Source organism: Cimex lectularius, unplaced genomic scaffold (genome assembly GCF_000648675.2).
Source record: "Cimex lectularius strain Harlan isolate CLEC.00 unplaced genomic scaffold, Clec_2.1 scaffold68, whole genome shotgun sequence".
Lineage (NCBI taxonomy): Eukaryota > Metazoa > Arthropoda > Insecta > Hemiptera > Cimicidae > Cimex > Cimex lectularius.
This window is the reverse complement of record NW_019392732.1, coordinates 1,681,021-1,820,823: the sequence shown is the minus strand read 5'-3', so window position 1 is coordinate 1,820,823 and position 139,803 is coordinate 1,681,021. Positions and strand designations below refer to the sequence as shown.

The 139,803-nt window shown below is 33.4% G+C and overlaps 16 protein-coding genes and 1 long non-coding RNA gene across 35 annotated transcripts in view; 8 read left to right on the top strand and 9 right to left on the bottom strand.

Annotated features, from left to right (window-relative positions):
* The window catches only part of LOC106661551, a 2,529-nt gene extending 1,383 nt beyond the window's left edge, over positions 1-1,146 (top strand). Inside the window, exons 5-9 of the mRNA XM_014385043.1 lie at positions 1-59; positions 116-352; positions 418-528; positions 663-794; positions 860-1,146. The exon at positions 1-59 is cut by the window's left edge and continues 37 nt beyond it. Coding sequence (XP_014240529.1) covers positions 1-59; positions 116-352; positions 418-528; positions 663-794; positions 860-1,069 — 749 coding nt within the window. The 3' untranslated portion in view covers positions 1,070-1,146. The remainder of the gene's footprint in view (positions 60-115; positions 353-417; positions 529-662; positions 795-859) is intronic.
* LOC106661552 (paxillin-like) lies at positions 1,140-2,497 on the bottom strand. The gene is made up of 4 exons (XM_014385045.1): positions 2,146-2,497; positions 1,705-1,878; positions 1,414-1,644; positions 1,140-1,340 (listed from the first exon to the last, which is right to left on the bottom strand). The coding sequence occupies exons 1-4, from the start codon at positions 2,344-2,346 to the stop codon at positions 1,236-1,238; spliced, it is 711 nt and encodes a 236-aa protein (XP_014240531.1). The 5' UTR covers positions 2,347-2,497; the 3' UTR covers positions 1,140-1,235.
* A 1,083-nt stretch (positions 2,498-3,580) lies between these two features.
* LOC106661618 lies at positions 3,581-6,575 on the top strand. Of its 3 annotated transcripts, XM_014385138.1 has the most exons (13): positions 3,581-3,913; positions 3,975-4,259; positions 4,453-4,542; positions 4,607-4,834; positions 4,914-5,024; positions 5,080-5,223; positions 5,292-5,525; positions 5,579-5,677; positions 5,733-5,792; positions 5,938-6,014; positions 6,078-6,166; positions 6,227-6,344; positions 6,405-6,575. In XM_014385138.1, the coding sequence occupies exons 1-13, from the start codon at positions 3,821-3,823 to the stop codon at positions 6,508-6,510; spliced, it is 1,734 nt and encodes a 577-aa protein (XP_014240624.1). In that variant the 5' UTR covers positions 3,581-3,820; the 3' UTR covers positions 6,511-6,575. The 3 variants fall into 3 exon arrangements, 2 of the variants coding, with proteins under 2 accessions (XP_014240624.1, XP_014240625.1); XM_014385139.2 differs by lacking the exon at positions 6,405-6,575 and having other exon boundaries at positions 6,078-6,165; positions 6,225-6,340; XR_001339761.1 differs by lacking the exons at positions 6,227-6,344; positions 6,405-6,575 and having other exon boundaries at positions 5,733-5,832; positions 5,909-6,014.
* A 1,427-nt stretch (positions 6,576-8,002) lies between these two features.
* On the top strand, positions 8,003-14,880 carry LOC106661420 (protein regulator of cytokinesis 1-like). Of its 3 annotated transcripts, XR_001339728.2 has the most exons (13): positions 8,003-8,285; positions 8,366-8,504; positions 12,137-12,235; positions 12,293-12,433; positions 12,493-12,609; positions 12,681-12,827; positions 12,902-13,066; positions 13,143-13,366; positions 13,438-13,582; positions 13,682-13,828; positions 13,886-14,056; positions 14,166-14,238; positions 14,550-14,635. XR_001339728.2 is itself a non-coding variant. In XM_014384787.2 (12 exons), exons 1-12 carry the CDS (start codon positions 8,065-8,067, stop codon positions 14,853-14,855), a joined length of 1,932 nt encoding a protein of 643 aa, XP_014240273.1. In that variant the 5' UTR covers positions 8,003-8,064; the 3' UTR covers positions 14,856-14,880. The 3 variants fall into 3 exon arrangements, 2 of the variants coding, with proteins under 2 accessions (XP_014240273.1, XP_014240272.1); XM_014384787.2 differs by lacking the exon at positions 14,166-14,238 and having other exon boundaries at positions 13,886-13,966; positions 14,550-14,880; XM_014384786.2 differs by lacking the exon at positions 14,166-14,238 and having other exon boundaries at positions 14,550-14,880.
* A 106-nt stretch (positions 14,881-14,986) lies between these two features.
* On the top strand, positions 14,987-20,433 carry LOC106661419 (cilia- and flagella-associated protein 69-like). Its single transcript, XM_014384785.2, has 16 exons — positions 14,987-15,362; positions 15,426-15,616; positions 16,574-16,760; positions 16,819-17,064; positions 17,130-17,313; positions 17,362-17,495; positions 17,550-17,701; positions 17,758-17,939; positions 17,999-18,144; positions 18,198-18,396; positions 18,516-18,627; positions 18,691-18,886; positions 19,164-19,369; positions 19,430-19,633; positions 19,699-19,932; positions 19,989-20,433. The coding sequence occupies exons 1-16, from the start codon at positions 15,317-15,319 to the stop codon at positions 20,145-20,147; spliced, it is 2,778 nt and encodes a 925-aa protein (XP_014240271.1). The 5' UTR covers positions 14,987-15,316; the 3' UTR covers positions 20,148-20,433.
* LOC106661421 (E3 ubiquitin-protein ligase RNF185-like) lies at positions 20,196-29,720 on the bottom strand. The gene is made up of 5 exons (XM_014384789.2): positions 29,254-29,720; positions 22,814-22,945; positions 22,686-22,737; positions 21,023-21,140; positions 20,196-20,933 (listed from the first exon to the last, which is right to left on the bottom strand). The coding sequence occupies exons 1-5, from the start codon at positions 29,391-29,393 to the stop codon at positions 20,842-20,844; spliced, it is 534 nt and encodes a 177-aa protein (XP_014240275.1). The 5' UTR covers positions 29,394-29,720; the 3' UTR covers positions 20,196-20,841.
* A 2,505-nt stretch (positions 29,721-32,225) lies between these two features.
* Positions 32,226-38,875, top strand: LOC106661603 (pre-mRNA-processing factor 19). Its single transcript, XM_014385118.2, has 9 exons — positions 32,226-32,505; positions 35,530-35,679; positions 35,908-36,188; positions 36,248-36,442; positions 36,497-36,682; positions 36,758-36,958; positions 37,018-37,156; positions 37,344-37,548; positions 38,435-38,875. The coding sequence occupies exons 1-9, from the start codon at positions 32,487-32,489 to the stop codon at positions 38,574-38,576; spliced, it is 1,518 nt and encodes a 505-aa protein (XP_014240604.1). The 5' UTR covers positions 32,226-32,486; the 3' UTR covers positions 38,577-38,875.
* A 248-nt stretch (positions 38,876-39,123) lies between these two features.
* LOC106661569 (DNA ligase 1) lies at positions 39,124-47,764 on the bottom strand. 5 transcript variants are annotated; one of them, XM_014385076.2, is made up of 17 exons: positions 47,518-47,764; positions 44,513-44,596; positions 44,232-44,351; positions 44,103-44,162; positions 43,995-44,042; positions 43,594-43,856; positions 43,404-43,530; positions 43,136-43,346; positions 42,652-42,837; positions 42,466-42,594; positions 42,064-42,405; positions 41,757-41,963; positions 41,474-41,690; positions 41,177-41,412; positions 40,919-41,116; positions 39,520-39,612; positions 39,124-39,329 (listed from the first exon to the last, which is right to left on the bottom strand). In XM_014385076.2, the coding sequence occupies exons 1-17, from the start codon at positions 47,535-47,537 to the stop codon at positions 39,246-39,248; spliced, it is 2,625 nt and encodes an 874-aa protein (XP_014240562.1). In that variant the 5' UTR covers positions 47,538-47,764; the 3' UTR covers positions 39,124-39,245. The 5 variants fall into 5 exon arrangements, with proteins under 5 accessions (XP_014240562.1, XP_014240559.1, XP_014240558.1 ...); XM_014385073.2 differs by lacking the exon at positions 47,518-47,764 and adding an exon at positions 44,675-45,240 and having other exon boundaries at positions 43,594-43,853; XM_014385072.2 differs by lacking the exon at positions 47,518-47,764 and adding an exon at positions 44,675-45,235.
* A 1,593-nt stretch (positions 47,765-49,357) lies between these two features.
* LOC106661503 (ubiquitin-like modifier-activating enzyme 1) lies at positions 49,358-52,856 on the top strand. Its single transcript, XM_014384959.2, has one exon. The coding sequence runs from the start codon at positions 49,683-49,685 to the stop codon at positions 52,818-52,820; it is 3,138 nt and encodes a 1,045-aa protein (XP_014240445.1). The 5' UTR covers positions 49,358-49,682; the 3' UTR covers positions 52,821-52,856.
* A 3,425-nt stretch (positions 52,857-56,281) lies between these two features.
* LOC106661473 (putative protein tag-278) lies at positions 56,282-74,469 on the bottom strand. Of its 10 annotated transcripts, none has more exons than XM_014384898.2 (19): positions 74,236-74,469; positions 70,776-70,863; positions 70,405-70,715; positions 70,151-70,333; positions 67,217-67,428; positions 67,023-67,154; positions 62,295-65,359; positions 62,121-62,244; positions 61,983-62,060; positions 61,378-61,524; positions 61,182-61,228; positions 60,969-61,090; positions 60,645-60,693; positions 60,422-60,587; positions 60,315-60,362; positions 60,171-60,230; positions 56,840-56,887; positions 56,611-56,751; positions 56,283-56,552 (listed from the first exon to the last, which is right to left on the bottom strand). In XM_014384898.2, the coding sequence occupies exons 1-19, from the start codon at positions 74,258-74,260 to the stop codon at positions 56,538-56,540; spliced, it is 5,061 nt and encodes a 1,686-aa protein (XP_014240384.1). In that variant the 5' UTR covers positions 74,261-74,469; the 3' UTR covers positions 56,283-56,537. The 10 variants fall into 10 exon arrangements, with proteins under 10 accessions (XP_024082644.1, XP_024082645.1, XP_024082647.1 ...); XM_024226873.1 differs by lacking the exon at positions 74,236-74,469 and adding an exon at positions 71,882-72,277 and having other exon boundaries at positions 70,776-70,867; XM_024226874.1 differs by lacking the exon at positions 74,236-74,469 and adding an exon at positions 71,882-72,271 and having other exon boundaries at positions 60,990-61,090; positions 70,776-70,867.
* A 1,204-nt stretch (positions 74,470-75,673) lies between these two features.
* LOC106661620 (peptidyl-prolyl cis-trans isomerase-like 2) lies at positions 75,674-78,691 on the bottom strand. Its single transcript, XM_014385143.1, has 10 exons — positions 78,392-78,691; positions 78,119-78,332; positions 77,895-78,038; positions 77,304-77,466; positions 77,085-77,224; positions 76,719-76,991; positions 76,509-76,660; positions 76,143-76,332; positions 75,950-76,086; positions 75,674-75,874 (listed from the first exon to the last, which is right to left on the bottom strand). The coding sequence occupies exons 1-10, from the start codon at positions 78,421-78,423 to the stop codon at positions 75,784-75,786; spliced, it is 1,536 nt and encodes a 511-aa protein (XP_014240629.1). The 5' UTR covers positions 78,424-78,691; the 3' UTR covers positions 75,674-75,783.
* Positions 78,692-80,060: 1,369 nt separating this feature from the next.
* LOC106661540 (protein suppressor of forked) lies at positions 80,061-99,649 on the bottom strand. 2 transcript variants are annotated; one of them, XM_014385017.2, is made up of 16 exons: positions 99,123-99,649; positions 98,866-99,057; positions 91,045-91,077; positions 87,394-87,491; positions 85,114-85,267; positions 84,623-85,048; positions 84,362-84,553; positions 84,199-84,300; positions 83,998-84,142; positions 83,872-83,941; positions 83,686-83,782; positions 83,458-83,604; positions 81,100-81,188; positions 80,833-81,026; positions 80,629-80,763; positions 80,061-80,559 (listed from the first exon to the last, which is right to left on the bottom strand). In XM_014385017.2, exons 1-16 carry the CDS (start codon positions 99,159-99,161, stop codon positions 80,363-80,365), a joined length of 2,310 nt encoding a protein of 769 aa, XP_014240503.1. In that variant the 5' UTR covers positions 99,162-99,649; the 3' UTR covers positions 80,061-80,362. The 2 variants fall into 2 exon arrangements, with proteins under 2 accessions (XP_014240503.1, XP_014240504.1); XM_014385018.2 differs by lacking the exon at positions 83,458-83,604 and having other exon boundaries at positions 99,123-99,634.
* LOC106661541 lies at positions 88,127-89,138 on the bottom strand. The gene is made up of 2 exons (XR_001339752.1): positions 88,349-89,138; positions 88,127-88,286 (listed from the first exon to the last, which is right to left on the bottom strand). It is a non-coding gene; the product is annotated as an uncharacterized LOC106661541 (long non-coding RNA).
* A 239-nt stretch (positions 99,650-99,888) lies between the features above and the next one.
* Positions 99,889-101,376, top strand: LOC106661628 (RCC1-like G exchanging factor-like protein). Its single transcript, XM_014385159.2, has one exon. It carries the CDS (start codon positions 99,955-99,957, stop codon positions 101,308-101,310), a length of 1,356 nt encoding a protein of 451 aa, XP_014240645.1. The 5' UTR covers positions 99,889-99,954; the 3' UTR covers positions 101,311-101,376.
* A 3,098-nt stretch (positions 101,377-104,474) lies between these two features.
* LOC106661338 (3 beta-hydroxysteroid dehydrogenase/Delta 5-->4-isomerase type 1) lies at positions 104,475-108,123 on the bottom strand. Its single transcript, XM_014384641.2, has 6 exons — positions 107,852-108,123; positions 107,675-107,782; positions 106,109-106,276; positions 105,807-106,052; positions 105,032-105,193; positions 104,475-104,974 (listed from the first exon to the last, which is right to left on the bottom strand). Exons 1-6 carry the CDS (start codon positions 107,877-107,879, stop codon positions 104,514-104,516), a joined length of 1,173 nt encoding a protein of 390 aa, XP_014240127.1. The 5' UTR covers positions 107,880-108,123; the 3' UTR covers positions 104,475-104,513.
* A 298-nt stretch (positions 108,124-108,421) lies between these two features.
* Positions 108,422-122,524, top strand: LOC106661598 (deoxynucleotidyltransferase terminal-interacting protein 1). The gene is made up of 10 exons (XM_014385110.2): positions 108,422-108,626; positions 116,333-116,461; positions 116,517-116,717; positions 116,780-116,968; positions 117,033-117,176; positions 117,234-117,424; positions 119,025-119,157; positions 119,243-119,284; positions 120,625-120,694; positions 120,976-122,524. The coding sequence occupies exons 2-10, from the start codon at positions 116,333-116,335 to the stop codon at positions 121,035-121,037; spliced, it is 1,161 nt and encodes a 386-aa protein (XP_014240596.1). The 5' UTR covers positions 108,422-108,626; the 3' UTR covers positions 121,038-122,524.
* Positions 113,365-114,531, bottom strand: LOC106661599. The gene is made up of 4 exons (XM_014385111.2): positions 114,401-114,531; positions 114,054-114,255; positions 113,689-113,814; positions 113,365-113,623 (listed from the first exon to the last, which is right to left on the bottom strand). The coding sequence occupies exons 1-4, from the start codon at positions 114,418-114,420 to the stop codon at positions 113,534-113,536; spliced, it is 438 nt and encodes a 145-aa protein (XP_014240597.1). The 5' UTR covers positions 114,421-114,531; the 3' UTR covers positions 113,365-113,533.
* Positions 122,525-139,803: the final 17,279 nt, after the last annotated feature.

The window sequence follows — 139,803 nt, the reverse complement described above, 5'->3', positions numbered from 1 at the left end:
AGTTTGTTCATGCGTCTTCGGACGGACTTGAAGATGACACTCTGTTCAACTTTGAAAAGGTATTCACAAGCATGTACATATAAAACAAATAAAAAAATGTAATTGAATATTCAAGGAAATTAAAAAAACTAATAAACTGGGAAGGAAATTGGACAGAAAGCACGCAATGAAAAAAATTGATGGACTACAGACAAAAATAATAACATCCCTCAATGGTATAGAAGAACTGTTGTCCAAAGATCCTTTTGAAGATGTTTCAAAATGTGGTATCGATATAATAAAGAATCAAAAAAGGAACATTGCATTTGCTGCAAGGTTCAAAAGAAACTACCATTACCATCTTGTCTGCCAGGTAAAAAAAAAAAAAAATAGATACATATTTCTAATTTTATAAACTCAACAGTTTTTTTCTTACAGATAAATGAGATTCAGAAGCTGATGAAAAATAAAACTATAAGCAAAACAAAGCCGAATGTCATTATCGAGAAATTGTTGTCTTCCCATCAAGTTATTTTCCAAGCTTTACAAGTAAAGATATTTTATGTTAATTACTTTTACATGGTTTAAAAATAGTGCTTTTTAATTTTCTGAAGTTTTATTGATACATTTTAATCAAAATGATATAACTTTTAGAGTAACCTTTTTTTGTTTTTAAATTTCAGGTAATAGAGAAACATTTTATTGGGACATTTCTCATAGATGAGGCATTTTCCTGGCTGAGAGAATTTATGGACTCAATCTGTGAACTGTCGTCTCTCCTTTCAACTCATGAAAGAGTCTTAGATAAATACAATGTACTCCCTTTCACTCAGTTTTCTCAAATTTAATGTTTGACACACTATTATTATTGTTATTGTAGGATGTTAGGATCGCTTGTGACGAACTGGCAGCCACAGTCGATGATTTCTGTATTAGAATGACAGAAGTAAAGATGTATGAAAAATTCATAAACCAACCTTCTAAAAAAGACAAATCAGCTGCGAAACAACAGGACAACCTTTGGATGTACAGAAATAGGTTTTCTTGTAACAAGAAAATTAGGTTGAACAAGAATTCGATTAAGGCCTGACGGATATCTGAGCTGAACACTTCAATAGCCTTAATTTAAATTTATTGTGCTAAATTAAAAACTATTCAAATACTTGATGTCATGTCTTTTATTTCAGGTGTCACAAATTTTTACATATTTAGTTCCTTGGCATACTTGTTTGCTTGATTCCGATTTGTTGGTTAATTCAAGGGATATGATCAGCTTTACTAAGATACTGACTGCAGTTATCGCACAATGGTTTATCATTAACAACTTCAAACTTGCCTGATGTTATTGGTCTTGAGCAATTCTTAAAAAAACAACGATACAGTTAATTTATTACATTATTGTTTTTAATTTTTATATATGCACTTTGCACTTACTTTGCACAAAAAGCAAGTCTGGTGCCATTTCTCGCCTAATGCCATTACAGCTGTATCGGTTATAGATTCATCACAGCCTTTGCACTTTGGACAATATTTATCTTCGAAACATTTTTTACAGTACGGGTTCATGTCCTTCTCGAAGAACCCTTTGTTGCAGAGTTGTGTACCACAATTGGCACAAACAAAGTGCTCTCTGTGCCAGTTTGCATTCAGAGCTACAACCACGACCTGGATAAAAAAAATTCTTTCTTTAGGCTGTTAATTTTTTCATTTTTTAAAAATTCTTACATCTTTTATGGGCAAGTGACAACCGTTACACCTTTTCAAGAAAAGGTGAGCATAGTCGTTCTCGCAATATGGCTTCCCCTCATACACATTGAATTTGTGTTCTTTTATTGGCTTGTTACAGTGCTGGCATAAGAAATGATTTGGATGCCAATTTTTATTCAATGCTTGAACAATCTGGAAAAAAATGATCGTTTCAAATCCTTAATTTTTTATATATAAAACAAATAATTAAAGGATTTATCAAACTTTGTGCAATGTTAATGTTCGCTTAACTGAATAAAAAACAGAAAAAGTATTGCTGCTTGAACAGAAAGCTGCAAAATTTTTTAAAAAGTTTCATATTTGTCTACTCTAACAAACAAATATATCATTAATGTACACTATTTTTTTTTTAATATAATTACTAAAAATGTTAAATATAAACACTCTTCAAAAACTTACCAGACCTTTGATAGGTTGTTTACATACACAGCAGAGTACACTGCCTTTTGAATGCGCCACTAAATTTGTGACATCAGTGTTCTTTTTTCCAAAGTGAGCCTCGTCGACGTGATCGCCCTGAGGGAAACCGGCCTTGTCTCTTGTTCTGTGAAGGAATTTCGGACAAGGAGCCAAGTTCTCCTGATCCCCATCGTAGTACATCACTGCCAGATCAGATTTCTGCTTAAGCCGATTCAATGAAGGCCGTTTGGATCATGCCAAACGTGCGAATATTTTAAAAAATTTAGCTGACTATTCTACTGACTTTTACTACTTTAGGGACCATCAGCTGACTGGGAATATTTGTTTTTTTAATGCTATACAGTTGTTTTTTTTTAAATACTATGGCAAAATGAAGGATTTGTGCAAAAGCATTTCATGAAAGAAAATGTTGAACTACAAAAGAAAGAAGGGCTATAAACTATCGAAAAACATTCTTTTTAACTAAGCAACTTATTATATTCAAAATGCAACAAATTGAATATTTTAGTCCAAATAAAACAAAAAAACTGCATCATTGCTTCTTCTGTGAATCATCATCATCAAGTTACATCATTATTAACAATTAAATCTTACAATCAAATAAGACTTTTAAAAATATCTTTAACAGATTTTACCTTTCTTTGAATCTCTGAAAACTCGACTTCTGTGATTATGTCATTCATTAGAGTGCAAACATCTTGATCAACACCATTAGAGGCTGCATGCTGTCCATTTGGTTCAATAGGTGGATTTGGATCTGAATCTCTATTGGTCATTTTTACTTTTTTAAATCAAAGTGTAATTAATTAATTTCCCGGATTTGGCCTAAAAACTGTCTTTTAAGACCTAAGAGATTGTCTACATTGTATAATTAAAACCGAGAAATTTTTGCATGGATCACATAATGTGCAGTCACACATTACAATATTAATTAACATTATAAATGCAATTCATGTCTGACAAATTCATTCAGATGTAATGGAATGGTTTCTTTATAAACAACAATATAATGCTTAAATAATAAATTATTTTATTTACTAACCTTTAATATAACAAATAAATATGTGAATTGTATTTTATCTATATTGATTTTTTTATATTTAAAAATATGAAAATGAGTTAAATTTCTATAAATTTGAAAGGAAATTTGAGTTAATCATTAAGTAATGCTTTTTAAGTTATTTAATTATTGTTTATTTATAATATTTTCATTTTATTAGATTTTTTAATTAATAAGAATTATGGTATATAATATGAGCAAATTTCTTTTACGTCAAAGTACTAGGACCTATACTATAATTAATTATTTAATTAATTTGTAGCGGTGCAAAATAGAAATACAGTATGCACATGATATATTATTAAAAATAAATAAATAGAAAAGTAAAAGCAAGTGGTTGCATAAAATATAACAGGGTTGACTTTTCAATTTAGCAATAAAACATATTTTTCAAAAACACATGCAACAATTATCGCATCATTACAAATTTCAATTCAAGTTTAAACGTGCTTTTTTGTTTTTGTTTTTTGTAGTCTTACCCTACTGCACGCTAGAAGCAGAAGGTGTAAAAACCTTCGATGACACTATAAGACAGACATTAAGTTAAAACATTGTGACGCTTGAAATGGAAAGGTGCTAACTTTAAACGACATTATGTTTGCCCCAGGCACTGGTTGTGGAGATCACGCTGACCCTCGCGATAGAGTTAACTATCTGGATGAAAAGAACAGAGATTTCAGATTTTCCGTAAGCCGTTTACAAAAGAATTTGTAAAAGTGTGTATAATTTTTTTTTTTCAAAATTACAGTGGATTTCTAATCATGAGTTCAATGCAATATACAAACAAGTCAAGCGTGAGAGACAACGCAAGAAGGAGGCCAAAGCATGGGAAAAGTTCATCGCTAAAAAACAAGCAAAACAACAAAATAATGTTAGGCATATCAGAATGTATGATCCTTATCGACCACACCCAAAGACAGCAATAGGTACTCAAACGGAAACGCACTGCCGTCCAAAAAATTACAATAAGTGTAAATTCACTCCACCAAAAATGAAAGCACGAGCAATCATCCCAAACAACAAACCTCAATTGGTGGGTAATCAGTTTTGTGGTGAGGTATGCAACTTGGTGATACTGTACTGTCAGACCGACTGCTGAAGATGGCAAAATGCTAAATGCTTCCATGAAACAAAACCAGCAGGACTAGGCAGGCCAGGATGATCAAGCCATATTTCTTAGTTATTCTTGATTTATAACAAAAAAAATGAGTCAGTTACTGTTTTAGGAAGATAAAAACACAGTTGAAACAGTTGATAAGCAAAGCCCTCCTAAGAAAAACGAAAGCTGTGTGAAGGAAGAGTGTCTGACACAGAAAGTATGAAAATAATCAATACAATTTTAACCATTTACTCAATTTGCTTTAAATATTTTAAATACAGGAAAAAGATGAAAAAATGTCTGCAAGCATCGACATGAAAATGCTGTCAAAAAAGCTTGAGGATCTAAGAAGGAAAATTGTTCTCACTATAAGGGGAGTAGATCAGGCATTGAGTGAAGATCCCATGGATTTAAGCCGAGAAGAAGTTGATATTTTAAGAAGCAAAAAAAGAAATTCAGCTTTTACTTCCAGGTTCAAAGGGAACTATCTCTATCAGATGGCTTGCCAAGTTATCACTTTCAATTGCTTATTCTCTTATTATATAAAAAAAACTTCTTTTATTAATCTTTAATTTTTATTTAAATTAGATAAATGACATCAAAAAAATTATTAGCAATGAAACCGTATTGAAATCAAAGCCTATTGTGCTAGTTCAAAAATTTGTATCAGCTCACCAAATCATTCTTCAAGCTATGCAAGTAAGTTATAATTTTCGAATAATTAAGAGTTTTTATTGAAGTGTAAATTCTGAAGGCTTTAGAGAAACATTTGATAGCGTATTGCTCTAGTGAAGAGTCCTTCAGCTGGCTGACGGGATTTTTACAATCTGTCTGTGAAGTGTCAGACCTGCTGCCCAACTTTGATGAAACCATTCCTAAAAGGACAGATGACCATAATGTAACTTAACCTTACATTTATATTGGTTGAAAATAAAATTAATTTCTTATAAAAACATCAAATTTAAGGATGTCAAGATGGTTTGTAAACATTTAATAGAGAAGATAGAAAAGTTGAATGTTAAAAGGGTGGCTGTGACGAAGAAAAAACAAACTTTGAAAAAAATCAAATCCGGCAACACACCACAGGACTCTTTATGGATGTACAGGGCCAACCATATGTCCTGGAAAGAAAAAGTGTCAGACATGACAAAGCGCAAAAACAGAAAAAGCCTTAACTGCTCTGCCAGCAGTGAAAAAAATGTAAAATAGAAAAGCATCCAGCATACAAAAAATTACATCTTAACATGTTTTAGGCAGAACATATACCAAAAATGCCAAATGAAATTCCTGAGCTGAGGAAGAAAGAAATGCTTGATAAAGAAGAAATGGGCATATTTCCTGAAGAATCTGAGGTACGCTCAATCTACAAGAACGAGCCAAAAGGAACAGTAATACATTCATTTGTAGGTTGAGGATGAAGAAGCTAAAGAAAGCACTGTCATAATCCAAATGGAGGCTGTTAAGCCCGTAAGCCATGAATATCAACTTTTTAACTCAAAATTAAAGAGTTAGGTCACAGCCTAATCTAACCATCAGTTGAACATCAAACCCCAATATCTTTTAACAATAATTATTATTTTAAGAATATTAACAATAACTTTTGATGATTTAGAAGATTGAGCCTAAGATGATTACAGAAAAGCCTTTAGATTCTAATAAAATTGTTAAAATACAACCTCAACAGCCAAAGTAATGTGGATTTTTTAAAAGAAATGGTGCATATTTGTCCTAAAAATAAAAAATATTTTTTAGGAAAGAGGTGTTGATAGTGGAAAGTGAGTGTCCTGCTAATGTGAAGGTGTTGTACATTAACTGTGAAGATGACCAGCATTTAAAAAAAGGTATTTGATTATTATTAATTTAGTACTCTAAATTAGCTTGAGCATTTATCTTCTGCACAGTAAAAAGCAACAACAAAATCGAGAGTGACGACGAAGTGAATGAATACCGCAAGGCGTTTAAAGTGTACAAAACTCAGAGCATGTGGTACGATATAAACTTGAACAGCTTAGTGAACAGGTGAAATTTGCTATTGCTCCCCACAAACTTTACCGTTCACAATTGACATACTGATTGCAGTATCACATCAAGATTGACGAATGAGATAATCAAGGATGTCGTGAAAGAGATCAACGTCGATCATATAATCAGGAAGATTATAGATTTAGAGTTAAAAGAGAGTTAACTCTTTGTGTGAAAGTTTGTCTTATGTCAAAATGCTCATGTCAAAATATACCTGTACATTTATAATTTTTTTTTTTACGTTTAAAACTGAAATGTGTCATTAAAAATGAATGGAAAGATAAAGAAACAAAATCATACAAATGTCAATAAAACTGTTTTGAAATAAAATATTGTATATGTAACATGTAATGTTAATGTTTGGTTCTTAAATACTTTGAATCACAACACTCCCAATTTTTGTACAGCTTTAGTTTAAGATATTTATATAAATTTCCACAGGGTAAATTTAGGGTTTCCACAGTATTTTTTAACCAAATACCTGTCGGTAAATTTTTGCATCTTAGTTCGGTTGGTGCACCAACTGTTTATTAATTAGGCACAGAAATTCAGAATATATTGCTCATGTTATTCTTTAGAGCCATGAATATGGGATATGCTCTAGTCCCAAAGGTTCTGTGTGATGAGGCCCTCATTTGTTAATAACTTAGCTATGTTAAATCGTGAGATTTCCTCCTAACCAGAAATCACCCAAACTCAATGATGATAAAGGTGAAATGCCGAAACGCGACTGACTATGAAATCAGTGATAGTAGACCAAGATGATAGGTAACTATCAAACTATTAGTTCATCACCCTGCACACCACAGGAGGAAATCGCACTTTTTAACCATAGTTAGTCCATGTAGTCTCTTCTTTCTGACAAATATCTGCATAGGCTTGTTTCTTTCACCCCGAGTCTATACATACGCCTCTAGAATCCGTAGGCAACGAGGGCTTACTTTAATTTGTTGTGTGATGGATTCAGGTTTTTGGCAGTTTGATATGCCACAAAAGGGTTTGTAGCCAATTGGTGTTTTCATCAAACATTTCTTGGCCAATTTGTTGGCCTCATCGTTGTCCGTCTGTCTGGATACCCAAACAAGACAGAGCTCCAATGCAATTCCAAACAGATCTGGACTTTTTACTACCAATATGGTAATTGCCCTGTTGTTAAACGCATAGCCTGGCCAATTGTCAGATTACCACCCAAAAAGAAATCATCCAAACTCATTGATGAAAGCGAATTGCAGAAACATCAGAATGACAAAATTAGTGCTAGGCAGACCAAGTTGATAGGCAACTATAAAATGTAGGTTTATCACCCTGCACACCACAGGAGGAAGCCTCACTGTTTAACATAGCTAGTCATACTAAACTATTAACAAGAAATCACACAAACTCAACACTGATGATGGCGAAATGCCAAAACGAGTTTGACTGACAAAATTAGCGATTGGTAGACTAAGATGGTAGGTAACCATGAAATGTAAGAGTTATAAAAGTTTAATCTATAATTTAAATAAAAGCAGACGTTTTCGGATCTTAACTCTTAAAAATCGAGTGATTTCGTTGAATACAGAATAGCTAAGGAACAAATCGATTTTTTAATTGTATTATGGTATATTAGACGAGAGAATAAAAGAATCGGATAATGATTTATTGTCAGGTTTTAACGGACATGGAGTTATGCAGGGTTCTAAATTTTTAAACATGTTACAACAATGATTAACTAAATATGCATAAAACTTTAACAAAAAATAATAAAGACTATGGAATCGAGTGTAAGAAAATGATCGATATAACGAAATGGAAGGGGGTTTTAAAGATCAAACCGTCAAGTTCAAATCCCATGACTTCAGGAGTTCAGGTTCATTCCAGTCGGCAGTCCGTTAATTGTTCGAGGACGTTTCGAGACGAAGCACTGCTAAGCTCCGAAATGGTCGGATCAAACAGCAAGTACGAAGTGTTCTTTTTCTTTTAAGTGTCGTTTGATATAAAATTAATTCGACGGTTTACATTTTTCTTTTCTCCTCCAGTATTGAAGATATCGTCGGAGAGGTGAGTGACATGGTGAAAGATACCCTGGAACAGTTGGGAAAAACATGGCAACAGATTTACGATATGACGGACGAGTGCAGGCAAAAGAAATTCCAACAGTTTGTTGAATACACGAAGGTATCCATTTTGAAACACGGAAAATTCAATTCGAAAACATGCAGTAGTTTGACCCACCCTGAATTGTGCATGATCAAACTTGAACAAGGTTTTTTTTAAGCCACGAATAAAAATGGCTTTAAATCACACTAAAAAATTTCCATGGACTTAATTCATGAAATTATACTGATAAGCTACCATTTTATGCATAATTCAGATTTGTTTGGAATAGTGAGATGCTTGAATGTCAGGTTTGGCATAAAACACAATGGGTTTTTATTGATGCCCTTGCAAAATAACTCTAAACTATGGTGGTCTGTGAAATGTTGAACCTATAGTTTCATAGTTACCTATTATCTCGGTTCACTTATCCTCGTCGATATTGTCAGTCAAGTGGTTTTGGCATTAAACCATCGCATTGAGTTTGGATGATTGGCTAGGAGGAAATGTGACTATTTAACATAGCTAGCCAGGCTAGGTATTTAACAACTGAGGGCACTTACCATATCGGTAGTAAAGTCCAGAACCATTTGGGATCACATTACAGCCCTGTCTTGTCTGATTATCAGGGTGGAGGGACAACGATGAGGCCAATAAATTTCAATGACTCCCCTGAACTGTTGGCTCCGAACCCTTTTGTGGCATATTAACCTCCCATAAACCTGAATCTATCAGACAATGGATTAAAAATAAGTTCCTGTTTGATGCAAATGTATCCCAGGACAAAGCATGCAAAAAAAATTATCTACCAGCCATCACAGAAACAACATAACTAAATCAAGGATTTGTTCAGCATTTCGCCTTATTATTGAGTTTGGGTGATTTCTGGTTAGGAGGAAATCTCACAATTTAACATAGCTAAGTTATTAACAAATGGGGGGGGAACATATCCCATATTTTTGGCTCCAACGGTCAACATGAACAATATATTCTGAATTTCTGTACCTAATTAATAAAAAGTTGGTGCACTGACAGAACTAAGATGCAAACATTTACCGAAGTAGGTGTTTGGTTCAAAAATACTCAGACTCTATGGGGATTTACCTAAATATCTTAAAATAAAGCTGTACATAGATTGAGATTGCTGCGATTCAAAGTGTTTAACACCCCACAATTGATAAAAATCTAGCATTAAGGATAAAGGCGGGGAACTGTGAATTTTCCCTTGCCTCAGATGATTATAAGACAATCTTTTCTCCTTATTCAATATGGTTGTTACAAAGGCAAAATTTGGTTAATTTTCATGATCTAGGTGAAAATGGTAATTTAGACCTCTTTCAGGCGAGGTGGTTAGTTGATTCAACTGGTTAACAGTCAAAAAGTGTAGGTATGAAGCAAATATTTGGAAACTGCCCAAACTTCTTAACATGCAGTCCATTCGCTCCCATCTCAACTTGCTGGCTCAGCCCAAAAGACAACTTGGCATTTGTCCTTCACATCAGTCACCTAGTAGACACAAGCAGTCCAAAATCCTGGCAAGATTTGTAAAGAAAGTATATAATGCACCCAAGATAGCAGGAAGAGCCTCTGAATCCTGTCTCAGGATAATCTCATCAGGATCTCATAATTAAGCCTTTAACCACTTCTTGAGAAATTTCATCCCAAGTCTCAACTAACGTAACTTTCAACTCAGCTAAAGTTGTAGAAGGGTTCTTTCTTCGTTTTCCCCGAAGTCCAAGCTTGTCCCAGAAGTACTCAAATTCATTCAAAATTTAAATCAAGGATACGGGTTGGCATTCTTAGAATGTAAATATTGACATCTCAAAGGTTCTGCATAACACTGGGGGTGACAGTTGGTCTTGCATTATCTTGCATAAACAAAAATTGCTCGCCAATAACAGGACCAAATGGCACCACATATTTATCAAGAATTTCTGTCATATAGATTTCTTCCTTAAATGGCAGCCTATTAAAAATGTGTAACTCGCCCAAAAAAATTCCAATACACACCATGATTGAACCATCTGTGAATTCCGGAAATATTGCATTGGCTATAGAGCTTTAACAGCCTTTGTTTTCTTTCTTTCCCTCAGCCTTATTTTCCCTTGCTCTATCAGACTTCTTTTTCCCCCTTCACAGCCTTCTTTTTCTCCTCTCTCAATTTTTCATTTTTTTCACTCTCACAGTCTTCTTTTTTACCCTTTCTTAGCCTACTTTTTCCATCTCTCTCAGCCTCTTTTTTTCTCATTTTCTCTCACTTTTATTTTCTCTCTGTCCCTTGTCCTTCTTTTTCCTTTTTCTCAGCCTACTATTTTCTCTCTCACTGGCTCTTTTTCCTTCACTACCATAGCTTTTTTTGAACTTTTGACTAAAGCTTATTCTTAGTTGTTTCTTTTCACATAGAAAATCTTAAAAAATATCAGATTCTTAATTAATCATGCATAGTTTCTTAAATAAAATCGATCGTATTTATCTAATCGTTTTTGCTTATTAATCTATCTTTTTTATTTTGGTTTATCTATCCTCGTGTTTTCAAGATTACAACTCAACATACTGCTAACATTTTTTACTTTGATACCAAAAAATTGATCAAACTTAATGATAGGGATTGAATTTAAGCAGTTTTCAGAAACTGTATAGTCTGAGGGGTGATGAACCTGTAATTTGATCCTTAACCATCTTCATCTGCCTATACTCACTGGGTTGGTCTGCCGATGCCATCTTCAGAGCATCTGAGACCAAGCTGATCAGTCCAGATCAAATTAGTTTTCATGATGTTCAAATAATTCGGATAACTAAGTGATGGTTACAGATTTATTCTTGTCTATAATTATCGATGCCTTTATTTAAAGAACAATCTCCCTTAAAAAAGTAATTCAGAAAATGGTCGATGTTGAATATATGTCGATATTGCTCGAGTTCCTGTGTGAAAATCTGCCTGAGAACGAGCCATATAAGAATCTCTTTGGAGGGTGCTATCACTGTGCCAGAAGCCACCTTACTTGACTAAATTTTCCGATTCACACAATGCTCCAGTCAAACTGGCTGGTTACTTTTCAGCTCTAGGTATCATGTTATAAAAATATTGCATTAGCTGTAGAGCTTTACAGCTGCTCAACAGACTCGAAAACGTCTGTCAGGTAAATGGAAAGAAAACTGGGATTCATCTGAAAACATGGCATTCCTTCATTACAGTTTCTGTCCAATGTCCCTTGTAAATTCTCAGTGGTCCCAACAAGTGCTGGACCCGTTACTGGCCTTCTGAGGTGTAGACTCATTTCTGCAAGTCTCCTTCTTACTGTTTCAGTGCTATCTGATAAATATGATCTGACCTAAAATCTGATAAATCAGCCGGTTCCCTGACTCTTGAGCATCCTGATCCTAGTCGCTGAGTACACGTCATAATTTCCTTGTACTGCTGAATGGTAACAGTCGTTGTTTTAGGCAAAACCAAGACTCCCACAGCATAACACTGATTTCTTCCATCATAAACAAGTACAATGACACGGGCAACTTGTTTGCTGTTTATGGGCATTTTTGTAATCATTTCGTTTTGTACCACCAACACAATACTGAATAAAGACATTTTGTTGACAAATTGTTCAGTTTTTCTCTGTGTGTGTGTGTGTGTGTGCGCGCGTGCGGGGGTGGAGCAGTATATTTTATTATTTATATATAATGTTGTGTTAATTTTGTTTCGTTTCGCCGCTTAGGATTTCTTCAAAGAACTCATACTGTCACAAGAGAAACGAAAATTGAAGCTGATAGAGGAAATTGAAAACAAAAAAGAGGAATTTAAGCAATTGGAAAAAGTAAACTCTGTCACATCATTAAATAGGCAGGATTAATTAATTATTAATTAATTTCAGGATCTGAAAACAACAATAAATTTAAACATAGAAGGGTCAATGCCTCTAAACAATTATTACATGACATTAGATAACACATTAGATGAATATAGAAAAATCAGAGATGAAAGAATAGTGGCTTTCGAAAAACTTCAAAAAGAGGTTGCTTTTTTAAAACTGTTTCAAATGTAAATAAATATTAAATTATTTTAAATATCTAGGAAGAAATGCTTTGTAAAATTTTAGAAGAGGATCGAGCTGAACCTTTGTCTGGTTTTCCCTCTCAGACCGACCTTGAAGATATGGAGCACAGAATTTTCAACCTTTTACAAGAAAAAGTAATGAAAGTTATGATTTTTTTTAAAAATTGTCTATGTATTTTTTTTTTTTTTTTTTTTTTTTTTTGTAGTGTGAAAGAGAACAGATTGTATCGGAGGCAAAGGTTAGATTGCAGGAATGCCTAAACAGTTTAGAAAAAGAGCCAATGTTACAGTTTGAAAAGGAGATTATCGAAGGGAATTACTTGATAACTGCAACAAACATGACCAAATTGAAAGTGTGTTTCAATTTTTGTTTTATTCTTCTGATTCATCATCTAGTTTTTATTGAAAAATTTCTTTATGTTCAAAGGACTGGGAACACTGCTTGAAAGTAGAAATAGAAATGGCACAAGAAAATAAGAAGCATTTACTTGCAAAGCTCACTCGACTCTGGGATAGAATTAATGTCAATAATGATTACAGAGTACAATTTCTTGGCATCAACTCGGGCATCGGTAAATCTACAATAAATAATGTAAATAAAACGACTATGATTATTAATTGAAGTATAAAATTAAATGTTATATTCCTAATTAAATTTTTTTAAATAGATTTTTTCAGAGCTGGAACGTTGTGATGCTATAGCAATGGCTGACATAAAAACTACAATTCTATCTGCAAAAAAAGAACTTGAAGGATTGTGGGAAAAGATGAAGTTCTCTGAGAGTCAGAAGTCTGAGTTTCAAGTGTACTCAACGGACATTTACACGGATGAGATCCTCGAGCTCTACGAACTCGAGATAGAACGGCTCAAGATGTATTACAACAATAATTTGTAAGTATACAGCAATGAACATATGTTTCAAATTTAAGAGATAATTGTGGCGGAATTTAATTTATTTCGAGGCCTCTATATGAAATGGTTGAAACTTGGGAAGAGCTATGGGAAAAGTTGCTCCAGCTTGAAATCACAGGCAAAGATAAGTCTAGGCTCAAAAACAGAGGAGGACAACTTCTTAAAGAAGAAAAAGAACGAAATGCAATCAATAAGGTAGATCACACACATATTACCATGAATCTTGACCGGCTGGTCTTTGAATTTTTTTTTTTTCTCTTACTATGTATAAGTTATCCATTGCTAAACCTACAGACGCTTCCACGTGTTTATGCTGAGCTTGTCACCCTACTCAAAGAGCACAACAGCCGTGAATCAAAACCTTTCCGGTGGAATGACTATGATCTTCTCCAAAAGATCACCGACGACTGGAACCAAAAGCTGGAAAACGAAAACAAGAAGGTGAGCAGTCAGTTCAGCCAGATTAGACAGGAGGTTGACAGTATTTTATTTTTACAGCCCAATAAGAGCGCAAGAAGATTGGCCCATAAGAGGGAACTTTTGTCGGCGGACTCCAGTAGTGAATTGGTGCCATATACCGTAAGCTCTAAATCACCATCAACTCCTTCACTAGCCTTGTCAAAAAGATGCATCAGTTTAAGTACTTTAGCTAGTGGCAATAAGAAAGAGGTCAGTGTAAAAGAATCCTCAGGTGTACTTTTCCTTCCTTGACTGGCAGTACATTGTGAAAATGTTTAATTTTTTTCTCAATTTGACTCCTTGCATTCCGCTTGGTTAGTATTTGTCATAGGTAACAGTAGTCTGTAAACATTGAAGAATCCATGTCATCACAAGTACGGTATAAACAAAATGCAAGTATTGATTGTCTTTAAAGCAAAACATTCACATTTTATGGATTAAATTGTGAAATACAAAGGGATGAAGCATCCTTGATTATCCTGGAATCAATCTTGTGTTATTTTGCAAATATTTTTATTTTAAAGGGACAATAATTGCCAAATAACATACAGACACCTCTGAAGGAAGGCCAGGATGATCAGGCTGTTTATACTAAGTTGAAGAGTTGATACTAAGTTGAATGTTTTTATTCATAAATTTTAAGTAAAAATGTAAAACATTTTGCATAAATTATTGTAATCAATTTGATCATTTTTTGTAACAGGAGTCTGAAGACGCGAAGACACCCCGTTTGAGGAGAGTCCTCACCGAAAGCAACATGAGAACACCGTTGAAATCTACGCCATTGAAGCGCCAGTTCCCTACACCTTTCACCACACCAGCAAAACGAGTATGCAAGATGCCTCTCCAATCTGCCACACCCAGTGAGCCAGTCAGGCTTACCAGGAAGGGTACGCCACTCAAGCCGGGCCGCACGCCAATGAGCTCTAAGCAACCTTCGGCTGCCACACCATGCACCCCGATGTCTCTGAGATTCACACCGGCTAGAAAATTCAACTTAAATATCTGATATTTATATTTTTTTAATATATTTATTAAAACCCTTTTGTAAATAAGTATTTTAACAATGTTTATATCTATAAGAATATTTTTTATACACGCATTTTATAATTGTTGCCAATGTTTTTAGCTACACTGTATAATATTTTTAACTGCATGTAACTTATTTGATGGCAATAATGAAAATTTGGATGTAACGTTTTTTTTTTGTTTTTTTACCTTTATTTAATTAGAGTATTAGATTTTTACTCCAATATAGAAATGTTCTGAGAATATTTTTAAAAAAATAATTATTTTTACAAAAATAAAATACCAATAGATTAGGTTTTTTTATTTTTTTCCCAGGTGACTGTTTTCTTGCAATTGTGTGTTCTTAAGATTCTAAATTGAGTTTCCATATTTTTTATTTAATTTTTGAAAGATCGGGGCTTATTCTTTTTTACGTTAACTAGTTTAACAATCGTTTCCCCAATGTGCGATAAGCCGGCACCAAAACAATCGGAAGATAAGTTCACCTGTGAGTAGTGCAATCTTTCTCCGTTTGCTTATGTCAAATTGTTTCTTTTCTCTTACGAATCAGGCAAAGAGGTGCCCTGCCCTTGTTGCCCCCATCATCATGAGACCTACGAGACCTTGTGTGAGCACTCGAACACAACAACGATTCTCACAAGGCTTATCAATGTCGTCAGTGATTCAGAAGGACGCTTCCTTGTCGGGAGACAGCAGCAGCTCCTTAACCATTACCTCGGCCTATCGACCAACAATCAGCTTGTATCCTCTTTGATCTACATAGGTTTATCTTTAATACTAAACACATATGCTACATAACGATACAATTTTATTTAAATATCGGATGTTTTAATTTCATACAAAGAGCATATGTTAAATACATAATAAATTAATTTTAATTTTTTAAAATGTTAGTGATGCTGTTAATTTAAAAAAAATTGGGTTGCAGTGTTGACATGGTGGCTCACACTGACATTTGCTGCTAACCCCCATTAAAAAAAAAGTATAAATACATTTTAAAAAGATAGCTTTCAAATGGGAAGCATGTAAAATATAAAAAACTACAATTATATCTCGCTCTCAGCTTTATAGTGTTCTCTCATACTTTTATTTTTCTCTGTCCCTTGTCCTTCTTTTTCCTTTTTCTCAGCCTACTATTTTCTCTCAACGGCTCTTTTTCCTTCACTACCATAGCTTTTTTTTGCACTTTTGACTAAAACTTATTCTTAGTTGTTTCTTTTCACATAGAAAATCTTAAAAAATATCAGATTCTTAATTAATCATGCATAGTTTCTTAAATAAAATCTATCGTATTTATCTAATCGTTTTTGCTTATTAATCTATCTTTTTTTATTTTGGTTTATCTATCCTCGTGTTTTCAAGATTACAACTCAACATACTGCTAACATTTTTTACTTTGATACCAAAAAATTGGTTCTTAACTTAATGATAGGGATTGAATTTAAGCAGTTTTCAGAAACTGTATAGTCTGAGGGATGATGAACCCGTAACTTGATCCTTAACCATCTTCATCACTGGGTCGATCTGCCGATGCCATCTTCAGAGCATCTGATTGACCAAGCTGATCAGTCCAGATCAAATTAGTTTTCATGATGTTCAAATAATTCGGATAACTAAGTGATGGTTACAGATTTATTCTTGTCTATAATTATCGATGCCTTTATTTAAAGAACAATCTGCCTTAAAAAAGTAATTCAGAAAATGGTCGATGTTGAATATATGTCGATATTGCTCGAGTTCCTGTGTGAAAATCTGCCTGAGAATGAGCCATATAAGAATCTCTTGTGGAGGGTGCTATCACTGTGTCAGAAGCCACCTTACTTGACTAAATTTTCCGATTCACACAATGCTCCAGTCAAACTGGCTGGTTACTTTTCAGCTCTAGGTATCATGTTATGTGTAAAATGATTACAAGCTTCTAATCCCAGCGGTAATCCTTTCAGGTAACTGCCTTATATTCCTAGATGACCCCAACCTGAAGATAATGGTCATCAACGTCATATACAACATGCTGAACAACGAGAAGGATCCTACACATACCATTATCTCTTTTTCACACAGAAAAGCAGCCCTTGATGCTAGTTTAATGGGCGAGAAACTTTTACAGCTAATTAAAATAGAGAGTGATACAATTTATCCACACCTGCTTGATCTCATCCTTAAAATCGTCATACTTTCTAAAGAATGTGGTACTTATTTAATTTGAACTTTGACGCTGTTTGTATTTTTTATTTTATTTTTTATTATCTAATAGCTCAGACTCTTTTGCTAAATGATGGGATTCACTGGCTGTTGGACAGATTGGATATTTCAGATGAGAAACCAGCTAAAGACTCAATTTTACGAGAGACTACGAGCATAGTGATCTGGAAGTTGTTGGATTGCGTGGGCGATAAGAAACTCGCGTTGAAAGCTCCATTTCACCCGGACAACCTTAAGTAAGTGTTGAATGTTGAAAGAATGGGAAAAGTAACGAGTGTTTTCAGGAAGCTCAAGTTGTGGCTACGGAATGAAACCATCTTCGGAAAACTCTCTTCCAGGAACAACATTGCAGCACTGATATGCCGTGTCCTTTATGTCTTTCCCTACCTTGAAATCATATCTTCTGGAGTTGTAGAAGGTAATATTTTTATCTTTATCTGGTTCCGATTTTATTTAATTATTTGTCCTTCAGATGTGTGTATGTTAGCAACAGCAACAGAATTCGGCACTGATGACAGTTGGGCCTCAACTGTTAAGTTCGCACCAATCCAGGAAAATCTTGAACTTAAGAAACTGCTCACAGTTTGCATATTATATCATTATCACATGACAGGAGTGCGAATGGTTGTAAATTTTAAATAATAATTTATCAAAATAATCTTAAACAGATACGTAATTAGATGGCAGATGAATATGGGTTTCTTCCAAGTCTGTCCCTTTCATTGAATCCTTACACACCTTCAATGGCACCTGCTTGGCCAACGTCCTTTAAATGGGAATTGATTAACTACACCCTTCACGCGTTGCCGATCATCGCCCGGTACAATCCGAGAAAGTACATTGAGTGCTCTGTTACAACCCGGTAAAATGTCAACTAGTGAACAACCTATTCATAATTTTCTCATATTTTGTCCTTTCTAGAATCGTTTTCCTCATAGAATACTTTTCGTCGGTGAAGGAAAGCCCTGAACTCGTTAAGTGTTGCTTGCATTGTGTCCAATTGCTCCTGATAAACGGCATTGGTGGGGAACATTTCAGGCAACACAACCTCATAGCAGTCTTGCTCGGTAAGTAAGTCAAAATGATAAAATTATATAGAAATTGATAAACGGCTTTACAGGCCTGGGCTACCACATACTGAAAAATAAACTGACACTGAGAGCTCAGATCAATCTGACCTACTGCTTCTTCATACTCACCGCACTGCACAAAGATTACGATCCAAGGTTTGCTCATTACGAGATAATGACTGCCATTGGACTCGAGATTCTCAACAGGTTCCTCAAATCTCTGGATTCTGATTCCAAATTTGATGGGAGGTGAGCAGTTTTGGATATCCTGTTGCAATATAATTTCAAAATAAGAGATCAGTTAAAAATAATACCGTTTTTGACAATGAATTAATTCCAATTTGAAATACATTGTCCCAATATTTTAGTTTGATAGTTTCCACTATTGACTACATATGGAACTGTGTTATTAAAATAGAAGAACAAAGAAAATCGTTCATATTGCAAGGAGGAATATACTTACTTCTCGATGTTGCCAATGTCAGTTATAAAATTAAATTAAAAATTATGAAATTTGAATTTTGCGAACATTGCGAATTTTAGATTTCCTGTTTGCCAGTGCAAACATTGATATTCGGCGCGCTTGCCGATGCGACTTTGGACGTCAACAGTATTCCTCAAATGGTGACGTGGAGAGGAAGTTGTGAACAGGACACAATCATCGCCCTGATGTGCAATATATGGAGGAAGCAGGAAGAAGTCAAAGGCGTCAAGAGGGACCTGCATGGCTGCATTAATAGTTAATTAATAGCATATAAAAAATGATAAACAATCGGCTTGTTGAGATAAGAGGTGAGTTTTCTGATCATCCTTGTCAGGTCATTTCTCTGATTTTATCCCTAGAGGCTCCAACATTTCTATTTCTGAAGTGTCTGTCTGACACCGAGAATAAGCAGATCAGGATGATCAGGGACCATCTAGCTTATTAATTCTTATTGTTAAAGAGTTAAGTTAAACAACTTAACTCTTGCAATCCAGCGTGAATGAAAGTTAAAATTTTTCCAAATAATTTTCAGACTATGAAGAAACACTTGCTGGTGAAATTCAGAGCAAGTTGAAACCAGACATCATAAACTGCGCCTCCATCGCCGAGATGTTTGGCTGTGTCCGGCCTAAAATTTTCGCAGTGCATAGCAACATTTTCCGACTCCACAGTAACGTCACCGACCGGGTCATGGCAGCTTATACGGTTAACTGTAACAACATATCATTCAAAGACAAGGTAGGAGTTATAAGCTTTATAAAATTTTTATACAGTAGTAATAAAATGTTTAATACCCAGATAACAGAAGAGGTGATCATTTACTATGAATTCTTCAAAAGGGGAGAAATATGGGCTGCATTGAAAAAGGCGTTAAAGGAAAAAAACATCCAGCTGTTACCGCAGGGTGAGACCGCGCTTAATATACTTGCTTATCGACACTTATACACGGCAGTACAAGTCCAGAAGAAACAATTGCAGCATTACTGGTTAGAACTCGCCAAGGTATTTATATTTTTTATTCTTTGTAAAAAAATAACAAAAATACTTAATTTTTTTATTAATTCAAGGAAGAGAATGAGGAAGAAAATTTGTATGACAAGCTTAAATCATGCATGCTGGCTAAGGCACTGGAGGCCCTCAACGAGATACGTTTTGAACTTTTCTGCAGTGATTCCGATTATGCGAGAGAAGCTAAAAGAAAAATCGAATACACCTTCGAACAAGCAAGGACTTTGCACAAACTCAATCACAAATCGTCCACATATCACAAAGCCACCGTAACTGGGCTGAATCTTGCCAGGGTAACACATACATCAATTATCCGATTTTTCTAGGATTCTAATTGAAGTATTTACAGAATAAGCCAAACGATTTTGTTAAGACGATGTACAATACGAAGCTGCCACCAACAGAGTACATGGTGCCTGTAGAACCGGTTGTAGAAGAAATAAAGAAAGCTGCTTCCATAAGTGCTTTTGATTTGGCAGCGTTGCACAGTCCATCAATTTCGTTTTGAACAATAGTCCCTTTATTTTAAATATGCACACAATTAAATAAACTAAAATCAAAAATAATACAATATATATTACATATTAGCTGTATGTTCATGGACATAATTGCGATGAGAAGATTTTCATGTGTTACAAAAACCTGGTAACTTCACATTTTGTGAAACAAAACCTTACAATCTAGGATTTAATTTAAAACTCATTTTTGCACACCTTTGACCAACCTTCCACCATATGTGGCAATAAGTTTAAGTTTTACTGTACTTATTCACACAATATACACTAAGCAACATTTACAATATTAACATATTATTCTTATTGTATAAGTAGAAAGTACAGAAATTCACTAAATCGGCCGAGCAATTCAAATTTTTGTTAAAGTAACTTTTACTTAAATTTTACTTTTTTTATCTGATCTTCATTCTGATTATACTTACATTTTTCTTTCGACAACATTTACAATACTGTTATGACTGTAGTATGAACATTTATTTCTCATTTGAAAACATTTAATATTTATTTAGTGTACGCATTTTCATCAGTTCGAACCGATTCATTTTTCCTTACAACTTCACCAAATGGCTAGATACTGAATATTCCAACTTTAAAACCACTCACGCCAACCAAGATAATCTTGTATTTTTTCGTTTTATTTTTTTGTTTTTTGTTTTTTTGGAATGATTTATCATATTTTAAAAATTATTATGCTATCATTAGCCAGAGGATAAAAGTTATCGCAATGTAGAGGAACATTTTAGATACGACTTCATCTTCTTGTGGTATCCCTCTTGCAGCTTCAAAAGACAAAACAGACGAAGAAAAAATTCATTAATATAACGAAATGAACTATGCATTTTTTAAATTTTGAATTAAATAAATTTACCTTGTGAAGGTCTTTGATCATGTGGATTAAATGTGGATGTAATAAATCCAAATGGAAAAGCTCCGATGCCAAAAGACATGTGGAAACTACCATCACCAAACCCAAAACCTGGAAATCCCTGTAAAAAATATATCTATATATAGATACATAGATATTATATACCATAAACCAGTAATCATGAGAGAGTGAAAGAACACATTTGCACATACCCAACCTATATAGTAAATAGTTAAAATTATAGGATATATTAAATAGTTTCTGAAACTTCTAACTTACTAAAAAGTTACACTAGACTTAGTGAGAAATCTTAGTTACCTACTTACTTGATCTGCCAAAATTAATATTTGACAAATAAGAAAGCAAGAGAAACTGTGTTGTACGTGTGTGTGTGTGTGTGTGTGTGTGTGTGTGTGTGTGTGTGTGTGTGTGTGTGTGTGTGTGTGTGTGTGTGTGTGTGTGGCTCAAAGAGAAAGAACAAATACTGACAATGAAAAAAAGGACAGGCTGACTGAACAAAAGAAAACCGAAACTGGTGAGAGAAAGAAAAAAGAGAGGCTGAGAGAGCAAGAGAAGAGAAAGAAAGAAAGGCTGAGGGAGAGAAAGAAAACAAGAAGTTAAGAGGGAGCGGGGAAAAATTTTGCTGAGGGAGAGAAAGAAAAAAAGAGAAGGAGAGAGGGGAAAATGAGATTAAAAAGAGAAAAGACGCCGGGAAAGAGAACAAGAAGGCTGAAAGAGAGGAGTAGGTGTGTGTGTACTAAAAATGTCCACAGATAAAAAATACTTCCATTTTGCCGTGGCCAGCCAGATCACCAGATCTTAATATTATTGAAAACTGATGGGTAGAGCTGAGTCGAGCTGTTTGCGCACAAGGGAAACAGTTTAACTCCAAAAGTCTGCATTGTAGAAAAGTGGAACAACAAAATTACATAAACAAAACTGTTCAAATCTCTTCCAAAAAGAGTGGTGAAAATCTTGGAGGACCAACACACTACTGAGTTAGGTAAATAAAAAATTTATAATAATAAATACGCTTAAAAATAAAGAACTGGCCTATATTTTTGCCGTGTTTAATTTTTTTTTCTTTTTTTTGTTACGGAATATGCTTATTACAAAAACATTGTTTATTAACTATAATAATTGGGGACCGCGGTAGCCGAGTGGTTAGCATGAGAGACTCTCACGCCACAGTCGTGGATTCGATTCCCACCATCGCCTCTGGCCCTTTTTTCCGATAACCCCCAATTTGAACAACATATATATAAGAATTCGTCATGGCTAATATGCAAAGATCATAAGGCCACTATAATTTGAAATTTTGTACAACCTAAATTAATTTTATAAAGTCTTGATCTCTAGAAATATGATTATCAAACAAAATTGGGTGTGGCCTATTATTTTGTCAGGGAGTTTATCTACCAAAATTAAGATTTTGCAAACATAAAATTTGACAATTAGGTCACGGTGTCATCAGATTAATTTGTTTGGTAAATGTGTACTTATGAACAAAAAAAAACTTTTCTCATTTCTTTCAACGAATTGTTATCTTACAAATAATTTTCTAATAGATTTTATTATTTATTTATTTTTAAGATCTTAACAATATTGGTGCATTACATAAGCACATGCATACTGAAATATATATGTAAAAATCGATTCAACTTACTGTATTTTCTGGTTCTGACCTTTGTCCTGCAGGTCTAGGAGGAATTTTTGTCCTGAAAGTACATCTGACATTAACAATTTCATACAAAATTAAAATTGGAAGTTGATCCATTCTCCAAAAAATAATACCTTGGGTCTTCTTGTTGGTTGCTTCCTCGTCCATACAGTGGTATTACTTTATCCCTGCTTATTCCTGCTTTGCAAACTGGACAAAGCTGCCGCATGGGCTGTGTGTCAAGCCATTGATGAAGACAAGGCCAGCTTAAAAAAATAATACAATTCAATGAACCATTTCCAATTATTTAATTAATTATTGTTATACATAACATTAACATTACGTATAACATGGAACAGGAAAATAAGATAGATAAAAAAATAAAATCGATTTTAAGGATAAAAGTTTTCCCCATATACTTCCTATAAATAGATTAAAATTAATAAGCTGATTCCTCTTCAGATTAGATTAGGTAAAGAATATAAGCAGGGTGTGGCCAAAATTTCATTTATGCTGATTTAGCCATATCAAATGTCCAATACTTTAATAATAGGGAGTTTAAGTTAGCCAGTTTAGATGAAAGAACTTTGATAATTTGGTCACAAAGTCTCATTTCTCTTAAACGTCTGGGTTATAAGAAAAGTGGGGCAAGATGGAAAATCTAGTTCTGCAAATTTTGCTGTTGAAGGCTCAATTTTAAGTGAAAAAAATTTGATTGCTTGTTAAATCTCCAATCTTTTGACTGTCAGTTGTTGATGCTAACTTTTTTCAAGCACTCAATATTATGACGATGTGTAATGTGGTTGTTACTTATCCTATTCTTGCTGGTATAGGTTTTTCGCAACTTTAATCATTTGTTATGATACAACACAACTCTTACTGTGACTGTTACCTTTTTAAGTTGAATTATTAGATGTTAGATATGAAATTTTATTAGTCTTTAGCTTTCAAAATGTAATCCTAAAAAACAATTATTCTCCAACAGAGCACAATACAGCAATGAATTTCCAATATATTTTATCTTCAAAAGAGTTTATATAACAGATCCGACTGTTCATTTTGGCTTTCAACTGTTGTTAATATCAAAAATATAATTTTTGCAGCTGAATATTTGGATTACATTATCAAATTATATCATCACAAGATGTGACATGTATTATCTTATCTGTAAAAATTTTTGAAACTGTTTTAGCAAAGTAAAATATTTGTCATTTGGTGTTACTACATTGAAGGCAAATCTGCAGCAAACATTTGCCCTGAGAGTCAATTAATATGCTGTATTACATCAAAGTTTCTTAATCAAAGGCCAAACAGTACAAATAAATTTACATGTCAGGGTCAATTTAATTGACATTCCATGGGCGGTTTTATACCTAATTAAAAATAATAGTGGAACTTTGAATATATTCATTGACTTTTGTTTAAAACTTACCCAGCAAAACAAAAATTCTATTATAAAAAAACCCAAAAACAACATTTTTCTTTTATTTTGTATTTTATATTCAACAAGTTCAATCCTTATCTCTGTCAATGAGAATAAACTCACTTAAAAAATTTTGTTTTCATACAATCAAAAATGACGTTTATCTCTTGTTTATTAGTTTGAGACGGACAGTCAACGTTTTCGGCCTCACAGTTAATTAAATCAACAAGCATTCAGATTTAGCTTGTAAGTGTTGTAAAAAGAATATAATGGGCTGTTGCACAATGGGAATTGGTAATAAGCTGATTTAAAAAAAAAAAAAAAAAAAAAAAAAAAAAAACTGAACCAAATTATTCAACCCTCTGTGAGCAACTTGAACAATAATAAAATAAAAAGTAATTTAAAAGTGTCATAATATTTATAGAAAGTAAAACAAATATTTGAATAGAAGCATTAAACATTTTTATTGTATATTTTTAATTTCTAGTGATGATCGTTTGTGTTATTTATTCTAGATTGTACAGGAATAAAGTCAAGGTTGTTAAAGATATTTTTAAAAACTATAATTGTTTGTAAGAAAGAAAAACTACATTAAAGTAAGTGTTTCATTGCAGACTAAAAAATCACTTTTTATCTATCTAAAAACCTTAATCTACATAAATATATATGGATAAATTAGACGAGTATCAGTAGGCATAAAGATAGAATAGCCATTTTGCACTTTTGACAACCAAACTACAGGTTCATAAACTCACAATTTTATTTCTTATGTTTCAGTATTCTTAGAATACTGACTCGTATAGGTCATCTAGACAACAATAATGATCCTAGATATGAAATTAAATTAAATTGCTTCAAGGCCAAGAGAAAATCAACAAAAAGCAATGTATGCAGTAGAAAGCTTAATATTTACATTTTGCAAAACTATGAAGGTGTGCATTTTAAATTTGTTACAGATCATAAGGCTTTGATTGCAAGTTTCTCCATGGGGTCTGTGGGGTAACGAACCTGTAATTTGTCTCGATGGTTTTTCTTCTATCAGTTAATGGCAAAACTATTAGCTGCTTGATAGATACACATACTTTCAAATTTGGATTCAAATTCAAAATTTGACCGACTGGATAAAATTGATGCCGCAAGGCATGTGGTACAGCCAAAATTATCAGGAAGGAAAGCCTGAGATTTCTCCATAGAAATTATTCTCCAAGCTTAATATTACTCATGCATTGTAAGCAAATGATGAAAGTTCTTTCTCCTTAACTGGCTAATATTCAGTGTTTGACAAATGAAATTAGCAGAAATGGAAGAAGTCTTGTCTCACACTCCTTCTAACCACTCCTGTCATTGTGTGACTCAGATTTAAGAGGAGTAATATGATCAAAATTATCTCTCTTAAATTTCCTGGTCTACTTGTCAGGACTTTCACTACAATCTGTGGAGTTTAATTGGACAACTCTTGCCACCTTTTTGTCATTATTAAGCAAACAAGTGTATTTTAATATTTTAAAAATTATAAAACTATTGCTAAAGACAGTGTCTGACAGGCCAAAACAGTGAGGATAGGCGAACAAGGATGATCAGAAAATTAATAAAACAAGTTTGTTTTCTAGTTCCCTAGGCCTCCTTATTTTTGAAATATCAGTACCATTGCATATTTATCTAGTTGTACCAGTTATGAAGACCTGCATCCAACATAAATGTTAAATTAAAAATAAATAAATAAATAAATTACAGAAGCAAAATAGTTATATATCTTTTAAAAGAAACTATATATAATGAAAAATTTAATATTTTTTTAAAAACATAAGCCTTATAATAAAACATAAAATACAATCTTTTGTCATTCTTATATCTTTGAAGATGCTAATGATGGGTTTAAATTTCCGAATATGTGTTAGTAATGAATTTATTTTTTACAAACCCACATGGAATTGGTTTTTCTAAACAAAAAAATAAATAAATAAAAATAATTTAAAAATTAAACAACAGACTAAACATTGTCGGTCAATTTCCAGCGTAATTTAGCATTAATTCTTAAGATTAAACAAGTTTATTTTTAATTTGACAAAACGTATTCAAAGGTATAAAGTATGCTTTGACTATCAAAAGTCACATGTTTGTTACCAGTGTGAAAAATATAAGAAAATTAACAGTTTACAATTTAAAAATTGAATGTCGAATTCCTTATATTTAGAAAGAAAATATTTGCCAGCTGATTTTGTGCATTAATGAAGGATCATTGATTCCTTATTAATCACTGGATCACAATAACAATGAAAAACAATAGACTCTATTCCTACAAATCCAGTAAAATGACTTTTACCTTCATTTGAAATGTAATAATATGTATGGGGTACATATGTTATGTATGTTGCATATGTTATGTTTTTTCAGGGTACCTACAATTGACATCTTACCAATTAAAAAAGCGCTTTTAAAACATCAATTTATCTGAGTAAAAGAGAAATCAAAGGGAAACTAAATGTTATTTAAAAAAATATATATATCCTTTGACTATCAGAGTCTCATATATTTTTGAAGGATGTTCAACTGTCATGCAGAATTTTTATGCATTCCTTAAATAGACTAATTTGACGTATAAAATGGACTATCAAAATACCACTTTTCTGTCAGTTAAGAGAAAAATTGAAAAAGTTAATTTTCATTGTTAAAATAGACTATTGATTCCATGAGAAAACATCAATTCTCATTTACAAATTAAAGAATTGTGTTATTGATAAACACATTATCCCAAGAAATATGCAAATGGTTTCTTGTTTTGAAAACTGATAAGAGACAATGAATGCTTCGGCTAGCAGTTTTTTTTTTTTCTTTTTTGTAATGGAATTTATCAATATGTGACTGTAGAGCAATAAGCGAAGTACAATCAAAAGTATAAGCAGTTCATTTTTTACACAAACTTGTTTATTAACAATATTTGGAAACTTAAACAATGATAAAATATTAGAAAACGCAAAGTTGAAACAAACAAACCTGTTTTCTTCAGGGTCTACATCTAAACTAGTTGGCAAATAAGGAAAAAAGAATGAACAATGAACTTTTTAACTAAAAGAGAAATCTTATCACATCCCACATTAAATCTACAAATACATCTCAGTTCAGAAAACATCTCAACTCACAAAAAAACTGATAACCAACTTACTGCACCCAATGTAATGAGAGTAGATTGTGTTCCACACGATATCTCAGGAAACATGTTCTACATAGTTTAAACAAAGGGCCAATACAGAAATTATATTTGTCAGTCAATTTCCTGCATAATAGAAGAAATTGATGTTAATCAAGGAAAATGATCATCCTTAATTTGACAATCAGGTCTTGATAATTAACAATGGCTACAATTACGAAGAATGATCAAGTTACAGCATCAAGATGATTATGATGACCCTTATATGATCTTTTATCATCGTCATAACAATGGATACCTTATCAAAAATGTTCTCACAACCCTTTCATACAAACCAATAAGACACCACAAGAATGACACCACTTGATGCCCTGAATAAAAGTCTAAATGTCCGGGGGGGGGGGTGAAAAAGGTGTTTTTCTAAACTACCTCATTATTGACTGCTCCTCATGACGTCAACAAATTATGGGACAAGCACCTAGAAACACACATTTCTACCCGAGAGGAACAACATAACTAACAACATATCACTACCAAACATGGACATCAAGCCACTGTCACACTCAAAAACATAGCAAGAAACCCGAAGAACTAGCAGCTGCTACAATCAACAGATTTTCTCACTAAACTGTAGACATTACAATACTTTCACACGAAACCACTATGACACCACGAGAATAGCACCACTTTATGCGTTGAAGATGACCTGAATAAAGGTTGAAACGGCAAAAAATGAAAATGGTGTTTTTCTAAACTACCTCATTCTTGAACACTCTCACGACTCAACATGATTAGATATCAATCCCAGAAAACTAACATTGTTAATTTGACAATCAAGTACTGACAATTTATAATGAGTAGTTTATCAAAATGCCATGGTTTTTACAAGTGAAAAATCATGTAAAAGTCAGTTGACAACATTTTCTAAGTACAACTTGTCAATTTTGATATACAGGTTGAGAAATAATGTACTTAATACTTTAAAAAGTTGACAACAGACTTGCTAAAAATCGATGTTAATTGATGTTCATTGATCAATGTATGAATGTTGTGTTAATACGATTGTGTTAATAAATCAATACATGCACTTTATACTTTAAAAAACTGATAACAGACTTGCTACATACAATATTGAAAACATATGTCAATCTTCCACATAATGTTCAAAATTGATTACGAACGATTAGATATCAATCCAGGAAAACTAACATCCTTAATTTGACTATCAGGTACTGATAATTTATAATGAGTGTAAAAAGCCGTGGTTTTTACAAGTGAAAAATCATGTAAAAGTAGTTGACACTTTCTAGGTACAGCATGTCAACTTTGATTGGATGACAATTAATGTACTTTTACTTAAAAAAGTTGACGACAGACTTCCTAAAACCGTTAACCTAAATTTTAAAAATAAAAATCAGTACGCAACACTTCCTAGGTACAATTTGAATACCTTGAACTATTTATGAGACTAGATGCACTTTATACTTTTAAAAAACTAACAGATTTGCTGAAATCATAATTGTCAGTAATTTTCTGCGTAATGTAAGGAATTAGGCATCATATGACAATCAATTAATGTCAATCCAGGAAAAGTGGCATCTTTGTCCTTAATTCAATTAAATAAAGATATGTAGGTCATGTAGAGGAATCCAGTATATCCTGATTAGTGGGTTTGACTTTCTCATCTTTCCAACACCACTATAGACATAGAAACTGTTTAACTTAAAGCACAAACGTCATGACAGCTGATTTTCCAATAGGACTTTCTTTTAGAACTATTTTCACGTTTTGACTAAAGGAATAATGAGTTTGTTGTTGTTGTTGTTGTTGTTGTTTGAACCTTGAGGGTCGTGGTTCGCCCTCCGGGGGTGGAGTCAGCAATGACACCCTTATCAGGATGACGGGGGTCGTGAAATGTTGCGTCATCCCTGTGCTGTCAATCCGTCAAAGAAAGGGCAATCGGAAAAAAGGCGATTTGTGCCCGTTTTTTCGAGTCGGCTTACCAAAATAAGTGGCCGCACATACTGATGACCGCGTCCTTGGCGGTGTCCAGGCAGATGTTGCACTCGAACATGGGGTTCTCGTCCTTTTCCTCGCCGTCCTTGCCGCTCTTTGACGGCCCTGGGGCGTTGGTGGTTTCCATCTGGCGAAAATGGTTGAAAAAGCTCGGGTTCGAAACGGCCTTATAACTCAATTTGGGATTTTTGTCGTGTGTTCTAAACCGCTGGGCGTCACTGATCGAGTGTTATTTTCCGAGATGTGGCTGCCGTCCGGCCGCTCGACTACGTGGAGCACTTTTAATTTTAATTTCGAATCACTACACCTCCGAACGGGTACTTCATGGGAATAACTCGAGTAACGAAATAATACGTCATAACAGAGATCTTCTCGGTCGTGAACTGAGGCGAGAAGTGAAAACGATCTAGTCATCATCCATCGGGACTTCTAGTTCCCGCTGTGATCTGTCACGTACGCAGCCGACCGACGGTGCACTCTCGACGACCAACCTACAATTAACCGAAGATCCAAGACAAACCAGTTACACAGGAATATATTATTTACTTTAATATATACAAAAAATTATTTTCCATCAACAACACAGTGACAACTTTCCTATCATTTCCACTATGCAATATTCTACTAATATGTGTAGTATTTAGTGTATATTAATTAATTCTACTAATAGTCCTACTCTTTTGTCATTGAAAAATCCCAACTTGATGAAAAAATAACCAAAATTATGCAAATAAAAAGTTGTTTTAAAAATATATTATATATTTAGACAATTTTAATATAATAAAAACTTGTTTTCCATCTACAACACAACATCAACATTCCCCCTCATTTCTACTATGCGGTATTCTGCTAATATTACTCTTTTATCGGTGGAGACCGACTTTTTTACATAAAAATGCTATATTCATGAGCATACATTTTACAATATATTTCATACACTTTCCTTATGCAACAATGTATTATATATTTCAACAATTTTACTATAATAAAAACTTATTTTCTATCTACAACACATTATCCACATTCCCTCTCATATGCTCTATATATGTATCTGCTATGCAATATTCTACTACTAGTCCTACTACTTTGTTGTTTTTTCTTATTCTCTTAGTAGACAGAGAAATTCATAGAAATTGCACCTTCAAAAAATAACATCATTAATTTGTAAACGCTTAAATCCAAATTGATTAACAAATAACAAACATTTTTCGAATAAAAAATTGTTTTTCTAATGTAACAATACAAAGTGCTATATTGTACTACAGTTAAGCTTATTGTTACATAAAAATGCTATATTAAAGCTTATTTTCCTTTGACAACATAGTATCTCCTTTCCCACTCACTTCTACTATGCAACATTCTACTACTAGTTCAACTCTTTTGTTGTTTTTTCTTATTCTCTTATAAGAATGGTTGGGATTTAGGACCTGATTGCGATAGGTGCTGCAATGGACTATCTGCTAGCCCCTAGAGCCCAACCTGAGTGTCTGGCCGGATAAGACTGAGACCAGACTGCCAATGCCCAATCAGCAGATTCTCAACACCAGCCAGTAATTTATTGTCAATTACAAAAGCTGGAATGGTGGACTGCGAGAAGTGACAGGCTCAAACTCTTTACAAGTGTGGGCTTGAGCTTATATAAATCAATAAAAAATTATTTTACGTCAACAACACAGTAACAACTTTCCCTCTCGTTTCTACTATGCAATATTCTATTACTAGTCTTACTATTTCGTTGGTTTCTCTTATTCTCATATTGGACAGAGATTGCACAAATTTCATTTTTAGAGTAATAATATGTTTAACAGTCCAACACTTTTTATTGTTACATTGTAAAAAAAAATCTTTTTACTCATACATTGTTCATTATTTGTTAAACAATTTGGATTTAAATATCAATTTAATTTTTTGAATGTGTGATTTTTATGACAGTTTTAGTACAGATTATTAATTAAACAAGTTCCTTGATGAACTAGTACTCTTTGGTGTGCTATAAGTACAGAACATAGGATGCAATATCTCTTAATGAGGGTAGAAAACTTCACGCCCCATCTAATACATCTACATCTACAAATTATTAAGGTATGTTTACATGTGACACATTTGTCCAGAAATAAATTTCGAGTGTCAGATAGAAAATTGCTTTGACTGTTTACATACTGATGGAAATTACTAGAAAATCAAGGATAAGTATACAACAGTTCTCAAAATGCGAAAATTGGAATAAATTTACGATCCATTTACACACAAGATAGATTTGTATGTACACTTGTATTTATTTCATTCTGCAAACATTTGATTTTATTTCTAAAGGTGAAAAGGAAGAAAAAACGTTCTTTATGGGCTCGATAGTGTGTTTTGTGACATGAAAAAGTCAACGCCTACATTAATTAATGTCTGAGCTCAGTACTGAGGATCCGAAGTACAGTAGTCAAGTTCCCGAATTTTTAAAGAATGAAACCTGCTCATCTCGAAAATCTTGCTTGTAAAATTGGCCCCTTATATCAAAGCAAGATAAATTCAGAACGGCTTCCTGCAACTTTGCAATTTTTAACATTTGGTAAGTAGGTACTACTATTAAATAAAAATTGTAATTTCAATTTTTTTTAAACGATTTAAATCACTTTTTTTGTCGCTTATGTTTATGTGACACTTATTGTAATGGCAGAAAAGTAGAAGTTTTGCGACAAGTGTCGAACAAGGTTGAACTTGCAACTAACTGATGTTGTTGGAATAGAAGACCGACACAAATAGCTAGTGGTTGAAATATATATCTCTGACATAAATTCTTCACTGTTGACATTAGCCACGATTTCTGCCTGACATAAATATCATGCAACAACTGTCAGATGTAAACGTACCCTTACTCGAAGTTTGTAGTGCGGCTGACGGTCACAGGTTCATAGAGGGGCGCGGGGAATAAAAACCAAACTGCTTTTTCCCTTTTTCTCTTTTCCGTTCAATTAAATTATTCAAAAGTTTATAAAGAAATTTTTATGTTTGGTTGTCAAAAAGATTATGGTTTAACGATGGAGGCGAAAATGTCATTGGATCAGGCAGGCCACGAGGCGGCGAGGTGCACCACCAGCACGACGAACCGGCGGAGGTTTTAGTTTTAACTCTTCTAGTGTCGTTTTACCATCGGAGGAACGATTGTGGACCTGAAGACGTCCCAGCCGCTGAACATAAATCTCATAAATTTGTTATTTCATAAGAAAAAATGGCCCTCTGCTGTGCAAGTAAGTTGAATTTTCGCCTTTTTACACCCCCTCGGCGGCGGGAGGGCAGCGCTGAGGTTAACCGGTCCGAGTCGCCGGCGTCTCTTGCTTCTCCCTTCAAAAAACGTCCATTTTCTCCATAATTAATCCATTCAAAACCGATTTGACAAGATTTTCCTTTTAAAAGCAAATTAAATCTTTTTTCAATCCTATCAGCACAGTAAGATCCACTGATGGACAAATTTAACGCACCACTATTTATTTAGTTTAAAATTTAATCCATTGTTTTTTATTTATTAGTTACAGGTAATTAGGACGTATCAAAGTCAAACTAAACAACAAATAATACTTTGTTTACTTCCTTTCTTTATTATTGTTCTGATTAATCATTTGGACAAAAAATAGCATTATGCTCTTCCTTTCTGCTACGCTTAATGATCGCTATCAGGTAGTCTTTTTCCTTCGTTGATTTCATTTGATATTATTCATATCGGTTTTCAATGGCTTCAGTCAGGCTTTTGAGTGACAATGTCAGGGTATAACATTGTTAGCGCAAATCTCAGACAATGAAAGACACCACTTCTTGGTCATGATTTGCTTAATGTGTATGGGAGGTGAGCCAATGAAGCGGTTGGCCTTGGTGAAGGTTTGAACTACTAGCGGTACAAAAGCGTTGATGTTGACTGCGATTCCACGTGGCCGAATCCCTTGGCATCAACACCTTGGTTTGACGAGGATGAGCCAAGGATGGCCAATACATAAGTGACCAAAATTCGGCCCAATGTATTGGTTGTCTTTCGTTCAAATTTGCTTTAGTGTATATGCGCCTTGAGAGGGATAATAGCCAGCACGGAGTCGCCAGGAGACTAAGTGCAAATCACTCTATGATAGGAAGGGTTCTTTGGTGCTTTAGAGGAATAGGGCTTCACACTAGAAGGCCAGGGTAGGGTCGACCTAGGTCTAAATACAAGAGAGACGCTTGATTCATCAGACTCAATGAAACCGCAGCATTATGGGAAATGAGATAAGAAATCTTTTCTAAAACAGAAGTCTAAAATGTTTCCATTACATCCAGAACTGTAAAAAGGCTCGATGAAAATAATTTCAGGACTTGGCTCAAGGACCTTTTCGTATCACAGCTCAGAAAATTCACACGGGAACATGTGAATTGGACATTAGACGAGTTCTCAGATAAGGTCTGAGTTGGCCTCAAATCTTCAGAAAACTGAGGTGCCCCATGCTGTATGGTTCAGGTGGCATTCCACGGTGGGTTGGGTATCAGTGTTCTGGAATGGCACTTCCTTGGATACCATCAAATTGGTTGTTGTGCGAGGAAGATCTCTAACTTCACGGAGCTACTTACAAGACATACTACAAAGCATCAATGTTTTTCATACATTCTTTTGTCCACATCAATTGCTCAGGCGATTGCAAAATTAAAAAACAGGCTTTTGGACATTTCAATATATCATAATTATGATTCAAAATATTTTGAATATTTTCCAAAAGGGACCGGGATGCTGTGGTAATATATGGGAAAAATTCCCAATTCATAAATTATTCATTGATAAAATGAACTCTTTTTTAGGAATTTAAGAACTTTTCTATGATTCTATTTTCTAACATCTTGACAAAATGGCAGTACCATGTCCGTATAATTCAGAACATCTCATATGCATCTTCTCAGAGAGAGTTAGGCTTCTGTTTCCACTTTACATATTTTATTAATCCAATTACTTCCATGTTCATCTGACAAATTCTTAAATTTAACTACTTAGGTATGATCAACAATTAAACTAGAATTTCTGAATGGATTCCTCTAGGGCTCGACTAATCAAACCAGCCTAATATTATGAAAAACATCCAAGGAACATGCCCAAACATTTTCACAATTCTATTTTTCATGTCAAATTATAAACCTTGTCTGCTTTGACACATTGGTAAATGCACTCTTTCTTTTTTGTCAATTTAAGTATTTTTCTAAGATGTTACATTGTTACTTTCTTTAGGTGTTTAATGAATTTCCCAAATGGCATCATTATATCAGTTTCATACAAAATATCACCTTTTTCTTCTCTTTCTTTGATTTCAACTTTACATATTTCATTAATCCAACTTGTTATATGTTCATCAGATGTACAGTCTTAATTTTAACTTCTTATTTGGAACCAAGGAATTTCTTGATGGGTCCTCTAGAATGTGATGCATAAAACCCGTCCTGTGTTACAGCAAAAACATTTGATAAACTGATCATAAAATATTCTTAATTCTGATTCATGTATGTTTAATAACCTTGTCTGTAAAGACATATATAAATTAAACATTGGATAAATGTACTTTTTTTAAAAGGAATTTTTAGTACTTTTCTAAGATTATACTTCATTAATTTCTTTAGGTTTTTAATTACATAAATATTAAACAAAACAACAAAATATAGACTCAAATCATTTTCAATTCTGATTCATGGTGAATTATAAACCTTGTAAACATTGCCACATATAATGATAAATGCAAACTTTTAAATATATTTTAAAGTACTTTTATAGAATGCCACTTTGCTACTTTCTTTAAGTTTTTTTTAAACGTCTTTCCAAAATGGAGGTACTATATCATATAAGGACAATTTTTTATTACAAGATTTATCAGAGGTGATGACAATAGTCTTCTAATATAGCAAAATTATTATGTTGAAGGATGATTACTAATTATATCTGATATAATCGCATAGAAAGTTAGCTCTTTGGCAGATAATTTTACCCATTTTATTAATAAAAATGGTAATGAGTGTGAACTGTGTACTTAATTGTGGGTCATGTGTACTTTTTTTTTTTTTTTAATTTGTCAGCTAGTTTACTCTTCTAAATCTTGTTAGGTCATAAACTCACATTAGGGCATCAATTTCAGTTCAGGTCCTCTAGATTTTTCTTGAGATTTCCTATTTCACTATTTAACTTTGAGTCAGTCTAATATATACTTCTTATACTTGAAGCATTATTATCCCTTTCAAAAATTTTTAAGTGCTTCAATTCATTTTGTCATTTACAGTATCAAATGAGGTACCGGAACACCCGGTCGTTTCTCCCGTCTCGGGCTTGATTTTTGAGAAAAGGCTTATTGAGAAGTACGTCACAGAAAATGGTTCGGATCCAATCAACGGCAAGGAACTTACTTTGGAAATGCTCATCGAAGTCAAGAGTAAGATCTTTTTATAACATTTTTATTGTTTTAGTTTGCAATTTAGTTTATATTATTAATTTATACTTACTTAAAATAATAATTGATAATTCTTTAACTCTGTACTTACATCATTATTAATTATTTGATGTGAAATAGCAAAAATATGCCTAAATTTTTAAAACATATAACCAAAAGATATACGTCTTCTAGAATAACAATGTTTTTAAAAGATGTAATATTTTATAGCAACCCCCGTGGTAAAACCAAAACCACCGTCTGCTACCTCAATCCCTGCGATATTGAAAACTCTTCAAGATGAGTGGGATGCTGTAATGCTGCAGAGCTTTACCCAAAGACAACAACTTCAGACGGCGAGACAAGAACTAAGCCACGCTTTGTACCAGCATGATGCTGCGTGCAGAGTTATCGGCAGGTTGTCCAAGGAAGTCACAGCTGCAAGAGAAGCGCTTGCCACGCTAAAACCACAAGCCGGCATGGTCCAACCATCTGCAGCCATACCACAACCTGTATGTTAAATATTTCTAATCATAACATATTTTGTAACTAACTTTTTTTTAATGCATAGGCGCTTGCTGTTGAAGCTGGTGGCATTGCAAACCATCCGACAGAACAGGCTGGTATGTCTGCTGAGGTCATTCAGAAACTGCAGGACAAAGCAACGGTCCTCACACAGGAGAGGAAGAAACGAGGCAGGACAATTCCTGAAGACCTTGTTACTCAGGAGACGATTAGAAACTTTAGGACAGTCGCTTCACATCCGGTTTGTCTTTAACCACTTTTACCCTTAACTTTATCTAACTTTTTTTTTCCATAGGGCCTTCACAGTGCTTCTGTGCCTGGCATTTTATCTCTGGACATTCACCAGGCCGACACCAGCAAAATTCTAACAGGTGGCAATGACAGGAATGCTACAGTATTCAACAAAGACACGGAACAGGTTGTTGCCATTCTGAAAGGTCACACTAAAAAAGTCACACGAGTCATATACCATCCTGAAGAAGTAATTATTTATTTTATTTTTCTAGGAAAATATTTCACTATTCAATTTAATATGTTAATAAAATTATTTCCTCAGGATATTGTGATAACTGCTTCTCCAGATACGACAATAAGAGTTTGGAATGTTCCCACATCACAGCCCTTACAACTTTTGAGGGCCCACGACTCACCTGTGACAGGGCTTTCGCTTCATCCGACAGGAGATTATGTACTCTCGACTTCCGTAGACCAACACTGGGCATTTTCGGACATCCGATCTGGGCGGCTTTTGACAAAGGTGAAAGCATAAAAAAAAATTTTTGTGAATCAATGATTTTTTTTCTTTATCTGTTTTAGGTGACTGAAGGAAGCAATGCAACAGCCTTGACTACTGCACAATTCCATCCGGATGGACTTATTTTCGGTACCGGCACATCGGACTCTCAAGTCAAAATATGGGATTTGAAAGAGCAGTCCAATGTTGCAAATTTTGCTGGTGAGTATTTCTCTTTATTAAAATATCTTATATTCTAGCAATAGTTTTAATCTGATCTAATATGATGGTATTGCCAAATTTTACATTGGTGCTAGATCATCATATCCAACCTTTGAAGTAGTTGTATATATCTTTGCTTTGCTTTTTGTTGTTATCCATGTTTAATAGTTTATCAATAATCTTTCAGGTCACACTGGTCCAATAACAGCGATTTCTTTTTCGGAAAACGGTTATTATCTCGCTACAGCTGCCGAAGATGCTTGTATCAAACTGTGGGACTTGAGGAAACTGAAGAACTTCAAGACGCTCCAGTTGGACGAGGGTTATGAGATCAAGGACTTATCGTTTGACCAGAGTGGAACTTATTTGGCTGTCGCCGGCACCGACATTAGGTATGTTGAAAAAAAAATGGGGGGTTTGAAGTCTGACTATGGCTGTTTTAGTCGTAAATTTGATTTAAAAAATTTGTCTACATTAACGGTATCTTGCCTGAATCCAGACTTTTACACGGCATGCACTACACAATTTGAACACTATCTTCACCGCCAACAAATGCATTTCTAATATTCATATTTATTCTTTGCCAAATGAAGATCTCGAAAACAAATTTATCATTGAGGAAGAGATTTACAAAATATTTATCCTGAATTGTCAGGCCCATATTGCCCCTTTATTGATGTAAGCCCATGAAATATTTATATTTACTGTCTCTTCTGAAGGGACTGCATCCGTTGGAATGACATTTGTGATTATACCTCAAGACTGTTGAATTAAAGGGCTCTGAATTATGATTATGATTATCTCTTGAATTATGATTACGGTGCCATGAAATTTTGTCGGCGATGATCAATTTGGCCAAGCTAGATCAAGATGATAGCTTAATAGTTGTGATCTCTCTGCATCCGAAAGTAGCCTTGGTTGGTTATAAATTGAATTGAATTGAATTTTTTCTATCTTTTGTTTTTTCAGTCCCGGCATTTTCACTTCTTGGTGTTGTAAAAAATGTATTATGTACACTCTTAAAAGTTAGCCAATACTCCAAGCTGCCAAATAAAGTATTTCGTCCAAATCTATCACTGTCTCACATAGAGTAAATAGTGTCTGTGAGGCACTGCGATTATGAGATTATATGCACAATAGTATATTTAGATGGTCACCGAATGGATCTACAATATTACTTTTATTTCCATAACTTTTGACATTTAGACGCAGTAAAACATTTTTCGTTCGCAAAATTTTTTAAATTCACGTTTAAAAAAAATTCATTATTATTTTCAGGGTTTACGTTTGCAAGCAGTGGCAAGAACTGAAACAATTTAATGACCATACTGCCATGGCGACGGGCGTCAGGTTTGGCAGGAATGCTCAGTTCATTGCATCGACGAGCATGGACAGGACACTCAAGTTGTACAGTGTATAAAACCCGAAGGCCCATATTATGTATAAATTATTTTATTGTATTGAAAGAACTGTTTTGCTATTGTTAACAATGATTTACTTTTTATATATAAAGTAAGAATTGTGCGAATGGAAGTTTATAAACATAAGTTCTTGCATGTACTGTTTCGTAGTTTTATTTTATTTTTCTATTTCTAAATATTGTTATTTCTTAAATTTTGTCTTTCTTCGTAAAAATATTCTGTTTTGACATTTCCTACATAACTAGTTCACTAAGAAATTGTATATTTATTAAAAAATTTAAGCAAATTGAAAGTTTAGTGATGTACTGAAATTAAAAGTAATTTTTGTAAACTGTAATTTTATTTTGATGTTTTATTTATGAATTTTCCTCATCAAACATCTTTTTATTTTCAATGTCAATTTATAAAATATAAGTGCAAAACATGTTTGGAAAGGAAGAAAAATTAATAATTAATGTGTGGTAATTAGTGACCGTTAATCGATGATTATTCAGAGATCGTGAGATGCGATCTGGTTAATAATTAATACTATGTCATAAAAATGTATTGTAAAAATTAGTTGCTATTTATTATTCTTAACTTATTTAACTCGATTACCAGTGGAAATAATCAGGTAAGCTTTAATTACATATGTTTAGTAGGACAAAACAAATTTACAAACAGATAAATTAATAAAAATCAGCCTCATTGACTTTGCTGCCCTCATTTTGTTGGTTTTTGATTTGGTCCTGGCTGTTGTACAAATCGGCAACCTGGGAAATTTTGATTAAATAATTAAAAATCTAAAAAAAAGTATTAGTAATAAAAAATACTGAGAAAGTTGTAAAGAAGAAGGGGCATACAACAAATCTGAGTATGATGGAAGTAGTAAAATAAAAGAGTAGTTTTGAATTAACCAAAAGAAAAAAATTAAAACTTTTTTATTAATTAAAAAATTGTTACCTGCTGAGCTGATGTTGCTTCTTCCACAGTTTTATCATCTCTGATCCTTAAAAATCTTGGAAATCTGAGTGAAATGCCCTTTTCCGGATCAACCTGTGTGAGACAAGTGTTAATTTATATTTAAAAAAAATCAATCAAAAATCATCTGCAATGGCCACTGACTTAAATTTGCTTGCCATGCTAGTGGTTCTGGGTTCAAATCCTGCACAGCCCATTACTTTTCAATAGATAAGTAAAGCGGTTTGGAATGGGTAGTTGGACAGACATTTTTAGATTTTTTCTATGAGAATTACTTTTAAATGACACCATCAATACCTCTAGCCATAGAAAAAGTAATAAAGGATTCTGGCAACCAGACCTCGGGAACCACTCACTAAATCCAGCTGATGGCCTATGCAGATGACATAGGCATCATAGTACGCACCCTCCCAGAACTAAAGATCACTTTCCTTGCTTGCCTTAACCATGGGTCTTACCATTTATGAGAATACTAAATACAGCTGGCTCAGTTTAATTCAAAACTTGATAATTCAAATTTATTGATAATATTTGTCCATGTAGTACTTAGTAGTCATAATTGACTATTAATTATTTAAAAAAAAAAAAATTATACTTTTATCTAAGGTCTTGGCTGAGGTGTATCTATTTTTCCACATCTTCATGGACGGGTCAAGACCACTTCATGGACACTACCTCTAAATTGTGGTACATAAACAGTTGAGTTGCCCTTCTAATCGTGGATTCCAGGGAGTATTGATCCTAACTCAAGTCTCGGAAAAACAATAGTAGGAGTGCCCAGAGAGATGTTGAGCTGGAAAGCAATCACTTACTATTGTGCATAAGCTCTTGCTCACCAAAAGCAGTTGATAGTTGGCCCACAAAGAAGCTAAATCATTGAGGAAGGATCATCGCAACCTCAAAATAGGCTGTACATAATTGACACACATACTCTTTTGGGCTAAAGCACGTACATGTCTGACAAGAAAAAGTTGTTCAATGCGTCTCACTTAACTGAAGTGTCTGTCATTCTTTGGCTTCATAAGGGAACGAGTAGGGATGACATCCAATATGAAAATTGTACTTGGGGGCAGCGAACCTTTGGGTCCACTTATATGATTTTGGAAGAATTGGGTACATATAGATTTTTTTTATGGAAATTATTATTTTGTGTTAATGTGTGAATGTACTTATAAGCAAGAATATGTAGTACAAGAGGATCAATGAATATTGATTGCTTTATCACCCTACTTGAATGAATGATATGTTAGGCAATGTGTTAGGGAGTGTGTCTAGGTTAAAAACAGCATTCGTAAGGGGTTGAAATGACTTTTCTGTCAATAGCCTTGTTATAAAAATATAAGAATAAATAAAATTAATTAATTAAAAAATAAATAATTACAATGCCAATTGCTGCTCGGTGAACTGGAGAAAGGGAAAGATCGGCACACTTTATCTCCCAAATTTGTACCGGTTCGAACCAGTGGTCAGGCTCGTGAGAAGAGTCATAGCGATAATATGACTTAGGGCTGTTGATGACATGCTCTTTGAAAAATTCCGAGTGGTTTTTAAGATCCTCGTCTGTAAATCCTGTCCCAATCTAAGATACATTTGATATTTTCATTACTAGTGTAAATTGTAACTTTTTAATACTATTTACTTTGCATATTGACTGATATTCTTCATTTTCTGGGTCATAGCACGCTAGGAGGAATCCGCCGTAAAGCCCAGTCCGTTTTCCCTTTCCAAGGTAACCACCAATCACTACTACATCAAGGCTGTCGCCGATACCGTCCACGTAGTCTTTTTTCAGTTTCAACCAGTTTCTCGACCTCTTGGCTATTTCATAAGTTGCTTCCTCCTCTAACGTTTTGACCATAAGACCCTCACAGTTTCCTGGAAATTATGTATAAATTTCAGTACATGGTTGAGATAAGATTTGATTCAATGTTTTTACCTTTGACAGATTCGTCTAAAAAGTCCTGCACCTCTTCCATCTTATTAGTGTCGAGACTGGTCGCAAATGTAAACTGGCTCTCGACTTCTTGGAAGTTTTCCTTGAGTAACTGCCTCCTTTCAATCAACGGCTTTTTAACAAGTGGCTGGCCATTTAGATAAAGCAGGTCAAACATGAAAACACACACCTGGACTTTAATTTCCGACTCATCTGCATCCTTAGAAAACAATAAATTAATAATAATTTAGTAAAAAGTGAATAAAGAAAAAATAAATTAACTGACTTTTCTCTTTCGTGTAGTGAGTACTTGAAAAGGCCTAATTTTCTTGGTTTCCAAGTCCCAAGCAACGGCTTCTGTATCGAGTATAAACGACTCTACTCCTTCTTTCACAGCAGATTTTAATCTTGAAATAATGTCTGGGTATTTAGACGTGTTGTTTTCTTGGTTACGGCTATAAATCGACACTTTTCCATCATTGTCTAGATGAATCTGATGCATTTATAAAATTGTTACTAGCTGTTTATTTTCCGGAGAGAAATATCAGAGGGATGCCAAATGGCAGATGATGAGTAAATTAAAAAATATTTACTTGTGCCCGTTCACCGTCGTATTTCCATTCACATGTGAACTTCAGCCCCTCGAACCGATGTAAAACCTCCTTGACTCCTTTTGTCGGATGAGCGAGCATGGGTTTCAAAGGAAGCCCAGGCGTCAGTTGGCATTTGTTGGGCAATTCTTTTATGCCTTCCTCCACGATAACCTTGATGATCTTATCATAGTTTGGACATTCACAATACGTTGTCTTCAAAATCAACGCCTCTTTGTCGAGCATGGATTTGAACTTTTCTGGCGACAACCCTTTTGAAGCGTTGAGGATCTTAGGTGGAAATTCTTGCCCAGGGGGTGTCATGACGCACGCAAGAGCCAGGGCCTTTAAAATAAAAAGAAATGAAATTTTTTGTATTTGTCAGTTAAATAATGTAATAATTACTTGTAAAACAGATTGTTCTGCTAATCCAATTCTTAATTTACCAGCTAGAGACCTTATCAAGTATCTAGCCTCAGGACCTTTGCAGGCTACAAACAAACCCTGGATTTTGTCTACTTTTTTCACCTGAGACTGAAAACCAAGTAATTAGTATATTTTGCGATTTAAAAGTAATTTTTAAAAAATTACTGTCGAGCCACTCATATTGGCGATTTCCTTCAGCTTTGTAAAAACGCCCTGGACGGTGAGAGGAGGTGGTGTGAACATCATCCTCTGTGAACATTTGCTCTGTTCAGCTACCAGGCCGAGGTCGCCAAGCTTGGTTGCTTGTGCCTTGATCTGTGCAACACTTCTACCTGTTGTCTGAGCAATAGCCTAATAACAAAAAATAATGACAAAAAGTATTTTATTAATGGTTTTCTGGCTATTCCATTGAAAATTTGCAGGATGAAACTCAATAAGGTGGTTGTTCACCAGTTAATAAAGTGCGAGAAAAGTAGGAGAACTTGTAGCATGCAAACGTTTTTCGATTAATCACAATTTTATCTTGACTCAATTTCAACGGATTAAGCAGCAATCACTGTATTAACAATATAATAATAATCTATCATGATTTTTATCTTGTGACCTAAACCAGGTGCTGATTTTCTAAGGTAATTATGGAATTAAGTACCTTAATAAGACTAGTTTCAGCGATTCCCAACTCCAAGCCCTCATAGGCTGGGGCGAGCTGATTCAAGCATAAGTATACAGAAGGCAGGAGGTCAAAATCGCTCAGGACGATCACAGAACGAAAGTAATTGCTCAGAATCTCAATTATTTTCAACCGCGCTGATATCTCTTCAATTTTCTCCAGCGTCTTTGAGAGGGCAATGTATGGCACTCTAGAATTTATTGTTTAAATATAGTTTTTGAAAAAAATTGTTTTCAGGTGTACAAACTTTGCGCCTTTTTCCCAGCAGGCGTCTTTGATTGGGTCGTATCTCAATTTGCTTGGATTGAAGTCGGTGAAGTTGCTGCATTTCTCACCATTGGTCAATTTACACGGTTCTGCTTTTTTTGGCGTTTCTACAATGTGTGTGTTTATAAATTAAAAATGGAAACAAAAGTATATTTTTACAACGAATATACCTTTTTCTTCAGAAATCTCATCTTTCATTTGAGAAACTTCATTGTTCTCTTGAGAAGTCTCATTCTCTGGAGAAACCTCGTCGTTTTCTTCAGATTTCTGTTTCAGGCAAATTTCAGGAGCCTTGTTTATTACTATTTTAGGTGAAACATTTTTTGTAAAGTTTACAACTGTTTCGTCAGTGCTTTCACTCCTCGAACTATCACTCTTTGTTTTTGAGGACTTCCTACGTTTACTGCTTTTGGTATGTTTTGACTCTGGGCTGCTACAAAAGAATTACAAAAAAAATAAAAATAATAATAATAATAATTAAAAAAAATAGAAATACATTGTACAACATCAGACAATTTATTTTTATATTACAGCTTTTTAATGTTCAATTAAATAAAAAATTAAATTTTACCTTTGTGATGCTTTTTTGGTTTTGCTCTCTGATGTAGGTACTTTGTTGCTGAAAATGTTATTTTTTCATATTAAACTAAATTTACACTTTTCCCTTAAATTAACAAACCTTGAAGTCGAGTCTGATTCCACATCTTTCGGCAACTCAGATGAAACAGTTTCTTTTACACTAAGAAAATATTAATTATATATTAAAAATTAAAATTATAAGAATAACATCGACGGTTTATAACAATACTTTTTATTTGTGGCCTCCTCTTCTTCACTGTCGCTCTCGATTTTTCTCGACCGTTTCCTTTTTACTGCATTAGCTCGAACAGGAGAATCAAGTTCCTTCGATAACTCCTTGTTGTCCCCTCTATGCCACAAGCACAAATTTCTTTTAATGTCTAACTCGGTGTGTGTTAACACAAGTTTACATTGATATTTATAAGATAACAGCCTGAGAGAACTCCGGCACAAAGAGGCGAACATCTTGAATGGACAGATTCATTTAATTATTAATCAAATTTGACATACCCATCGCCATTCTTTACGCTTTCAGGACTTAGAACGGTGCTTTTCAATGGTTTTTGAGTCGTATCAACTTTTTTGAAAAAGGATCTGAAATAATGGCACAAATAAAAAAATAAGCTGTATATACATATGTAATTACAATATATGATTTGTTAAAATTAATACTTGGCCAAATTTTCATTGCACATGAGAGAATTTTGCGACATGAAGCGTTGAATACAAAATTTTCACTACAGGCTTTATGGGATTATACATCATCAATGGATACATGATCCATTCATGAGGAGGTAATATGATCTATTTGTGAGGATTCATCATAAAAATGAAATCTCCAATATTGTTGTTTTGAGATATTATATCATACATGATCCATTCATGAGCATGCATCACAAAAAATGAAATCTCTTACAGACTTTTTGAATTTCTATATTAAACTCGATCCCTTCATGAGGGTGTATCACTAAACAACTGGTTTTTTGAGATTATATATCATACATGATCCATTCATGAGTATGCTCCACTCAAAATGAAATTTCCACTAGTGATTTTTTTGAGATTATATATCATGTACAATCTATTCATGAGAATACATCAGAAATGAGAAATGTCAACTAAGAGTTTTATGAATAATATGTGGCACATCTTCGGGTGATTTCGTAGTGTCAAGATACCAAGTTAATAATACCCTTATTAATAACCAGATGGTGTTGTTTAGACAAATAAAAGATAACTCATAGTTTTTAATAAATAAAACAATCACACATATCTACTGGGTCATTTTAATTTCATAATACCCAATGCCTTCAGGAGGCAGTTCGGCATCAAAGTTGCCCACCTGGGGCAAGGAACAAATTAGGAAACAATTTAGACAAAGAAATAGACAAACTACCAGTGTGTTTGCTACATCATTTTTTTTTTCAAGTGATCCTATGATACAGGCCTAGAAGGATCTGGCTCTTAACTTTGTCGTTTAGTGCCGCTTTATAATATAAATCCTGATGCTCTGTGTATAAGCACAAAATTCATTTATTTCTTTTTATTGGGCCACAAATTTATTAGTACATTAATAGATCCAAGATCGTGAAATTGCGATTGTCAAAAAATCTCTTCAGCGATGGACATCAGGACCATCATGTTCCTGGCTTGAGGTTGGAACAGCTTCACCTCAGTGTGACTATTCTATACAGAAGGAGCGTTGATAAGATTATGGACAAAAAACTATACAAATATGAAAGTCTTCTTGTTGACTGTGTTGAGCGGGAGGATGCACATGGACGGACCTAACTTGTGGAATGTGCATTTTGTCACCCTGGGAAAGATGCATGGTTTTCCTACAAGGAGCAATTCACTCTTGATCCTTAGGACATTAATTCACGTCATTGAGAATGGGGCAGAAGAATATGCTGACAAATTGATCGACTTAACAACAGAATCACACTGAAGATGGCAAAATGCTGAAACATCTCTGACATACCAAGATGATCACTAACGATCAAATGTTGTAAGATTTAGCTTCTTTTTCTTGATGAGTGGCACAATTGTTGATTTGGAGGGGTTACATTAGACCTTTTTTCTAGCACAATTTCAGCATAATATTAAAGCTTTTGGCAGCAGTATAACCAGCGCATGGTCATTTTGGCATTATTATGACAAATAATAATGATTAGTACTAAACGATCCCGGTTTTATTTATTTAGTGTTTTTTGTTACACCACTTCCACCTAACTGTTGCGTATTTTTTTGATATTATTATTATCCAGATTCTGCATATTTGTTCCTGTAACGTCTTTGCATGTCTTTGTCAACAGGACAGACAGTAGATTGTAACAAGCAAAATTATTTCAATTACTTCTGACTTCTAACTAACGTAAAGTAACTTAAGTCTTACAAGAGGGCTTAACTTCCAGGACAAGGGGTAAAACACTTTACAATTTTTGATTTATATATTTCTCAATTAAAAAGCCATGAGCTATGACGTTGACCTCTAGTTTGACAGACATGAAACAGAGGACCTAACCAGTCGACCACTGCAGTCCCCTTGATTTCTAACTATATGTTGATGTTGATTATAAATAATAATTGTCCTGGGTAGTGTGAAGGGGCCATGATGACCGAGTAGTTAGGATGTCTGACTCGTATTTGGCAAGCTAATGTTTCAGAGTTCGAACCCTGGCAGAACCCATGGCTTTTTAATTGTTTATAGAATGAAAAATGTATTGTTAAGTGGTTTGACTCCTCGTCGGTGACCACCAAAGGACTACCAAAGGGTAGTCTTTCTTGTATTACTTTACTTTTAGTTCAATTGCTAAGTCATGAAACATTTTTGTGAGGTGACAAACAGGTGTGTGATTTAATGTGACAAACTTGCTATCATGATTGTCTTGGGACATGTTTTCCCAACGTGTTGATATCCGTCTACTATGAAAATGTCACATACATTGGACAATTTGTTTGCTAGCAAGCCAGTGAGCTGAGGCAATACCACTCTACCCATACTCAGAGATCACCTTATAAAGAGTTCAGATAGCCTGGTAGCTACTGAGATACCTTGTCTGTTTCGCAGGAACCAGCCACGATCAACAGGTGTCACATCGGGTCAAGCGTACGTCGCTGCAATAACGTTTTGGATAATTTAATGGAGCTCATTGATAGACCAACAAGAATAGACCAGGAAACTATTCGAATTTTTCTCAGTGAGAAAAAGCAATATTGTGCTCAAATACAGTGCCTTGAATACTTGGTATTGAAATTTTGATCAAGAAAAGCCAGTGCCTCCACTTCGGCAAATCTATTCTATCCAATAAATACAAAACATAGTTACAACTAAAATTAACTTTAAATATATGTATTTACTTTTGTACGAATCGTTGGTCAACATTAAACTGATCGATGAATGGATGAAACGCGAAAGCAAGAGGGTGTCGACAAAACGGAATCAAAACCGGACCAAAAACATTTTGAATATTTCCACTCTCGAAAATAAATCAAATTTCAATATGTTTACTTACGTTATTGAAGTCTGAGACATTTTTCGTGTAGTTTAAATGTAAACATTAAAAAAAAAACGTAAAAAACGCGGGAAATGTGATAATAACATAACCCTCTTAGGACAAACTCTGTTAGGTTGAAATAAAGTCGTTTCGAGACATATTGGGCAGAAATCGGATCTAAATATATATATTAAATAATAAAATAAAATAATAACTAAATAAAGTTTTTGTATGTTGACATTAATTGCGCATGTCTGTCTAGATTTAGATAGGGGATGCAACTTGCAACTAGCGCTGTTATAAAAAAAAGCATACTATAAAAGTAACCCGGCTTATTTTGTATTGCTTCACTATTGACCATGACAAACTGAAAAGTAAGGTTGTTATGTATTAAGTCCAACTTAGGTTGATTTAATCGTCTCAAGTTTTCAACGGTTTCTAATATAAACACAAGTTTAAGAAAGTACACATACACATAAAAACCATTATACACACGTGTTTTTATATTTATGTCTTGATAAATTAAAATCGATTTTGGACTAGTTGTTCTTTATATTTTGCTAAGGGGATAAAACCGGCAGGGTCATCTCCGCCCCTAACTTTTCCAAGGGATTCTCTTTACCAAACGATATTGATTTGTCCTTTTTCAAACTCCTTTTCTGTCTATCCTCACTCTCTATCTCTCTTTTTATCCCCATCACAGATGAATCTATCTCTTTACCTTTCCTTTACTCTCTTTCTCACTCACTCTCTCTTTCTCTCACTCTCACTCTCTCTTCTTTACATGCATTCGATAGCCATTTCTCTCTCTCTCTCTCTCTCTCTCTCTCTCCTCGTTTTTCTACTCTGCCTGTTTTTCAGCTTTTATCTCTTTACTAGTCTTTCCTCTTCCTATCTTTTCACTCCTAATTTCTCTTCTTTGCTTTTTGTTCTCAATCTCTTTTTTTCAGTATAAATTGTCATTGTCACAGGCACATTTTGATCTGTCTATCCTCGCTCTTTCATTCTCTCTCTTACTCTGTTTATCTGCCTCTGTCTCTATATTAGCCTTTCCTTTTTCTCTTTCTCTCGCAAACGCACATTAATTCATCTATTTTCTCTATTTACCTTTGCTACACTCCCTTTCACTCTTTCTCACTCTCTCTCTCTCTCACTCTCTCTCTCTCTCTCTCTCTCTCTCTCTCTCTCTCTCTCTCTCTCTCTCTCTCTCTCTCTCTCTCTCGCGTGATTAAATAAGATAAATCAATCAATTTCCTTTGAAAAAGCAGAAAAGCGAAAAAGTCTGTGTTTGTTAATTTGTGAGCATTCGGGTCGACCTTTAGTCCTTTGTTGTGTGTTTAGTTGTTCATTATGTGTTCAATGTTGATTTTGCTTGTTTTTGCGATTTCAAAAAAGGTCCTTGCGATATTGTATTTCTTCTAGTAAGAAGGGAAAATAGAATTATTGAGGTTTATTTATCTATGCTTGTTCTTATAGAAACGTCTGTGCAATATTAAACCAATAAATTTCGGGTTTTTATAATTTATATAAGTTTCAGGAGTATTTTGAAAGTGACATTGGATAATAATGTTTTGTCCAGGGGAATTTGTTTTGACGTAAGAAAAAGAATGGTGCTTGGAGTCATTTCTGGTCCGCCTGGTTTCGCATCGCAGTACGAGATGAAAAAAAAGTTGAATTTTCGAATAGGGAGGCTTTTTGGACGGAATGAGTCCTAGGTCTCGAGCCAATTTTGGCGGTTGGGATTAGTTATTTTATAAAAATGAGAAGTTTAGGAAAATTAAAAAAGCGAGATGGAATCGATTTTCTTCGTTCCGAGTGGGAAACTATTCCCTTAAAACATGTGTCGCCCACCGGCCGGCTAAATTATCAAATTGCGCAGACTTTGACGTAATTGTAATTTTTTTAATAGTTTCCTCGTAGAAAGTTTTAAAATTTTAAGTTTAGGCAGAAAAAGTGGTTTGGGCTCGTGGAACGGGTCCGTGTGAAAAATCGTCGAGGCCGTGGACCGACCCGAGTCGGCCTTCTTTTATGATTAGTCAGCCATTAAAGCCGTGCTATCCCTTGTCGGTCGTTGGACGTCGGTTTTTTCTGCCCTTTCGGAAATAGAAAGAATCGAATCGGGACACTAGAGTGATAGGTAGTGCGAATCTAAATCGGGGCTGATCACACGGCCTTTTTGTCCGATGTCTAGTGCTGAAGTGGCGACAAATTCCATTGATCCCCCAGCCAAGAAGCGGAAAATTGCTACAGGGGAGACATCAACTCCGGCGAACTCCGTTTCGAAGGCGAATCCGGTCATGGCGAATAACGGGTCGGCCACAAACCAAGACATCGACGAGGGACTTTACTCGAGGCAGTTGTACGTCCTCGGCCACGATGCGATGCGTCGAATGGCGTCTTCGGACGTGCTCATCTCCGGGCTGGGAGGGCTCGGTGTCGAAGTGGCCAAGAACGTGATCCTCGGCGGGGTCAAATCGGTCACTTTACACGACGACAAGAAGTGCACCCTCGCGGACCTCTCATCCCAGTTTTATTTGACGGAGGCGGACGTCGGGAAGAACAGGGCCGAGGCCTCGTGCCGCCAGTTGGCGGAGCTTAACAATTACGTCCCGACCCGGGCGTACACGGGCCCGTTGACCGAGGACTTCCTCCGGGGCTTCCGGGTCCTCGTCTTGGCCGACGTGGACAAGGACGTGAAGGAGAGGACGGCCGAGCTGGCCCGGACCTCCGGAGTGGCCCTCGTCGCCGCTACCAGTCGCGGGGTCTTCGCCCAGGTTTTCTGCGACTTCGGACCCGAGTTCACCGTCCTGGACACCAACGGCGAGAACCCGGTCTCCGCGATGATCGCCAACATCTCGAGGGACGCCGAGGGGGTGGTCGCCTGCTTGGACGATTCCAGACACGGGTTGGAAGACGGCGACTACGTCACTTTTCACGAGGTCCAGGGGATGAAGGAGCTCAACGAATGCGAGCCGATGAAGATCAAAGTTCTCGGTCCTTATACGTTCAGCATCGGTTGCACAACCGACTTTTCCGAATACCTCAGAGGAGGTATTGTGCAACAGGTCAAAATGCCCAAGAAGGTAGTCTTCAAGCCTATGAAGGAATCTGTCAAAAGTCCTGAATTCGTAATGACTGATTTCGGCAAGTTCGATCACCCGCAACAGCTCCACATCGCTTTCCACGCTTTGGAGATGTTCATAAAACGCAACGGCTTGCCGCCGAAGCCTTGGGATCAGAAGGACGCTTCGGCTTTCCTCGAATTGTGCAAGACACAGACTGACGTTCTTCCAGGCACTGAACTGAACGAAGACTTGATTCGTAAATTTGCCTACACCTGCTCCGGCAGTTTGAACCCGATGAACGCTTTTATTGGAGGTGTCGTCGCCCAAGAAGTCATGAAAGCGTGCAGTGGAAAATTCTCTCCGATATTCCAATGGCTGTATTTTGATGCGATAGAGTGCCTTCCAGAGAAGCTCGCTCCCGAAGACTGTGTACTGAAGGGAAACAGGTATGATGGTCAGGTCGCTGTATTTGGCAACAGTTTCCAAAAAGTGTTAGGTTCTTTGAAATACTTTGTTGTCGGTGCTGGTGCTATTGGGTGTGAACTGCTCAAGAATTTTGCGATGATGGGCGTAGGAGCTGATGGTGGGCAGATAACTGTCACCGACATGGATTTAATAGAAAAATCAAATTTGAACCGACAGTTTCTATTCCGCCCGCATGACGTTCAAAAACCCAAGTCAGGCACTGCGAGCAGAGCCATTAAGAAAATGAACCCTCATATGTGTGTTGTGCCACATGAGAATAGAGTCGGACCCGAAACGGAAAAAGTCTACGATGATGTTTTCTTTGAAAACCTAGACGGTGTTGCCAACGCTTTGGACAATGTGGACGCTAGGATTTATATGGATCGTAGATGTGTATATTACAGAAAGCCTCTTCTCGAATCTGGCACTCTAGGGACAAAAGGAAATACGCAGGTTGTCGTCCCTTTCTTGACAGAATCTTACAGCTCTTCCCAGGATCCGCCAGAGAAGAGTATCCCCATCTGCACTCTCAAAAACTTTCCCAATGCCATAGAACACACCCTCCAATGGGCGAGAGATTCCTTTGAAGGGCTTTTCAAACAATCGGCTGAGAATGCTGCTCTCTATCTTTCCGATCCTACATTTATAGAGAGGACTTTGCGTTTGCAGGGTGTGCAACCGGTCGAAGTGATGGAATCGCTCAAGCAGGCGCTCATCGACGAAAGGCCAGAGGATTTCCGAGACTGCGTCGTCTGGGCTAGAAACCATTGGCAAGAACAGTACTCCAACCAAATTAGACAGCTGCTCTTTAACTTCCCACCGGACCAAGTCACTTCCAGTGGTCAGCCTTTTTGGTCTGGACCGAAACGTTGTCCCAAGCCTCTTGTTTTTGATGTGAACGATCCTTTGCACCTGGACTATGTCTTCGCTGCTGCCAATCTCAAGGCTGAAGTTTACGGTTTGCGCCAAGTCAGAGACAGAGACGCTGTGGCCGAAATGGTTAAGGAAGTCGTCGTGCCTGAGTTCACACCAAAATCTGGTGTGAGGATTGCAATTAACGACGCCCAGCTCACAAATGGAGCGGGCGGTCCCATCGACCAGGACAAGATCGGCCAGCTTCAGGCCGAGTTACCTAGTAGGGAATCTTTCAACGGGATGCAAATCAGGCCTTTGGAATTTGAAAAAGACGACGATAACAACCTTCATATGGATTTTATTGTAGCCGCTTCTAACTTGCGTGCTGCCAATTACGGAATACCCCCTGCTGACCGACACAAGAGCAAGCTCATCGCCGGAAAGATCATACCCGCTATCGCCACTACGACTTCGGTTGTCGCCGGCCTGGTCTGTTTTGAACTGATCAAACTGGCCCAAGGAGAGAAGAAACTGGAAAAATTCAAAAACGGTTTTGTCAATCTCTCTCTTCCGTTCTTCGGCTTCTCTGAACCAATTGCCGCCCCCAAGCAAAAATACTATGATCACGAATGGACACTGTGGGACCGTTTCGAGGTACAAGGAGAGATGACACTCCAAGAGTTTATAGACTACTTCAAGAAAGAACACGGCCTCGAGATCACCATGCTATCACAAGGTGTCTGCATGCTCTACTCATTCTTCATGCCTTCGAGCAAGCTCCAGGACCGCCACAACCTCACCATGTCTGAAGTTGTGAGGAAAGTATCTAAGAGGAAGCTCGAACCCCACGTGAAAGCTCTCGTGTTCGAACTTTGTTGCAACGACAATGATGGAAACGACGTCGAGGTCCCTTACGTTCGGTATACTCTGCCTTAAATTCATCTTCATCAATAAAACTTATATTAATGAAAATTGTGAATAATTAAACAGAAAAGTCACAGGGTCATCCTCACAGTGACAACAGTTTTCCTATTAACTAAAGTTTGCCCTCTAAAATTAGAAAAATACAACAATAAAATTTACATATTTAAAAAAATAAAAAATAAAATTGCTGGTGTCTTAACATTAAAAAAAGTGCTGGTGAGTCTGGCACTTCTGTGATACTTACACCAGGGGACTTCTAAAGTGAATTTAAAAATGGAATTCTTAAGATTATAAGTAACTTGCATTTGTTTTTTGTTTTTGTAATTAGATGAGGCAGCGAGAGTTTTTATATAAATATAAAAAATAATTACATAAAAAATATATAAAAAACTGGGAGTAAAGTCTTTATCTTGTTTAATTTCCAAAGAGTGTATCAAATTTTGGCCTTAACAATTTTTAGTTACATTGTTCTTTATTTTGCATTTACTTTAAATTTTGTTTAGAGTGTGTTAACTAAGTTTTTGATTGTTACAAAAAGCACTTTTCATTGCAATATTTGGCTTTATGATAATTATATACTTAATAATGTATTGATTGATATAAAAAAATAAAAAAAAATAAATAAATAGTATTTTAGAAAAAGCAAAATGTGTTCCTTTTTACAAATATCTATGCCTTTTATGCGCAAATTCTCCAGCAGATAGAAACTTTCTTATTTGACGATTAAGCTGCAAAAGCTTAAAACTCCAACCAATTAACAAGAGTACAACCTGTGATTAAGTCTGTAATAATTATAATATTAAAGTTGAAAACAAATTGATATAATGATGTATTTTTGACTTGTATAGTGTAAATTATTTCCATGGCTAAGAATAGATGTGAAAATAAAAAATAAAATAATCAATAAATTTTATAGTCTACATATCAGTTTTAGAAAAACTATAACAATTAACAAAACATAATAGGTTTCTGTTTAAAGTGTCAGTTGTATCGGCCTCTTTTTTCTCACCAATGATCTAGATCTGGATGAAGAAACTAATTTAATTGTTACTAACGAGCCTTTCAACCTATTTTAGAGTCATCATCAGAGAAAAACAAAAATGCCTACACATTGATATAATTAAGCTTTAACAGATGGTTTCAAATTTCTTTGAAGACCAAGTCCAACATTGCCAAGGACTGTAACGCTTGAAGTATTCAGTGAATTCATAAAATTGTTTTGCCTTAATGATGACCTTAAAAAAAATCGAAAGCTTGGCAGCATTTAATTTGTGTCTTCATCCAGACCATACCAGATTATTGTGAAAATATAGTAGGTATGATGTACTAAAAACTTTTCGATTACCATTATTCCTAGTTTGGCATGAAAAAGTCACATATCTACAAATTATAAGAGAATCGTTCGAGGCTAGATGCAGATGTGGTATTTTGGGTATATAACATACTGCCCCACTTGCGAGCTGTAGTTTAGTTTTGTACACTGATAGGGCCTAGTTCATCATGAAATTTAATTAGGATGTCTGGTTTCAAGGTTGAATTTCTTCTTAAGTTGCACTTTACATCCCAGAGCACTTCTTCCTGGCAAGTCTCCATAGTTTGTTAGTAGATATGTTGGTGTCTTTTCTGCTTACTTGCAGAATCTGCACTGTGTTGGATTATACTAATCTTCTTCAAATCCCGATTCAGTCTGCAGTGTCCTGTTAATAGTAGTAGGATTTGAAGTTTCCTTCTTTCTTTGATGCATTTTGTTGCTTCTTTACTTCCAACATTTGCTAGAAGGCTCTTGAATCATTTATGTCCAATGAGTGAATTCCTCTTTCCTCATTTTCATTTTGTCTTTTTGTCAAAGGTACATGTTGATAAGTTGAATCCTTATGCCACAGAAGCACTCAGGCATTATAGCATCTTGCAAAGACGTCTGCTTTATCATTTCTCTCTACTCCAAGTCTTGGGACCCAGCAGAATTTTAAAATTCAGCACCATTACCTAACGGTGATGGGCTTAGTGCTCTGATGGCTGCCTGTCTATTTGACATGAAAGCTGTTCTTATTTCTGTACTTTTTGTTCAGGTTGAACTGAGTATATGTCTCAATTTGCATGGACTTCAGACTGGAAGATGGTGTACTTTCTCATGGGTTCTGAGATGTTCCAGATGGAACACTCCTGCATTATGTTCTAGAACAGTGTACCAGCAGATGGTGTACTCAATGGAGGAGCCCTTTTGCTTTTTTCCATTCTTTTTTGGAACATGTCTGTCTGAGGGTTGGATGTTCTTTCCACATCCATAACCCTTTCACCAAGAGTCAAATATAAAGAAAAAATATTCTTTTATTTTTTTAAGGTAGAATTTAAATGAAAAAATAAAATTTTCTTCACCGCTTTCACAACTTGTGCTGTATTCAACAAATTTACTTCTTAAAAAGTTTTAAACAAAAAATCTAGCTATTTTTTGGCAAATCATGTTTTCAACAAAATTAATTGTAATAAAACATAGATAAACAGACATAGATCCCTTGAAAATAGCACAAGTTGCTGAAACGTTGAAGAAAAATTAATTTTTACAATTATATTCTGCCTTCAAAAAAGCCTAAACAAACAAATTTTATTATTTAAAAAATAATAAATATATCACATAAGAAAGCAGAACTGTTCCAAAATTTGGAGCAGGTAAAGGTATAATTCAATGAACAAACATAAATTTTGGGGCATGTAGTAAAGAGAATATAGAAAATTAACCAATTTACTGCACAGGAAATATATAAGGAATAAATAATTTTTTTATTTTTAGTTGTTGACTAAAAAACAAAATATACACTAAAACATGCTTTGATTGCTGCATGCAGTCATTAAAATTTCTTCTGTTTTTAAAAATATTTTATTTGATACCAAGTATAGTAAATACACTCGAAGGCCCTTATTTAGTTGTTTATTTCAAACAAAATGTATTTTATTCTTTATATTAATTACAACATACTTATTTTAATGTAAGCCAAATTAAACTAGATCAGAAATTCATTAATTTTTGTCATCAACACTGAGGGTTGATATGACCTCTGCTGTTGTGAACCCTTGTAAAAAATTTTTTGCCGATGTTTGAATGCACAGCTGAATTTGAACCCAGGACCGTCAATACCTTAACCATTGGCGCCACTTCAATAAATCGTTTAATTTGCATTAAAAAATTCTGCAAATGTTAAACTACTCAAAAATATTCTTGAAGCATTCTTATCGATGTGATCTTGAACTATTCAAAATTACATAGTTTAAAGTTTTGCACTAATCAATTATTTAAATTAGAAATTATAATTTTCTAAAAGGACTTATATAAAAACACTGACAAAAAAATACAAAGTAATAAAAAAATGTTTATTCATTGCAGATGCAACTTATTCATTTTTGGGAAACATGACATAATTAGAAAATTAACAAAACAAGATTATTTAAAAACATTAAAACATTGTTGTATATTTAGATATATATATATTTTTTATTGCTTCTGTTAAGTATAGATACTTAACAGATGAAAAATATTATATATATGTTATACATTTTTCAAAGTAAAGTTTATTATGACCTTTCAAAATGCTTAACATACTTATAATTACAATAAAATAGTATTTATTATTTACAGGAATGATAATTTAAAGAAAATAAAAACGTGTTTTACATTAATATACATTTGAACTTAAAATGGACTTTCTATATACAAATCTGACCATCTTCTGTTCCTTAAGGAGAAGAATTCTGTAAAAAAATTAAATAAATAAAACCATATTTATGGATAATTACATCTTTTGAGTACCTCATCTTTTCGCCGGCGGGTCAAGAACTCTTTTATTTTTCTCGGAGTCGACTTCTTCACACTCCTGACCGGGGTTGACGCTGGGATTTCCCAAGCTGTTGGAGGTTTGTTCTGAGGTCTCAATGCCTTCCTATCGTCGACCTGGGAAAGAAAAAAAAAAGAATACTAATTTATTAAAAATCTCTCACACTTTCGAATTTCATGGCTCAAAGTGAGTAAAAATACTGACTTTCTGAGTCTGCGATTTGCAAGGAGTTGGCGGCCCATGGCTTTTATTCTACAAAAATGCAAAATACAATCACGCAAACGTTTAACGGTTAAAAATATTTTCTAAAAAGTGACAGTATAAATGGGGACAGAAAAGAATGACAATCAACAAAGCTATTGTATAAAACACACATACGAAGGTGAACACTGTGTGAAAACAACAACTTTATTCATATATCAAGTTACATTTAAAATAATAGATAGTTTTTATTAGTTTTAAATTTGTTTAAGTCCGGACACGCATTTCTTAAAAACTTTTTACAAAAAAAAAGCCTAATAAAAATATCTGTAATAAAAAAACCTTTTCAATGGAAGACACAACAATTTCTAGTCTTTTAAAATGGGATACATCTTTTTATTTATTTATTTTTAAATTAATAATTAATTTTTTTAGGTAAAAACGTGATTGTCGGCCTCTTCGATCGTGTGACTGGTGGAAATTTGGTGGCCTTTACAAATTTTGAACGACAAATTAAAGGTCCCATAGTTGAATTATGGATTTAAAAAAAATTAATATACATACATTGAGAATTATGAAAAATTTATAAAAAATATTTTAACAAACAAGTCCGTATGTTCTGGAATTCCAGATAATCGGGGTCCGGATAAACAGGTTTCCATTGTATGGTTTCATATCCATCCGTGTAATGTAAGCCCCATAATGGTATTTGCCGGCCATTAGAGTGCAGGAATCTAAGGTGTTTCTGAACATAATCCACACCGGTGTCATAAAAATTAGACAAGAAACCCTAAGCTGTACAAATCATACATACATCTGTTTGTTTGTTTGGCCTCTAAAGCGATACACCTAGAACTGGTGTCCAATTCATTTGACTCCTATGTTTCTGGCCATCTTCAAACATTTTCTCTCTAGGCGTCTATACTTTGTTGTCACCTCTTTTCAAATAGTGTACCAATTTTCTTAGTGCTCGACCAGAATTGGAGCGAATTTATCATTTTTTTTGTCAGACGACTTCAAATAAGTAAACCCATAACCTGGTGGATTTTCAAATTGATTGGAAGTTTTCGACCCTGGGGCCTCCACATTTCGGTGGGTTATGGGAATCGAACTTTAAATCGGTGACCTCCCCCCAAATCATCAGCCAGCAGGTATGAGGAGATGAATACGGTCTTGGTCCAAATAGAAATCTTCCTAAACTCATGTCTGCTTTGTCCCCTCAGTTCAGTCCCGTCCAATCCAGGCGCGCTGACCCCAGCCCACCACTTCCTTATATTCAAAGCCTTTAAAATACCTTCCAGCGGTGGAGGTGGTCCTTGTGGCATGGAATAGTTGATAAATTTCAATTGTTAGACCAAATCGTGCAGTACTTCTGGCCATGATGGAGGAGGGAATATTTAAATGAACTACAGAGACGTATCTAATTTGCCATAGTCACACTGGCCCTTGGAAATCATAGTTTTCCTTGAGAAGAGACGGTGGTCCAAGAGGAAGTGGTGACGGTTCTTACATCAACAGGGATTTATGTTTGACCCCACAGTAGTAATTCTCATTGTATTGTAGTGTCCTTTTTAGATGGCCCGACTGAATTTCTCTTTGAAAAAAACCAAAAAAAAACCAGGGTACTCAGGCCCAGTTCAATATCAAAATTCCAAATATGACCCTACAAATCTTGATACATAATTTTAAAAGATTTGAAAACAATGGTGCAATTGGATTTTAAATTGGGCAAAAAATGACAATCATGGCAAAAAATTTGAAAAAAAAAAGTGATTTGGTTGCTATTTCATGTACAAAACTGCCTGCCTTGCTTAAAGATGCAAAGATTTGCACTTTTTAACTACTCTGAGCACCAGTGTGGACATCGCCTGTGCTCAGAGCGATATTGTCAGGGGAATGAATTGACAAGCATTTTGCCAGCATCTTTTGCCACAGTTGCACCTGTTCTTTGTCCTTGCTGCAGAGGAACATAATCTAATAGTGTTGGTAAAACCTTGCTCAAAAAATTGGAATACTGAATGTAACGATTATGTACTACTGTAAACTATTTACTTCCAGGAATTCAGATTTGCTCCCATAATGTGAGTTTGACAAACAATGACAGAATGTAAACAATAAAGGCAATTAATGTTTACTTTAGTGAAGAAGCAAATTATTGGAATTAACAACGAAACAAACGAAATGCGTTTTTTTCAAACTTTTTGCCATAACTTTTGTGATTTTTGACTAATTTAAAATCTGATTGCACCATTGTTTTCAGCATAAAAAATCATTTAAAATGATGTCAGGATATATAGGGTTGTATTTGGAATTCTGAAGTGGGCTTGAGGTACCCTGTATAATTTTTCTCCAAAAAAGGTAAAAATTTGATACTAGACTAAAAAATATTAAAATGTATTTTTTCTTTTTTTCATAGCATTGTTGGTTCAAGAGATTTTCAGCTGGGCCATCTAAAAAGGACCCTGTATAGGCATTATATATAATAATGGTGGAGGGTTTTATAAGATAAATTCATTTCGGTATCGTTTTGGTTTTACTTTTCTTTGAAGTCTACCTTTCTGTTCTACAAGTGTTAGTTTAGTTCGTGTGCACTTTTCGGTTCATTCTACTGTCTTCAGGCTGCATCATTGCTGAATAATGGGGCTTCAGGGCAGGGGGGATGTTAACGCCATTTTGCGGAATTTGAACTTGTGGTCTGGCAAAATGCTTACGCCCAGTCCAGTCCTCTCCACTCAGTTTGTTGTGTCGTTCGAACAGTTCTCATCGGCCATTTCGCAAATTGTTGGCGACAAAAGTTTTATTTTTTTCTTTCTGCCTCTTTTTTATTTCTCGCAATCGTCATGGTTACATCACCTGTTGGCAACGGCTCTTTGAGAAAAAGAGGTAAAGAGTATCCTGATCCCATTTTTCCCCCTTCACCATCCTTGCCCTTGTCTTTTCATCCTTTGAATCATCGTGGAGCTTCAAGGCTGTAAGGTGTTTTCATTCTTTTATTTTATTTTTAATTGTTGAAATCTAGAGTACAGTCTGCTTGCTCGTTAACAATACATTAATCTACATTATACAGCTTACTCCCTAATCAAAAAGTCATGTTATCTTTTATTATTGCATTATCTTTTTGAAAATCAATCTATGGATACTACGAAGTTGGGTTTGCACTTTCCAGGCACTGCAGCCTTCTGGCTTATTGTACCTTAAAATCAAGTCTACACATGTGTTGTAAAAAAAGTTTAATTTATAAATATGAATGTTTATAAATTAAAGGCCAAATTTTAACTAGGATTATGGAATTTCCTCCCTATTATTTGAGAATTATTAAAAATAAAATAAATACCTTTTGCTGTTGAGCAGCTGTCTTAGTTGGCGTTGGTGGTCCTGGTTTTTTATAAGAAGTCTACAAAACAATGTACAACATCATCTACACTAAAAGTGCCACTACTTTCAAAACCAGTGAGGTATAAAAAAAAAAGAAACAAACCTGTTTTTGTTTTTGTTTTAAACAAACCGGCAAATCTGTGTTGCCATGCTAGAAACCAAGCTCAACAGTGAAAACGAGAAGGTTGAAATTGACAAAATCACCCTTACCTTGATGTCGCTTTCTTGGAATGCGTGGGGATTGAAGAACTGAGTTTCAACGGGGTACGACGATTTTAGATGTGGTAGGCACATCGAATTTCTCTGCTGTAGGATTGACAACCTGTCAGTGTCGCTGGGAAAGGAGCAAACTCCTGCCTTCAAATCTGAGAGGCACCTGTTGGAAAGTTAGATATTATCATAAGAAAAATGAGTCGAAAGCATGAGTATTTACCGATTATCAAAGACTTCCCCATCTTCTTCAGCCGCAGGGAAAACTTTACCTAAACATGCCATAAATCAAACCAGTTATTATTTTATATTAATAATTTCAATATGAAATTAATAAGGAAAATAATATGCAATATTGCATTTTTTTTAGCATTATTGTTTTATATTAATAATTTCAATAATTAATTATTAATAATTGCATTTCATTTTTGAATATTAGACAACACCTTCCAAGAACAAACATTAGAATGCGATGGAGTAATTAATTAGCATAATTTAACATTAGCACTTTAAAATATGTTTATAAAAAAATTGTTAGTAAACGAACCAGTTGACAGAAACATTTTACCAATTCCCCTTGGAAGACCTCTGATCGAGGATCTTCGGCTGCCGAGCGACTCGGTGAAGCTGATATCTTGTCCTAGGTTGTCAATACCTTTTCTCAAATCCCTGGAACATCCGTGATTATAATTAGCTTTACAACAGTTAACAATTATCTTGAACTAATTTTATTTTTATTAACAAAAATTTAATTACTTACGCTAAATTTCCCATGGAACTGGATTTGTAGACTGGAGAGTTGATTCCCTAAACAAAATAAATATACTTTGAATTTGGAATAAGATCAATACTAATACAAATTAATATAAGTAATTCTATTACTCTATGTATAAAATAATAATACTATTAAAAATGAACACTAACCATTTAAAAAATAAATAAACAAGAATACTTACCAGGCTGTACCTAGGAGGAGGCTGTGGTACGGCGAATACTCTTGATGCCAACATAGATCTATTCTCTTCCTGCTTGATCAACAGTTCATCGCTTAATTCACGGTTCTTTTGTTCCAACAGGACAATCCTATCCCTTAATTTTTTGACCTAAAGGAGAAAAAAAGGAAAAAAAGAAAGAAAGCAAATCAGCTATAAAAGACTGGAATTTGACAAGCCTGGCTAACACTTTGATTGAGTCTAAAATTTCTAACATTGTATAAATTCATTTTTTCACATCCTACATGTATGTGTATAATTTAAACAATGTTTATAAATCCCAGGCCCTGAAGATGATCTCAATAAAGATCGGAACAGCACGATAAAGAAATTGTTTTTCTAAAGCTACGTCACAACAGAACGCAAATCACAATCTCCAAATAATCGTAAAATCCAAGCTTCACATCCTTGGGTGTCGGAGATGAAGGTCAAAACAACAGTACAACACGGTTTTAAAATTTTTCTGAATTCAACCAACAACAAAATTCCGAGGATGCCAGACATCAAAACGAAGACCAATTCTTTCACTCATATGCAAAGTTTTGTATTAAAAAATAATAATATAATACCTCATTTTTAAAAACTTCAGATTCCAGCCTTGGGTTAATTGAATGGATTTCTTCTAATTTTGTGGTGTATAAAGCTTTCTGTAAATTGTAAGAACTTATTATACTAGTTAATAACACTTTGATTATTACTAGGCTTACCATTTTTTCTTTCAATTTAGCTAATTTTTCTTCATATTCCTTTCGAAGATTTTCATGTACACCTGTTATGTATGTTTCCAGCTTTTGCAGTTTGCCATTGAGAGAAGCGTTTTCACCCTGTAGGCTGTTTTGAGAGGTTAATAAGAAATAAAGTTAATATAATTAATAACACACCTTTGTAATTTAGAAGTCAACTGTCTTTCCTTTTCGTTTTTGGCCGTTAGCATTGACTCAACCTCTTTTTGTAGAGTTTGAGACATTTCATTTGCCTTTGTAGCAGCAGCTTTAAGCATTTCATTTTCTTTCTTGTATTTTTCAATATCATTCATCTTTGCCGAAATACTTTTGTCAAATTCAGCATTTCGCTCACTGAGAACATGCAGTTGGTATTTTAGATCTGCTATGCATTCATTTCTTGCTTCGATGTCCTTTAACTGCCTATCAATTCGTTCACTGTAACTATTCAGTTCTACACCTTGTTCCTCCAGTATTGTTTGCAGTTTTGCCTTGTCTTCAGTAAGATTTTCAATCTTACTCTTTGACTCGACACTCTGCTCCTTTAAGCTTCCCTCGAGTCTTGTCAATTCCAATTTCAATTCGGACAACTCTTCGGCACAAACTTTCAACTCATCTATCTGTTTATTTTTCTCCAAAATACAGTTCAAAAGTTTTGATGTCTCTTCAGTTTTGGACTTTTTTAAAGTGTTCAGCTCAGCGAGATAAGAAGCTTTTTCCTCGGCCAGACAATGATTAAGTGTTTTGTTGTCTAGTTTCACAATTCTCAATTCTTCGATAAGCGTGCTGTTTTCTACTTTTAACTCTGAAAGACTTTCCTCTTTCTTGGCCAGAAGTTCTTTGAGGTTGTTGATTTCCTTTTCTTGTAATATTAAATCACATTTTATTTGTTGGTAATCATTTGATTTTTTGTCTGAATCGAGCAATTCATTTTTCAAACATTTAATTTCATTAATGAGCGAACCGATTTCTTTTTTAAGGCAGGTCAAGTCTTCGGATTTCACGCTCAATTGAACCTTCAACATTTCCACTTCCATCTTCTTTGCTTCAACTTCGTTCTCAAGCTTGAAATTCTTCTGTTTTATCTCTTCGCTCAATTCACACATATTTATGTAAGTTTTCTTATCCAATTCAGAATCTTTTTTGAGAATGTGCATTTCACTCGTTAAATTAGTAATGTCCTCACACTTGACTTCTAGTTCGTTCTTAAGGGAAGAAATTTCTTTCTGTAAGTTTGATGATACACTTTGTAACTTATTGTGAAGATTAACAATTTCTTCTTTATATTCTGTCATCTTGGTTTCTTTCTCTTTTATTTCTTGTTTAAGGATTTCACTTTCATTAGTTAAGTGGATGAAACGATGTAGAATATCTTTTACATTTTTTTTAAGGGAAGAAACATTATCTGTTAACATACAGTTATCACTGTCTTTCACAGACATTTCTTCAAAAACTTGTTCTATCTGTTCACTTATTTTATTTTCTTCTTTGGTGTCAATCTTGATTATATTATTGATATGTTGATTCAACTCATCAATTAGAACAAAAATATTCTCTTCTAATTTTACATGATTATTTATCTTTTCAAATGTTGTTTCCATAAATTGATTATAGTCTTCCTCATTTTTAACTAACTGTGATTCCTTTTGTTTAAGGTTCTCTTTTAGAGAGATGATTTCTGTTTTTAGATTATCAAAATCATCACATTTCACCGTCAATTCCTTCTTAAGTGAAAACGTTTCTCCTTCCAAATGGGAAATGTCTGTTTCTCTTAATTCTATCCTTTCTTTAAGCAATTCGATTTCTTTATTCTTTTCCAACAAGCTCGTTTCAAATTCATCATTCTTGTTATTTAAGCAATGTGTTTTGTAACATAGTTCTTCAATTTCTTTTTGAAGTGACGATGATGATTTCTTTAAAGCTGAAATCTCAGTGTTTTTTAAACATAACAATTTATCAAGTTCGGAAACCTTTTTAATATTTGAATCTCTATCCTGTTTTGTTTTATCCAATTCTTTTTTAACAAGTTCGTCTTCACTTTTTAATAGCTCAACCTCCTGACATTTAGTCTCAAGTTTGTTTTTCAAAGAAGACACTTCTTCCTCTAAAGTGTGACACAATTTATTATTTTGAGAAATACAGTCGGCGATTTTCTTTTCTTTAATTTCTATGTTTTCATTAAGCATAATGATTTCACTGTTTAATTTTTCCACACACTTTGTTTTTTCTTCTAGCTTTTCTGAGAGTAAAGATACTAATTCTTTCAATTCAGAAGTATATCTGACCTTTTGTGAAAGTTGCTTCTGAAGACTACAAACTTCTTTGCCTTTTACTTGAATATCAACCTCTTTCTGTGATAGCTTATGGATCATTTCAGAACATTCCACTTTGCTTCTACCTAGCTCTGCTTCAAGGTTAGATATTTTTTCTTTTATACCAGAAATGCAAATATCTTTTTCTGATATTACATCCATGAGCCTGTTTTGTTCTGTTAACTTCGACTGAATGTCCTTTGTTAGGGTTTTAACTTTGTTGTTAAGTTTTACTCCTTTTTCTTCATGTTCCAAAAGTTTATTCTTGAGTGAAGCTACTTGTTCTTCAAAATTGTTTATTAAAACTTGTTTCTTTGATAATTCTTTTTGTAGGTTATCAGCTTGTTTGTTCTTAGCATCTAAATTTCCTTCTACTATAGTCATATTGGATTTAATAGATTTTATTTCTTTACTGAGGGAAGATATAATTTCACTATTTTTATCAAGTTTGTGAGTTAATGTAACAACTTTTTCTTTCTGAATTCTAATATCTTCATCTTTCTGAGATAACTGATTGGATAAATTGACACATTCCTCTATGCTCTCGTTCAGCTCTTTTTCGAGGTAAGTTATCCTTTCATTCAAACCAAATATAAAATTATCCTTTTCATTTATACAACCCTTGAGTTTACTAGTCTCTGTATCCTTCTCATTTTGTAATATATCCATTTCTTTTTTGAGTGAAGACAACTCGACGTTCAATTTGTGCAAATTATCATCGAGTTGTCCTCTTAACGAAGCGATTTCCAATTCCTTGCACTTTAGCTCCCCCTGATATTGATCCTTGAGCTCTTGCAATTGGATTTCTATCACCTGCCCCATATTATCCCCAGGGTAATCTTCTACACTGCAGTTGACAGTAATCTGGTTATTATCCTTGTCTTTCATTTCTAAAAGTAGTTCCTCCTGGTCCTAAAACAAAAAAAAGTTTGTGCTAAGGGGAGATTTGCATATCGTTGAAATTTTGAGGCATTTATTGAACAGACATTCACCGAAGAACTTTAAAACACTTATTATTTGTTGAACAGTCAAATCTCAGGGGGAAATAAATTTTTTTTTTTGAGTTAAAACTCAAACCTGGGGACCCTGGAAAACTCAAGTCCACACAAGGTGCCTTTTTGGAAGATACTTTTAACCTTTTTTTTGTGTGTGTCAAAGCCAGTAATTCCAAAATTATAATTTTTCATCAAAATTAAAAAAAATTGTTTTAGAAAATAAATACATTTTTTTCTCTTTACTCAAAGGGGTACATTTTTTATTTTTTAATTTCATTTCTAATTTTGTTATAACTTTTTATTTTATTATACATTCTCGTTTCTTTTAGTTTGATTTTGATTAACCATTATTTTAACAAGCCTACATAGTGGACAGTATTTCTCTATAAGTTTAAAAAGAAAAACCAAAACCTAGCTGAAACCGGCCCTCACATATTTCAGAGTTTGGTGTATTTCTCAGCATAATATTTTCTTCAGCGGGACCACATATTTGCGCCTGGGACAATGGACTGTATGACAATGAAATTAAATTTAAAAACATTAGTGAACAAAACTGGATAAAAATAAATAAAATGAATTTGAGCAGAAATAAAATAAAAAATAAGAAGGGATAAAAAAATTAATCACACTTGTCTTCCGTTGGGTCCTTTCTTCACTGATGAGGGTTCCAGGGGGATAGAGGATCGGAGTGAAAAGATGGTTTGGAAAAAAGGAATGGAAAACCCTTACCTCGTGGTGGAGATAACTATCACACCACAGGAACTGTTTGACTGAGAGGTGAGATGAGAGACCACGATTTCAAGAATTTGAATGCCAAGATATCCGGAGGCAAACAAAATTTTAATTATTTAACAAAATATTCGATTCGTTCACCAATGCGATTCGATAACAACTGAAATGGTCCGAATACGAGATATGGCTGGACTGAGAGACCGACAGTCTCTGTCTACTACATGGCGCAAACACCCTTACTTAATAACTTGCATTTCTCCTCCACTTTTAACATCTTACGAACTGTTGAGAGAGCAGGAAAGAGGAGAGCCCATCAGGTAAAGAAATGGCTCTAGTCACTTGGGCATACAAAGAAAATTCGTCTAATAGAGATTTTCATTTTGAAATGTTCGACTTAAAGAGGTAAAAATGGGGGTAAAGTTAACACTATAGGAAAACGAGGAGGATTTGAGAATATGAGCTATCAAGGATTTTAAGTTATTGAGGGTCAAATTTAAAAACTACAACTTTTCATGAGTAAATTTAAGTAACGATAGTGTCCCATCATCTGGTCTGCCTATGTAGGTTTTTTTTAAAAATCAGAAACAATCAACCAACAAGTTCGACACCTTGCATACAACACATATTTCACATATCTTCAGTGGGTTGATCATCCCCAATCATCTCGATCTGTCTGCTTTTGTCTGATCTTTTGTCAAAAATGATTTTTTCTTCAGAGAACATAAGGCTTAGGCAAAATCACAAGTAGAACCATATCAGTTACACCCAGACATGCAGAGTCGTTAAATCACACATTAAACACATTCATATGTACAATTTATGAGAATAAAAATATCTAAGTCACTTACATTGTACATCCGCAATAGATTTTTATTTTCAGTGGAAAGTTTCAAGACCTGCTCTTCAAATTCGTGCATTTGAGCTTTGGTTTGAAGACACTCGGCATAGGACGCTTGGATATTTTCTTTCGCCTCTGATAACTTTAAAACAAAATATCATTTAACACCTGATATCATCCAAGAATTATTATAAAGGAGCTCACTTTCTTCTGTAAAGATAATTTGTCCTGTTCCAACTGCAAAATCTCTTCTGAAAGCTCACGCTTTTCAACTTCAATGCGTTCTAACTTGGACTCCTTGAGGACACACTTGTGGCAATGAACAGGTTGTTTGGGGCTGGCAACTTTTATTGGGCTGATGTTCTTTTTTTGTTTTAACAGTTTGATCTCGTCGTCCTTCTTATGTAGAGATTTTTCTGAAATTTGTTCATTCAAAACATTACTTTACTTTACTATAAGCATAAACAAAAATAAATCTTTATTGTAAAAGCATATTATTATTATTAAATTGTTTCAACAAATTAAGCAATCTCAATATAACTCTTTGAAAATCACAACAATATATCAGGATGAATTATCAACTTCAACAAGTTACAGTAAAACTTGCCCGTTCCCATTCCGCTTTTCCCTCTGTCCCGGTCCCAAAAACGCAAGTAAGGGATCATGCTCACTCGTTTGTGGATAGGCCTACCCATGATACAAGGGCACCTGCTTTGGGGGCAAACCCTACAGAGATGCTCCACTTTTAGGAAAGTCAGTTCCCTCAAACTTAGAATTAACTAAATTAGAAACTTACAACAGAATATGTTTATTAGGTACGCCTGTCCCAATTTTTATGGGAAACAGGGGAGATTCCTCATCTTTAGTTTCTAAATTTAATGTAAATGTACATATTGTATGAATGTAGTTGTGTTTATGTGTATGGATAAGGTGATTCTACCACCGGCCCTCACAGTGTATTGTGGGCTGATTTGACTCCCCACTGATTGACTTTTGCCCGATTAATGCCTGAAAATTTGTCTTAGGTATCAACCTATTTAAATAACACGAGTATGGAGCCTAATATGATTAATGTGATCGAAAATGATCCAGCAATAAATTAAATTGTAAGATTCCTTTTTGAGGTCTGTGGGTGCGATGAGCCTATAGCATGGTTGTTTCTGATCATTTTGTCTTGCCTATCTTCAATGTTCTGATTCTGTTAAACACAATTAAGCTTTTTGGCGGTTGATTTACTGGACAACAGGATATTATAACTTTGAATACAACTGTGAACTCAAGCCAGTTATGCACTATACCCACACTGCTCGTAAACTTGCATTTCTTTATTTTACACAAAATATCATGGACAACAGCATATTTATAAATAAGAAAACAAATCGGACAAACTACCTAAACAGAAATGTTTGTGTGCCATTTTGACTGATTGACCAAAATTACACAAACCACCATTGAAAATGGTACAAAGCTAAACAGATAGAAATGATAAATGGTGGAGTGAGTGTGTTGTTCAATCTTTTTAAAAAGATAGTTCCTACTCACAGTAAGTACTCTTTATTGAAAAAGATTGAAGAACACATTCACTCCACCGTTTATCATTTCTATTAATTTCCTAGTCAAAGCAGTAATGGATTATAACGCAATTAATAATACTACCTCCACTTACTTAAAATCAGCCAGTAAACAAGAACTGTTAAGACTTTCATGTTAAAAAAAAAACAATAACTCAATTTGGTTAAATTCCCAATGTTTGAAATTAAACCTAACCCCAAAATTCATTCTTGTTAAATTAAATATTAAGAACTGTTCAACTCTCTTACAACATAAATACATATTAAATAATTACTTATATAAATTGTACAGTCAAAGAGTTACAAATTTTTTAATCATTATCTTGTTCACATTAGGCTTGCCTCATTATTTTCTCCCGCAGAATGGGATTAATTCAATTATGATACGCGATCACAAGTTAAATTTATCATTGATAAAAATCAAAGTATATAAGATTTAAAAAAAATTAAAACATGAAGTAATTAAGCAAAAGCTTACAATTTGTCCCAAAAACAGAATTAGGTACAAAAAACTACTATCCCTTGGTTCATCGGTAGATTGTTGTAACATAAATAATATAAATGTACTGAAGTTATTAAACAAATCATGGTAAATCTAAACGTAAAAAAATTAAATATCCCACATACAATTAGGCCTATTGATAAAAAGTTAAAAAGTAACAACTTATTTTAAAAGCTGATAAAGGAAATAGTACAGTTATCATTGAACATCAAAATTACATTTCTAAAGTTGAAGAATTTCTAAACAATAACGAGTATAAAGAAAAAAATCCCACCTTAAAATTAAAAACTAGAGTTCAAAGTCATAAAAATTAGTGACTTTTTATTCTCAAATGACCAATAATATACAGTTAAAAAACTAATACCAATGAACCCGAAAAACCCCCAATATTATATGGTACGGTCAAAATTCACAAGGAAAATAAACCTATAAGACCAGTAGTGTCCTTTTATAATTCCCCATGCCAAAAACTTGCAATTATAATTGATAAAATAATTAAAACTCACACCAATTTCAAACTTACAGTCGGTATTAACAATTCTTTAGAATTGATAAAAGAATTAAACAACAACAATATACCTAACAATCGTCACTGCAGTCTTTTATTGTCATTTGATGCTACTAATTTATTCACAAATATCCCTGTTCAATAATGTACGAAACTCAAAACAAATTACAGAGAATTCTATTAAAGAATTAGTAAAAAGATATAATAGACCTCTTAAATATATGCCTACTATCCAATTATTAATTAAATAAAAAATTAGAAAAAACTGTGTACTTAAACTTAATATTTTGGTAATACTGGCAGACCAAAATGATTAGAAACAATCAAGTTACAACAAATTAAGAGGACTCAAAAAAATTAGTTATGTAATAATACATTACCTGTTGTGCATATAAGGTAAAATATTACACAAGTTTAATTTATTTACTGTTTCTTTTCTGAATTAACAAGGTTTTAGTTTCAGAAAAAAATAGGAATCGACCAAAAAGGTCTTAGATTTATTTAAACTTGTTCACTTCAAAAATTCTTTCTGCATTTTAAAAAACAGTTTTACTCACTTAAATCAGAAATTATCTCTTTCGCAGATTCTAATTCATCCTGCAATTCTGACTGAACAGAAGTCAAAAATGTTACTTGCGCTCTCAACTTCTTTAATCTTGACGATTTTCTTGAAGAAGTTGACTCTGTCTTTTTAATATGAGAAACTGGTGTCGATGTAAGTGCATGATCATCATTCTGACCTGAAAACATCCAACAGTCTCTACATATGCTTGAGAAAAAAACAGGATAAAATTGTATGAAAACTACTTACTGAGGACAACCAACTGTGACATAACGTACTCCCTGCTCAGAGATTTGGCAGATACGTGTAGAAACTTTTCCAGTAGGCTTTTAATTAAACATTGTTCCTCCTCACTCAAAGAATACATATTCGGTTCAAGCCAATCCTGATGATTGTAGAGACAGCATTCGAGCATAAAGACAGTGGCGACGAACACAACATCCTCTTCTTCACTTAAAACTACTATATGATTGGCCAATGAGGGATAGCGACATTTTAGAAATAATACTGCATCATCGTTGTTTATCAGTTTTTTTGGATTTAGTACTTTAGAATCGTCACTGCAAAACATTTTTCATTAGAGAACTTATCATTCTGTTTTTAAAATTTAAAAGTTTTACTTCAGTTTAGCTGCTAATTTAACAAAGAAATTGAATTTTACAAGATCTGCAACTTGTGAAAGCTGATGGGCTGTTATATCTAATTTGTCTGCCTGAAACATAGTTTGTTTTAAACATTTTTTGAAAAATCTTGATGAACACATTAACAAACTAAACACCACACATTTTTTTTATAATGAGATTTCTCCGTGGACTGTGGGGGGTGTACTTATAATTTGGTTGTTATTGATAATTGGTCCACCTATCCTAGCTGGGTCAGTCTGTCAGACACGTCTCGCCACCTTCTAATAAAAATCAGTCAGAATCAACACTGAAGATGGCAAAATGTCAAAAGGCAAAAGGCGTCTGCCAGTAAACAGTGAAGATAGGCAGACCACAATGATCAGTAATGACAAAATTACAGATTATTTATGTGAAACGTCTTTAAAATCGCACTGGAACATATGATTATCAGAACAGAAAGTTGTAGTGCAATGAAATGCATATCATCTTGCCTTAATATTAATCTCAGGGATACACCGCTGGGAGGGGAAAAAAAGTACTGAGTAAAGAACAAACAAACAGAAAATTCAAAAACAAATAAAAAGTATAAAAAACTTTTTGCCCCTTTAATAGCAAGTATTTCCACCTTTGATGTGAATCACGTCTGTTAAAACGCCTTTGCATTCCTTGGAAAAGATTTCCGATAAAATCCTGAGGAATTCTTTCATCAAGTACAGCAGTTGTCAACTCTTCTAGGGTGTTAGGACCTGGGTGTCACAATCATACTTGTTACTTAAGTTGGTCCCAAATGTGTGTTCGATTGGGTTCAAATCTGGACTTCTGGATTAAGCACTCAGTTCCAATCTTATTCAGGTATTCCACAATAGCAAAAAACTCACTGATGTGGGGGCAAATGGCCACTACATGTTCTTTGATTATTTCTTCTATGTATCATCTTCTGTGAAGAATGCCACGTGAGAAACCATACAGCATGGGGTGTACCTTTCTCCTCAGGGTTTCCATATTAAATTATATCCAACTGAAGATTTGTGGCCAACTCGCACCTCATCTGTAAAAAGAACTCATCCCCAATCCTTCAGCGACCAATTCACATGTTCACTTACAAAATGAAGTCTGGCAATTTTCTGAGCTGTGGTAAGAAGAGTTCCATTTTCCACAAACTGGGTTTCAGGCCTTGAGGTTATTTTCATTGAGCCTTCTTGAATAGTCCTGGAGGAAATTGAAAAATTTCAGACGTGTCTTATCATATTTCTTATCTTTTTCCTGTAATGCTGTTGTTTCATAGAGCCTGATATGACAGATGAATCTATCATCTCTTTGGTCTGTAGTCTAGGCCGACCCAGGGTTTCTAGCGTGAAGCCCTGTTTCTCTGAAGCACTGAAGAACCCTTCCTATTGTACAGTGATTTACATTCAGTCTCCTGGAAACTTTGTGCTGGCTGCATCTTTCTCTAATAATGCTATGACCATGATACTGTCAAACTCATTCAAATGCCAGATTGGAGTCATCGAAAAAGTTTAAGAATAAGAATAATATCAAATAAAATCCTCTAAAGAAAAGATTAACTGAAAGCGAACTTTAGGTGTAGTATCACAGTATTGCATACAAGTGTAAACAAAGGAAGTAAACAAAGCCATATTTTTATTTACTGTTGATTTTACTAAGATAGCTCCTAATTACCTGTAAGTAATGTAGAAGGATAATGGATTTAATTTTGAGCTAAATAAACTGAGTAATGCGTTAAATTTGTCCATCAGTGAATAAGTGTGTCATTTTTTTAGTTTATATTATCAGATAACTTATGTAGTAATTATGGTAAGAAGGAGTGTCTACCTATCACTCCTTTCTCTGATACGGTTGAAGAATAGAGTATGAAGACAATGGCAAAGCCTCTGAACTCCAGACCTCAAGCGACAACTAAACTCCTTGCAACGTACATGGCCTAGAAAATCATCAAAGGAAAAATACCAGAAGTTTGTGTAGGACATACACCTTGTCGACAACACACTCTGGAAAACAACCAAACGCATGCTGAAAATGAGGACCATTCTCCCACCCAGCTCAGGCCATGGCAATACGGCTACCTCAGATCAAGGCAAATGAGAAATGTTCGGAACATTCCTGGAGCAAACATACTCCCAACCCAAAGTCATGGAAATACTCCAGTCACAACAGCAGAACCATTGCTCAAATTCATCACTCTCAGGGAATTGGACAAGGAAGTAGAAATTTGAAATCAAAAAAATCCCCAGGTTGTGATGAAAGCCCGGCTATTGCGATCAAACAACTGCCCAGAAAAGGAATCGTCTTACTCATAAACATCTTCAATAACTGCCTGTGTTTAGGTTACTTCCCTATGAGATGGAGGATGGCTGAAGTGCTCATGATTCACAAGGGAGAGAAGGACAAAAAATTGGTAGAAAGTTATAGACGAACTAGCCTCTTCTCTATCATGGGTAAACTGTGTGAGAAATTCTTAAAGAGTCACCTCCTTTCCTTCTCAGCAGATACCACCCCGTACATCAATTTGGTTTCTGCTCACATCATTCAATGTGCCATCAAATATGCAGAATTCATGAAAATGTGGTGCAAGGATTTGAGGGCAAATGCCATCCAGTTGCTGTTTTCTTGGACTTAAAACAGGCCTTCAGTAATGTCGTGAAATGGACAGGAGACTAAATTATAATGTACACATGGTAAACTAAAAGAAGGATATGCCTGCCTTAGTATGTTGTAACCATTAATGAATAGAAAATCTAGGCTTAAGCCTGAAATATCTCTCCTGATCTATAAATCCATCATAAGATATTTGGTCCTTTATGGGTGTGAAATCTGGGGGCTGCCTCACCTTCCAAAATCAAAAGAATCCAGGTACTACAGAATAAAATTCTGAGGATTGCAGTAGACGCAGTATAGCTTGTGCGTAACTCTCAGTTGCACCAGGAACTCAATATACCTTCCATCGGCGAAACAATCCAAGTTTCACTCTGGACTATCAGCAGTAAAAGGAGCCGAACACTTCCAACTGGGGAACAAGATCGCATTGAGGATAAAGTCGCGTACCCTTCAGGATGTACTGGACATTGTTTGAATATAGCCGATAGTGGGCATTATGCACGTAGTTGTTATACATATTTATATAATGTTATTTCTTATTACATATAAACTTAAACTATTTCCATCCTTGCTGAAAAAGGCCCGTGATAGATTTATTATAATCCGATGTCTGATGCGAAGCAATTAATGCAAGACAATCACTGGATATAACTTGTACTAACTTGGTATAGTGGAATAAACTAAATTTAAAAAATTAAAAAATCAACGTTCCTTCGGAAAAAAGCTATCATGTTTTATGTTGTATACCCTTAATACGTTACATTACAATCCAATATACATTTTATTTGTGATTAATGTTAAATAGATAAAAACGTAAATAACAGGCATTAAATCATCTTACCCATGAGATAATAAGACTTTTCCATTTGGCGAGTGTCATGTTCAAAAGGAAACGATTTAACAAATAAACGACGATCTCTGAAAAAGGGCTAATTTCACGTTAACTCCGGCATTTTATCGAAAATAATAGTTGTCAGGGAGAAAATTCCGGCATTCGACATACACAAGAAAATCAGTAACGGAATTCTGAACAAGAGAAACCAGTAGATGTTGGCGCCGGTCGGTTAGACGATCGCCAGGTTGACCAATGGTGAAACGATTGTAAACAAAAAAATAAATAATAAATACATTTTATAAGTCATTTCAATGTAATATTTTATTTTAAATAAACAAAATTAAATTTAAAATTGTTTGCACAAAAGCATTAAATGTTTCGATTTTAAAATTATCGTATTGGCATTTTTGTTTATTGTCTGGAGGGTCCGACGTGAAAGGATCACATCAAGTTTTTATTTATTCCTACCTGTCGTAAATATACCCAGTTACAAGTTCTATAAGATATTAAACTATACATAAGTAATAATGAATAATTGAAACATAAATAATAATGTACATATAACAATAATTAAAAATACGGACATATTCAATATAACAAATATGAATAAAATATTAAGATGATGGGTAGGAAATTAATTGTCTTTTCCACAATAGTCATTTATTTATTCAGGCGCGTTTCGGTCTAATATAGACCATCTTCAGTGAATTTTTTTATATAAAGAGGTTCATGTAATTATATAATACAATTATAAGAGTAGTTTGTAAAGAATTCTTCATTCCAAATAGTCCATTCTTGACAGACTACTCACCAAGGACATAGTCATCCAGAAATCCACTTCTGAACTTATAAGAATTAAAAAAAAGTCAAACCACTTTATATAAAAAAAAAGGTCACTGAAGATGGTCTATATTAGAATGAAACACCTCTGACTTAATAAAAGCCTATGATTATATAAAAAGATAATTTATTTCCTACCCCATCTTATTATGGAGTTTCATAAAATGAGGGTGGACGCCATCAAAAAATTGAATAAAATACTGTGAGTATTGTATCTTAATGTGTATAAAAATATAAAACAAGTGAGAAGGAATGAGAAAAATTTAATTAAACCACAAATATATAAACAAATATAAAAGAAATGAGAAAGGATAATAAGAATTTAATTTGGGACATCTATGTCAATTATGTTTTAATCCTACTGTATACAGTTATATTCTATGTTTTGTTTGCTTGTATTTATTACTGTGAATGGTGATGTGATGGTGAAATAGTGGTTCTGACCCCGTTGTCCAAAATACCCAACAAGTAGTTTAACTTTTAGCCCTCCTGTATGGTGGGAAATTACTTTACTTTTACTTAATCTAGCAAATTAAACAACAATTCTCTATTTTCATTACTTAATGTTTTAAATGTAAGGTTGTTTAAACACAAACAGAGGCAGTCTGATGTCGTAGATTTTTATTTATTGTTTAACAGAAAATCAAAGTAGCTCGATATTTACAATGATATTTTATTTACATAAATGCATGTGGTTCGACGGTTCAAGAGTCGTTACCAATCTTTAAAACTACCAAAGCTGTAACCTTGAACAGTTTTTTTCTTCTTAACTGGAACTTGTTTCTCCTCTTCATCATTGATAATCCTGGAAGAAAATGGAAATTATTACTCTAGTTGTTTTTGTTTTTTTTAAATTTAAATAATATGTTATGTGGATTACTTTGAACTAAGAATTTTTGGGTTGATGTATTTTCCAACTCCGTCTTTGAAAACCTGGTTGGTCAGAAAATTTGGCTTATGCTTCTCCTGAAGCTCGGCCAACTGTTTCTCCTTTTCCTCCTCCCTCTCAGCATTCAGCTAAACATAGTTGAATATAAATAAAGAATAAATTTGAAAAAAATATTAATGAAAACCTTTTCGTCAGCTTCCTGATAAGGATCGACGAAAACTTGGGCGGCTAGTATTCTAATCGGTTCGATAGGTTTGTCCTTATTATCAACCTCAATCTTTTCTATTTTTGAAAGCGTGTCCAGCCCTCCTACGATCTTTCCGAACACAGTATGCTTACCATCTAAATGCCTACACGATCTGTATGTGATGAAGCTAGAAAAGAAAGAATATTCAATGTTAATAGCAGCAAGAACAAAAATTGAGAACGAATCAGTATTGTCATTTCCCACATCCATCCCTCATAGAAACGATCCACTGAAGACGGTTAAATGTGCCTGACAAATAAAAAATGACCAGAGATGAACAAAAACCAAGAAATTTAAACTTACAATTGCGATTTATTGGTATTTGGACCAGAATTTGCCATGGAAAGAACACCTCTTCCGGTATGTGTTAAATGAGGTTTAATCTCATCTTCAAAAGGCTTACCCCAGTAGGACTCCCCTCCTGTGCCAGTACCAGTCGGATCTCCACCTTGGACCTAAAATTAATAGTACAATTAAATTCATATAAATTTTAAAGATTGAGGTAAATCCTACCATAAAGTGTCGTATCGATCTGTGAAATATAGTATTGTTGTAATAGCCGTTTTGCGAAAGCTTTATAAAGTTTTCACAAGTCTTTGGGACTACATCACAGTCGAGTTCTAAATTGAGGAACCCCATGTTTGTCACAAGCCTGACATAGCCTTTCTTCTTTACCCTCTCATACCTGACTAAATCCTCGGCGACGATTGCAGGCTCGTGTGTTGTCTCTGGGGCCATTGTTGTCGATGTGAATCCTGCAGCAACTTTACCGGTCGAATAATGGGCCTATTGTTATTTGACAAAAAATTGAAATATTAGTGTAGTTTACTTTGAAAAAAAAAAAAAAAAAAAAAAAAAAAGGAAAAAAAAGATATATACTGCATTGAATTTGTCTGCTTTTGGAGTTTCAGTTTGGGTTACGACAGGGACTTTGTACTCTTCGTCAAGTGCTTTCAGGATGTCTACTGTCACTTTATTGACGGTTTTCAAATTTCCAGTATCATTATCACTTTCTTCAGCTAGAAAATTAAAGTTTAAATTATAATATCTATTATAAATATTTAAAAAAATAAAAATCTTTTGCTTAAAAAAATTAACCTTCTTGCAGTTTCAAATTGTGCTTAACATGGTAGAACTTTTCAATGTTGAATTTTTGAAGATTGGCCGGGTCTTGGAGGGTAATTACATCACTTCTTTTGAAAGGCGCATCGGTGATTAAATCTTTCAACATCTTAGTCTTGAAATTCAACCTTTCCACTGCCTATAATTAAACAAAAATAATTTGAAAATTATGATGAATTTTAGTGTTACTGTGTTGTTTATTTTTTGTTGAGAAGTATGGAGGAATATACAGATTAAAAAGTAAAGTAATTCCTGCCATACAGGTGAGCTTAACATCCAACCTTGGGTGTTACAGAGAACCACTTTACTGTAAAATTTCCTCCTGTGGTCTGGGAGGTGATTAACATAGTCTGATAGGTATCGAACTTACACTTTCCAATAATTTTCATATTATGAAGAATTAAAAAGTCATGTTTTCCCGGGATTTGAACTCAGAACTGCTAGGCGTGACAAGCGCAAGTTTGACACCCTAACCACTCGACCACCACAGTCCCCACAGTAAAATTAGCATTTCATTGGGATTATCAAATTATAAAAAATGTAAGTGTAATTTTTTGTTCAACTTACATCATATGAAAAAACATTTCCTGTTGTTGCGATTGCAACGATGTGGCTGTGGGACGTGAGCTGCTTGAATGTCACTGGACACTCCACCTTGCCTTCTTGGTTCTTATAGAAATTCAATTTTATAAGAGATTTTGAATCCAAAGGCTAGAAAGAAAAAAAAATTATAAAATAAATTGATAAAAGTACCAAAATAAAATGAATTTATAAACTTATTATAAACAAACCTTTCCAGTGACCGGGTTGTTCTTGTATTTTTTTAAATAAGTGATTATAGATTCTAAGTCAAAAATATTGCCATCGAGGTCACAGTACGGATGTTCGTACGGGTTCAATGATACGCAACAGTGGTCGAATGGCAATCGGCGAAATTCCTGCTGGCCCGGTATGGTTGGTCTTTTTCCTCCATACAGAGTAGACCACTCTGTATAGGTCAAATACCTGAAAAGTGAACATTTTCTTATTTTTAAGCTTTTGAAATAAAACCGATTCCTACGTACATTTTGTCCTTCTGATGCTGCCTTTTACCCATTTTGTATGTTGGTTTTTTTCCTTAGGGTGCAATAAATTTGTTATTTTCTAACCATGTACACAAGCAAAAACTACTTTTAACTTGTTTATGAAAGTCTTGTTGACAGATCAATTGCGAGGTTACATTCCTCACGATGATTACTTTTAGCCTCTAGAAGTCAATTGTGATGATGTCACGACAGTCCCAAAGGTCAATTTTTTTAATGAAAACCAATGAATTTACCATAATCTTTCATAGATATTTTAACAAACAGAATAAATTAAAGAAGTACATATGAATTAAAATTTCTTAATAAAAACTTTTCTATTAGGTTTGATTAAATTGAAAAAATTCAAAGGACATAGATCTTGAACAATAAAAAAATCAGCATTTAATTCTTAAGCAACTTGTGTAACGACAAAATGATTGTCTAAAAATAAATCCAAAATATGGAAAAGGCAAATGACATTTATTATTTTGTACTGGTTGCCTTTAAACGTCTTTTTTCAATAAATAAGTGAATTTATAATGATTATAATTCAGTCTGGTGAGATGTAGATTTGAAAACATTTTCTTTGTTGTGCTAACGTTTCAATTTTTATTGAGATCATCTTCAGAGCCTGGGATTTATGAACATTGTTTAAATTATACAAATACATGTAAGATGTGAAAAAGATTTTATACAATGACGTACCCAATGATATTTTGGACATCATTAGGTGAGAGATGTTTTTTGTTTTTCTAAATCTACATCACAACAGACCACATCTTATAATTTCTAAATAATCATAATTACCATCACTAAATACTATGAATGTATGTTGTTTGGTTATGTCTTTATATTTATTAAATTGATCATCTTCAATTCCCGGTTTGCCTATTTTTTGCATTTTCAATCTAGCTTTTTTTACACACTTGTGTTTGTAATGTGCTTATTTTACCACTTCAAAAAAAGGAGATGATTGAACAAATAACACCTAGACCAACTGCTGAAAATTCTAAAACCTGACAATAGAGAATACACAGGCCAGCACAATTGGAGACGATTGAGCTGCAAGTTTATCAGGTCATTTTATGTTTAACAATCCTCTTTTCATAAGAGACCTCACCAGGCTTACCATTAAAAAAAATCAATATGCATAGAATAATAACATTCATCAACACACTTTTGAAATAGATATACATTCATAAACATAAAACAAATACTTATAGTTTTTAAAAATCCTGGTCCCCCCCCAACACTAGGTATAATAAATAAAACAGAATTGGTAACAGACAGCAGTATACTATTTATGAAGACAATTGGCTACATTGCAGAATGAGCTTAGAAACAGCAAAGTTCTAAAGGAAGAATTGGGCTGCAGTTGTTTTAAGAGAAATAAGATTTTATTTTTGTTTATAGAAAAACATTTTTGATTGATTGAGATTTAGAAAGTGGTGGTCTAATCCTTGGCAGCAGTTCATAAATTAATTATTCTATATCATAATGATTGCTTTAGATTTAACATGGTTAAAAAGAGACATATTGAATGAAATCTAGGTTTTCAGAGGACTTTTTAAATAAAAGTGATGAAGGCTGTGGCTGTAGAAAACAAATTAAATTTAAATATTTATATTTTATAACAATATTACTCACTATATAATATAAAAAGATGAACAAGGTTTACAATGTTTTATTTTATACATCATTGCTTTAGATCAAAGCTTCCAGAACAATAAGTTATAAAGAAATCACACCCATTAATATATTTTAAATAGCAAAACCTTTTCTGCTAATATATTTTTCTTTTCACATTTGCTAAACAGCAACATAAAATATGCTCCCCTGTGGAAATATCTAGATTACATTGAATAGTAAAGGCATATGCACGGAAGTAGTTATGTTCCTCGATTTTGCCCCCTCTCTTTTAATATATTAATATTTACACCCTATTGTTAAATATAAAAAATGAAAAAGAACTCATTTAACTCGTTTCTGTTGTCTTAATCGATAAATATCATTAATCGGCGGCGCCATATTGTCTTCATCATCACTGTCTTCACCAAGTTTGCGTCGCTTTGTTATTGTGCCGTCTTCATTTTCAACTACCCAGTGGACAGATTTAGCAAGTTCAAACAATCTAGTGTCACAGCCATTATCACCTTGAGGTGTAGGAGCTAAAAAAAAAAATATATATATATATATAACAGTACAAAAAATTGCGTTTGTTAAAAACAATTACTTACGAGTTTCAGGTAATTGAATTTTAGCGAATATGTCCATTAGTCGCTCTACTGCAACGAATGGGCCATGAAAGCACTGCGGAGGTGGCAGTAAAGAACATAAATGCCCGACTGCAGGTGGCATCGGGAATGCTCCGCCTTTATTTAAAAATAAATTTATTATATTTAAATGTTATATTTTCATTGTTGGACAATTTTTCAAATTACCAGGCACTGGATGCTCTCCAGGGTATGCACTCAATTTCGGCTTGTATGGGATCATCTGGGACACATCAGGCCTTGGTATTAGCCTTTGGGTGCCCTCGTCGTCGAGTCCATCGGCTAAAAATCCAGGGACAGTCGAATGTATCGAATTTTTCAAATTTGTTGTTCTAGTTGTCACTTCATTGTAGCCAATTGATCTTAAAATTAAAAAAAAAAAAAAATCAATAAACAAAATCTAAATTTGTATAATTATTTAACATTTCGACTTACTTTAATTCTGCTATTGTGCAAGGATACAAATCTAAAAATCTGTATCTGTCAACTAACTGTGCTGTCTCCTTACCCTCAAATTCAGCTATCTATAGTTTAAAAAAATTCATGTAAACATAAAAGAAATGGTCAACTTGGAAGCAGAGAAATATTAATTCATATGAGCTTAATTTTTAAATAATTTCAATTTAATGAATAAGATTTAGGAAAAAGTATTATAGGATGGTTAAGGAAAAAGTGCAGGGGAGAGGAAAGTGTGATCTTATGAAACGAGAGGCGTTTTAAATAAGCTGACTGCAGTATCACTATTGAATCTATGAGGAAAAGTATCACACAAGCAATAAATCTCACTTTTACTGTATTATACCCGTGATTTGCTACTTGTACAACAAATGTTTGTACATCTCAAATGGAGAAAGAAAAAAAAGACCAATTCTGATTCTCAACCCTTTTGGAGAAAACTAGAACTTTCTGAACTAGAAACTTCTGGGGATTTTTACCTTTTTATGCTTTTTTTATTAGGATAAGGTTGAACTTCTGTATTGTCAGTAAGGATGTAGTGATCGACCAACATTTGTTAATTGGAAAAGAAGTGGATCAAAAATAATACAAAGTGGATTTTGGATGGTTAGATTGTTACCATTCCTAACCACCCCAAAAGTGGATTAGGGATGTGGTCCAATGAATAAAACTTTTGTTAGTTTTAATTATAAGGGAGTAGGCTCGTACATTCTGTAACTTGCAACTGTTTTTGATTGATAAAGAGATGGTTAAAACCAAATTGTTATAATCCTAAAGGTTTTTTGTGTGTAACTAATTATTATATTACAGCTTCATAACTAAGGACCTTTAACAGTCTTCATTTTTTTCATAAAGTGCATATAAATTTTGTATTTTATTATGGAGTTTGTGCTAATCCTGTTAATAATAAGAAATGTTGTTTACCTAAACAAAAGGGCCCTGAAGAAGGCAAAATATATACACCAAAAACAAAAAGTTTTGTTTCATTGGACCACATCCCTAATCCACTTTTGGGGTGGTTAGGAATGGTAACAATCTAACCATCCAAAATCCACTTTGTATTTTTTTTGTCTTGTTTAGTGAAGATATTTTGTCCAACTTTCTTCTTTGGTTCTTCAATATGTTTTGTCTCTTTTTTATTGTGATTGTTTTTTAATGTGATTAATTTTTCTTACTTTTTGTACATTTTTATTAAGTTAAAGTTAAGAAATAGATTTTGCCCAGGACAAGAGTTGAATTATTAAATTTACACAAAGTATTACATACCCCAGTCCGACTTTTTCACACTATCACCACTTTTTTCCCATTTAGCATACAATTTCTGCATTTTAGTTAATGTAAATATGGTGTACTTATTAAACAAAAAAATTGTTTTGAATTTTGGCCATGAACTTTAGCAATGAGGTTGCAAATTTAGTTTTTTTATTAAACAAATTTTAAATTTAGCAGTTTATGAAAGATTTAATTTTTTTAAACCAAAGATTAAATTGAAAGTTCTAGAAGGCTGCCTTCTTAAAATAAATTTTATATTCATTTTAATTTTTTGTTTGTTGCATTTCCTCATAAATGAATAGTTCAAGAACTGTGAGCAGATTTATGATGAAAACTGTAGAAAGTGGAAAAAAAAATAACAGTTGGATATCCATTAAAGGGTTGAGAATTCATATGAACTTTTTTTTTGCATTGGAGGTGTAGAAGTACAAAGCAAAATTCGTTGTACGAGTAGCTAATCACCCTGAATATGTGATGTAACCGGTTTAATTATCCACTTTGTACTGTTCTGTGGTTTATTTATCACAAGTATGGTACTACACTTTTACACAGTTAAAGTTAATTGTAATATTTTAACATATGTTGTAAAATCTTATTTTTTGGCAAGGAGGAGAGGGTGGGATTAAGTGATGCAGTCAACATTTTAAGTAATCCATTATATTTAGTGGTCTATTGACCAAATTACTTCTTTAATTAATTAATCTTTTTATGTAAGGTTTTTGGTTGAAATGAAAAAGTTAGTGTCACGAGCGGGATTCGAACCCCCCCATTGAAAAAATGGCAAAAAGGAGTGACAATTCAAAAAGTAGTAGGTTGAGATGGGGAGTTGGTGTCCGAGTGGATCAAAGTCACGACAGCTCTAGTGGTTGGAGCAGCAGCGTATTAGCCGAAGGTTGTGGGTTTGAATCCCGCTTGTGGCACTAACTTTTTCATTTCAACCAAAAACCTTACTTAAAAAGATTAATTAATTTAAAAAAATAACCATTTCAATTGTGCTGGCAATTTTTAAATATTATGCGGCCGAGAACAGCCTGTATGCTAACTAAACTACAACATCATGGTAACCTGTTCGAGCAAATCATCATTCCCATTTTCTACCAATCTCGGTACAAGGAAGGAAGTCAAAGGACAGTTCAGGGAGTTGAGGGAAAGGTTATTGGAACATGAGTTTAAGGCGTCTTTTTTATGAGCGGCACGAGCTTGGCTTCTTATCTGGAAAGGCACATGTTTGAAAGGATGATGGAATTAAGGAGATGAGGGAAATGGTACGAGGGTCAAAAGAAGGATACTCACTTTTCCTAACACGGCACTCCTTCGTTTTTCAACCTTAACTATACTTGCTAAATCTCCTATATTACACTCAAACTCAAGGAACCTGTTCCAGATTTCTCTGAAAATTTTGTAATATTAATTAATAGAATTGACTTTTTTTTATAGTCCAATTATAGAAAACGTAAAAAAAAAATCATTACAACTTACACAGACTTTTCTGGTTCTAAACTCCCTGATGTTAAAACCCTCTCAAATAGAACTCTTGTGTTGTTGTCCTCTATAAATAAAAAATTAAATTAAAAAATAATTTTTTAATATTTATTTAGGATTTACCATTTAAGTGAGAAAGATAGTCAATGTAACACAAAACATACTGTGGGTTGCTAGCAAACTTTTTCAAACCTAATTCAAATATTCTAAATGCGATATTTTTGTCTTTACTGCAATAATACTCCATTAAAGCAGCAGCGACGAACGCCTGAAAGCAATATAAAATTAGACGACAAAAAATAATTTTAAACATCAAATTCGTACCTGGTATTTAGACCTGACATCTTCCCTGGCTTTTTTGAATACGTTCCTCGCCGACTTTATCCCCTCAGCTCTTCTCGCAAACTTCATGTATTGCACATAAGTCTGAAAAATCAACCGACATTAAATGTCAAATGGTCAATAAATAATGTAGCTCGACACTAACAAGTGTGGGGTCAATTTCAGGTATTTCAAGAAATCTTTGGTATATTTGATGAACTTTTTCATATTTCAATCTGCCTTCTTCAAAATCAGCATACGCAAAGTGAAGAAGCATGTTATTCCTTAAAACAGTGCTGGTAGCTCTTTCAAACATGTTCCCTGCTTCATCGTTAAAAAGTTTAGCAGATGTGACATCCTATTTTTCAAAAAGAATTTATTAAAAACCATTTTAATTATAAAATAAGAAAATATTTTATAAACTAACCCCCTTTTCTGTTAGGACTTTAGAGCTGTAATCTAAAAACTGAGCTGCTTCATACCAAATATCGGCATGATGACCAAGACAAAGTAGGCACTGCTCAAAAGCAAACATGACTCTTCTCGTCACAAGCGCTGTATCTTCACTTCTCAAAGGGTTGCTCTTTTCCCATGCAATGTACTTTTTCCAGAGTTCAACTTGCTTTATTTCTTCTAAACTCCCCGTAGGCGGTACTGATGGAATGCTTCTGCTAAGCCCCCTCGTGATCGCTTCAAATTCTTTAGCAACCCTCCGTGCATTCATGTAGTCTCTGCTTCTTTCCATCGCCATTTTTTCCGCGATGATCGGATTAATACCCTGTTCATAGGCCATGTAGTCCTTCCATAGGTTTTCTATTTTCAGCATTGGATTCACGACACCTCTCTGATATACCTAAAATTATGGGGAGCGATTCGTACAAGCCCTGCATTTTTGTTTAGTTTCTTTGCATTTTATACCTTTCTGACAGCAGTTATTTTTTGGTTTTCGGCATAGGAACCGACCGCTTCAACTCCTTTTAAAAATATAACATAATCATTCCAAATACTATAAGATTGGATATCCATTCCTATTTTCTCTAATGCAAAATCATAAGCCTGTGCCATCTTTTCCCTGGAGAATAGAAACGATCAGAAAGGATAAATACTACTAAATACTAATGTACCATTTTATGGTATAATGGATATAGGATTAACAGAATACAAGCAACAAATACTTACTAAAATCAATAAATACATGTGGAGTAAATAAAGTCTAACTTACATCGAGAGACAAATATAAATAAAAAATATTCTTTTATTTTTGAAGGTACAATTTAAATGAAAAAATAAAATTTTCTTCAACACTTTCACAACTTGTGCTGTATTCAAGAAATTTATTTCTTAAAAAGTTTTAAACAAAAAATTACTAGCTATTTTTTGGCAAATCATGTTTTCAACAAAGTTAACTTTAATAAAACAATTATGTTTCAAGACATAGATCTTTTGAAAATAGCACAAGTGGCTCAAACATTGAAGAAAAATTAATTTTTACAATTATATTCTACTCAACTATTTATCTCAACTAAAAACCTTAATTAATTGAATTATATTCTACCTTCAAAAAAGCCTAAACAAATTAAACAATTTTCATCTGTACAAAGAGAAAGGACAACAAAATGAAGAAAGAAGAATAAAAAAAATTGACAGAATTTTATTGCAATATTCTATGTGATAATAATCATTCCACAATCTCTCTCAAAAATAATAATATAACAGAAAAAATAAACAAATATTAGGTTTTAATCTGAACTAGTAGTTGATGAATTGATTTTTAAAATGAATTACTTTTTACATAACAATTATTAACACAGTGTTTTAGTAAGATTCATTTGGTTAAAAGCATGTGCCATGAAGCTTGAGGGTGTCTTAAAACTGGTTGATATAAATGAATTACTGAGATTATTTAAATAAATAATAAATATATCATATAAGAAAGCAGAACTGTTCCAATGTGTTTTGGAGCAGGTAAAGGTGTAATTCAATGAACAAACATAAATTTTGGGGCATATAGTAAAGAGAATATAGAAAATTAACCAATTTATTGCACAGAAGGTATATAAGTAATAAATAATAAAAAAATAACAATAAAGTTTTTTTCCAGTTGTTGATTAAAAAACAAAATATACACAAACTAAAACATGCTTTGATTGCTGCATGCAACCATTAAAATTTGTTCTATTTTTTAAAAATATTTTATTTGATCCCAAGTATAGTAAATACAATCAAAGGCAAAAATAACTGTATGCTCGTGTTTTGTTGTTCATTTCAAACAAAATGTATTTTATTCTTTATATTTATTACAACATACTTATTTTAATGCAAGCCAAATTAAACTAGATCAGAAATTCGTTAGTTTTAACAAAATTATTTAATTATGAAAGTTTGAAAGAAAATTAATCAAAACACTGGAAAATCATTTAGTGATCGATTAATTTGTTAGTTAAATATTAATCTATCACTAAATGATACTCTAGTGCTTTGGTGGATTTTCTTTCAAATCAACTTAACCAAATATTTTTAATTAAAACTCATAAATTTCAGATCTGATTTAATTTGGCTTTCATTAAAATATGTTGCAAATTACATAACAATAAAAATGTATGCATATAGTTTGAAATAAATGTCTGTTTATTTTTTGTTTGGGTATATTAAGAGAAATAAGTTGTAAACAGAAGGGTAAGTGCTTGTTAACTAATTGGAATAAAAATATTTATTTTGAATAATGAATTATTTGATGCTTTTACAGATGTAGCAAGATTAATTTATTTTGCATTACATTTCAATAATTGTCTAAGCAAACTAATTGTGAAATTATTGTGGTGAGGTCTGTCATAATCGTATACAATCGTCCTAGTCTGCTTATTCTTTTTGATTTTGTATGTCAGGCATTTTTTCGCCTGTTACTGTGTCTGTTGTGTCCTTTTCCTGGGTTTGTTCAAGCAAATAACACGCAGACCAACCATTTAATATGGCAAAATGAGCCTGACACCAATGAGAATACGCGAACAGGAATGATCGTAGGCGAACAAGCTTCCTGACGTAAAGTTTAAAATGTTTTCTTGACTTAGAACCGTCGAATCCATAAATTATGGTATATTAAATCAAAAGACAATTCTATCTTAATGAACTATACAATTTAAACATAACTCGATGGTAGATCTTGCGATCTTATGATTACCAAACATAATTTTAACTTACTTAAAAGTAGAAAGGGCAGCTTTTGTTTCCTTAACGTAAGCAAGGTAAAGTTTCCACAGTTTTATATTAAGCACTTTGATGAGACACCTTTGGAAAAGCTGAAATTAAAGGAAAATAAAATTTGTTACATTCACAAAAACAAGTTTATTTGAGCAATTTACACTCCTTAAAAAGTATATGATTTTATACATATAAATAAATAAACATTGCCTTTTTATTTTTTACAATAGTTTTCAAATGATAAAACAAAAATACATTTGTCTTATTGCAGGATGTTGAACTGTCGAATATTTAATTCCTTCACAAGACACAGCTTTAAAAAAAGATACTCCAAAGGTGAAGAATTCACAAGGCTTGATCTTGGTTTTAAGTATGTCGATTATGATCCAAAAGCATACTTATAAAGTGAAACAATTATTTTGCCAATGTTCAATTCCAAAACTGAGCCAAAAATAAAATAAAAGGTTTCTACAGTAAATAAATTGTTAACACTTGTTTAATATTAAAAATTTAATTTAACAATTGACTAGTTGATCATTTTAAAATTTGGTTAAAAAAAAGACAAAGAAGACACGAATGTTTAAAATATCTTTATTTAAAGCATTTAAGACAATTTGTATACCAATCTTTAAAATGTTATGCTAAAATTGGGTGAAATAAAACAAATTGAGACACGATTTTATTGCATTTTGTGGGTCAGTCTGTGAGAAAGTAAATAAATCATAAAACAACACACTCATAAATTGGTTTTTATTTATATTCATTACATGTTCCATTCAGATTTATTGATATATTCTTTTTGTTAAAGCAGTGTCGACAGTGTTCAACAATAGGCTAGCGCTTTTTTTTTTGTTTTTTTGTTTGCTGAATAATATCTCAAGTCCAGCAAGCACCTGAGTACACAAAATACATATTACACATACAGTCAATCAAAATGAGCATGTCAAGAACGGACTTGGAAAGTAAGTCTACACCGTTCGAATGAAGGCGTTTTGAAGCTGTTAAAACTCAGGGGAAAAATCATGTTCGTCATTGAACAAGGATTTACCAGTTCACACCACTGTCATGTTATCAATCATCCACAAACACAAATAACTGAAAATTTCTCTAAATATATTATTAAAACGAACTGTTTTTCAAGCATTCACCAAGAGAAATATCAAATTGTAACACAATATTGCAAACCTCAAATGCAAGATCGGCAAAAAAATTGTAATTTTCATTTGATGGATATTGATAAAACCCTTTAAAAAATGATTTTGGAGACATCCCATTTTAAAATTCTTGAGGACACATCTGCAGCATATAAATAGTTTGGTCAATAAGTGATAAACTCCCCCTCCTACCTCACAGTAAGAAATTATCTTAACAGGATTAACAGAATGATACGTTGTATCAATAATTACAATTATTGCATTTAATAATACACTTTCAAATATTTTAATTCAAAATTAATTCTGAACTGGACATTTAATAAGTGTTTAATGAAGAATGTATACAATTTTTGAGAAAAAATTTCATTGTGCGATGTCCTCTGAACAGAAAAAGACCTATAGTTTGGTTGTTTTCAATAATTTTGGTCTGCCTATTTTCCCTGTTTTGAAAATGAGTGTAGGCAGATGAAAACAATCAGAAATAACCAAACTATTAAGATGTAAACATTCTTCCCGATTAACTTCTTTTAATAAATATGTTAATTTGTGGGAGGAAATTAAAATAATTTGTATGAACAATTGAATGATTTATTAAAATGATTCTTTCGTTTTAAGCAATATCAAAAAATATGATTAAATAAGGAACAAACTAGAAAAATTTATGTTCAAATGACTGTTTCTATCAAAAATATATTTCATATAAAATAATCCTTTATAAAAATATTTGACAATTAAAATTTTGCTTCTTCTCTGCATACTCAACTCTTACCTGTTTTTCCACAGTGTAGAATGAAAGTCTTCTGACGTTTTAGTCAGGCTGACTTTTCATGTCAGTATCAGATTTTCGAAAAAACCAGGAAACAATTCAGCGCTGGGCCTTTGCTTGAATTTTCTTAAACTTTAGAATTTTTTTATACCAAAGCAATAAGTTGACTTTATAAGTGGTCTGTGATAGTAATGTTATTTTATATTGGGTGGTGGGGACGACAACAAAAAGTTTGTTTAGTTAAATAATGTACTGCCTTTATTTCTTCTGACTTCCTGAGAGAAGGATTTTATCCGTTCCTCAAGCCCAAATCCAAAGTTTCTAATTGTTAATAATTAAATTAAAATTAAATGATACAGCACAGTATATGGAAGTTTTCTAACCCCTGTTTTCTAAAGGTTTGAATATCTCTAGATTTCAAAGAGAAAATATGTTTGTTGATCGACCTGCAGATAATCTATGTAGAGTTTCTATCTTCGTAGAGGTCATTAGACAGGTGAAAAAAGAAGAAAACTAATTGTTGGGTTCACCAAGCTTTCGGCAACTTATAGTGCCATCATCAGGGCCTATTTATTAAAAATTAAAATAAATAATAAACAATTAACAGTTAACAAAATAAAATAATATACATACTTTCCCAAGTGTGCAGAAAACAATTAACATGGAAAACTATTGTAAAAGCATTTTGGGCTTAAAATGCTTAAAATTGTTGGACCTTTAGTCATATGGATTTTTTATTAGCGAGGTACTGTTAAACTTTATTATAAATTACAATTAATTAAGGTTTTTTAGTTGAGATAAAAAAGTCAATGGCACGAGCGGGATTCGAACCCACAATATTCGGCTAGATACGCCGCTGCTGTACTACTTGTAGCTGCTTGTACCACTTTATTATAAATTATTGGTTTTGTTAATTATAAATACTGTATATTAATAGTTACAATTTTATATAGATGTCTATTTTCACCATGTAAAATGTAGTATGCTGATCATGTGCTTCATAACCTTAAACCCAAAATGCTTTTACAATAGTTTTCCATGTTAATCGTTTTCTGCACTCTTGGGAAAATATGTATATTATTTTATTTCGTTAACTGTTAATTGTATATTATTTATTTTAATTTTTAATAAATAGGCCCTGATAATGGCACTATAAGTTGCCGAAAGCTTGGTGAACCCAACAATTAGTTTTCTTATTTCTTCACCTGTCTGATGACCTCTACGAAGATTGAAACTCTACAAAGTGAAAATGTTAAATGAATTTAATTATTCCATGTAAAAAATTACACTAAAAAAGTATTTTAGATATTAAAAATTAAACACGGAATTATTTTACTGATTGAACGGTATATCATTTAACGCATACTTGCCCATAGTGTCGTGTATTCGGGTGAAAGACCGATCGGCCTTTTACAAGCATAAACTTAATTCTAAACTTAAAACTATGAGTAGGAAGAAGCATCAATGGTTTTTGAACCCAGAAAGAGGCTTTACTGGACACTAACTCATAAATCTTAATTACCACCAAATCAAATTTATTTTAATGTAAATAAATAGTTTCATTTTTATTTTATTTTATTTTTACAGTGTGGCAACGTAACATCCGATAAAACTGCCTCCCGGGTTTCTGAACACGAATGAGAAAAAAAAATTCCCTGCTTCGGCGAGAAACCGTATATTATATTTTTTTAAAAAGTATAACCAACAAGTGAAAGGCACAACATGACATACCTTCTCTACACGCTCAAAATTTCTTCCTTTCATCTGGAACAGACAGACAAGCTCATTAGTTAACACGGTAAATCAGGTGAAATGCTGACAAACATAATAAAAATCAAGCTTTGTCTATAAGAAGAACGGATAAACATCCTTGAATCATAAATAAATGTTGATATCATGGAAAAAAAGTATATATAGAAGAGAATAATATAGAATCAACAGGCTTATTTAATGGATGCAAAAATTTAAATAAGAAACAATATTTTCAATTTACGTGAAGGGTAGCACATAGATCAGAAAACTTAGAAAACATAATAGTTTATTTTCATTTTTTCTTCTTCAGGAGTTAGGATTTCTAACAGCTCCAGTGTTGCTGGGTTAAACAGGTTTTGGCTCTTCCAACCTTCAAAATAGAGCTCTGGCGACAACTAGGTCATTTAGATTTAAGCTAAACATTTATTAATACTTATTCTTAAATAATTTCCTATAATGCTATAAACTAAAATAACTAACATAATAAAAATGACATTCAAACTGAAAAATATACACACAAGACTTTTACACGCAAAAAAAGACCCCTGGTTCTTCTAAAAATGAAAACAGCAGACCTAATAAAGTAAATGAGAATCTTAAAATTAGAAACTCTACTACGAACAAGAATAATTATATTTATTCTAAATTTCTACTCCTTTTCCTTTTTGGTTGTTTTTCTTAGATGATCGATTTGGATAAATAAATAGTGAATTTCTTCAACCAATTTTTTTGTAACACTAACCTATTTCTTCTAGCTCTCTTAATGTGTTTTTATCAAGCACAAGTTCTTTCTCTACATGCCCAACACATATGCCAACTTTGGTATAAAAATAAATATTTTTTAGTCATGTGAGATTGATCCCATTTTTAGTTCTTTGAGGGTTGTTTAAGTCCTTGATGCTTAAGAACTTTTATGTTGATCTATTGAGATTACGAAAATACCTTTATCACATTGGTAATTATTTTTTAAGTTTAAGTAGGAATGAATTACCAGAAAAAAAGATAATTCAATAGTAATTAAATTTCTATTTTTTATTCTACATATCTAAGCGTTTGTATATTTGGAAAGGAATTAGGTGGGTTTTAATGAAAACAACTCTTTTATAGCATCACATCTTTTCTGCCTTTGTTTTATACCAGGTTATGGTTCACTTTCTGACGGTCAAACATTTGAGACTAATAAAGTAAAACGGTTTGTAATTTTTTTTTTAATTCTAGAGGTGCCAGATATTAAATTGCTAGTAAAAAGATACCGGACAGCGAGAAATAACTTCAAATATTGTTATTTAAAGGGGGAAAGAAAGAAACATCTTGAATTGTTCATCCAATACACTCGAGAAAGTTAGCTAATTAAAAGACTAATTCAAAAAGTAAAACATCTAATGCCTATAATTAGCTTTTTGAGTCAATTACTTACAGCTTTCTAATCATTAAAAAGGCCAAAAGTTACTTTATTTTAAATATGCCGGTTTTGGTTTTGTCCTGTTTGTTAAAACAGTTCTTAGGATTGAAATGTATTTTCAATTTAGTTGAGATTGTTATAAAGAGTAGACGTTCATAATACAATAAGATTCGTTTTAGATAATACTCTTGCTTGAAACAGCCGAATCAGCAAGAAACTTTCTAAATCGAAACAACAATGATATTTTCTATTTGTACATTCAGAAAACACAAACCTGTTATTCAATAATTTATACTCTACTTCCTCCTTAACAAGTTTAAACTTTCAATATTATACCAAAACTTAAGTTTTATCATTAATTTTTATTGTAAATGATCAAAATTGACTCTCAGCTTTAGGACATAAAGATGAACGTAAAACAGCCGAAGGAATTTCAAACATAAATAAACGCTTCACAAGAAATTGAAATTTTTACAAAGATCTACCATGACTTGATAAAAATAGTAATTGTGAGAAAAACTTAACTTGATGTGTAAATTTTATTAATTTTGTAGTCCCGCTCCATTTCATAGTACCTTTTTTTTATTACCTTATGCTAGTAATTATAATAATTATAATTTTAATAGTTTTTTAGCTTCAAAACTATAGTAAAGAATTTATTAAATAAAAAGTAGATCATGGTAAATGTTAATTTTTGTCAGGCAATAAAATAGCTGTCAATAGGTTTTTATGACCTTAATGATATGGTATTAAGAATAGGCAAACAACTTACACCAGGATGCCTGAAATTTATTAAAAGGCAATACTGCTTACTGTATAAGCATAACAACTTGTAATTTCTTTATGTTTTTACTGTAAATTTACTTTACAAAAAAAATGTGAAAAAAGATATTTCAGCATTCTAATATTCTCCAAAGAGAAAAATAAATGTTAATAATTGTAATTGTAGAGTCAAGTTTAGAAAAGTAAAGATAAAGGAAAAATTATGATTCACAATTGATAAGATAAGAGGTGTAATGTTTTGTTCTTCTAATTTTCAATAAAGTAGTTAAAATATTAGAAACTACATAAATTGTAAGATTTCCTCCTATGGTCTGCAGTGTGATGAATATAATTTTATATTCACCTATCTTGGCCTGCCTATACTAACTGATTTTGTCTGTCAGATGCATTTCATGAAAATTATCAAGAGTAGGCAGTCCAAAATGACAGGAAACTATTAAATTATATTATTCAGTTATGATATTATGCACACACACAACCATTTGATATGAAACATACGAATGTTTTCTTATCTCTTAAGACATTTACAGTTTTAACAATAAAAGCAAAACAGTTAATAGTTCATTACATTATCATTTCATTTTTAAACTCAATGTTCAAACATTTATTTATGACGTTATGGATTTATATTTTAGCAATTATTTTAATGAAGGCTATTCATGAATCCCAGAGGACGGTAAGACGGGTATAAAACCAAACTTTGAAATACAAACTTAACTTATACACCATATGTGCTTATATTGCAAATATTGAAGAGAAGTCTTACTTCGACTTTCTCCCTCGACCAACCATTACATTTCAACACTGTGTACCTTCGAATTCGCAAACTTTAAAAAGTCAAATTAAAGTTTATGCTTTTGTTGCTTGTTAAAACAAAATGACAAAGGAGTTTAACGAGGGTGTATGAAACCTCAGGGTGCTGGTATTTTCAAAAGAAAAATACCCACATGTAAGTATGTCAGGTTCGGATTCAGGGCCTCTGGGTTCGAATCTGGGAACTTTAACTTTCTGTGAGGAGTGCCTAAACCTTAACCATCGCTGCCACTGACACCCCTTACTACAGCACCTTTAATTTTACATTTACAAAAGTGCATCATCAGTTCATCAGCTCTTCATGTGTTACAGTGAAAAGTATTGGGATTACTTATATTTTCTCGATTGAAAACATCAAAGGAAATTCGAAAGATGAAAATTAAGTTATAAATTCATAATTAATAACTTAATTTTATATTTATTTATTAACATAAATTTATAATATTATAAATTCAAGACTATTGATCCTGGCCAAGGCTTGATAATAATGTGGTTGTTTATTTATCTATTAAAAATCAGCTATATTTATGATATTAAACATAAAAAAGATTATTTTGAAAAAATGGAATGTAAGCAGTGAAATAAAGGAGTACACATTTTCTTGGAAACAGTTGTTCATTATTTTGGTTGTATTATCTACATAAGCTTACATACAAAACATCACTATGAATAAAATTTAGATTTATTTTTAAATTATATATAAAATTTAATAGTAGTTACTTCTGACACAGGTTTCAAATGCAAAAGAGAAATGTTTAAAATTAGATTTCTTCTGGTTGGCTCAGGATTGTCAATGACAAAAATTATTAAAAATTATTTTAAGTTAAAAAAGAACACAACAGATAAGGTGAAACTTTGTAAAACAAACATAAATAGTCTTATGTCTAAAAAAAATGTATTAACATCAAAGAAGTGAGAAATTGAGATGGTAGAAGTTCCACTTAAGACTGCGAACGGAATCTATATTAAATTATCTGCGGGTATTTCAATCAAGGGTCTGAGCCGTTTGCGCTACATTCTTGAACTATAACACATTCAAATTATAATAAAAAGTTCTACAAGTAGCCTAAGTACAAGGCAAAGAAATGATCGCAGAACTTCTGTGACAAATACAATAATCGGACTCTGTATAACCAATCTTTATTAGTTAGAAACTTTGAATTTAAATGAGCTTCAAGGTGCAAAGAAAACTAGGTGGAATTGTAAATAACACGTGACCGACTGATTCTTGACAAATGCTGCTAAGAAATCAGCATATAAGATGGATGGATAATTGCAGATAAACAAGCTAGCGTATATTAAGAAGTTCACATTTAAAAAAAACTAACATGTAAATAAGCTCAATGGTGGGCTAAAATAGCTCGATATAGAAACCTGGAGGAAATCGGAATTCAATTTGGCACAAATTTCACAAAAGACAGAGAAAGAAAGAGAGAGAGGGGTTTGAGAGAGGCATTTGTTCAGGGTTTTTTTTTCTTTTTTAAATATGGATTTTCCCATTAACCATTTGCCCAATAGCAACGGAATCCTGCTATGTTGGTCAAAGATCAGACCAGCTCTGGCATTCTGGACTGATGCAGAGGGAGAAGAGGTTTTTTTTTAACAGTTGAAACAAAACAAAATTAGAAATGATGAGCCTAACATGATTGAATAAGTAAAGAAATTAAATTTGAATTGAGCAGGATGGAAGATCATAATGTCAAGACGAAAATTGTAATAAAATAAACAAGGCCAGCCAAAAATTGTACTTTGGTACATCTGGCACAGGCAGCCTGCAGTACAATTCCAACTTGTGAGATTTCTTCTTGAGGCCTGCAGTTTGATAATCCCGTAACTTGGTTTATTCCAATTTTATTGGTCTCCCAGGTGTGCTTTGGATTTTATGCCAAAAAGCAAGGACATACAGACCAAATCGAACAGAAATGATCAAAGTACATCTGTTGGATCTAAGTCTACCAAGATTGTATCTTCTATGCGATCGACCAGCCTTTATTCAATAAATAGTCATGTGGACTAGGATTGGGGTCAGAAAAACAAATAGAGCTATTGTACCAATGCTGAGCTTCCTACGATATATTCTGCCTTCTTCAGGGTGTACAAAGAACAATTTTAATTAATTTTACATTCATGTAGACATATCACAGATTCTTGATAACTAGTTAAAACTTAACATGTGTAAATGTTGTTAAATTTTAACTACGCACTTGTAACTGACCACAACACTAATCTGACTTATATTCTACAAAGACTGTCAGATACAACTGGATGATTGGAAAAGTGTAAGGAAAAAGTATATGAAGTTGACCGCAATTCTAATTGTTGCATCCATAAATCAGACAGGTTGGCACACATAAAAAAAAAAAAAAAAAAAAAAAAAAAAGTTCAGACACTCCTTTTCATATTAGTTTTTAATCATTTTTGTCTAAATCTTTAGAATTTGTTAGTCATATTTCAGCTTACAGATTTATAGCAGTTGGACTGTCTGTTATTCCATCAATTGTGTCCCTTCATAAATGACCAACTTCTGAAAAATTAATTCAAACGCGGCGCTGAAGATGGCGAAAAGACCTCTGACAGACCAAAATGACTAGAAACGTAACAAACTAAATATAAAAATTACTCGACTAAATGTAAATCACACTAACTGACCACTTTCGAACATGAAATGTTAAATCGCGTCGTAGAGGCTAAAACTGTGAAGATAGGAAGACAAAAATAATTGAAAACGGCCAAACTAGATCACCTCCCACCTACGGGAATCTCAATATAAAAGTGACCCGATTAAAGATAAACCGTACAAACTAACCAAAATTAAAGGCGAAAGGTTGAAACATGCCTGACAAGCTAAGTTGAACAGAAATGCTAAGGATTTATTAGTAGGAAATATGTACCGTTCTGTCTAACAACTATTAATTTTTATAGTTCATAACAAAGGAGTTTTAACAGATTTTGGTTTAGACTAAGCGGATAGGAACTTCAATGACTTTTAACACTTTGAGTGTCAAGAACGTATGTCCTAACTTGTTGATTTTTTGTTGTTGTCAATATTGAAAAGGGCACATAATGCTATTCTCATTTAACTTTTTTGTTATGTCAATTTTTCTTTATTTCAACTCTCTAGACAGACCAGGATGTTTCAACAATAAATCAAAAAATAATTTAACCAAAAAATCCTAAATGACATGACAAATACACTAGAGTAAACTAAAAACTATATGAAAAATTGTAACCAAAACAAATATATAACAAAAAAATACAAAAAATCGCAGAGAGAAAACAAGTTCTAGTTGAAAATCAAAAGTTGTCTAATGAAAGAACAATCCAGTTAATAGCCAGAGTAGAAAGATTTATGTCCACTATGGCCAAGCAAGCGAAACTCCAGAAAAGAGGGGTACAAGTCTTAAATGTACACATACAGAAGTCCTAGGAGCTCAAAGCGTCAATGGGAATAAATTGGTTATGGCATGATTACATTGAGCGAGTTTACTAGCTACTAGCCGGCGACTACTTGCCACTCATTAGCATGTATGCTTATTATATAGTAAGCTAGCTATCATAGTCATCAGTGAACTAGTTCCAAGTATACTGGTGGTTTTAATAGTGTGTACGAAAGTCGACAAAATTGGCAGTAGTCATTATTTTAACTCATGAAAAGAAAAGCAGAAATTCAGGAATAGAAAAGTGTAGGTAAAACCGTGGGGAGATATGAATTTGTATTGAGCAGTTTACTGAAAGGGTTGTCATTCCACTTCATTTTTTAATCCTAGGATACCCAGAAAAGTTAAGCAAATGAAAGGAAGGGGAAAAAACCTATTCACAACACAAAGTTTAAAACTTGCTAGTCGGGGCATCGGTGGCCGCAACGGTTTAGGCATTCATCACTGTAAGGTAAAGGTCCTGGGTTCGAATCCAGCGGCCCTGCATTCGAAACCGACATATTAAAAAAAGGTTCATATAACCTCGTAGTTAAAAGAGCCTCATTAAAATAAATAAAGTAAAATAAACTTGCTGGCTAGTTGGCTACTGAGCTAGTGGAAAGTTTTGTGTTATCAATCACCATCTTCAATGTTAGAAGTATCGACTACTTTTTCACTCCCAGACACGCTGGATCAAGGTATGGTCTTGTAAAAAAAGCAAATTCAGTTATTCTGCCTAGCTTTCAACCTATTTTTAGGACATCATCAGGGCAAAACCATCTTAAATCTACAGATTGGCATATTTAAGTTTTTTTACAGGCGAACTTAGAAGGACTGATATTACCTGATCTAAAAATACATCGAGAGCTTGGCAATAACAACTGGAAAAAAAATTAAATTAAATTAAAAAAAAATACAGTCTTTGACAATATTAGGACTGAGTCGGACTTAAAGTAAATTTATGATCGCCTGTATAACATATAAATGTGTCAATCTGTAGACATATTTAAGATTGTTTTGCCGTGATGTTGACCTTAAAATAGGTTGAAAGCTTGGCAGTAACAACTGAATTTGACTTTATCTTCAAGACAATCCTTGATCCAGGATCATCACTATCGCACTGACTCACAGGCTAGAAGCTAGTAAGCTCGGTCATGTAATCGAGCCTTTAGAATATAGAATAACTTTTGTTTACTGATGTGATTGAACCTGTACAGTTTATCCTTGTATTTTCTGGTGAAAACGCATTGAGTGTTTAAATATATGGTACCTTCATACCTTGAGAGATTTCTTTGGAGTACAGGCAGACCAAAACGATCGGTAACGACTAAATCTGTCTGGTTTGACTTATTTTTTAAAAATAAATATGAATTGTTCCTTGTTTACCTCTTGTTCGATATATATCTTCCAATATCTTCCCGTCGTCGGGAAAGTGGTGACTAGCCTCTCGAAGAAGGGCCTGACATCGTTGATCCAACGGTTCTGCGCTTCCCTTATGAGGAGCCCCCAGGCCTCGATGTCCCATTTGTTTTCGTCAACCGTCTGCTGAGCCTTCTGCAGCTTTTCGCTGCCCCAGTCCTGAAACGTGCCGTAGCCCGTGTGAAATTCAACCTGACGGGTAATACGTCGAAAAATGCACTTACGATGGCAACGTTGTCAGTCGCCGCCTCCTCCGCTGCCATGTTTCCAACAGCCACTCGCCACCAGCAACCAACAGCCAACAGCCAACAACCAACAACCGCCGCGATTATCAATTACGATCCGAGGCGGTCGAATCTCTTAATAGTCTTCTGTTCGTTTCCCATATGGTCTAATAGTTGATTAAACTAGTGAACAATCCAACGACGTGAAAACAGTCGAAAACTCAATCGTGGTTCGTGGACAGCGGACGAGAGTCGAGCCTGCTACTAGCGCCCCGGCTTTTCCACCTATTCCACCCTTCCTCCAACGAAGGCGCACCGTACACACTCCACCCTACCAAGCGAATCCAACAACTAATTATCGAGGGGGAATTGGATTATTTCAATTGTTTTGATCCCATCGACTTATGTGGGCCTAAGAACTTTAATCCGTTTAACCTGGACCGCACAGCCTCGCTCTTTATTTATAACGGTTTTCAGCATTTCTCATCCGCTTAAAAAAACGGATTCATACACAAAAATTCAGATTTTAAATTTATCAATGCGCAGTTCTTTCATTGGCTTAAATGATTAAATAAATCTTTCTTAAATTGATTTATTTTTATTGAGAAGATTTGTGCACAATTTTGTTGTTTTGTCTCAGATTTGTCATGTACATTTTTTATATTTTAAAAAATATTTTTAAAAGTTAAAACATTTGGTTTTTGCTTGAATATAAAATTAACATTTGTGGGTTATTTTATAATAAAACATTTGAAAAAAAATAAGATTTTATAATTTATTTTCTGGTCTGTAGGAGGAGCTGGAAGCACATGAAACCTCGCTGTCAGTTTGAATGATTACTGAACGAAGATTTATAAACAAAAAATCATGCTTGAAGCGATTTTTAAAAATTAATGTAATAAAAATGACAGAGTGTGTGTTAAGAAGGATTTCGTTTTTGGTGAAGGACGTCTGTAAAGTTCGTTGTTATGCTTCTTTCATACCTTTGCCCGAACCGGTCTCGAGCAAGAAGAAGAAGTGCCGCATGTACTCCTTCGGACTGGCTGAACTGGGTGCTCTAGGAATTGAGAATTCGGACAACAAATTAATGAAAAAGTATGTCGCAAAACCGGTGAGAATCTCTTTTGCCGAGAAGAACGTGGTGACGAGGGTCGCCTGCGGGCACGGATTTACTGCTATCGGGGTAGATTCCGATGACAGGATTAAGCTTTACGGGACGGGATTAGCTACCGAAGGGCAGATAGGAGAAAGATCGGACAAAATTGTCGATCGCCCGGTCCCGATAGACCTGGGTCTCAGAGACGAGACGACCAGGATAATCTCATTGTCAGCAGGCAGGGCCCACGTGGCAGTAGTCACTGATAAAGAGGGTGTGTTCCTGTTGGGCAACAACTCGTACGGGCAATGCGGCCAAGAGCCTGAATTCGACAGTAATGGTGTCTGCGTCACCTTGAACCACATTAAAAATCTTGACGGGATGAACGTCGATGCTGTTTGCTGCGGGCAAGACCACACGATCTTTCTCGCCCAGGGCAATGTTTACGCCTGCGGGTGGGGCGCCGATGGTCAGATGGGTCAATGCAGTACGAAAAACCTATCCACTCCAAAGATCATATCTGGCGATCTCTGTTTTGAGAAGGTGTTGAAAGTCACAGGCTGCGCCGACACCGTGTTGGCTCTGACAGAGAAAGGCGAAATCTTTGGTTGGGGGAGCAGCGAATGTGCACAGCTTTCCAACGAACATGACATTCAGCAGATCAATTTGCCAAAAATGCTCGAGTGTGTTCAGTCCATGTGTGGTAAAATAATCGATGTCGCTGCTGGAGGCTCTTTTTGCATCGTACTCAATGAACATCATGAAGTTTTCGTCTGGGGTTATGGTATTCTAGGAGGTGGGCCCAAATTGGAGAAAACCTCGAAGCCTTTTAAAATCCCAGTTACTCTCTTTGGAAATAATGAGTTTGACCGTCTTGCCAAGCCGATGTCGGTTCATTGCGGTTTGAGCCATTTCGCAGTAATAAACAGTAACAGACATGTCTTTACTTGGGGCAAGAATAGACACGGGTGTCTTGGCATCGGTCAAACAAGAGATCAGTATTTCCCGTACAAAGTAGCCTTGAGTGGTCTAGCAAAACAAATTTCTTGCGGCTTCGATCATACAGTTATCCTTGCTGACCCCATCATATAACTTTTCTAGTGACACAATCTTAGTGTATGTTTTGTAAATAAAAACACTTGGAAACTTTTTATTTTTTATTTGTTTACTATTAATTTTTTTAAGTATAAAAAATTCCTCTCACAATATACTACCTATCCCCAAATCCGACTCTGTTCATTACCTTGGGTTCCATCTAGACTCATGCTTAACGTCGAATCAGCATTTACGACTGAAGCGACAAAACTAAACGGTACAGTCTACTTTTAGAAAGACAATCCAATCTATCGACGAAAAACAATTTACAAAACGCTATTACAACCGATTTGGACATACAGTACAGAACTAAGGGACTGCTAAGCCATACAATATCCAATGTTTCCAATCCTTCTGGTCTAAAGCCCTCAAATCAATTATAAATGCTTTGTATTAACTCTCCAATACTATCCTCCACAACAACCTTAATGTCTGATTTATCCAAAAATATCACATTCCACAATAATCTCTCCCATCATCCGAATAGTATCTCACCCAAGCCTTTTCCAACTGATCCCATCTCTACAATCCCATAAAGTGTCTCAAGAGAAAATCGCCCCACGACTTCCTTTCTGAGGTAGTAGGCAGTGATGTTTATTTAGTGAAGAAAAGCAGGAGAATAAAGCTGATTATTTACTCCCCTCAATGTAAAAATGTAAATATATCTATGTTCATTAAATTACATGTAACCAAAAATTGCAGATTGTAATAAAATAATTTTAAAACATAAAAGAGGTAAAATAATTTAAAACCAAATAAAGTTACTGATATGACTTTTATGCCACAGAACAATTTATTATAATCTGCATGTTTCTTTCGAATTTAAATCCTTTCTAAAATGGTCTTAGTATTTTAAGATTAATTTTTTTTATGAGGGTTCACTACAGCAGAGGTCATAACAACCCTTGGGGTGTCTGTGTTTTTGGAAAAAAACTCGTTCATACGTTGATTTTGAATGCAGGGACGCTGGATTTGAACCCGGGCCTTTTACCTTACAGCAATGAACACTGTATCAACACTTAAATCGATGTGGCCACCGACACCCCATATTTTAAGATGTTTTTACTGAGAATGGTTTATCAGCTTTGCTGAAGAATATATAAACTAATATATATATAAAGAATATATAGATCTCTTATATTTTCAATTTCTTTGGGCTTCAGTGATTAAATTTCTTACTGATGATGATCATAAGGTATACTAGGAAGTGGGGTTTTTGTTCCCCGAGCACTGCAGTTTTCTGATTTTACTTTCCTAGTTCCTTAGTTGAGAGCAGCAAACAACTCAACTCTTCATGAACTACTAGGTATTGCTACAATTTTTTCCCTGGGTTTTCTTTATATCCCAAGTTATGCCTCCATTTAGTAGTTGGTTCACATTCAAAGATGATATGTGTGGCTGTTTCTTCCTCATTGCATAAGTTACAAATGGTGCCATCATTGAAGAATATACCCATATGAAGATGTTTTCTCAGATGGCAGTGACTAAGTATAGCCATATCACTCTTCTAAGTTTAGCTGTCTAATTGAAGCAACAAGCTCGATAGTCTTGATTTTACAGGGATTCTGTATTTGTTAAACCATGAATAGGTTTAGGGCCGTATATGGACTCCGCAGATCCTCCTTGGGCCAGTGTGTTTGTCTTTTTTACCCAAAATCCTTACTACTGATTGTGAGATCTATTTTGGATTTGTCATTTTCAGCATTCATACTTTTAGGAATTTGTGTACTTTCTATTATTTCTTCAATAATAATTACTGCCTTTTCAAAATGATGCACTGCATTTGGACTAGAGTTTAATATTGGATGAGCTTTGATATCTTTTTCTCAAAAGGATCATTTTATATTTTCATTAAATCTTATTTATTAAACAGGTCTTACAAAACAAAAATAAGCCAAACTTTTAGCAATCCCACTTATTTTAATTGTGGTGTTCCACAGGGAAATGTTTTAGTGCCTGTACTATTTTTAATTTACATTAAAAACAACTAAAACTTTTTGGTAAATTATTGGGATTCGATGATGCTACTTTTATGAATTATTATGACATAATAAAAAAATAATAATGAAATAATAGTAATTAAAAAATAGTTAGATAATAATAGTAATTTCTTACTTTTAAATACACTTAACACTAAAATAATTAAATTTAGTACATTCACTAAGATTCATATATCAAAATAAAACTGATATAAATTCCTTTCCATCTTATGATAAATTTAATTTTTTTTAAACATATATAATTAAAGAAGAGAAATTTTTAAAAGTAATATACTAATAGTCAAATAAATTGAATTTATACTCCTACCACTAATTTGTATATATTTTTTTAATGTTTAAAACTATTTGTGAGCTCACAACTCCTGCTCTCAAGCACAAGTTAAATTTACTGAGAGCAGGATGTTCATTTTACATTATTTTTTTCTACATTATCATTTAATTTTTTCTCAGAATAATGTATTCAATTCATAAATAATTTTTATCTTGTCTTGTCTCAGCAGAGTTAGTACTTACCTCCCTCAGCTGTACCCATTAAACAATTTTGTTTTAGTTCTGACGCATTTTCTTCATTTTCTTTTTCTACATTGATTTGTTGTTTATTTGGTATCATCTGTAGTACGCTCAATTTTAAGGTTGTGAGTGCACTCATTCTGCATGCTCGGATAATCCATTCTTCCAATCTTTCAAGACATTCTAAATGCGTAAAATGATTTTAGACGACCGGTTAAATAATTTCAGTTCAACAAATTCAATCGCATGAACCTAAGCTTGGAAGATTGAAACGATTGTGAGATTCTCCATGTGGTCTGTGAAGTGATGAACCTGTAATTTGGCCATTACCGATCATTTTGGTCTGCCCAATCCCCAGAAGCCCAGACAGATAAACTAAAAATAACAAAAGTCCGAAACGCATCTGAAATACCAATCCAGCGAGGATAGACAGACCAAAATGATCAGTATTGACCAATTTACCGACTGAAGGTATGTTCTAGAAGACATATTAGGAAATAATCACTGCTTTTATTATCTGACAAGGTATTAAACATGATATGAACTTCAAATTTTAATATAAAAAATAAATAAAAATATAAAATAAACAACAATACAAATGAAATAAAACAAACATTTTTAATTTAAGAATTTTTTGTAAGTTTGCATTGGTAAAGGGCCAGTATTACTAAAAAACCAACAGATTTTGGTTTAAAAGCTCTTATAATTTACACTTTTATAGTTATTGGACAAACCATTTGTACACAATAATAAATAATACTCTTGAGATTTCAGCTTTGCCTTAACGGGGGTGTAAAGAGGGCTGTAGGCTAAGTGTAGAATTGCCCTGAGCCTGCTGAAGAATACAGCCGACCCTAGGTAAATTATAAACCCTTTCGGTGAGAAAGGTATACGATTCAAACTGAAAATTTTAAACAAAACACCATATGCCAATTCGAAAACGAATGCGAGCAAGAAAGACAGCAGAGAAGGAACAGACCAAGCTGACCTCTTGAAGACCGACTCTCCATCGGATTCAGTCAGTAGTTCGCAGAACCTGAACTGATCAGAAAGGCTTGTGTCGTCAGTTATAAAAACTGGCAGGCCGCCGACTGATTCTGCATCATCTTCGAGTGCAATTTTCGCTTTTATATGGGCCCAAGCGACATTCCCTAGAATATTGTTGATTTACTTTTTTTTCTTTATATGGCTGAGTGGAATTGAAATACCTGCGTATACAAACTGATGCCTTCCTCCAGCTCCACCGATCCTCCATAGAATGTTGTTACAATACTCGTTGCCGATTTGCATGATTTTTTTAAAAATACCATTATCCTCTTCTCCATACATGAAAGTAGGTCTTAATGCGGTTGTTCTCAGCCGGCTATCACCTAATAAACATTTTAAAAATAAATCTTGAAACATTATGATGAGATCCAGTTTTTTTATCTTCATTGATATTCTAATGTTATTTTTTCAGTTATGTCCTGTTTGTAAAATACGAAGAAAGGGGGCTACATTACATTTTAAAAATGGATGTAAAGGACACAATTGACTAAGAACACATGGACCAACCACTGAAGAGTGTGAAATGACATTAAATCAGCAAAACTAGGCAGGTCGGGGATGATAAGGCTACAGAATTATTTTAGATCATTAGAAAAGTCGAGTAAAAAGTAAAATTTTCATTTAATAAAAACACAATTGTATTGAAGACAAACAATTTGCATCCATACATTTTTTTTAAACAATCCATATTAATATTTTATGCTATGAAGCAATGCAAATTTGTAATTTATTATCGCATGCATTTTTTCATGACAGTTTAATCTAGTTTTGGAAAAGTGAAAATTGATTTAATAATTTCTCAAAGCATCTAGCTGAGCCAAATATGACAACTTTCTAACTTTTTGGAATTACCCCAAAACAGAATTATAAGAGATGTTCATGTTCTAAAAATAATATTTTTTTCGTTCATAAATTATAACAGGAAAAGTATCCAACCTGAAAAGTGTCTCATATTGTCAGCTGACAAAATCAATTCTTCCCCTTTGAGCTTGGAAGCCGCATAGCTGCCGAAGACGAGTTGGTCCTCTTCCATCGGCGGCAGTTCTTTTGACTCGGTTTGATTTATGATTATGGAAAAAAAACCATTGTTGAAGTACGGCTTCATGCACACTTCAGCCGAGCTGGTGTAGATGAGCGAGCTCACTTTATTTTCAAGGCAGGCTTCTATGACATTCCTTGTACCTGATGAATAATTTTTAAAATAATTAACCAGGAATTAAATTAGTTTAATGTTCAACCTTCAACATTGTTGTGATTTAATTTGGCTTTGTCTGGTGGAAAATCGTAAGATATGTATGCAGCACAATGAAATACAGTTCTGACATCTCTGAAAGCCTCTTTACACTTCTCATTCATTGAAGAGATATCACAAATATAACTTATCACAGGTATATTTTCTTTGTAATCTAAAAAAAAAAAATTCAATAAAAACAAACACAAAAATTTATTTTATAAGTTTCAGTAAAACAATTCAAGATAAATATATATTCAATTATATATACTAATTATTGTTTGTTAAAATACTAATAATACATTAGCCTTTATTGAAATAGTAATAAATAAAAATATTTTAACAAAATTACAGACAAACATCACCTTTCAGTACTCAACAGAGAAATGAGTATGTATATGTATACATAAGGTGTTCAGATGTGAGGGTAGTAGAGAATTTGATTAGAAAAAATAATGAATTTAATTTGTACAAGGAAACATTTAATTCGAAAAATTTACAGATGTAAATAGTTAATAATAATAACAATTGTTAATAATTAAATATACCAGTAGCACTGAATTTTTTTGCCAGTGGATATTTTACTATCATGCTACAAATTGCCTTTCACGTTGAAATTAATACATAAAAGAGTGAAATAAATTTGTAAAACAATAATGAATTTGATTTGCAAAAGGATGAATTTTATTTGCAAAAAGGTGAATTTAATTTGTAAAATGGTGAATTTGATTAGAAAAAGAGTGAATTTAATTTGAAAAACTTATGTATGTAAATAGTTAATATTAATAATAATACTTAAAATAATTAAATATGCAAGTGGTACTGTATTTACACTTTTTGTCAGTGGATATTTTATTGCCTACTATTTTAAAGATTGAATTTGATTAATAAAAGAGTTAATTTAATTACACAGGTAAATTTAATTTGTAAAAAAATTGATTTGCAAAAGGGTGAATTTGGTTGTTAAAAGAGTGAATTTGATTTGCAAATGATTCAGTTGGATTAATATAATAGTGAATTTTTTTGCAAAGGTGAATTTGATTAATGAAAGAATGAATTTAATTTGTACAAAAGCGAAATGGATTTGAAAAAGAGTGAATTTGATTTGAAAATGGTTGACTAGGATTTATAAAATAGCGACTTTTATTGTAAAGGTGAATTCGATTTAAAAAAAAGGAATTTAATTAGTAAAAAATTGAATTTGATTTGTAAAAGAAGAGTGAATTTGATTAATATGTAAAAAAGTGAATTTGATTTCCAATTTGGATTCCAATAAATTGGATTTATAAAATAGTGAATTTTATTGCAAAGGTGAATTTGATTTGTAAAAGAGGGTGAATTTGTTTAGCAAGAGAGTTAATTTACTTAGTAAAAGAGTGAATATGATTTGCAAAAGGTTGAATTTGATTTGTAAAAGAGTGAATTTGATTAGCAAAGATAATTATGTTACATATTGTCAATTATAAAATTATTATAAAGTGACTGAACAAGGGAGACCCCCAAATATGGGCAGTCTTGGTAAATCCAAAATCATAAAATAACAAGTATATAAAAAGCAACATATAATACTTACTGATTTTATTCTCATGTTTGATCAAATCTACAACCCTAATTTCTTTGATGTCATCTTGTCTTTCTTGAATTTCTCTTATTAGATGCTGGCCCAAAAATCCAGCTCCGCCTAAAAAATTGCAACATTTTTTTTTAAATTGTAAAGAGATTAACAGCTCGACAAAAATTCCAGAATTACCCGTAATAAGGACAATTTGCTTATCCATTGTTCTAACATGCTTCGCCAATGTCCAATCCGTAAATGTTCGTCTCAGATTTTCCGTTGATTTATTTTAGAAATGGAAAACGGAGGGGTTGAAACACGGCTCCCCACCAGTCAAAGGGAAAATCCGTCAATTCGTATTTCCGCCCACGCAAGGGGTTGGTCGGGGGTTGAAAGCACCCCCAATACGTCTCGGCGATGACGAAAATGGGCCCAACTGGACTTTTTACATTTAATCAATCGGATAAAAATAATTGTTTTATTATGTTTTCTTTGCAACATTTAAATATTGTTTTGTGTTAAAAAATATATATTTCTTTAAAAATAATTTTTAATTTTAAGTACTTTTTAAAAATTGATTATATGCATATTATATACTTGTATTTATTTATTTTTTTATTAAATATAGGTTTTTATATATTTTAAATGGAAGATTGTCAGCTGAGGGTAGTGTTTTTATGTTTGTGTTATGCTTATTGCTTGATATTCGGCAAGTATCCGTCGGTAGAGGGATGAGCGAAGGTTGATCCACGCCTCATCCCCGTCTCGCCCTAGACTCGCCATTTGTTTTCATTCAGTATCGTGTACGATTATTTATACTTGGGCTTTCAATTATTGGATTATTACTCGATTTTGCCTCACGCCCACGGCCAAAGCCCATCCCGATGGTGCATGCCCATTCGAAAGGCCCATATTGTCAAAACGTTCCCCCTTTATGAGAAATGTCGTTTAGTTAATTGTTTAACAAAAGGTACTTCTTTCTATCTTAAAAAAAGAGAAAAAAATGCGTCTTGTTTTTATTTATTTTATTTACTCTCTTTAAGCATGATCTCTTTGAGTGTCTTTAATAAGCTTTCAGTGTGCCTTCATTACTCGTTTAGAAGGATTTTTTAATAAAAATATTTGGCTTAGCGCTTCTTTCGCCTCTTGGCTTGATTTCTATTTAAATAAGTACGAATTAATTCATTAGTACAGTTTTTTATTTTATTTTATTTTTGGAAATGATTGTACTATTAATAATAAAAAGCATGGACAAAATGTGTTTTAACTTTTATTAATACATATTCATTATATTTTATTTTATTTTTTAATTTCATTCAAACCATCTTGACGTTCTTTTCATCTTATAATGTTTCTATTATAAAAATACCAGCTGATATTTTTATGATGTGGATACTACAGACTGGTTAAACCTCAGTCGCTCTGTTTTGTCCACGACTGCAGTGAAAAACATAGGTGATTTGCGACAAAACAGCCACGACGAAGGAAAAATAAAACGAACAAAAATACCCCATATTTTCATTTTTATCATTAGAATGTATCAGTCTATACCAAATACATATACCATCGGTTATGCTCCCTTCTTGGCGATTTGATTTGCGACAGTATTATTATTTTGAATTTGATAAGTAGTGTGATTTCCTCTTGAGATTTGTGATGAACTTTTATTATGGCTGTTTCATATCATGTTTGTTTACTTATCATCACTTTTTAGCATTTTGCCTTATTCATTCGTTTCATTACCTCACAAGCTTCAACATGATATGAAAAAAACAAAACAAAAGACAAACAAAACGCATTTGACATGAATAGTAAAAATCGCATTGTACATTCAGTGATCAGTGTTTAATTTTTTGTCTTCTTCAGTGTCTGATCAAACTTCTGTCAATAATCTCACAATTATCTGGATATTTTTGACAAAATTGTGCAATGCTTGATAAGTTAGATTTATTAATTTTGTTTTGGTGAATAGCATTTGTTGTTTGTCATAATGGATCCAATTTTCAATGTTTGTGGACAAAACATTATTCTTAGAAATGGTAAATGATGGAGTGAGTGTGGTGTTCAATCCTTTTTAAAAAGATAGTTCCTACTCACAGTAAGTAGTTTTGCAACGATCCGGATTTCGAGCCTTTTAGCTCATCATCAGATTGAAGGACTTCTGCAACCTGATGATGAGCTAAAAGGCTCGAAATCCCGGATCGTTGCAAAACAACTTACTGTGAGTAGGAACTATCTTTTTAAAAAGGATTAAACATTATTCTGTTTGTAGGTATGGGCACAATTGACCAGTTGTTTTGGTGAATAATGTGAGTTGTTTGTCAAGGGTACAATTTGTCCGAAGTTGTACAGTTCGCAGTTTGCCAAAATAGATACACATTATAATGTTTATGGACAAAACTAACATAGGTAATGTTTTCCAAACTGGTTCAATTTTCAAAGTATTTTGGACAAACTGCTATAGATTCAAGTAATTTTGGGAAAAAGGATGTGTTAATCTGTTTTGAAAGAAATTATGCAATGCCAGTTAATACATTTTATCTTTTTTTATGCTAGTTCAACCAAATGTATTTGGTTCCTTGAATATTTGTCAAGGAGGGTTCAGGGTTTGTGGACCGAATGATGTGATATTTGCCAAGATACATCCAATATTCATGTTGTTTTGGTGGATAGTGTTTGTTATTTGTTGAGGGTACAATTTGTCCAACGTTGTACACTTTGCTGTGTGTCACAATAGATTCAAATTTTAATATACAAGGTAATAACGCCAAACTGGTTCAATTTTCACAGTATTTTGGATAAACTTAGTTTTTTGGTCCGTAGAGATTCAAGTAATTTTGGAAAAAAACATTTTTTGTTGTAAGGATGAGTTAAACTTTCAAGCTGTTTTGAAAGGAATTATACAACGTCAGATAATACATTTTACCTTTTTTATGCTAGATTAACCAAATGTTTGCAAAAATGCATGTCAGCATATGTCAAGAAGAATTGGATGTTTGTGGACAAAATGAGATGTTTGCCAAGATAGATCCAATATTCATGTTGTTTTGGTGAATAATGTGTGTCGTTTGTCAAGAGTTCAATTTGTTGAAAGTTGTTTGTTGGGGACAAAACCATATTTTTATTTGTCGTGATAGACCATATATTTTTATAGTAGTTAAGACAAATGCGCATTAAATGTTAATGCCATTTAGATCAAATATTTGCAATGTTTGTCAAGACAGATTCAATTTTTTTTTTGTTCTAGATTTAGCTTGTTTGCCAAGATAGATCCAATTTGTAAGCCTTATTGGGCATGGATCTTGCATATAAACACATACGATTGAGACATATTGCACTTTTTTTGGGTGGGTAGGAGCATTCAAAAAATTCCAGGGGCAGTGGCAGGAATTGAACCTGCAACAGCAGGTTCTACGGTCCAAGTGCCACACTTATCTCTTGGCTATCGCAGTCATAGGTAAAATTTAGAATTTAGAAGTCCTTTTGGGCAAAGCCTGACCGTTAGTCAAGAATGGTTCAATGTTTGTAAACAAACCTACCCAAATGTTCAAGTTTTGGACAAATCTGTAATATTTGTTCATACATCAAAATTTCAAGACATTTTAAGCAAAACTGTGATGCTTGACAATACATATTCAATTTTCATGTTATTTTGTTCAAATGTATGTAATATTAGTCAAGGCAAGACAAATGTTGGTTTTTTTAAACGTTGTTGGTCTAATTTTAAAGTTGTATTAATCCAATATTTAAGTTATAGAGAAAAAAACTGTTGTCATATATGTATGTAAATGAATATATAATTAAACGAACATACATGTTCATCACCCTACATCCCTTAAGACAAGATATCTCACGAATAAATTATAAATTTTGGAACAAATTCTACCAGAATATCAGACTAAATACATACCAAAACATTGACGGTTTTCAACATGAGAATCATTTGAAAATGAAACAGCTTGATGGAAAAATAATGCCATAAAATATATTAATCTAATCCAAATACAGTTAGTCTACATGACAAGACTGAAGTCTAGATGAAGTGAGACGATGCTTACCAAATTTTAGTCTGTTTGTTATGGCATATGCTGCGATGTGTAAAGGTGTATGCAAATCAATTTTCATTTCTCTACATGCCAGTGGGAAGGAGATAATTAAATATTATATTATTATTATTTGAAAGGAATGGACATTCATGATCACAAGGAAATTTAGGCTTAATACATTGGAATCTAGTGAATCAATATGAAATAATTCAATTTGTAATGTTAATTTATTAATTATGAAGCAAAAAAGTGGTGTATTTATTTAATTGCCTTTAAACAAGAAATAAATGTTTTTAAACAAATTTCATTTTATTTTTCACAAGTCAGACTTTTTTACAATTGGATATTATTAATAATTATAAAAGAAAGGTTTCTGTTTTTAAAATGCTAATGTGATAATCTTAAAAATTAAAAATTGTAATAATCTTAAAAATGTTTCCAATTTGTTAAAATATTTAAAAATGAAAAAGGCTTAAAAGTGACATGACAATCATTATTATTATTAGTTTACCAAGAATCTCTGATTCATGCAAAATGAATTTTATTATTTATATATCACAATAATAAGAATAATAAGAGCCAAATGTGACCAGAAAGCAGTAGAGTTTACAAAAGCAATTACACAATAATTGTTATTGTCTCAACTTGGTCAATTGTTCTTTTTCCTGCATGAACATCCAGTCAATAATTTAAGCATTTTTTCTTTTTTATTAGTTGAAATACAGTATAAAACATGAATGTTTTTTATTTGTTCGACAAGTGTGTATTGAGATAGTACATAAAATCTGGTCATAAAAAGCAGACAAGTTGTAATAAAAATAATTGCTGGTGTATTTCTATTATCACTTGTCATAGGTCAATTTTACTTCTTCATACTTTTTCGCTGTATAATAATTTGTTCATTTATAAGACATTTGTATCAACAACAGTTCATTAATGCAAAATTCTAAGTAGAATGATATATACATATGTTGACACTATAGCATGACAGAAATTCTTTTTATTATTATTATTATTATTATTTTTATTGTTTTTGCCTGATATAAACAAATATTATTATACTTTTCTTTTGCTATTATTGATTAAAAGATAAAAGCTAATAAGACAAATTTCTTGTCAGAGCATTATAAATAATTTCATAATGTCAAAGACACTAAAACAGGATAGAAAGTAATTAGACGATACAATTATGAAAAACTGTTATCTTTGAGCAAATAATTTTATTATTGAGATATAATTTAAAAATATGCAAGGAAGTGATTAGGCAACAAATGTTCATTAAAATTTAATAGTTGACAATGAGGTCATTCTAATCAAATTAGCTTTTTAGTACAACATTGGGTTTTAATTTTAAATTTATATTTCATATGAAAAAATGTCGTTTTATGAACATTGAAGAATATTTTAGTATTAAATAGTGGAAAAATCAAAGAAATGATTTAACACAGACCAGTGAATTTCCTCCTTGCAAAAAATTTCTTTAAAAAACTTAAATGGCCTTAACTATAATAATTTATAGACTATTATAAATATAAATTGTACCCACGGTAAATGAATATTAAAAGTACTGTTAAAAGTAAGTTATTTGGCAGTTGATTTTATAATGCAAGATGACAGATTTTGCCTGGAATTCTTGTTTATAACATTAAGAAAAAAAATCAGTTCAAATCAAATTTTTAGCTATTTTCTAAATTGCCCCCATTTTTTTATTAATCTTTGTCCAACAGTTTTAGACCAGGAAACCTTGTAGCGATGGGCATGCCAAGAATTGTAGCCAGGGTAAGAAATGGCTTCGTTTGGAAATGAAAATGAAGTCAAAACGATTGTCGCCTCAATCTTGAGTCGAACAATCCTCGCTGTCTTCAATCGTGTACTCGATCTTTTTCAAACCTTCATCTTCACCGAACGATTTGGTCAGTTTCTAAAAACAGAAAAACATAGATTAGGATATTTTGAGACAGGTGATACAATCCGATGACTTGCTACCTCTTGAATTTCCATCATTTCGTCAAAGCTGCTACCTATTTCGGACATTTTCTCCTCAATTTCATGTCTGAATTTGGCATTATGGGTTTTCCTCGCCTCTTCATGATTACGAATATTCCTCAGTTTCTGTAAAAAATATCCTATTTTTGAAAGTGCAACTTTTTAAGGGTTGATTTTCATTTTTGGAGACTAAGACATTCTAATAGCTATATTTAAGAATGTGGTATAATAATGGTTTTATTTTCAATTTTAACTTTTAAAATGTCACATTGTTTATAGTCTGAATAGAAAAATGACAGATTAACAAATTTTAACTGGTTTATTATTTTATGTACAGATATTTATCTTTTATCCAATCACCTTACCGCTAGCTGTATGTCTATTTCATCTATCCTCGATATTATACTTGGGTCGATGTGCAAGTTTGTGTTCTTCATTATCCCGCTGGACGTTTCGCCCATGAGCTCATCGATTTTCTTTCTATCCGTGTCGGAGATGCCATCCGATGGGAATGTCGGAACTTGAGATTCCTTGAGACTATCGAAATAGTCCAAATCCATTTTAGAGCTGGTAAAGTAAATGTGGGGACTGATTAAAAATATATTTGACTGAACATGTGAAACAATAGAATATTTTTATTTTTTTTCGCTAAAATTTGAATGGAAACAAATAGAAATTTTGTTCTTTTCTTTTTATGAAATAAAAATTATACCTGTTGGAAGGATTCCTCATTGAGAAGTTTGTTCGTAACCAAGGACCTGATCAATAAACAGTGGAGCAAGATGAATTTGTCTTGTCTAACGTTTCATGTTCTAATCGATTGTCCTACTTTTAAAAAATTAATTATTTAAATTTTGTACACACATTTAAAATATTGATTTGAGGAAATTCCCAATGGAAATCAGATAAAATAAAGTACCCAAAGCGGAAGTGGGTTTTGGGCTAGAAATCATCATCTATAATTGCACAAGGGTGAAAGCAATCGGGGTCAAGATAATCTGAAAAATGCTTACAGGCCAATTGTCGTAATGTGTTTATAAAAGGTGTGAATAACACTTAAATTTTGACTCATAGAAATTAAAATTAAACATATTCAAGTCATCAAAGTAGGATATCTCAATTCAAAAGAAGGGAATCATTACAAAGAGAGTAGGAAAATTTAACTATAAAAAGTAAAAAAAAAAAAATTGGAAGAGACCGTGTTCTTGCAAAACCAAATGGTTAAATATTCCCCTTCAAATGAATTTCTTATAAATAGAACTTCCTCTCATCCTTTGAAAAACAATTTTTAGCCATTGTGGAATCGGAATACAAGATATTAAACCAAGTTTAACCGTTCTAAAACAGTCATTATCACAGATTCTAGCAAAATATTAAATGTTCTCATTATATAGGCAACTTTCTTAGGTATAAACTGGACTCTTATCCATTGAAATTATTTTTATCCATTAAATTGATTTAGGAAAATTAGTCCTGCACTTTGGTTATTACTGATCATGCCTGTCTTCGCTGGGTTGGTCTGTTAGATGCTTTTTACATTTTGCCCTCTTCAGTGCATCTTATAAGAAGAATCTTGTTGTGAATAGTTTAGTAGGTAATTATGTAGATCAGAAAGATTAAGAAGAGTATTTCCTTATTGTTTTTTAATATTTTTTATGGCCTTATGAACTAGCCAGAGTATGAAGTTGTGTAGTTGATTGTTTCAATGTAGTTAGGAGGAAGGGTATTGTAAAAAAGGGTCAGGGGCTACGGTGGGAATTGAACTCGGCTATTGCGGTACCCCATTACATATTTAAGTTCTTTCCAATGAAGGACTGGAAGATGGCAAAGTGTGCCCAACGGACTAACCCAGCAATGATAGCCAGTTTAAAAATGATAATGTAATGCGTACGACAAATCTCAAAAAATTTGTTCTTCTAAAATAAAACGACACTACAATGGAATATTCTCTCAAATTCGAATTAAAGAGAAATGTTTTGTCTGAATTTAAATTAATTTTGTGTTTAGACCTTTCATCCATTAAACTATCATTATTTATCTATTTTAAGATTGGTTGACCGATAAGACAAATTTCTTGTTACTAAAACCATACAAAATTTGGGATTGACCAACTTTTCACAAATTCCCACAAATGGTTGTTCATTCAGTAGTTATTTGTTTTATCCAAAAAACCATAATTTTTATCCATTGTAAGATTGTCTATAAAACCAAATTTAACACAAGTCATGCTAGATTGTACATAAATAGAAAAAAATGATATGTTTTGATTTTAATTTTTTCTTTTATGCTGAGCCTAAATGAATGAATAATGTGCAAATGTTCAAGGGTAGTATCAGAATAGCACAATAACATCCACATAAATTCAGAAATTTTCTGTAAACCATGGTGAAATAAATGTTTTGAAATTATTAAATGGAAAATCCCTTTCTAAATCTTGAAGGATAAGTCAGGTAAATCTTAATCTCAAGTTTCTTAAGATAGGTTTGTTTAGGCTTGATTGATTTCAGTGTTAAACCTTAAGCTACATAAATTTTTTTGTGCCAATTTGATTTTATTACTTAATGTAATCATTCATTTATCTATTCTTCAGAAAATGGTTGATGTTTTTACTTGTTTTTTAATTTTGTATTACTGCATATTGCAGATGGTTGTGCATAGAATACCTCAATCAAATAATATTGTGATAAGAAGTAATGAAGTATCTCTTGATATTAAAAAAATGGAAGCTACAGTTCTCAACGATAAACCGGCTGATGTTCCTTTGGTCCCATGGGTAAGGGATTTCCTGAAAATGTAATCTTTTGAACCAGCTAATTCTGACATTGTAGAAAAATACATTCAACATGAGGCCTCTGACGCTGGCAGCATTGTCAAACGGTAAATCGGCGTCCAAATCGCTGCAGAGCCCGTTAAGCAGGATGAAATGCAGGACCATCACCAATGCGGCCAAATCGTTGGATATACTCAGGCAGAACTTGCAGGCAGCCATTAACAAGGAGATCGATCTCGTCGTTAGAAAATATTTAGAAGTAGGAGCAAAATAAAATAAAATTCATATTTATAAATATTTTTAATAATTGATTTTTTACAGAAATTTTTTCAACCTGCTGTTAGAAATATTAAAGACAATCTTGGCCCTGGAAGCGTAAGTGAAGAATTGATCAAAGAAGTCTGCAAAGCTATGTTGGAAGAAGCGAAACAGATGTACTGTGCAGGCATCTCTGCAGCTCTCACCAAAACACCCCCATCATCTACATTGTTACCGAATGCCACAGAGCAGGTATAAAAATTGTTGACTTTATCAAAGTCTGCCTGCATAACATATTTTATCACTTTGTACTCAGGTGAACCCAACTCGGAAACGTAAGGTTTCAGAGACAGCCGATGAAACATCGCAGAGAAAGAGGGACTACCCTCCACTTGTCAAGTGGGACCCGTCCAGAGTCAACAAAGACACCCAGTTCATACTTTCAACATGTGCCAATAGAGTAAGTAAATAATTGATCAATGTAATGATTCAAATATTAACAAGGATTTTCGTGTAGGCTGTCGGACTTGGTGCGATTAGAGGAAAGCTGAGCACGAAACATCCTGAACTAGTGAAATACATGGTCGATCAGGATGACAGGGAGTGGCTCAGCACTGCTCGTGCACCTGGTCTCATTCCTGGAACTCCAAATATCTCCTTAATGTTTCTTGAGGACATTGTCCAGCTCGTCCATTCTGATGAATACAAGTATGTTCTTCCAGAAATAGTACATTTTATTTACAATAAAACAGTTGTATTTCTTGGATGATCAAAAGATATTCATATTAAAATCTGTTGCATACAGAACCATCATCGCAACATTAATTATCAGATAAAGCATAAAAGTTTGAAACAAATTAAAAAAAAAAAAAAAAAAAAAAAAAAACTGCAAATCTTTGGAAGAGATAACTTATTTTTATAGAAAGTAAATATTTCGTTAATTGATAATGTCAATTGTATTTGCATACATTACATATATTTTTTTTGGGGGGGGGGTAAAATAGTGATGTAAAAATAGATATGTAATAAAAAGAGATGTGTTTCGGTGTTAGAAGATCAATTATTGACTTGGACAATTATTGTTATGCGGTCATTTTGGTATTTAGCAATTAAGTGAAGATCTATGTGAAAAGAATTTATGTTATAGCTGCAATATTTATCCTCTCTTTCATTTATTATTTTTTCTTTTATCTTTAGGATTAGTTTCTATGCGATGATGAATTATGGACAGTGCCTATTTTGTTGAAATTGAGGTTCCATTTGGGGGATATTTAGTACTTTTGTTTAGAAGCCACATTTCTTTTTTTGGTTAAATCAGCTTTCAGTGGAACACGAATTTTTGACTTTGAAAGTTTGAACCATTCAGTGGAGAATCTCCTTGAATGTATTTATTTCATTCTGGAGCCATTTATTATTTCTGTTTAATAATCACGTTTGTTTTATTGGCTGAATCAGTATTCGTGGTAGATGACCAATTATTGACTTCTTAGTTTGAATAATTCAGTAGGAACTCCCTTTGAAATGTATTTATTTCATTCTGGAGCCATTGATTATTTATGTTTAGTAACACTTTTTTATCGGTTGAATCAGTTTTCAGTGGTAAATGATCAATTATTGACTTTAAAAGTTTGAACCTTTCAGTGGAGAATCTATTTGAAATGCATTCAATTCATTCTGGAGCCATTGATTATTTCTGTTTAATAATCACGTTTCTTGAATCAGCATTCTTGGTAGATGTACAATTATTGACTTCGTTAGTTTGAAAAAATTCAACAGGAAATCTCTTTGAATTGTATTAACTCCAATCTGAAGCCATTGATTATTTCCGTTTAGTAACAATTTGTATTAGTTGAATTTCAGTGTTTAGAAGATCAATTGTTGACTGAAAGTTTGAACCATTCAGTGGAGAATCTCTTTGAAATGTATTTATTCCATTTTGGAACCATTTGTCAATTTCATTTAGTAATACTTTTTTATTCATTGAATCAGTTTTTAGTGGTAGTTTATTTAAATAAAAACCACTCCAGAACTAAGTAATGTTCAATTCTTGCATTTTGTGTGTGTTGAATTCAGATATGTTAATAATTTCTTTCAATTATTATTCTTTTTATGTAAGGTATTGGTTCAAATGAAAAAGTTAGTTTCACGAATTTCATTTCAACCGATACCTTACATAAAAAGATTAATTAATTGAAAGAAGTTGTTTGGTCCAACAGACCACGAAATATAATGGTTTTAATATGTTAATAATAATAACGGGTATGAAAAAAAATTGCCATTTAATAATTGAACTTTTTTTTCTATTAAGAAACAACCCTAATGTGTGCTTGAGCGAATTGAAAGGGTTTGAGGTGCCAGACTTCATCCAGAGAAAAGTTCGAGCCTACATGACGCTCATGAGGACAAAGTATCTTCCACCAGTGCCGACACCCGACTTTGTTGTATGTTAAAACAAATGATTTATTGTTTATTTTTAAAAAATTAATATTCAATTTTAACATTTAACATTAATTTTTGGTATTACAGAAGCCAAAGAGTTGTGGCAAGTCTACACAAAATTTCGAAGAGGTATGTTGAATCAGTTTAATGTTACTTTCTTTTATTTTTTATATTTCTTCTTTACTTCTTTGTGTCTAATGAATGAATTCAACTGTATCCTCATTTTCAATTTGTCTTCTTCTGACTCATTGATGGTGTCGACAGCGGGTTTTTTTTTATAATCAGTTTTCCCCCGCTAAATGCAGAAACAGGCTACATAATACAAAATGATTACAATATTAAGGTTGTAGAAGGTTATAAAGCCCAGTGTCTTTCGCACTTCTAACGCAAATGTAAAAAGAGTCAGGTTGCAATCTGCACATATGTAAATATTTGGTCAAATAAACTAGTTTTTCTTCTTCTTCATTGATGGTGTGAATCCCTATGCCACAGAAGGGCTCAGGCTTACCAGTCCCATTCTTTCCAATGGTGTCTACTCTCTCATTTACTCCTTCATGTTACTTTACTCTTGTACATTTACTTTACTCCTTCATGTCCTGGGTCCCAGCAGAGATTTGCATTTCTAATTTATTTAATTGAGTTTTACAATTCAGCACCATCTTGGCTGCCTGGCTATCTAACATGCAATGTTCTTAAGATATGATGTTTGTTGATCGACCTGCAGATAATCTATGTAGAGTTTCAATCTTCATGGAGGTCAGTAGATAGTCTCTATAAATAGCTATAATTCTAGTCAAAATACTCTGTGATCATAAATGTAACCTATAAGAAATTGCGAGTCAGAACAAAATTGTTGAAACCACAATCATATGAATTTTATTAGCGAGGTCCTGTTAAATTTTATTATAAATTATTGTTTTTGTTAATTTAAATAGTGTATATTGATAATTATTTATAATTTTATATAGATGACTGTTTTCACCATGTTTAATGTAAATTGCACCATGTGCTTCATAACCTTAAACCCAAGACGTTTTTACAATAGTTTTACCATGCTAATCGTTTTCTGCACTCTTGGGAAAGTATGTACATTATTTTATTTTGTTAATTGTTAATTTTATATTATTTATTTTTATATATTTTTATATTTTTTAATTTTTAATAAATAGTACCTGATGATGGTACTATAAGTTGGCGAAAGCTTGGTGAACCCAACAATTAGTCTTTTCCTTTCTTCACCTATCTACTGACCTCCAGATTGAAACTCCACATATGCTATGTTCTTGTTTATGTACCTATGTTTAGGTTGAATTATGTGAGCCTGGAAGATACTCTCCTACAGGTTCTTAGTATTTGGTTCTATTACAGAACCGAACACTCCTGCCTTGCACCTTTTCTTCTTAAGATTGTTTCTCTAGATTAGATTTTTGCTTAATAGTTTTGTTTTCATTTTTTTTTTTTTTTGGTAGATACAGATGAGTGTTGGAGTCGGAGTGGAATGTGTGTCTTCTTCAATGATGCCTACTCTATTTGACACAGGTGCGTTTAGAATTAGTGTTTTTTTTTTTTTTTTTTTTGAGGGTGATAAATAAAGGATATAGTTATTTATTCCAATTAATTAATATTTTAATAAGAGATTAATTAATGTTTAATTTTAAGACAACCTTCCGCTGGTGGGTTCGAATTCCGCTCGTGACACTAACTTTTTCATTTCAACCTTACATTAAAAGATTAATTAATTGAAAGAAGTTATTTTGTCAATTGGACCACAAAATATAACGGATGATTATTTATTTTAAACTTCATTTTTTATTTTGCAGGATTGATAGAACTCGATTCTCAGTTCTTCAGCCTGGCTGGTCTCGAGGACGAGGGTGATTAGCACTTACTTTCGCAATACCCGAACACTTCTTGGGTATTTGCGTCAGAACTCAAATAAAATAGCGCAACACCTGACATGAAAATTGTCACGTCTAATAATTAGACATTACCTATCCGCCCTTACATATATCATCTGGCCGGTGCCTTCATGATTCCTGTAAACTTAATTTTCTTCATGTTGTGAAAATAAAATTTAAAATACTAAAAAAAAGAAAAAAAAGAGAAAACTATAAATATAATAAATTTGACTATTGATAAGGAAACTATGACAATGAATATGGCAATGAATTCTGAATGTTTAGCTCATCTTGTTAGGGTTTTTATTGTATGTTAAGCATATCTTTTATGCGCTAAAAAAAGGGAAAAATGAAAAAAAAAAATCGCTCAGGATTTAATGTGATCCGGCAATAAACGATGTGCATTTTCTATTAAGCAATTTCTTAAAATAAAATGTTAGGGTAGTTTGTGTACTTATAATCATTGTTTTGTGAAAACATCTTCAAGACTATATTTAAAAGAAAAATTACAAAAAAAATTGAAGATTTAGAAAACAAATTGTAGGTAATCTCGTAAAGTGCTTATAATTTAGTCTAATGCAAGTTTATTAGATGATGAACCTCTTTTTATAGATGTGTATTTTATTCTTGTAAAACTTGCGTTTAATTGTACCGCTTCTGTGTTTTTGTAAAACCTACCTAATGCTACTAGTTAGCATTATAGAAAGTCTTTCATATGCATTTAATCATAAAGAACCCCAGTTTTCTTCACCCGGTATGTTAAAACCATCTAAATTACAATCCGAAAAAAGCCAAAAATTTCTAGTCTAAATAGAGAAGTTCAACTAGTTTTAAGATGTTTATTCAAAACATTTGATTAAGACTTCTATTCTATCTTTAGTGTCCAATCGAAATACGTACCTAAAAATAAAGTATTTAACAAAAAACAAAGTGTATTATATAAAAATAAATTACTAGATTAATTTCATTGCTCATGTTTTAAAACAAAAAAGAAGTCAATTTTAATATATAATATGTTACAATTATTTGGTGTTCTGAGTTAGAATTTTATGATGATTAAATTAACTGATTAATAAGGGTAATATTAGTTATTTAACTTGTTATTTATTATAAGCCAATTGATACCGCTATACTATTATATCAACCCATTTTATTCGTCCTGATCTGGTTTTTCCAGAATTTTTTCGTTACCTTTTGTTTTCGTTACAAAGTTTTAATCTAATCATTGTTGTCAATTGTGATTCTATCTCATTAAACTAGGTAGACGGTACTAAATGTTGTAAATAGTTTAGATTATGATTAAACATTAATAGATAAAACAAGAAAAAAAAGAAGAAAACAAACAGTTTAAAAGATTTGTCTATCATTGTTTTATAAATATAATAATAGATCTGTCTGTGATGGCATGAAATGTCCTATTGTTACAGCTTATGTATTTATTTGAGAAAAATACATAATTACATTATGGAATCATGCGTTTATTAATTTTATTTATTATGTGCAAGAAACTCCTCATACTCTATCTTACTTTCTGATTACTGTATGTGTATAAATGCCCATATATGTTGTACATACTGCCAATAGCTGGTCATTTTAGCCCCCAACATAATTTTTACATGTAAACCCAATCACAATCTCACTCTTAAATATATTCTTTTCTATTTACATACCATTTACTTGATTAAACGATGGAATAATAATTTTTTTTTTTTTAATAATTCCACCATTAGCCTTCTCACAAGCCACAGTACACATTCACACTAATAAATACATTCATTCTCAATTCACATAAGGTGATACAAAACGAGATATCTATTAGTACTAAATACAGTGAAGGGGACCGCGGTGACCAAGTGGTTAAGGCGTCCAACTCTTATTGTACTTGCTAGACATCCTGGGTTTGAATTCCAGCATAGCACATGATTTTTTAAATTTTCAATAATATGGAGATGTAGTTAAGTTGTTTGACTCCTCGTCCATGACACCCCATGGGTAGTTGGATGTTAAGCCCTCCTGTATGATAGGAATGACATTATTATATACAATAAAACAACCCTGTTTCTTTCGAAAATAAAAACAGCGAAACCAAATACTTGGTGCTGAGGTCATACAGAATTCTTATATTGGGTGGCATTCCTACCCGCTTTTTAGGGACCCAAGAAATAACACCCTTCAAGTAAACACCACCTTTTTCAACATGCCAGAAACATATGAGGGCTTTGGCCTCAAAGAAAGTCGAGTGCCCCTTGAACATCGTGAGAGTTCATAACGACTTCATTTTTAAGTTTAAGTTGGTGCTCAATGTATTCTTTAACTTCCTTGAGGGCATCAAAAGTACCAATCTGCAGAGGGAAATTATACTGTTGTTGAGAATGATATCCATTTTTGTGAAGGTTGTAATAATACAATTTATTATTAATTTATCCAGTAGCTTACCCATAGATAGGAATAAGCTGATCAGTCTGTATTTCTTTATGTCCTCTCTTCCAGGTTTTGTCAACAACACTGTTTGGCCTTTTTCCAGACCTCAAGGAATGTTCCTCGTCCCAAACATTAATTAAATAAGGTGCATATGCTTTATGGGATAATATTAAATATTATTTTTATAATTTCCTCATTAAAACCATCCATCCCCGATGCTTTGCTTTCCATGAAGTCCATGGTTGCATTTTGTATTTTGTTTCTTGTGAATTCAATATCATCCTCTATATACATCTTAAGATACTCTTTCCCTTATGTTGATATGCTTTTGTCATCTAGTGTGTTATCGGCAGGTTCGCAATGATCCAGTTTGGTAAAAATTGTATCTCACAATGTTTTTGTATAAGTTCCATCCTGTTTTTTAAGTGAGGAAAAAATTATAATTAGCTTTCCTTCTGCTGCCTTATATGTCACATTCCATAGGGAAGTCCCATTTGTGGCATTGCAGTATGCTTGCCAGGACTCCAATATAACTGACTTTTTTTTTTTTGTAAAGGTACATATTTTTATGAAGTCTTCATAATAAATGACTTCTTCTATGAGCGTGAAATCATGTTTGGTTTGCTGGTATCTTTTCTTGGGTTTCTTACTTTTTCCTTTATCCTGTTAAATCTTGTCCAAGGGAACACTTCTTTTACTTTGCTATACTTACTTTTTACAAGGTATACTCTTATCACAAGCATTTTTGACAGCACTATTTATTTGTTGTACCATGTCCACCAAATCAGAACAATTCTTAATTTTTAAAATTTTTTGAGAGAGCAGTTTGTTTCAGTTTGACAATTTAGCTTCTTTTATTTTATATATATGTCCAATTTTGATCCTATTACTTCCAATGCCATTTTTGGAATGCTAGCATGCAATGATCGGATCCACATTCTTCATCATTATTATTACAACAATTAATGAATGGTGACATATTGGTAGTGCAAAGCATCAAATCAATTTTACTTTCTCCTCGTGAACTCTGAAAGGTTGGTGGTTTCCCATCATTTCTACATTCATGAACATTAATGAATTTACTGCTAGGGAATTTTTTATTATTTTTCCTCGACCATTTGTAAAGATGTCATTCCATGCTTTTATCCAAGAGTTGCTGTCAGAACCTATCAGTATTGCATTTTTATTTGGCAAGTTTTGTAGAGCATTTTTTAATTTTTTTAAATTCTCCTCTAGGTAATTTTTGTCACTTATCACAGAAAACTAGAAAAATTTTATGGGATAACATCAATGCTCATGGAATAGCATCAAGTTGTGAGTTGGCCATAATAATTGCGGCTCTCATACGCCCTTTTCCCGTTTGATACCCTCGTCAATTTTTATTTATCCCAGAGATATTATCGTTTGTGCAGTAGGGCTCTTGAAGTATGAAGTATCTATTTTACGTCTTGATATAATTTCAGTCCAACTGAAGACATCTCACCTCACCATTTGCTTCGTTTTGACGTCACAAGCCATAGTCAATCGTTTCTCGTAGAAGACCAACATTGTAAAGATAACAAGGGCAAGCAACATAGTGTAAGCTTTTGGCGCGTTCTTTGAAGTTCTTATAATAAAGCATTTACATTTATTCGTTTTATTACAATCTTTATTATCGTGGTTGAATGAACGTTTAGCACAAGTAGTTTCGCTTTTTCAATCGTGTGCACTTCGGTCAAAGGTACAATAGCATCTTTCATGTTTTCGCGTAAATCAGCCCTAAGTTTTCCACTTGTTTTAATTACATTTATTTAAATCCTTAGGACACTTTGAAAACGTTCATCTTCATTTAGCGCCATCTTGAAAAAGACTGAATGTTGATGAAACGATTGCTGGGTAGGAAAGGATCGAATAACAATTTTTTTCAACCGAAAGTGAAGAAACTGTGAATTTAAATTTTTTATTTTTTAAATTTATCGAAGACTGGCACAAAAAGTGGAGGACAAGACTGAAGGAAGAAAAATGTACTCAATGTACGTTCGCATTGAGTAAACATTCTTGCCCTCCATTGTACATCAACAACAAAGAGATACCGACTCCCATTCAAGTCAAATACTTAGTACATGCAATCCCCATACAAGCCTAAAGACAAAAACTCAATCGAAGACTTCTAGGACAAAAAATCCGCCTTGACCGTCAAAACTAAATTAACATTATACAACACTTTACTGCACTTTGGACATACGGAGTAGAACTGTGGGGTTCTGCCAAGACATCCAACATCCAGCGCGTCCTTCCAATCAAAAGCCCTAAGGCAAACTGTCAAAGCTCTTTATTACGTCACTACCCTCACTAACCACACCGAGGTTAACATTTCTTTTGTCAACCAATTGATCCGTTCCCGATTCGAAAAGTTTCACACCAACCTCTCGATCCATCCTAAACCTACTGCTCAAGCTCTCTCTACAGATTCCCATCCTGAGAACCCGCCACGTCGCTTTAATCGACGATGGCCTCGAGACCTCTTTGCCCTTGATCCCTCACACTGAGTGTCAGCATCGGCTGGTTTCTCATGGCATGTGTCCTCCGGATGCAGTGCTAGAATTAGTGTCAGTATTGTGACCGTGTAAAAAAAATTGTAATCACATTTGTAATATGTATGAAATATATAGGGTACAAATAAAATAATAATAAAAAAAAACTACCTTGAACCTGTGTTTTATCGTAGTTGGGCCACGTTTCTTACAAGAGGGAACCTTTTTTTCTTCTGTTCGTATTAACGTTGAACGTCCAACCCAATATCGACTCACTCCGAGGACAGCGCACATCCCTTTTGATCCGGTACATCTCGGCTCTATTACTTCTTTGAGCGTGAATACTTCATCTTATCGCCTCATCGCCGTCATCGCTTTTCTTATAAAAATCATTCCGGGCTCATTAAATTGTTTCTTTCATTTCTATGAATAGATGATATTCAATTGATATTTAATTGAAATTAAATATTTTCTCATACCGCCTTACTTCTAGCATCGGTTTCTTCATACCCCACACCATTTCATTATACTCTGAATATCTATTTTCATGCAAAATCGATCTTTACATATTCCTATTTACATGAAAGACCAACTATTTACTGTATTAATATCCTATTTTCATCTATCTAAAGAACTTTCTTCGTATCTATCTGTCTATACATGCATTCATACATTTCTTGTCTTTGTAAAAAATTTGTTCGTTTACTTGTTTATTTGTGAAACTTTTTATTGCCCCTACTACTTACTAATATAAAATAATAATTTAAGTTTAAATGCGTTTGTTTTAAAACTATTTAACAATTTTTTTCTCACTTCAAAATGTTTCGTTCCCATTACATTTGTCTAAGTTAATTTTTGTTTATGGTAGAGAGAGAGAAAGTGAGAGAGAGGGGGTGAGAGTGAGGGAGAGAGAGAGAGAGGGGGAGAGAGTGGGGGAGAGAGAGTGAGAGTGAGAGTGAGAGAGAGGGAGAGAGAGCGAGAGAGAGGGAGGGAGAGATAGTGAGAGAGAGAAGGAGAGAGAGGGGGGAAGAAAGAGTGGGAGAGAGTGAGAAAGAGAGAGAGAGAGGGAGAGAGAGAGAGAAGGAGAGAGAGAGAGGGGAGAGAGAGAGCGAGGGAGTGAGAGGGGGTATTACTTTATATATTTTTTTTATATATATTAAAAAAAATATATATACATAAATATATTTTATGTATTTTTTGCTTTTACCATTAAGAGTGATGGCGCTACCCCAGAATGTACATATGGATACATGTAAAGACAGTCACTGATAAATAGATATACATACATATACAGTTAGAGGTAGATAGATAGGTATATATATACATATAAAGGAAGCCACTGATATATAGATATAAATACATATCCAGACAGTGTTAGACAGATATACACACATATAAAGACACTCACTGAAAGATATAGATACATACAAAGACAATGTATGAGATATACATACATATAAAGAAAGTGGTGGATAGATACATGATAGGTATAGATACATGTACATTGATAGTCAGATGTAGATACATATACAATGATAGAAATTTAAATACAGCCATTGATAGGTAGATAAAGATACATATACAGACAGTCTGGATAGATATATACAGTCAATGGTAGGTAGAGATACGTATGAAGATTTTTTTTAAAAATTAGCTTTCAAAATTAGCAGTTCCAATTTTTAGAAAACGATTTGCAGGCGCTTATTTTTTGATGTACTTGAAAATACTTATATAAACTTCAAGAAAAGTGCGAATGCGGAATTCTCAAACCAAGTTAGTCAACCTTATAAAAAGGGACGTTAAGCTTGATATCAGAATCGATAAATCATTGAAATAAGTATCAATGATGATTTAAAAAGGGCAAAAGAAACGTCAGTATTGATTATAAAACTACAGTTCATTTTGTTGCCATTGCTGTATATTTAGTACAGTTCATTCATTTTTTTGTTTCCTTATTGTCTACATGCTTAAAACTATTTACATTTTTATTCAAGTTAATTTTTCTTGTACTTGGAGCAGCCTAAACAAATAAAATTAGGCCATCTTTTTAAAATGTTTAATCGCTTTATGATCCGTGATGACCAGCCTGCACAGGACGGATCCGGTCGCAGGATATCGGAATCTGTTTTTTTCCTCTCTCGAAATGAATAATAGCACAATTGATTTATCGCTTTCGACGGGGTAAAGCGTTTATCTCGGGGAAGACGCTTTCTGAAGCGTAACAGCAAGATAGAAGCACCCCACTTTAATTATTAGATTAACAACTTGGAGGAAAGCACGCTGGACTGATACGACGAGGGGGATTGCATACTTCATAATAACTTCAACGTCCTAGGTCCAAAAAAGTAAGGAAAAACTGAAAGAATAAAATGTAAATCCAATTTGAAAACACAGGCATTTAAAAAAGCGTCGTTCAACTTACTACCTTAACGGCACATGCGCAAAACTACCCAGACAGAAATATGAAGTTTATTTAAAACGTTAAGTTAAAATTTCTACTTTATTAATTAAATTATGTTATGTAGAACCTAAGATATTTTATTTAACAACTTAGGCGACATCAATAATATTTTAATTAATTATACTTTTTATCTAAAGTCTTGATGGAAATGACAAAGCCAATGACAAGAGGGGATTCGAACCCACGACGTTCGGTGGGTTCGAATCCCGCTCTTGTTATTGGCTTTTTCATTGCAACCAAGACCTTATATAAAAAGTATAATTAATTAAAATAATTCATACGTTTAATTATGGCTACTAAATACATACAGGGATTAATCAATAGTATTAATGAAATCAGTTTGAAAAACATCAAAAAAAGTTATAAACATGCCAATTTAAGATCATTCAGACATGAAATTAAGAAAAAAATTTTAGTAGTTACAACTGATACCAATGTTGTTTATAAAGACTTAGTTTTCGTAAAACCAACCGAGGCAAAGTGCCAGAAAGGTTAATTTCAAAGAACTTCAGTAAGGGCATGATAAATGATAATTAAAAAAAAGAAATACTGAATAATTCGAGGCAAGTAATAACCACAGCAAAGTCCTAAAAGCTCACGAAGTATTTTCCATGGAGAGATTTCGTCGGATTGCGGTTGGGGAAAGAATTGTGGCCCACGGCTCTTTTCCAACACTTCCTGGTGTGTGATTGCTTTTGGGCTGCAGCGGTAAACAACGGGTGGAAAATCGGTTATTGGATCCCCTAATCCATCCCCTGGGGATTAATAAGAACAAATTGGAGCGAATTACTTAATCAACTGTCTCTTCCCCTATTTAATTTGAATCGGCGATAGGAATTATCTTATCCTACCGACACGCCGTCAAATGAGTTTTTAGATTCAAAACAAGAGAAATAAACCGGCAGAATTGTAATAAGAACTCCCAACAACGAATATTGTTTCATGATGAATAATGATGTAAAGGTGATGGACCAGCTACTATTTACAATATACTTGGTTGGATCGGGGATGTGGTCCAGAGAATGTTGTTCATTGAAACTACGCTAAGCTTTCGTTTTTTTATTTCATCTTCCTCGGAGCTCTGCAACAGATGTACAAATATATAATTATTTTAGTTACTCAGCTTTGTAAGTGTGAATCAACAATCAACGTATTTTTACAACTTACAGATTCTCAGTCCATTTTTAAATATTATTTTCTTTTTATCAACATATATAAACATTTTTGTCTCTTTTTTTTACCAACTCTTATTTTTTAAAATTCTAAATATAATGGTTTTTTAATAAATAAATAGCACTTTTCTTACAACTATATATTTATTAAAAGCCTATTATATTTAGACTCTATATTTATTTAGTAGTCATAATTGACCGTATTCATTATTTAAATGAATCATATTTTTCATCTAAAGTCTTGATTAAGATAAAAAGTTATTAGCAAGACCTTAGATAAAAATATGATTAATTTAAATTATATTTAAAATTAAAAAAATAAGAGATGGTCAAAAAAGAGACAAACAGTTTTATACTTGTTGATAAAAGAAAATAATGATTAAAATGCATATTTTCTCAGCCTTTTAAGTCATAGACCTGCGCTAGGTTTCATTTTTTATAAATTGTTCTCTGAAAAAGATGGCTTTTTTAAAATGTCCTAGCTTTAGACATTCATAAGTAAATTCAAAAATTCGGGAAAATGTTAATTTTTGCACATTTGACGAAAACGTCAAATTGAGCCCCCTGCACTTTGTCAGATTTCTCAACCGTTTCCGAGTTATTCGTGATTTTTGGGCAAATCGGGGTTTTTATATGCTGGTGGAATAAAACCGACCCCTCTCTATCCCTATTTTCAAGAATGCGTAAATTTTGAACCGGCATCATTTCGCAAATTATACGCTCTACAACTGACAAAGGTTTGTCAATTAATCCTGCTAAACTAGAATTGATAATGTTTAGCAGGAGAAGAACATTAGATAATTTTAAAAATCCTAAATTTCAGGGCATAGAATTAAAGTTAGTGGATTCNACACACACACACACACACACACACACACACACACACATATATATATATATATATATATATATATATATATACGGACACTTTCTATTTTCGAGTCGTTTTGGACAAATATATGTAATGTTAGTCCAGATATAATTTTAGATAATTTTCAACCCTTTTCTAACGAATCTATGTAATATTGGTCACGAAATATTGCATGTTTAAGTCGTTCGTAAATATATATACGCTCTACAACTTTTGTTCCGAGGGCTTTTACAAAAAAGTGAACAGGGAAGCGACAATTCTTACTTTTTTTTGTTAAAAACAGCGACAATTCTTACTTTTTTTGTTTAAAAAAAGCGACAATTCTTACTTTTTTGTTGTTAAAAAAAGTGACAATTCTTACTATTTTTTGTTAAAAAAAGCGACATTCCCTCACTGTGTGGGCACTCTCGACACGACACGCAAGAATGGCACAATTACACAGAAGACAAACACTTTGAGCCCTGAAGATGATCTCAATAAAGATCGAAACGTTGGCACGATAAAGAAAATGTTTTTCTGAAACCTACATCACACCAGACCGCATCTCACGATTTCTAAATAAGCATAAATCAATGCAGAAGGAAAACGACATACCGAAAAATTCTCATTTTCAGCATCACTACCTGGTATTCCCATCTCTCGCTCTCCATCCACGAACTTAAACTTAAAGACCTTTTTTTTAAACAATAAAAGTAAGAATTGTCTCTTCCCTATTCACTTTTTTGAATAAGTCCTCGGTGGCGAAAACACGCCGGTTCAAAATTTATGAATTTTTGAAAATCGGGAGAGAGGGTGATCGGTTTTTTCCACTAGCACGAAAAAACCCACGTTTTTTGCCCAAAAGACACGAATAACTCGGAAACGGTTGAGAAATCGGGCAAAGTGCAAGGTGATCAATTGAAAGCTCATTAAAATTTCCTATCGATTGCTAATAAGGCGCTGATCCAAGGACGATTTCCTGGCTCCACAGCTTAATTTGAAGTTTTCCTAAAAAGTGCAAAAATTAACATTTTCCAAAATGTTTGAACTTACTGATGAATGACTGAAGCAAGGGCAACATTTTAAAAAGCCATCTTGTTCAGCGTAAATTTTTTTCTAAAAATGAGACCTAGTGCAGGCCTGTGACTTAAAAGGCTGAGCATGCATGCATATTATATGCATTTCTTCATGCATGCATTTCCAAAGTTGGCCATTTTTTCGGGTAAAAACCAGGTGGTAGGTTTTCTGTTTGATGGGCGTGCATTTGTATATTCGTTGTTGTGCCATGAGGAAGGTGAAATAAAACACCGAAAGCTTGGCATAGTTTCAATACACAATATTCATTGGACCACATCCCCCATCCCACCAATATATTATGATGATTAATTGTGCATATTTTCTCATTCAAGGTTCCATTTCAATTTGTCTTACATCGTTGTGTAAAAAAGACCATCAAAACAGAACAAAAGGAAAAAAAAGAGGAGAATATGCATGCATGAGGTCGACGAACTACCACTACCTCCAATCTCAGCTAATCTTATTTCCGAACGAGAATCTTAGAGGTGTAATTTAATCAGTTTGTCATTAGAAAGTTCCAATTTTCTCCATCTGTTTCGAATAAATCGAGTTCTCTCACTTGTCATTAAACAATTGTCGTTATGCTATCAATTTGAATACACACAGATTATCAAGGCTAAACTTTTTATTTATAGGATGTATTAAATATATAAAACGTAGAAAAACATTCCATAGTTGAATTTATTTTAAACAGTTTTGTGATTTGTCCTTTCCTACAGTGTACTGACAGTTTAATTACAGTATTTGGGTCTTTATATTAATGAATAATAATAACTAGCTATGATTAGAATTTGATTATAAATAACTTAATACATAAATATTGGTACAGAATAAGAAGAGGAACGATAATATTTTACAAACAATTTTGTTAATAGTTGCCACAAACATTTATGATAAACATAATTATAATTTGCGCTAGTGATTTAATTTTTACGTCTAAACTAAACAGGGCGGTTTAGAAAGGTTTAAATACTTGACGCCAATATAACGCCAATTTTACTCTTCTAGTTAAAGAATAAATTTGTTTTTCTGAAAAGGCCAGTTTTAGGGATATCGTTATCGGACGCGATTTCCTTCTTTTTTTCACTCGTTAAAGCGCTATCTCGTTCGAACGGCCGGTTAGCATCGCTTTCTCATATTTCAAGTTGTAAAAGCAGCCCGTTTTTTTACTTTTAAGTATGTTTCAAGACTTTTCGACGGTTTTAAATGCAAACAAAGTTTTTTTTGTTCTCTTTACACTATTATTTGACCGCATTTATAATAACATTCAAAGTTGTAGAGCTTCACTTTGAATAATATTAAATTAGTTAATTGGATTCAACTATTGCAACTCATTCTAATCCAAATATGACCCCACCAAAAATATTTCAATACCAAAATTTAGCATTAAATTGTATCCAACTGTAGTAGTTAATTATTTCAGGATGAACTCGCAGCAGTAAATAATGTAACTTATGTTAATACAAACATGACGAGTAATAAATTGAATCCAACCAATAAGCAACATTCTAATGCAAATTTAAAATAATTTAAATTGGGGACCGCGGTAGCCGAGTGGTTAGCTCTCACGCCGCGGTCGTGGGTTCTATTCCCACCGTCGCCTCTGGCCCTTTTTTCCCGATAACCCCCAATTTGAACAACATATATAACAGATTCGTCATGGCTAATATGCAAAGGTCATAAGGCCAATTTAAAAAAAAAAAAAAAAGAAAAAAAAATGATTGACCCCCTACCTGTAAAGTAGCTCGTATGTATACAAATGTATTTTATTGGGTTGTCCGGAAAATAATGCAGGATTTTAAGTTTTCATTAAAAAAAATCTATATAAAATATTCTGTTTACGTTTACAGGATTACTCATTTGTATGAATGTCAACACTTATTAATCCTCTTCCAAATGATATTGTTTGTTTACCTCTGTAGCATTCCGCTACTTGGAAATAATTCAGTCATCCTTATAATGTCAAAGCGAGAATTTCGTACGATTTTCTTTTACGAGTTTAAACTCGGCCGAAGCGGAGCCCAAACGGCTAGAAACATTAACCAAGTCTGGGGCGAGGGTTGTGTTAATGAGTGCACTGTGCAAAGGTGGTTTAAAAAATTTCGGGAGGGAGATTTCAGCCTTGAAGATGAAGAAGGTCGTGGAAGGCCTTCCTCTCTTAATGATGATGTTCTGCGATCAGTGGTGGAAGAAAACCCCAAAACAACTGTTCGAGAACTTGCAGAGCAACTCAAAGTCAGTAAAACGACCGTCGCTGACCACCTCAAGGCGATTGGAAAAGTGAAAAAACTCGAAAATTGGGTTCCACACTCATTAAACGATCGCCAAAAAAATCAGCGCTTTGATGTTTGTGCATCACTTCTTTGTCGAAACAAAAATGACCCATTTCTGGCCAGAATTGTTACATGTGACGAAAAGTGGATTCTCTACGATAACACTAGACGTTCTGGACAGTGGCTCGACAAAGGAGAAGCTCCAATACATTTTCCAAAGCCCCCAACTCATCAAAAAAAGGTAATGGTTACGGTATGGTGGGCTTCATTTGGTTTAATACACTACAGCTTCTTAAATCCTGGCGAAACCATCAATGCTGAATCATACTGTAACCAAATTAATACCATGCATCAGAAATTGGCAGTAATGAAGCCCTCTTTGGTCAATCGGAAAGGGCCCATTTTGTTGCATGACAACGCTCGACCACATGTGTCACGTGTAACGTCACAAAAATTATTGGAGCTTGGCTATGAAACTTTGCCTCACCCACCCTACTCTCCGGACCTCTCGCCTACTGACTACCATTTTTTTAGACACCTGGACCACTACTTACAACACATAATATTCAAAAATCAAACGGAACTGGAAAATGCATTTATTGACTTTATCAATTCTAAAAATTCTGAATTCTACTCAGACGGAATTAATAAGTTACCAACACGTTGGGAGAAATGTATTGAGAGTATGGGAAATTATTTTGATTAAAGAACATTGCTTTAAAGTAACTAGTTTCTTTTTTTTTTGTTTAATACCAAAATCCTGCATTATTTTCCGGACAACCCAATAAATTGAATTCAACTAACAAGCACTTTTCTTATGCAAACATTGTAATAGACATTTTCCTTTCTGGTATATTCCTATGACCAATTGGTATTATTCAGAGCACAAATAAAATTTACAAAAAAAAAAATCAAAAACGAAATTTAAATATATAGAAAAGTTTTATACAAGTGTGCGAATTACGAGATTCTTGAAGCATCATATCAATCTACATTATAGAAAATATGTCAATAATATCCAATTATTCATAACATTCAATTAATTAAAGTCGAGATAAAAAAGTCAGTGTCACGAGCGGCATTCCAACCCACGACCTTCGGCTTGATACGCCGCTACTCGACCACTTGAGCTATCGTGACTTCATTCAGCTCAAGTGGTAGAGTAGCGGCGTATCAAGACGAAGGTGGTGGGTTCGAATCCCGTTCGTGACACTGACTTTTTTTGATCTCGACTTAAAACCTTAATTAATTGAATTGATCAAGCGGACCACGAAAAATAGTGGAATTATTCATAACGTTAAATCTTTCTGGTTGTTTAACTTAAGCTTTCTAATTGTCATTCCTTCTATTTTACACCATAATGGCCAATACTTCTCAGACCTAGCTATCATTGCACAGGCTTTTTCTACACAATTTTGCAAAATTTTAAACTTCCAACTTCCCTGCACTTCAGAACTTCAGTACAATATAGATTTTTCTGACAGTATTGTTCTTAATTGGCTAAAACTCAACCCAATGTCTTTTAACAACAATTGCACCTTTGAGGACCACTATTACTACATTATTTATTGAGCGTATAGAAATCTTGGCTTTTAAAAAAAGAATGACTTTACAAATATATCTTAGCAGTTAAAACTCTGTCCCAGTTCTTGGCCAGGAGTGTTCTGGAGTGAACTAGTTTGGTACGGTTCCCCTCGTATAAGGCTCATATTGTTGACATGGAACGAATACAAATTAGAGCTTATAAATATATTTTTGTTAAATCTGGACTCTTTACTCAACATATGATGCAGCCATTAAAGCTTTGAATTTCGTTGGATTCACGCCGATCGGTGGCTTTTCTGATTTTTGCATGGAATCTTTTTAACGGATTTGTCGATGCCACAGAATTTCTTTCTCAGCTATGTTTTAAGCTCCCTAACCGTAATTTACTAATTTTTTTAGGTGTTTTATGTTTAAACTTGCAGGACAAATTTGTCGACGATTACATTGTATCGTCAGAATAGCCGGTCTATTAAATAAGTTTAAAAACTGTGACGCTTTTGGCGATAGTCTGCGAGTTTTCAAAAAGAAAATTTAAAAATGTTTGAAACAATTTATCCCAAGATTTGCATCGTACTACTACAAACTAATTTTCATATAAATTCGGACCTTAGATTTTTTTCTATGATTTATTCAAACTCTAGTTCGAATTTTAATATTTTGGTAATTAGTATAGTAAGATTGCCATAGTTTATTTTATCTCGCTTTCAATCATTTCCTGTCAATAATTAGATAATCGGGATAATGATTGTGATTGGTTGTCTTAATTTCGATTTCACAAACGTGTTGGCTCTCAACGTCCTCGATATTTAATTGACGATAAATATTCGAAGGATCAAAAGGCCACGGTTATCAGGTTTTATGTGAATGGCTGTAATAATTTTAGGACAGCCATTCTGGAAAAAAAAGGAATGAATGAAGAATGATAGCCAGCTAATCGATAGAGTAATAGGAGGGCCCTGCCTTAAATCGCTAACTGAAGTTCTCGACGCGATTGATTAGTGTAATTAAAGAAAACCAAATATTTAAAGAAATAAAACACAAAATTAAGTACTTGTAGCCGAAACTCTAACTCCATTAAAAAGCCGGCAACAAAAAAAGTTCAGAGAATGGTCGTAGATATATCTCTACCAACCAGATCTAAGTAATCCGGTGATAACCCGTAAGTTTTGCTTTATACTACTTCACAAAAGCGGAATTTCGCTAAGTTTGCTGTATGTTTATTTTAAATTAGATTAAAAAAGTTTACATACATAGTTCTAGAACTTATCCCCCATAAAGTTGATGTACAATATATTGAAGCCAAACTGTAAATAAAGTTGAATCAAACTGTAACATTTTAGAACCAATTTAACCCAGTTTGTGTTAAATACGGCAAACTCAAATTTATTCACGTAAAATAGGACGTTATTCATATTAAATATTAAGTAATATAGTTCAATGCAGAGTTGAAATTTGTTAAATTGAATCCAACAAGTGAGTTTGGCCTGCATATTTTTGGGAATTTAAATTGTCTCTAAATGTTAAGTAAGTTATTATAATTTTACAAATGACTAATCCAACGAATTGGTAACGTCACTTTTATAAATTTGATGTTTATATGTACATTTATTTGAGTATATATAAAGTGGAAGGTTTATGGGCCGAGAAACAGCTGAGGTCATCGCCGGCCCTCCGCGTGTATTCCTTCTCTTTTCTGTCTTTCTCGCGTATTTTGTATTGAACTGCAGCCATTTGAGCATCTCGATGGTTACTGACTCTCTGCTTTTACTTGTATATTACGTCGCTATTTTAAAAAGCTAGCCTCTTGTTAGTACCTCAGGCCTCAGGTTGTCAATTTAAGAATAGATACACAATATACAATATATAACATATATATCGCCACAAACATAGAAGTCTGGTCACATTCACTCCCCCAGAGTACTCGATAATCCTCGGGGCGGGGCCGAACCCACATCATTCGCGCTAATAACTTACTTTTGCTCCCCAGACATCACACACTCACCCCAGAATACTCGATATTCCTCGGGGCGGGGTAAATAACCCCTTCCTTTCACGCAAATAAATTACGTTCATCCTAATGTATTAACATAAACACCACACAAACACGACACAAACACTTCAGACACAACACAAGCACAGCACAAACACACATAAACTATATACATTTGAAGATACCTATAGCCCTGAGGTACCGGTACAGCGATTTGTGCCCGCTGCCGTGCCCCAAGACTACGCACAGGTCCGATGATATTCCAAAATATTGCCTATAAACGTCGAGCCTTCTACAATTGAAAAGGTGCTCGACTGTTACTCTATCTTTGCATAATGGGCACCTTTGCGGTCGCTTTCCTGCTAGAAGGTGCCCGTGTGTAATCCTTGTATGACCTATGCGTAGTCTTGTCAGTATGACCTTTTCCCTTTTTGACCCATTTTCCGTGAACCAGGGACCGACGTCTTTCTTAACCTGCCACAGTTTGGCAGGGTTATTCCTATTTTGCCGAGCCCAGCGGTTTTTCCATTCTTCTTTTAATGTATTTGAAATTAATAACTTGAGATCCGCTGGGCGTATTTGTTGGGAAGCATCGTGGGGTCCTCTGGCTGCTTCTTTGGCCGCCCTGTCTGCTGCTTCGTTCCCGGCTATCCCTATGTGGCCTAGTCTATATAACCCGAACATATTCCTATATAATTGCAACCAACTAAAACATTTTTTTGGACGTCCAAATCTTCCAAATAACTAGAAATTATTCAAATACAACACGTCATACTCCAATACAATTTGTCATAGCCAAATAAATCTTACCGAGTCAAAGTGAAAATTTGAAGCCAACTCAGATTCTTAATAACTTATATACATAGTGTAGCGTTAATGTGAATCCAACTGTTAAGTAACTTATTCCAATACAAATATTGTTACATTGTAAATTAACTTCAACTAATAAGCAACGTTCATATGCAAATGTGACAGATTATCGATTGATTATTTGGAAGTCGTGAGATGTGGTCTGGTGTGACGTAGGGTTTAGAAAAACATTTTCTTTATCGTGTCAACGTTTCGATCTTTATTGAAATCATCTTCAGGGCTCAAAGTGTTTGTTTTCTATGTAGATGTGTCATTCTTGTGAGTCGTGTTGAGAATGCCCCTCGACAGACAAGAGTGACACATCTACACATAAAACAAACACTTTGAGCCCTGAAGATGATCTCAACAAAGATCGAAACGTTGGGACGATAAAGAAAATGTTTTTCTAAAACCTACGTCACACCAGACCGCATCTCACGACCTCCAAATAATCATTAAGTAACGGTCACTAAACACCCCCACATTATCAATTGAAACAAACCAAAAAGTAACTTATTTCAAGACCAAAATGCAGCAATAAATTGAATACAACTGTTAAGTAACTTATTACAATAAAATATGACGAATTCTAAATTGAACCAATCTGCTGGGCAACTTATCCAATATGAAAACGAAGCATTAAATTGAGTACAAATTTTATATAACTTATTTCAATGTCAAATTGTAGCTTATTTCAATAAAATATGACGAATAGTAAATCGAATCCAACTGGCAGATAACTCATTTCAATAACAAATGTAACATTAAATTGAATCCAACTGCTAAGTAACTTATTTAAATATGAAAATGTAGCACTAAAATGAATCCAACTGTTAGGCAACTTAGTTCAATGATAGTTTAGTATTAATTAGAATACAACCTTCGATAAATTTTTTTTATATATGAAAGTGTAGCATTAAATTGAATCCAACGTATTCAAATGGAAATATACAGTAGTAAAGAACCTGTAAATAATTTATTTATATTTAAATTTAATGTATTTTAAATTGAATCTAATAGGTAATATTCACATGCAAATTTGAAAAACCAACCGATAAGTAACTTATTTCTATACTCAAGCGCAATAATAAATCGAACCAAAGTTATAGGTATCTTATATCAGTACCAGATTTGATTATTTTTAAATTGAATTCGTCTCATTCTCACCCAAATTTGAAATATTTCAAATAGGACTAAAGCATTAAGTAGCTTATTCAAGCCCTGTCGCACTTGATTTCTATTTAAATTCAACATTTCATTTAAATATGACGTATTTCAAATTGAAACCAATCACATGCAACTTTTTCCAATGCAAATATGGCGTGTTTTTGTTCGAATCTAAGAAAACTACTACGAAATTGATTCAAATGTAACGTCATATTAATTGTAATTCTAAATCATGTAGTTGAGTGGTTGATACAGGTAATCCTATACCGTTCATAATGTACCAATCAATTTATATTTAAACGGTGTTATAGGGAAAAAAAGACTTCGATCTGGTTTGACACTCAACATTTACGACAAAATTTCAAGCAAAAAAAAAGAGAAGGTGAAAACAACGATGGCGTTATGTATCACATATAACTGCAATGTTAACAA

What these genes read in the sequence shown, in the direction of transcription:
- LOC106661552 (XM_014385045.1), bottom strand. Translation starts at nt 2,346, where the DNA reads ATGTACTACGATGGGGATCAGGAGAACTTGGCTCCTTGTCCGAAATTC. An exon ending in GTCACTTGCCCATAAAAGAT is followed by an intron (nt 1,645 to 1,704) that starts GTAAGAATTTTT and finishes TTTTTTATCCAG; the next exon opens with GTCGTGGTTGTAGCTCTGAA. An exon ending in AGACTTGCTTTTTGTGCAAA is followed by an intron (nt 1,341 to 1,413) that starts GTAAGTGCAAAG and finishes TGTTTTTTTAAG; the next exon opens with AATTGCTCAAGACCAATAAC.
- LOC106661618 (XM_014385138.1), top strand. Translation starts at nt 3,821, where the DNA reads ATGTTTGCCCCAGGCACTGGTTGTGGAGATCACGCTGACCCTCGCGAT. An exon ending in AAAGGACAGATGACCATAAT is followed by an intron (nt 5,224 to 5,291) that starts GTAACTTAACCT and finishes ATCAAATTTAAG; the next exon opens with GATGTCAAGATGGTTTGTAA. An exon ending in TTGAACAGCTTAGTGAACAG is followed by an intron (nt 6,345 to 6,404) that starts GTGAAATTTGCT and finishes TACTGATTGCAG; the next exon opens with TATCACATCAAGATTGACGA.
- LOC106661420 (XM_014384786.2), top strand. Translation starts at nt 8,065, where the DNA reads ATGCATAAAACTTTAACAAAAAATAATAAAGACTATGGAATCGAGTGT. An exon ending in TCAACCTTTTACAAGAAAAA is followed by an intron (nt 12,610 to 12,680) that starts GTAATGAAAGTT and finishes TTTTTTTTGTAG; the next exon opens with TGTGAAAGAGAACAGATTGT. An exon ending in GTAAATCTACAATAAATAAT is followed by an intron (nt 13,067 to 13,142) that starts GTAAATAAAACG and finishes TTTTTTAAATAG; the next exon opens with ATTTTTTCAGAGCTGGAACG.
- LOC106661419 (XM_014384785.2), top strand. Translation starts at nt 15,317, where the DNA reads ATGTGCGATAAGCCGGCACCAAAACAATCGGAAGATAAGTTCACCT. An exon ending in ATCGGAAGATAAGTTCACCT is followed by an intron (nt 15,363 to 15,425) that starts GTGAGTAGTGCA and finishes CTTACGAATCAG; the next exon opens with GCAAAGAGGTGCCCTGCCCT. An exon ending in CCTGCATGGCTGCATTAATA is followed by an intron (nt 18,887 to 19,163) that starts GTTAATTAATAG and finishes AATAATTTTCAG; the next exon opens with ACTATGAAGAAACACTTGCT.
- LOC106661421 (XM_014384789.2), bottom strand. Translation starts at nt 29,393, where the DNA reads ATGGAAACCACCAACGCCCCAGGGCCGTCAAAGAGCGGCAAGGACGGC. An exon ending in ATGTGCGGCCACTTATTTTG is followed by an intron (nt 22,946 to 29,253) that starts GTAAGCCGACTC and finishes TATTTTTTTAAG; the next exon opens with CTGGCCTTGTCTTCATCAAT. An exon ending in GGTCAGAACCAGAAAATACA is followed by an intron (nt 21,141 to 22,685) that starts GTAAGTTGAATC and finishes TATTTTTTACAG; the next exon opens with GGATTTCCAGGTTTTGGGTT.
- LOC106661603 (XM_014385118.2), top strand. An exon ending in TCATATACCATCCTGAAGAA is followed by an intron (nt 36,683 to 36,757) that starts GTAATTATTTAT and finishes TTATTTCCTCAG; the next exon opens with GATATTGTGATAACTGCTTC. An exon ending in CAATGTTGCAAATTTTGCTG is followed by an intron (nt 37,157 to 37,343) that starts GTGAGTATTTCT and finishes ATAATCTTTCAG; the next exon opens with GTCACACTGGTCCAATAACA.
- LOC106661569 (XM_014385072.2), bottom strand. Translation starts at nt 44,715, where the DNA reads ATGTCGCAAAATTCTCTCATGTGCAATGAAAATTTGGCCAA. An exon ending in TTTAGACGAATCTGTCAAAG is followed by an intron (nt 41,413 to 41,473) that starts GTAAAAACATTG and finishes CATAATTTCCAG; the next exon opens with GAAACTGTGAGGGTCTTATG. An exon ending in AAGCAACATCAGCTCAGCAG is followed by an intron (nt 39,330 to 39,519) that starts GTAACAATTTTT and finishes AAAATTTCCCAG; the next exon opens with GTTGCCGATTTGTACAACAG.
- LOC106661503 (XM_014384959.2), top strand. Translation starts at nt 49,683, where the DNA reads ATGTCTAGTGCTGAAGTGGCGACAAATTCCATTGATCCCCCAGCCAAG.
- LOC106661473 (XM_024226873.1), bottom strand. Translation starts at nt 71,968, where the DNA reads ATGAAAATAACCTCAAGGCCTGAAACCCAGTTTGTGGAAAATGGAACT. An exon ending in CTCCTCCTAGGTACAGCCTG is followed by an intron (nt 61,229 to 61,377) that starts GTAAGTATTCTT and finishes TATTTTGTTTAG; the next exon opens with GGAATCAACTCTCCAGTCTA. An exon ending in TAAAATGTTTCTGTCAACTG is followed by an intron (nt 60,694 to 60,968) that starts GTTCGTTTACTA and finishes TGGCATGTTTAG; the next exon opens with GTAAAGTTTTCCCTGCGGCT.
- LOC106661620 (XM_014385143.1), bottom strand. Translation starts at nt 78,423, where the DNA reads ATGGGTAAAAGGCAGCATCAGAAGGACAAAAT. An exon ending in CAATTTGAAACTGCAAGAAG is followed by an intron (nt 77,225 to 77,303) that starts GTTAATTTTTTT and finishes TTAATTTTCTAG; the next exon opens with CTGAAGAAAGTGATAATGAT. An exon ending in AAGCAGACAAATTCAATGCA is followed by an intron (nt 76,992 to 77,084) that starts GTATATATCTTT and finishes AAATAACAATAG; the next exon opens with GCCCATTATTCGACCGGTAA.
- LOC106661540 (XM_014385017.2), bottom strand. Translation starts at nt 99,161, where the DNA reads ATGGCAGCGGAGGAGGCGGCGACTGACAACGTTGCCATC. An exon ending in TGCACAATAGCAGAATTAAA is followed by an intron (nt 81,027 to 81,099) that starts GTAAGTCGAAAT and finishes TTTAATTTTAAG; the next exon opens with ATCAATTGGCTACAATGAAG. An exon ending in TGGAGAGCATCCAGTGCCTG is followed by an intron (nt 80,764 to 80,832) that starts GTAATTTGAAAA and finishes TTTTAAATAAAG; the next exon opens with GCGGAGCATTCCCGATGCCA.
- LOC106661628 (XM_014385159.2), top strand. Translation starts at nt 99,955, where the DNA reads ATGATTACTGAACGAAGATTTATAAACAAAAAATCATGCTTGAAGCGA.
- LOC106661338 (XM_014384641.2), bottom strand. Translation starts at nt 107,879, where the DNA reads ATGGATAAGCAAATTGTCCTTATTACGG. An exon ending in GCAAATTGTCCTTATTACGG is followed by an intron (nt 107,783 to 107,851) that starts GTAATTCTGGAA and finishes GCAATTTTTTAG; the next exon opens with GCGGAGCTGGATTTTTGGGC. An exon ending in CAAACATGAGAATAAAATCA is followed by an intron (nt 106,277 to 107,674) that starts GTAAGTATTATA and finishes TTTTTTTTTTAG; the next exon opens with ATTACAAAGAAAATATACCT.
- LOC106661599 (XM_014385111.2), bottom strand. Translation starts at nt 114,420, where the DNA reads ATGAGGAATCCTTCCAACAG. An exon ending in AAATAGACATACAGCTAGCG is followed by an intron (nt 113,815 to 114,053) that starts GTAAGGTGATTG and finishes TATTTTTTACAG; the next exon opens with AAACTGAGGAATATTCGTAA. An exon ending in AAATGATGGAAATTCAAGAG is followed by an intron (nt 113,624 to 113,688) that starts GTAGCAAGTCAT and finishes TTCTGTTTTTAG; the next exon opens with AAACTGACCAAATCGTTCGG.
- LOC106661598 (XM_014385110.2), top strand. Translation starts at nt 116,333, where the DNA reads ATGGTTGTGCATAGAATACCTCAATCAAATAATATTGTGATAAGAAGT. An exon ending in ATGTTCCTTTGGTCCCATGG is followed by an intron (nt 116,462 to 116,516) that starts GTAAGGGATTTC and finishes CTGACATTGTAG; the next exon opens with AAAAATACATTCAACATGAG. An exon ending in TACCGAATGCCACAGAGCAG is followed by an intron (nt 116,969 to 117,032) that starts GTATAAAAATTG and finishes CTTTGTACTCAG; the next exon opens with GTGAACCCAACTCGGAAACG.